Below are 104,971 nucleotides of genomic sequence, written 5' to 3' on the forward strand. Positions count from 1 at the left end.
CCTCAGATTGTGTCCCCTTGTTCTTGTGTTCACTTTCCTATTAAAAACACTTCCCTCCTCAACATTATTGAGCCCTTTGACATATTTAAATGTTTCGATCATGTCCCCCCTTTTCCTTCTGTCCTCCAGACTATACAGATTGAGTTCATTAAGTCTTTCCTGATACGTTTTATGCTTAAGACCTTCCACCATTCTTGTAGCCCGTCTTTGGACCCGTTCAATTTTGTCAATATCTTTTTCTCTCAATATTATTCTGCGCGCGGCAAACCACTACTACCACCACCTTCAAAAAAACCCAACCAAGAAAAATAAACCAGATTGGCGGAGGGGGATTAAAGGGGAGAGTATATCCTAGTGTAAATTTTTGGAATGAGCAGCATCTGAAACAAACTAATGAGGTGGGAAGGGAGGCAAGTGGGTTACCTTTTTGTCATCTACCTACCTACCTACCTACCTACCTATCTTCTATCTATCTATCTACCTATTTTCTATCTATCTAATCTATATCTATCTATCTTCTATCTATCTAATGTATCTATCTATCTTCTATCTATCTATCTATCTATCTACCTATCTTCTATCTATCTAATCTATATCTATCTATCTATCTTCTATCTATCTAATCTATCTAATCTATCCAAATTTGGTAATTTATAAGACTTGTGGATTTTGTTTTCCAGAATTCCATGACTCCCAGCCAGTCATGGCCAAACGCTCAGGATTATGGGAGTTGAAGTCCACAAGTCTTAAAGCGCTCCATCATGGATAAATCAATCTATCTATCTAGTAGTAGATCCTTGGAACAAACTTCCAGCAGATGTGGTTGGTAAATCCACAGTAACTGAATTTAAACATGCCTGGGATAAACATAGATCCGTCCTAAGATAAAATACAAAAAATAGTATAAGGGCAGACTAGATGGATCATGAGGTCTTTTTCTGCCGTCAGTCTTCTATGTTTCTTTCTTTCCTATCTATCTATCTATCTATCTATCTATCTATCTATCTATCTATCTATCTATCTACCTACCTACCTACCTACCTATCTTTATCTATCTATGTATATCTATCTATATCTATTTATTTATTTATTTATATCTATCTATTTATCTATTTATTTTTCTATATCTATATTAATCTATCTATTTATCTATCTGTTGGTTGATTGATTGATTGATTGATTGATTGATTGAAGTTGGAAGGGACCTTGTAGATCATCTAGTCCAACCCCACTGCTATAGCAGGGATTCCTACCCCATTTGAAACAGATGGCAGTGCGATCTCCCCCTGAATGAAAGCACTCTTGAGATCTGGTTTTATCTTACTCAAACAAGATTCCACTCAGCCCTGGTTCAAGCAGAAGATCACAGCTGAAATCCCCCCTCCCTCTTCTTCTTCCCTCCCTTCAACAATCAGGAGGAGATAAGAGAGGTCAGATGTCATTTCAGGAACAATCCTGGTTTGTGCTGCTTGGCCACAGCTGGGGAATGTACAGTATTCCCATCTCCTGGGTCAATTTACCCTGCAAAACTTCAAGCATTATTAATCCCAGGCAGGAAATTCTCATGTTCCTAAAGTTCCATGCCTGGGGATTAAGATGCCTTTAAAGGCAGCAGAAATGTGCAAGTGGCAATTTCTCCATTCCTATCTTATTTTTCTACTACAGTATCGAATGCTTGTTTATCCAGGCTGCAGCATCTAGACCTGCCGTGGCTGATTGCAAACAAGCCGAGTACAGTGGTGCCTCTACCTAAGAATGCCTCTACTTCTGAATTTTTCTAGATAAGAACAGGGTGTTCAAGATTTTTTTTGCCTCTTCTTAAGAACCATTTTCCACTTAAGAACCTGAGCCTCTGAAACTGTAACCCGAAAAGGTAGGGAGAAGCCTCCGTGGGGCCTCTCTAGGAATCTCCTGGGAGGAAACAGGGCCAGAAAAGGTGGGGAGAAACCTCTGTGGGGCCTCTTTAGGAATCTGGGAGGAAACAGGGCCAGAAAAAAGGGGGAGAAGCCTCTGTGGGGCCTCTAGGAATCTGCTGGGAGGAAACAGAGCTGGAAAAGGCGGGGAGAAGCCTCTGTGGGGCCTCTCTAGGAATCTCCTGGGAGGAAACAGGGCCAGAAAAGGTGGGGAGAAGCCTCTGTGGGGCCTCTTTACGAATCTGGGAGGAAACAGGGCCAGAAAAGGTGGGGAGAAGCCTCTGTGGGGCCTCTCTGGGAATCTGCTGGGAGGAAACAATGCGGGAAGAAGCCTCCATGAGGCCTCTCTAGGAATCTCCTGGGAGGAAACAGCCGGAAAAGTTGGGGAGAAGCCTCCATGGGGCCTGTCTAGGAATCTCCTGGGAGGAAACAGGTCCGGAAAAGGCAGGGAGAAGCCTCCATGGGGCCTGTCTAGGAATCTCCAGGGAGGAAACAGGGCCTCCACCCTCCCTGTGGTTTCCCCAATCCCACGCATTATTTGCTTTTACATTGATTCCTAAGGGAAAAATTGCTTCTTCTTACAAACTTTTCTACTTAAGGACCTGGTCACGGAATGAATTAAGTTTGTAAGTAGAGGTTATGAATTAAGTTGGTAAGAACTTAATACTACAGTATTGAATGCTTGTTTATCTAGGCGGTAGCATCTTGACCATAGTTCCCTCTAAGCTGAGCAGTGAGCAATCGCTCACTTAAAAATCATCATCAACTCAGAGTTTTCCAAACCTGCCCAGAAGCCGAGAGGGGAAGAGTGAGAGGGAAGGAGAGAGAGAGGAAGAGAGGAAGAGAGAGAAACAGATAGAAAAAAGAGAGGAAGGGAAAGAGAAAGAAAAAGAATGGGAGTAAGGAAGAGAGAAAGAAAATCAAAATCTAGTTTGAAACTAGCTCAACTATTTAAGTGGCATTTTGATATTGATAGAGTTGCCCTATTACCGTGTTTCCCCGATAGTAAGGCAGTGTCTTACTATCTTTTTACCCCCAAAAGCCCCACTGTGTCTTACTTTGGGGGTATGTCTTACATTGTCCCGGGCACCGGGGCCGGCTCATCTTCGGGCACGGGGAGCTGCCGGAAAGGAGGCGGGCGAACGAGGGCGCCTGACCGCGCCACTCACCTTTCCGCTCGCCTCGGAGCCGATCGGCCTCACTGGCCGCTTGCAGCTGAGCCTCGGCAGGGGAAGAGGCGGTGGCGCCGCGGCGAGCGAAGGCGAGGGGCGCGCAGGGAGCTGCCGGAAAGGAGGCTGGTGAAGGAGGGCGCAGCTCCGGCCGCTCGCCTCGGAGCCAATCGGCCTCTCTGGCCGCTTGCAGCTGAGCCTCGGCAGGGGAAGAGGCCGCGGCGAGCGAAGGCGAGGGGCGCGCAGGGAGCTGCCGGAAAGGAGGCTGGTGAAGGAGGGCGCAGCAATAGTATTTGTCTAGTTTTTTCCCCCTTTAATTCCTTTTATACTACCGTGTTTCCCCGAAAGTAAGACATATGTCTTACTTTCGGGGTATGGCTTATATAAGCCGACCCCCCTGAAACCCCCCATATGTCTTACAATCGGGGGGGTCTTACTATCGGGGAAACACGGTATGAGCTCACTGTTATAGACACGCAGTACAGTATTTTATTTTGAAATTCTCTGAGGCAAAACAGGGTGGTTTTTTTGTTTGTTTGTCTGTCTGTCTGTCTGTCTGTCTGTCTGTCTGTCTATCTATCTACTTATTATTTCTGTGCCGCCCAGTCCCGAAGGCACTGCCGCTCAGACACTATACTTTTCCGCCCCCCCCCCCCAAAAAAAAATTAGAGGGAACACTGATCTTGACCTGTCTTGGCTGATTGGAGACAAGCCGAGTATAAAGTCCTGAAGAATGTAGCTAAACTCCAGGCAGTTATCTCATTTTCATTTAAGGGAGGTAAGTCTCTGTGTTTGTTTCTAAAAAGGCTTTACTGGGGCTATTGCAGCTTCCATTGAACAAGATGTTGAGAGGTAACCCTTGACAACTTCTCTAGCACAAATGCACTGTTTGATAGCAGTCTTCCAATATTTGAGGGGCGGCCACAGAGAGGAGGGGGAGTCAAGCTATTCTCCGAAGCACCTGAAGGCCCGACAAGGAATAGAAACATAGAAACATAGAAGATTGACAGCAGAAAAAGACCTCATGGTCCATCTAGTCTGCCCTTATACTATTTCCTATATTTTACCTTAGGATGGATCTATGTTTATCCCAGGCATGTTTCAATTCAGTTACTGTGGATTGACCAACCACGTTTGCTGGAAGTTTGTTCCAAGGATCTACTACTTTCAGTAAAATAATATTTTCTCACGTTGCTTCTGATCTTTCCCCCAACTAACTTCAGATTGTGTCCCCTTGTTCTTATGTTCACTTTCCCTATTAAAAACACTTCCCTCCTGAACCTTATTTAACCCTTTAACATATTTAAATGTTTCGATCATGGCCCCCCCTTTTCCTTCTGTCCTCCAGACCAGTGTTTCCCAACCTTGGCAACTTGAAGATATCTGGACTTCAACTCCCAGAATTCCCCAGCCAGAATTCCTTTCTCTTCTGTCCTCCAGACCAGCGTTTCCCAACCGGTGTGCCGCGGCACAGTAGTGTGCCGCGAGACACGGTCAGGTGTGCCGCAGGAAGCTCCAGGTGGGCGGGGCACTGCCAGTGCCGGACCGCCAGTGCCTCCGACCTGGAGCTTCCAGTCGCAGCCCGATGCAGCTGTTTCCGGCTGGGCCCCAAAGAAGGAAGGCGGGAAAAAGGAGGCAGGGGCGGGGAGGTCTGGCAGTAGGAGTAAAGGGAGCCGTGGCCGCCCCTGCCTCCCCACGGTGCCTCTGGCCAAACGCGCCCCTGGCTTCTCTGCCCTGCCCCATTGCCCGCCCGATCCGCCCACTCTCCTCCTCCGCCGCCGCCTCCTGTCTTGGGGCGTGATCCACCCCTTCTCCTTCGCTGCCGGAGAGAGAATGGAAGGCGCCGTTGTCTTCGCCTCCGCCCGCCGGCTCCCCTCGCCCTCCCAGACGTCCCCAGCGCCCGGCCACGCACCGCCTCCCGTTAGCCCAGCCGACCTTTCCCTGCTGCCGTTTTCTCTTCATGGTGCAAAGCCACACAGTCCCGGACTCCCGGATCGCTCGCTTCTCCGGTCAGTAAAGCCATCTGCCCAGGAAAGCGCCGCGCCGCGCTTGCTGGCCGGAAAAGCGAGCGATCCGGGAGTCCGGGACTGTGTGGCTTTGCGCCATGAAGAGAAAACGGCAGCAGGGAAAGGTCAGCCGGGCTAACGGGAGGCGGCGCGTGGCCGGGCGCTGGGAACATCTGGGAGGGCGAGGAGGCTGATGGCTGCTGTTGCCTCTTAGCTGCAGAGCCGGCGGGCGGAGGCGAAGACAACGGCGCCCTCCATTCTCTCTCCAGCTCTCTCTCTCTCTTTCTTTTTCTCTCTGTTGCCGGCATGGTGAACGAGAGAGAAAGAGAGAGAGAGAAAAAGGAGGGGAGAGAGAATGAGAGAGAAAGAAAGCAAGAGAAAGAGAGGGAAAGAAAGCAAGAGAGAGAAAGAGAGGGGGGAAGGAGGGAGAGGGAAAGACATGGAGGGAGAGAAGGAGGGAGAGAGAAAGAGCAAAAAAGAGGAAGAAAGAAAGAGGGATGGAGAGAGAGAAAGAAGGGAAGGAAGAGAGAGAAAGAGGGAGGGAGAAATAGAGTGAAATGGAGGAAGAGATTTTTTTTGTCCAAACTTTTCTTTAGCCCCGCCCCCCGCCCCCCCTTCAGTGTTCCCCAGAATTTTGAAAATATTAATAATGTGCCGCGGCTCAAAAAAGGTTGGGAAACACTGGTCCAGACTATACAGATTGAGTTCATGAAGTCTTTCCTGATAAGTTTTATGCTTAAGACCTTCCACCGTTCTTGTAGCCCGTCTTTGGACCCGTTCAATTTTATCAATATCTTTTTTCTAGGTGAGGAATAATGGATGGAAACTGAACAAGGATGGATTTCAACCTGGACATAAGGAGAAATGTTCTGACAGTGAGAGCAATCAACCCATGGTACAAGTTGTCTACAGAAATGTATTTTTTTGTTTGTTTGACTTCTAGACAGTGTTTTTTCTCAAACTCAGGGCAGCTCCCAACAAGAATAGATACAAAACATATAGAAATCTAAGTCTGAAAAGTTCTAAAACCCCAGTTTCTTAAGACCAGTCTCTCACATTCACCCAATCATACATATAAATTCATTCATTTGCCAGGGCTAGATGTTAGACTTAATGGCCACACCCTGTCAGCAGAGATGGGCCTTTAAAGCCTTGTGGAAGGCAGGGAGGGTGGGGGCGGTACGAACCTCTGGAGGGAGATGAATCCAAAGGGGCGGGGCCGCCACAGAGAAGGCTCTTCCCCTAGGTCCCGCCAGGCGACATTGGCTGGCTGACGAGATCTGGAGAAGGCCGACTCTGTGGGACCTGAATGGTCGCTGGGATATATGGGGCAGAAGACGGTCCCGTGAGTAATCTGGTCCGATGCCATAGGGCTTTATAGTTAATTAATAATAATAATAATAATAATAATAATAATAATAATAAAAATTAGATTTGTATGCCGCCCCTCTCCAAAGACCTGTGTTCATCACCAACCCAGTTATAAATACAATAATAGTAAAAAATAGTAAAAAAATCAATAGTATCATAAAACCCATAATATCATTAAAAAGCCATGCATATATTGGTTGGTTGGTTGGTTGGTTGGTTGGTTGGTTGGTTGGTTGGTTGGTTGGTTGGTTGGTTTATTCATTCATTCATTCATTCATTCATTCATCATTCATTCATTCATCATTCATTCACTCATTCATTCATTCATTTAATTAATTAATTTGTTTGTATACAATCAATCTAGTTCTAATTCCAGGCTTTCTGGAAAAGCCAGGTCTTAACAGCTGTCCGGAAGACCGGTAGGGAGGAGATGATGCGGATCTCTGGGGGGCAGTTGATTCCACAGGGTTGGAGCCACCACAGAGAAGGCACTTCCTCAAGATCCCACCAACCGACATTGTTTGGCGGACAGGACCTGGAGAAGGCCTACTCTGTGCGCCCTTACTGTCCGCAGCGAGGTATGAGGGAGGAGGCGGTCCCATAAATAGTAGTTGAACCTCGAGGTGACAAGGGCATGAGTGAAGAAGTGGTAGGAGCTTCATCACGGGAAGCTTTCAAGGAGAAACTGGACTGCCATCTGTCAGATATAGTGTAGGGCAGAGGTCCCCAAAGTTGGCAACTTTAAGACTTTGGACTTCAACTCCCAGAATTCTCCAGCCTGCATAGTTGACTGGAGAATTCTGGGAGTTGAAGTCCACAGGTTTGGGGACCTCTGGTGTAGGGTCTCTTGCTTGGGTGGAGAGTCTGTTAATCTTTGATTCCATGATCTCCCCAAATGTTGTTGTTGTTGTTGTTATTATTATTATTATTATTATTATTATTAATAATAATAATTGGATTTATATGCCGCCCCTCTCCGAGGACTCGGGGCGGCTTACAGCATATAAAAAAGACAATATGCATCAAAATCCAATTAATGAAAATTAAAAGTTACATCTAAACACTGAAGAACAAAATAAAATACACACATATCCATTCAATCAACAAACCCACTATACATTCATCGGCCAGGGGGCAGAATCTAATGACCCCAAGCCTGGCGGCATAGGTGAGGCTTTAGACTCTTACAAAAGGGGCAGTGTGGATCTCCAGGGGAAGCTGATTCCAGAGGGCCAGGGCCCCCACAAAGAAGGCTCTTCCCCTAGGTCCCGCCAGACAACATAGTCTAGTTGACGGGACCTGTAGAAGGCCGACTCTGTGGGACCTAAATGGACGCTGGGATGTGGATGCTGTCAAAGTCCCTAGTGAAGACAATGTCCTCAAAAGGGGCTAAGTGCAACCCAGCCATGTGTGGTCACTCACGAACGCGAATCCTAGAAAGAAAACCTGGACACATTGTCTCTCTGGGTGAAGTGACATGGTGTAGAGCCATGTACCCCTTTTTATTTGGGAACATAAGGAAATGGGGGATAATTACATATACATGTCAAATGATACATCCAACAACATAACTTCAAACGTATATTTTGAGTTCTTCCTTTTCCCATAGACATCAAGAAACAATTTCCTAGAAACTTCCTAAGAGCAGATGTTCCTCACACCTAATTTCTCTGAAGTCTTCTGCCTTATCTTACTAATCTTCCTTAATCATCCTGTCCTGCTGTTGTAGGCTTCAGGCAATGTAAATTCCCCCCTTTGATCCTATAACGTCCTGTCCGGAGTGGTGAAAACTTTGTTTATTGTGAGATGTTTATTTATTTATTTATTTATTTTTATTTATTATTTAGATTTGTGTTGTGATTCCATCTGAGGCCCCTCAGGGAACGGCTGACCCTCTGCCGGCTCTCTGCTCAGAGGGGGAGGATGAGGAACAGGGAACGGCTGACCCTCTGCCGGCTCTCTGCTCAGAGGGGGAGGATGAGGAACAGGGAACGGCTGACCCTCTGCCGGCTCTCTGCTCAGGGGGAGAGGATGAGGAACAGGAGGGAGACGAGGAGGAGGAATCTCAGCCCAAGGGGGAGCTCTCCCCAGCAAGCAGCCTGGATTCTTTAGATGACCAGGCACAAGGAATAATAGATTTCCGGCAGAGAAGGGCAACCCAACGAAGGGGACAATTAGCCAGGTACTTCAAGCACTGAATGGGCAACAGCTGGGTTTGGGTGTGGTGCTCTCCGGAAAGGCTAAAAAGGCAGACCCACCCTTCCTGGTTTGTGGAGAATTATCTGTGGGAGTCGTGAGACCTGGCTGTGATCTTTGGCGTCTTGGAATTCTGGCTTGTGACTTTGAATACTGAAACCTTGAGGGGAAAAGGTGGGTGTGCCAGCAAGAGGTCTGCTGTGAAGGCTCATAGCCTGCCTGTGGGGAAGAACAGGTTTTCCTCTGTGTTTATTTTCAAATTATAAAGTGCTTTTGTTTCTACCAGCGTGTCTGGCTGTTTTTTCCAGTTGGTGCTGAAGTCTGGGGGCACCCAGACAGAACAGATTTGTATGCCACCCCTCTCCGCAGACGCTGAAGACTTTTGTTTGTTTGTTTGTTTGTTTGTTTGTTTGTTTGTTTGTTTGTTTATTAGATTTGTCTGCCGCCCCTTTCCGTGAGCCCTTTTGTTTCCCTGTAGTAATTGCCAGGAATGCAGATTAGGCGAGTTTAGTGCCCTTCCTGTCCTGGGTTATAGAATCAGGGTAAGCAGAGTATTTTTATGCTAGAGGTCCAGATATGTAATTATAATACAATCCTATTCTAACATAATTCATGCTATACTGCAACACTGGGATTCATGCAGCAGGAGACCGTCCCGTAAGTAATTTGGTATTGATGTCCGGCTGATTGGCCTGTAGTTTCCTGGATCCATTCCCCATTTTTTTTTTTTGCAGGGTAGATTGGAACCCACTCTGGGATAGTCCAGGCAATTTAAACTCATGTGGTGTGAATAGGTGTTCTCTTCCAATTTCTTCTTGTGACTTGCATTCCTATTCTGTCCCCTACAGTGCTCCTTTTGGTAGTTGGGCTATTCCTCCACCCCCCTTTTTGCATGAAGACAGATGCAAAGAATTAATTAATCTGCTTTTTTCCATGCTACCAGTCCCTTGCCATCTTCTCCCGTTAGCGGGCCAATGGTGTCCCTCTTTTCTAGTCTCCCATATATTGAAACAAACCTTTCTTTAATGGCGCTAATGCAAAACGTTTGGACATCTGATTCAGCTCAGCGATCCAATCAGCAAACCATGTTTTATTTCATTGCTCCTTCTATTGTGCTTGGCACACAGAGCTCTTCGCCCCACTGCTTATTTACTATTCAGGCTGCTCCAAAACTCAAGATTATTTGCTTTTAACTTGCTGACTTCTCCACTGACATTTCCAGGAACGGAGCCAAGTTTGGCTCAATTGCGGGCCCTGTTAAAAGTTTCCTTACCCTAGTTAAAGGCATTGAATCTACATATGGTACCTCTACTTAAGAATGCCTCTACTTAAGAACTTTTCTAGATAAGAACCGGGTGTTCAAGATTTTTTTGCCTCTACTTAAGAACCATTTTCTACTTAAGAACCCGAGCTTGGAAAAATTTCCCAGCAAATTTGAGAGCGGCACAGAGGCCTGGTCAATTTCCTGCCATTCCCCCTTTAGTCCCGGCCATCTCGGGCTTTTCTGGTCTGCCAGAGGAGCCTTTTGGTGGCGCTTAAGGAGGCTTTGGCAGTCCAGAGCAAACAAAGCATTTTCCTTTCTCTGGGCACTTGGAGAGGGAATAAACCTCTGCCAGCGCTCAGACAAAAGAAACACTTCCTTCACTCTGGACAGCCCAGAGTGAACAAAGCATTTTCCTTTCTCTGGGTGCTGTCTCAGAGTCCCTCTTTTTTTTTTTTAAGCCTTAAAGTTTTTGATTTTTATGATTCCTCTCACCTCACCTTCTTCCTTCAGCAGCGACTGTCCTCCTCCTCTTCTTCCTCCTCCTCCTCCCACCCAAATTCCGATCTTTTATTTCTTTCCTAATGTGTTTGCACGCATTATTTGCTTTTACATTGATTCCTATGGGAAAAATTGCTTCTCCTTAAGAACGTTTCTACTTAAGAACCTGGTCACGGAATGAATTAAGTTCTTAAGTAGAGGCACCACTGTATTACCTTTTCTTTTCATTCTAGCCTGTTTTATTCTAGCTGTTGGGCTCCAATCACCATTCTTCTGTAAACATCTTCTTCCTGTGACTCTAAGCCATAAATCCTGTTAACGATTAATAATAGGAACACAGAAAAGAAAAGGCAGGAAGAAAAAGTTTTGATAGTTTGCAAAAGTTCCAAGACAGATACATCTGTTCTCTGGGCCGCTACGTTACACCCCGTAGCCAACCACTGATAACAAACTCAAGTTATTTATTGCAGTTGTAAATCTTTCACCAATGTAACACAAAGCACACTGAAACACAAAGCTTTCTCTGTGGAAAACAAGCAAAAGACCTTACCCAAAGAGTTCAAGTGGACAAATTGCAATTCCAGAGATGGTCAATTTCCTGTCCGAGGATCCAAGGAATCCAACCGCAGGAGACAGAGTCACACAGGTAGGAAATAAGTAAGGGGCGACCATAAGTGCACTAGTGTGCCTTCCGTCCCCTGTCCAATTGTCTCTCCTATATTTTATATATCTTTTCTTCCATTCATATATCCTTTCCTCTACTCTTCATTGATAGATTATCTGTGGTTGACCTATCCAGATTCCTAAGAGGTCAGTAAGGGGCGAGTACAAGTGCACTAGAGTGCCTTCCGACCCCTGTCCTATTGCTCTCCTATATCTCCTATACCTTTCTTCTATTCCTATATCTATTCTTCTATTCTTTCATTGATATGTTCTACTACTATATCTTCTTTTCTATTCTTTCTTAGATATATTTTACTATGAGTATCTCCTCTATAACCTTCATCATGTATTTTACTATGTGTATATAGATATATACCCACTAAAACCCCCATTGTGTATTGGACAAAATAAATAAATATATCCTTTCCTCTATTCTTGATTGACGAATTCTATTCTCATTTATTTGTTTGTTTGCTTGTTTGTTTGTTTGATTGATTGATTGATTGATTGATTGATTGATTGATTTGTATGCCGCCCCTCTCCGGAGACTCGGGGCGGCTAACAACAGTAATAAAACAATGTACAATAATAATCCAATAAATACTAAAAATGATTTAAAAACCCATTAATAACAAAAAAAAAAACCAAACATACATACAGACATACCATACATGAAATTGTAAAGGCCCAGGGGGAAAGAGCATCTCAATTCTCTCATGCCTGGCGGCAGAGGTGGGTTTTAAATAGCTTACGAAAGGCAAGGAGGGTGGGGGCAATTCTAATCTCTGGCGGGAGTTGGTTCCAGAGGGTCGGGGCCGCCACAGAGAAGGCTCTTCCCCTGGGTCCCGCCAAGTGGCATTGTTTAGTTGATGGGACCTGGAGAAGGCCCACTCTATGGGACCTAACCGGTCGCTGGGATTCGTGCAGCAGAAGGCGGTCCCTTAGATATCTCATATCTTTTCTTCTATCCTTTCCCTGATTTATTTATTTATTTATTTATTTATTTATTTATTTATTTATTTTTGTCCAATACACAATGGGGGTTTTAGTGGGTATACATCTATATACACATAGTAAAATACATGATGAAGGTTATAGAGGAGATACTAAGAAATAATAGAAAAGAAGATAAAGTAATAGAAGATATCAATGAAAGAAAAGAAGAAGAGATATAGGAATGGAAGAAAGGTATAGGAGATACAGGAGAGCAATAGGACAGGGGACGGAAGGCACTCTAGTGCACTTGTACTCGCCCCTTACTGACCTCTTAGGAATCTGGATAGGTCAACCGTAGATAATCTAAGGGTAAAGTGTTGGGGGTTTGGGGATGACACTATGGAGTCCGGTAATGAGTTCCACGCTTCGACAACTCGGTTACTGAAGTCATATTTTTTACAGTCAAGTTTGGAGCGGTTAATATTAAGTTTAAATCTGTTGTGTGCTCTTGTGTTTGCTACTACATGTTTTTATTTTCTGTAACTTTCCATTTGTATTGGACTAAATAAAAAAATAAATCTGTTCGTTGTTTTTTGTCCATCTCTGATGCTCTGGATATAAACTTCTCCAATCAATCACAATGGAGCTGGAAGGGACCTTCTAGACAAGTGATGGCGAAACTTTTTTTCCTCGGGTGCCGAAAGAGTATGTGTGTGCGCGCTATCGCGCGTTCGCGAGTGCCACCACCCATTGAAGGGCTACCAAATTTTTTACTACCCCAGTTTGCTACTTTTACTATCCCACATGAGAAAACATGTTCCTGATGGAATGTGGGCTGGTGAAAGAAATGATAGAAACATAGAAACATAGAAGACTGACGGCAGAAAAAGACCTCATGATCCATCTAGTCTGCCCTTATACTATTTTCTGTATTTTATCTTAGGATGGATATATGTTTATCCCAGGCATGTTTAAATTCAGTTACTGTGGATTTATCTACCACGTCTGCTGGAAGTTTGTTCCAAGCATCTACGACTCTTTCAGTAAAATAATATTTTCTCATGTTGCTTCTGATCTTTCCCCCAACTAACTTCAGATTGTGTCCCCTTGTTCTTGTGTTCACTTTCCTGTTAAAAACACTTCCCTCCTGGACCTTATTTAACCCTTTCACATATTTAAATGTTTCGATCATGTCCCCCCCTTTCCCTTCTGTCCTCCAGACTATACAGTTTGAGTTCATTAAGTCTTTCCTGATACGTTTTATGCTTAAGACCTTCCACCATTCTTGTAGCCCGTCTTTGGACCCGTTCAATTTTATCCATATCTTTTTGTAGGTGAGGTCTCCAGAACTGAACACAGTATTATTCCAAATGTGGTCTCACCAGCGCTCTATATAGCGGGATCACAATCTCCCTCTTCCTGCTTGTTATACCTCTAGCGATGCAGCCAAGCATCCTACTTGCTTTCCCTACCGCCTGACTGCACTGTTCACCCATTTTGAGACTGTCAGAAATCACTCCCTCTAAATCCTTCTCCTTTTATGGGCTAAAATATACCCAAAATAATTAAAAAAGAAGGAGAATATTTTCTTACAAATGCCTGAATTGCAACGTATATGCAACATATATCCATACGCAGTCCCTTATCTTCCATCGGCTAAGCATGTCGAAAGGACTTTATATTCAGAGTCGTACGTTTCTATGCCTCCCACATCCCTTCAAAGATTAGTTGAGGATATCAAAGGGTTTGCTCCATTCCGAAGCGATTTCAAAGACGTCTACTTCCCTAAGACGTGGGTGGAAAAACCCTCCGTTCTGATCCTGGGTGTCGTTTCCAGAGACAACATTTGGTTCTTATTTTCAAAAGATAATCTACCCCAAGTCTAATGGGGGGGGGGGAAGAAAAAGAAATGAAAAAAAGAACAAGACTATCATTGTGCCGCAATAATTACTCAGACGTGCACCATTCCAAAACTATGCGTTACTAAAGTTTTCGGAAATTCGGGTTATCGTTATCCAGCAGGCCCAACTAAAGGTTAGCGTTGCCTTCCTCAGTGTTATCAGAATGAGCTAAACATTTACCCTTCTTGTAGTAATGGAAAGCTAAAAGGGTGTGTGTTTGACTGTTAGGATTACTGCAAAAGAGAGGGGGTGGGAAACAATTGCAATCAGTCTGCCTTTCTATAGAACAGTGTTTCCCAACCTTGGCAACTTGAAGATATTTGGACTTCAACTCCCAGAATTCCCCAGCCAGCTTTCGTTTATTTATTTATTTATTTATTTTATTTATTAATCAAATTTGTATGCCGCCCCTCTCCGCAGACTCGGGGCAGCTAACAACAGTAATAAAACAATATAAACAAATCTGATATTTAAGTTAATCTTAAAAAGAAACCCCAATTTAAGAGACCAATCATACATACAGTAAGACCTCACCTATCGCTGGTGTTACGTTCCAGACTCGGCCGCAATAGGTGAAATCCGCGATGGGGAATTTATCGACTGATAGTACTTATTTAAGTATTTATATTGTAATTGTTTGGTAAGCTTTCATTGTTTTAAGTGTTTATAAACCCTTCCTACACAGTATTTATTTTAGATACAATATTTAAATACAGTATTTACAATTTTAGATATATTTTTTTTGAAAAATCTGCCGATTGAGTTCCGCGGGCTGTTTAAATCTGCCGATCGACTTCCTCAGAAACCCGCGAACCAGCGAAGATCTGTGAATGATTTTTCTCATTAATATTTCTTGAAAACCCGCGATGAAGTGAAGCCGCAGTAGGTGAAGCGCGGTATAGCGAGGGACTACTGTACAGACATACCATGCATAAATTTTTTATAAGCCTAGGGGAAGGGAATATCTCAATTCCCCCATGCCTGACGACAGAGGTGGGTTTTAAGGAGCTTACGAAAGGCAAGGAGGGTGGGGGCAACTCTGATATCTGGGGGGAGTTGATTCCAGAGGGCCGGGGCCACCACAGAGAAGGCTCTTCCCCTGGGTCCCGCCAAACGGCATTGTTTAGTCGACGGGACCCGGAGAAGGCCAACTCTGTGGGACCTAACCGGTCGCTTGGATTTGTGCGGCAGAAGGCGGTCCCGGAGGTATTCTGGTCCGATGTCATGAAGGGCTTTATAGGTCATAACCAACACTTTGAATTGTGACCGGAAACAGATCGGCAACCAATGCAGACTGCGGAGTGTTGGTGTGACATGGGCATATTTGCAGTTGAAGTTGAAGTAGTCGTTGACAGGCAGGACATTGCAGCATATGATCTTGTGGGCAATACTTACATCATGTTTAAGGCATGGTAATTCTAGGCTTTCTAGACCCAGGATTGTAAGGCTAGTTTTGTAGGGCATTCTGTTTCGAGTGGTGGAGTAGAGGGCTCTTCTGGTGAAGTATCTCTGGACATTTTCGAGGGTGTTGATGTCCAAAATGCGGTGTGGGTTCCAAACAGATGAGCTGTATTCGAGGATGGGTCTGGCAAAAGTTTTGTCTAAGAAACACGGACCTGGATGATGGACACACATACAACCTGGGAGAAACCCCTCTTAGCAGTAGCAACTGCGAAAGAGACCTCGGAGTCTTGGTGGATAATCAACTAAATATGGGCCAACAATGCGCAGCAGCAGCTAAAAAAGCCAACACAATCCTAAGCTGCATCAACGGGAATACACTCCAAGACCAGGGAAGTCTTAATACCACTCTACTACGCCCTGGTCCGACCACATCTGGAGTACTGTATTCAGTTCTGGTCACCACACTTCAAAAGAGACATTGAAACTCTGGAGAAGGTGCAAAAAAGAGCAACCAAGATGATTAAGGGACTGGAAACCAAGACTTACGAAGAGAGACTGAGGGAACTGGGCATGGATAGCCTAGAGGATAGGAGCGGACATGATAACAGTCTACAAGTATACGAGGGGATGTCACAGAGAGGAGGGGATCACTTTATTCTCCAGGGCACCAGAGGGCCGGATGAGGAACAACGGCTGGAAGCTGACCAAGGAGAGATTCAACAGGGAGATAAGTAGGAACTTCCTGACGGTCAAAGCGATCAACCAATGGAACAACCTACCAGCAGACGTTGTGAACTCCAACACTCTGGACATTTTTAAGAGAAGATTGAACTGCCACTTGACTGGTGTGCTATAGGGTTCCTGCTTGTGCAGGGGGCTGAACTTGATGGCCTTCATGGTCCCTTTCAACTCTAACAATAAATAGATAGATAGATAGATAGATAGATAGATAGATAGATAGATAGATAGATAGATGATAGATAGATAGATAGATAGATAGATAGATAGATAGATAGATAGATAGATAGGAAGGAAGGAAGGAAGGAGTTGAATGATAAAGAAGGAAAGAAGGAAGATAACAGAATGAATAGAAAAGAAGGAAGGATGAAACCAAAGAAGGAAAGAGAGAGGAGGGAAGGGGGCAAGAAAGGATTGAAGAGGGAGGAAGGAGAAAAGGAAGATAGAAGGATGGAAGGAAGATAGAAGGAAGGAAGGAGGGAAGGAAGGAAGGAAGGAAGGAAGAAACCAATATTTCTAGTGGGTTGAGGAAAACACACAAAATGCTCCCAGACTCTCTGGAATTCCACGGAGGAAGAGGAGGTTCAGGGGAATCCAGAGCTGATCCAAGGGGATTAAAATGCACCACGCTCATTGACAAAAGCCGATAAACGCCAACCTCAAGAGAGCTGGAGGCTTTTCATGTCTTGCGAAAGAATTTTGACCTCACGCAGCTGGGAATTGTGCAAACCATATGGTACCCGTTTAGAAAAGCTTTGAAAAGCTCCATTGCAAATACTGTGCAGATTGCAAGGAACGTATTAGAATTACAGCGGTTTAGTCACCATGTGTTTTATTGGTCAGGAAGTGGGCTGAGAGATCTGGCAACCATCAGCTAATTAAACTACGCCGGCAAAACCCCGGACTTTTTCTGGCACGCCAGTTTAGAACTATGCAGAAGGAAATGGAGAACTGCTGTTTGTGGCATGCACATCTGTTGCGTCATTGTGCTTGTTATTCACATTCTGATTGGCATAAGTGCAGATGTACGACGACACCGTCAAACTGTTTAATTCCAGAAAGAATTTTAAGCTGCTTTGGGAATATCATTGGCTGAATCTGGCATTTGCTTCTCATTGAAATAATAAACATAGAAACATAGAAGATTGACGGCAGAAAAAGACCTCATGGTCCGTCTAGTCTGCCCCTACACCCATTTTAAAAATTTTTAAATGATAATTTATTGTTAATTTTTTTTTCAGGGCATTTCGCTGTTTTAGGAAATGCAGTGATACCTTGTCTTACAAACTTAATTGGTTCCGGAACGAGGTTCTTAAGGTGAAAAGTTTGTAAGATGAAACAATGTTTCCCATAGGAATCAATGGAAAAACGATTAATGCGCGCAAGCCCAAAATTCACCCCTTTTGCCAGTTGAAGCGCCTGTTTTTGTGCTGCTGGGATTCCCCTGAGGTTCCCCTCCATGGGAAACCCCACCTCCAGACTTCTGGGTTTTTGCAATGCTGCAGGGGAATCCCAGCAGGGGAATCCCAGCACCACAAAAATCAGTGCTTTGCTGGTAACGGAAGTCCGGAGGTGGGGTTTCCCAGCGAAGGGAGCCTCAGTGAAATCGCAGCATTGCAAAAACACTCTGGACCTCTGTGTTTTTGCAATGCTGCAATTTCACTGAGGCTCCCCTCGCTGGGAAACCCCACCTCCGGACTTCCGTTGCCAGAGAAGCGCCCGTTTTTGCGCTGCTGGGATTTCCCTGCTGGGATTCCCCTACAGCATCACAAAAACATGGAAGTCCGGAGGTGGGGTTTCCCATGGAGGGGAGCCTTAGGGGAATTCCCAGCAGTGCAAAAACAGGTGCTTCGCTGGCAATGGAAGTCCGGAGGCAGGGCATCCCAGTGGTGGTGGCTTGGGTTTGTAAGGTGAAAATAGTTTGTAAGAAGAGGCAAAAAAATCTTAAACCCCGGGTTTGTATCTTGAAAAGTTTGTATGACGAGGTATCACTGTATTTGGTTTGTAATAAGATTTTATTTATTTATTTATTTATTTAAAAATCTCTTTTATTGTTTTCAAAAATATTTCTCACAAGTTTTGTTTAAGTTTTACAGATCTTATTCCATCTCTGTTACCTTTTGTATATATCATTCATTTCTTTATATCTTTAATTTAATAGTATACATTCCATATATATATATCGTTGGTATAATACATCTTTGAGATAAAAGGAAAGAGGTAAAATGTTTGCTTTTCGTTTCTATTGTTATTCGTAAGGCATTTGTTATTTTTTCTATATATACTGATACCGTACTTTGTATTGTAACATTTTTAATTTTTCTTATGAATCCATTCATGCCATTTGTACCATGATCGTTTTGATTCTTTAATTTTAGTCCCCTTAATTGAATTTGTAATTTCATCCATCTCTACGCACTTATATATTTTGTCAATAATTCGGTTTTCTGATGGGATCTGTTCATTTTTTCACATTTGCGCTAGCGATATTCTAGCTGCAGTATTTATATGGGTCACAAGGAAGAGAGTTTCCTTTGAATAGTGTCTTTTCCAAATTCCTAGGAGCATACCTTCTGGAGTATATTCTATTTTCTCTTTGATGATTTCTGTGAGTCATCTATGAATTGTTTTCCATATTTTTGGGATTTTGGGACAAGACCACCACATGTGAAAAATGGTTTGTAATAAGATTTTAATCATCAGAGTTGGAAGGGGAAAAATTGGTGTTCGGGGCAAAAACTTGTTATTCTTTTGGTGTTTCCCAGGCGCTGTGATACTTTGGGTGTGTGTGTGTGTGTAATGTCCTGCAGTTATCTACACATTAATAATGATCAAATACTAATAATATTTGCTTACACATTTTAGTGACCTTTCCTTACACCACACTTGGTGTTTTCTTTCAGACTCTTAGATTTCTAACTTTTGTTTCTATTAGTTAGCCATTGATAAAACAAATTCCACATTAAAAAGTATTGGAATCCTTCTCTTTGATTTGAATTTTCAATGTATTCATTTCTGCATGTTGTAGTATTTCATTTGCAGATCCTTGTTTTTCCACTGTTGTACAAACACAATTTCAGCAGCCGTTAACATGTATAACATTAAATATGTATTGTATTTCCTTTGAAATACTCAACAAAATATTTCTGGTTTTAAATCCATATCTTGCTTTGCCATTGCTTCTAACCATGACACCACTAACTCTTCAATAGCTACTTGGACTGACCTAAATGCTGAATCTAATTCATATACAGTAATCCCTTGTTTTTCATGGGAGATGCGTTCCAAGACCACCCATGAAAAATGAATTTCTGTGAAGTAGAGGAAATATAGTTTTTTATGTATTTAACAAGTATTTGGACTTTTAAAACCCACCCTTTGCATTAAACAGTCATTCTATATGTTTCCAGCTGGAACTACATGTGATATCCTACCAGTTTCTTTAATAGAGTACAGTAGTATTGTAGAATAATTTTATGAATTTTTAATGGATTTAAAATTTTCAATGGATTTAATGGATTTAAGCCCCCTTTGAAAACCCATGAAGTAGCGAATCCGCGAAAGATGAACGGCAAAGTAGCGAAGGATTACTGTATTCCTGTTTTTTGAACTGAGTAATAAATTTCAGAAAAATAAATCTGTACTGCTCTGTGAATATACGTATGGCATTCATTCTTCTTGATCTAACTCAGGGATAGGCAAAGTTGACTCTTCTATGACTTGTGGGCTTCCTGAGCCAATCATGCTAGCTCAGGGATTCTGGGAGTTGAAGTCCACTTGTCATCGAAGAGCCAACTTTTCCCTGAGGGGAAAAAAGGTTTGCCATCACTGGTCTAGGGAGTCTTTTTTTTTAATTGACCCAGTTGGGATGGCTGACAACTCCTTAAATTCTTTAGCGGTCCTATATACTCTCCAAACTGTAAACAGTCTGATGTGATTCCCTTCATTTTTGCTGGCGCTGCTGTGAATCCCAGCGAGGGGAGGCAAGGGGAAATCCCAGCAACGCAAGAATGGGCACTTCGACTGGCAACGGAAGTCCGGTGGTGGGGTTTCCCAGCGAGGGGAGGCTCAGGGGAATCCCAACAATGCAAGAATGGGCGCTTCGACTGGCAACGGAAGTCCAGTGGTGGGGTTTCCCAGCGAGGGGAGGCTCAGGGGAATCCCAACAATGCAAGAACGGGCGCTTCGACTGGCAACGGAAGTCCAGTGGTGGGGTTTCCCAGCAAGGGGAGGCTCAGGGGAATCCCAACAATGCAAGAACGGGCGCTTCGACTGGCAACGGAAGTCCAGTGGTGGGGTTTCCCAGCAAGGGGAGGCTCAGGGGAATCCCAACAATGCAAGAATGGGCGCTTCGACTGGCAACGGAAGTCCAGTGGTGGGGTTTCCCAGCGAGGGGAGGCTCAGGGGAATCCCAACAATGCAAGAACGGGCGCTTCGACTGGCAACGGAAGTCCAGTGGTGGGGTTTCCCAGCGAGGGGAGGCTCAGGGGAATCCCAACAATGCAAGAACGGGCACTTCGGCTGGCAGTGGAAGTCCGGAGCTGGGGATTCCCAGCGTCACAAGGCAAAAGGGGTGACTTTTGGGATGGGGTTGCACGCATTATTTGCTTTTACATTGATTCCTATGGGGAAAATTGCTTCTTCTTACGAACTTTTCTACTTCGAACCTGGTCACGGAACAAATTAAGTTTGTAACACAAGGTACCACTGTATTATTATATTTTCAAGTGCCCAAAGAGGCTTTCTGTTACATCTCTGCAGGATACCCTGTTCTGGCTGTCTTCTTTTTACCAACCAATAATTAATAGCATAGTGATTAGGGCAGCATTATTCTTCTCGTCCCACAATCCTGCTACTTGATCTTTTGACATCGGTCACCTCTCTGTGTTTACTTTGTGTTTACAGGAAGTATGTCTCACACAAAAACATTGGGGCAGGAAGTTCTTTGTTGTCTCACTGGAATGAAAAGTTCTTCCAATTTTAGCTGAGGGAGAAAATCCACATTGTTCAGTTTACAGACATGTGGGAAGACCGGAATAAGAGTTTATCTGCCAGACTATGTGTGGTGGGTGGCCTGGAGCCAAATTTGTGTTCTCAGTCTTGCGAAGCAGCTTAGCTAATTCTTTGTTGAGGTTATTAAGATCTAGATCAGTGTTTCCTCAACCTTGGCAACTTTGCAATGTTTGGATTTTGACTCATAGGATTTCCTAGCCAACATATGTCAAAGTTACAACAGACACCCCCAAATACCTACACAAAGGTACTTACATGAATAATGGTCTTTGCAGAGCAAGCCCAAAAAATGTCAAAATGGTTTTTGTGATATATGTCACTTATAAAGACCAAGTTGAGCTTTTAGTGCACCATTACAACTGCCATCTTGATTCTTCTGATGGCTTTAATTTCCTTTTTTCCATCTTTTCCAGGTACTCACAAATCTTCCACTTGCTTATCTTTTCCAGGATTTTTCCAGATGGGATGTATGTGTATGTGTGTTCTCAAACTAATTGACCTATATTTTCCTGGATCCATTTCCCTCCTTTTTCTACAGTGGAACCACATCAGCAAAATTCTCTCCGAGTCTTTGGAGGGGGGCGGCATACAAATCTAATTATTATTATTATTATTAATAATAATAATAATAATAATAATAATAAAATAATAATAATAATAAAATGAGCAAGCAAAACTACTGTGGGACTTCCGACTTATCGAATTCTGAAGCATAACACACCAGACATTGTGATCGTGGAGAAAAAGAAAGTATGGATCATCGACATCGCAATCCCAGGGGATAGCAGAATTGAGGAGAAGCAGCTAGAGAAATTAGTGAAATACGAAGATCTAAAAATCGAGCTGCAACGACTCTGGCATAAGCCCATGAAAGTGGTCCCAGTGGTACTTGGCACGCTGGGCGCAGTACCAAAGGATCTCAGCGGACATTTGAAAACCATCAGAATTGACAAAATCTCCATCTGTCAATTGCAAAAGACCGCTTTACTGGGATTGGCAAACATAATTCGCCGCTACATCACGTAGTCCTAGGTGCTTGGGAAGCGCCCAACTGGTGATGAAATATGAAATCCAGCATAGTGATCTCGTTTGCTGTATTGTACTGATGATGATGATGATGATGATGATGATGATAATAATAATAATAATTATTATTATTATTATTATTATTATTATTATTATTATTATTATTATTATTATTTTCCAATTGCCTCAAAGGAGCTTTAAAAAATAATGTTCAGTAAGTGGCTTCGAGATTACATCTGTCAGTTCCTTCAGAATCCTGGGGTGTAAATCATCTGACCTAGCAAATGTGTACAGATGTTATTATAACACAGAGTACCATTTTGAAATTGGTGCTTAAAATTTGCATCACTTACCGTAGTTGAAATTTTTGTTCTTTTCCAGAAATCAAATATTTTTTGAATTGGTTCCCCCATAGTTGCAATCAAGAAAATCACCAATAATGTTAATTTTTTTTATTATATAGCATATGTTAAGAAAGTAGAAATATTTGTATCAACTTATAACCTGTGCATCTATAGGAGAGTGAATATCGGCTCCAACATCATCGGCTAATTGTGTTAAACTGTGAGTAGTACTGGCCAGAAGGAAAATTTGTATATACTTCTAGGTCCAAATATGCTTGTCTGGAAAAAAAAACCACACCAGTTGATACATGTTAATGATTAAAGTCTCTAAATGTGAGATTGCTTATTCTCAGTATCAATAAGAAATCAATTTTAAAGTGTTTTTTTTTAAATAAATGAGCCTGGTGCACCAGTTGCGGCCCTATCTGGACCGGGACTCACTGCTCACAGTCACTCATGCCCTCATCACCTCAAGGCTCGACTACTGTAATGCTCTCTACATGGGGTTACCTTTGAAAAGTGTTCGGAAACTTCAGATCGTGCAGAATGCAGCTGCGAGAGCAATCATGGGCTTCCCTAAATATGCCCATGTTTCACCAACACTCCGCGGTCTGCATTGGTTGCCGATCAGTTTCCGGTCACAATTCAAAGTGTTGGTTATGACCTATAAAGCCCTTCATGGCATCGGACCAGAATATCTCCGGGACCGCCTTCTGCCGCACGAATCCCAGCGACCGGTTAGGTCCCACAGAGTTGGCCTTCTCCAGGTCCCGTCGACTAAACAATGTCATTTGGCGGGACCCAGGAGAAGAGCCTTCTCTGTGGCGGCCCCGACCCTCTGGAACCAGCTCCCCCCAGATATCAGAGTTGCCCCCACCCTCCTTGCCTTTCGCAAGCTCCTTTAAAACCCACCTCTGTCGTCAGGCATGGGGGAATTGAAAAAAAATTTCTCCCTTCCCCCTAGGCTTATAGAATTTATACATGGTATGCTTGTTGGTATGATTGGTCTCTTAAATTGGGGTTTTTTAGATTACTTTTTAATATTAGATTTGTTACATTGTTTTCTTCATTGTTGTTAGCCGTCCCGAGTCTTCGGAGAGGGGCGGCATATAAATAAACTAAACTAAACTAAAATGCCAGTTTGGTGAAACGGTTAAGAGAGAAGGCTAGAAACCAGAGGACCATGATTTTCTAGTCCAACCTTAACCTTAAGGAAGGGAGCAAATTGCAAACCATTAAAAAAAAAACATTTGCCCAAAAAATTGCAAGGATTTGTCCAAGCACTTGTCAGAATTTAGGGTTGACTTGAAGGCATTAAAAAAAAAGTTAACTAAGACACTACCATGTTTCCCCGAAAATAAGACACTGTCTTATATTAATTTTTGCTCCAAAAGTTGTGCTACATCTTATTTTCGGGGGGTGCCTTATATTTCTCAAATAAGACAAATTCACAGGCAGAAAAGCTGACACCCCCAAAGAAAGTGTACCGTATGGTACACTGATTACAGTACGGTACCTGTCAGTATGGCGCCCACACACACAAACGATGGCACTTATATGGTACAACAGTATACTCCCGCTATTGCAGCTTCCGGCCACCAGAGGCACTACAGTCTACGCACTGTAGTGGAGACTGTAATGGCGGTGAGACAGCAGCAGACTGTGTCTGCTGCACTGGACGGTACAAAGCGATGGAAGGGGCCAGCAGGGGACGCCACATTATTACGGTACCGCTATGAACAGCTTTGAATGGTACCGTATTCAACTTTAAGTACTACATCTTTCAGCTGTGGCGAGGGGGGCGTTTGCCCAGGTTCGCCTGGTGCACCAGCTGTGGCCCTATTTGGATCGGGAGTCACTGCTCACAGTCACTCATGCCCTCATCACCTCGAGGCTCGACTACTGTAACGCTCTCTACATGGGGCTACCTTTGAAAAGTGTTCGGAAACTTCAGATCGTGCAGAATGCAGCTGCGAGAGCAATCATGGGCTTTCCTAAATATGCCCATGTTTCACCAACACTCCGCAGTCTGCATTGGTTGCCGATCAGTTTCCGGTCCCAACTCAAAGTGTTGGTTATGACCTATAAAGCCCTTCATGGCATCGGACCAGGTTATCTCCGGGACCGCCTTCTGCCGCACGAATCCCAGCGACCGATTAGGTCCCACAGAGTTGGCCTTCTCCGGGTCCCGTCAACTAAACAATGTCGTTTGGCGGGACCCAGGGGAAGAGCCTTTTCTGTGGCGGCCCCGGCCCTCTGGAATCAACTCCCCCCAGAGATTAGAATAGCTCCCACCCTTCTTGCCTTTCGCAAGCTTCTTAAAACCCATCTTTGTCGTCAGGCATGGGGGAATTAAGATATTCTTTCCCCCTCGGCTTCCACAATTTATGTGTGGTAGGTTTGTATGTATGATTGGTTTTAAAATAAGGGTTTTTAGTTTTTAGTATTGGATTGTCGCACATTGTTTTTATTACTGTTGTTAGCCGCCCCGAGTCTACGGAGAGGGGCGGCATACAAATCCAATAAAATGAAATGAAATGAAATGAAATGTATGTTTTTCCACCGTACCGTATGTAAACTTGACTACGCCTTATTTTCGGGGGCTGCCTTATATTAGCAAATTCTGCAAAACCTCTGACATGCCTTACTTTCGGGGTACGTCTTATTTTCGGGGAAACGGGTGGAAAAAGTGTCTTTTGAAATAAATTGATGTTTGTTGAGGACAGTCAAAAAAAGGCAAGATGATGAACATGACAGCATAACTGAGGCCCCACTCCTTTGTACATACATGCACAGCTGAGAAGCTGTTGAGAATTAAATAATGGCAGGTAGTTTATTCTTCTGCTCCACTGGTCAAAGTTACCTGGCCTATAGCAGTGATTTTCAACCTTTTTTGAGCCGCGGCACATTTTTTACATTTTAAAATCCTGGGGCACACCACCAACCAAAATGACACAAAATGACATCCTAAGACACTCTCCTCTCTTTTTCCATCCGTCTCCTCCCCACCCTTGTGTGTGTACACACTCTTGAACCATTTCCAAAAACAGATGAGGGCTAGGGGGGGTTTTCTCTTATTCTTTGGGTGCTTTTTATCATATGCTTTAAATCAAGAGTCACTTCTCTCTCTTTTGTTTCTCTCTCTTTCCTCTCATTCTCTGTCTCAATCATTTTCTCATTTCTCTTTTTTCCTCCCCTTTTTGCTCATTTCTCTCTCCCTTCCTCTCCTTTTCTCTCTCTCTCTCTTGCTTTCTTTCTCTCTCTCTCTCTCTCTCTCTCTTGCTTTCTCTCTCTCTCTCTTGCTTTCTCTCTGTTTCTCTTTTGTTTCTCTCTCTTGCTTTCTCTCTCTCTCTTTCTCTCTCTCTTTCTTTCTTTCTCTCTCTCTGTCTCTCTCTCAGCAAATAGTTGCGAGATCGGAACCTGAGCTTCCTTCTTTGCAGCACACCTGACCATGTTTCGCGGCACACTAGTGTGCCATGGCACACTGGTTTAAAAACACTGGCCTATAGCATCCAGAGACATCACAAGATACTGCTAATGCTCCCAAGCCTGACTAGTTTGCCCCGGGAAATTTCTGGCCTCATCTTGGTCTAAAACAAAGTGGGCATTCCAGAAAAATGTCTTACTTATTTTTCTGCTCCTGGGATAGCTGTGCGTTCGTATTATCTAACTCTCTCCGCAGGTCCCGATTCTGACGTTGCTGGTGACGGTCGTAGAGCAATTCAGCTCTCGCCTCCTGAATCCGTTTCCGGTCCCATTCTGCGTTTCTCTGACGTTCCTCTTCGTCTAACCTCTGCATGAAAACCAGAAATTGGTCTAGGAGAAGCAACTTAGAACTAAGGACACATTTCCTGACAGTTAGAACAATTAATCAGTGGAACAATTGCCCTACAGAAATTGTAAATTTATTTATTTATTTATTGGATTTGTATGCCTCCTCTCTCCGAGGACTCGGAGTGGCTCACATATCAAAACAGTAAATAATATACATATCTAAAAAATCCAAGTAATATAGCTAAAAACTCTAATAACATTTAAAATCATACATTCCCATTCACACAGCAAGACATACTACACTTGTCGGCCAGGGGGTTAAGGTCTAATGGCCCCAAGCCTAGCGGCACATATAGGTCTTTAAACTTTTATGGACGGCAAGGAGGGTGGGAGCAGTGTGAATCTCCAGGGGGAACTGATTCCAGAGGGCCGCCCCCCCCCCCCCCCCCAGAGAAGGCTCTTCCCCTAGGTCCCATCAAGCGACATTGTCTAGTTGACGGGACCTGCAGAAGGCCGACTCTGTGGGACCTAACGGGTCGCTGAGACTCATGCGGCAGAAGGCAGTCCTGGAGGTAATCTGGTCTGATGCTTTGTAGCCAATCGGTAGCCAATGCAGTCCGCGGAGTGCTGGAGGTATGGGTATGCCTTGGAAGGCCCATAACCGCTTCAACATTGGATGTTTTTAAGAAGATATTGGATAACCATTTGTCTGAAGGGGTGTGGGGTTTCCTGCCTGAGCAGGGGGTTGAACTAGTTATTCTATTCTACAGTCAGCAGTGAAACACCTCTGCCCCCTTCCATCTTTCTGTGCTGCTTTCAACAGATGGGCTGCTAAGGACCCTGGCTCTTCCCAAGGTCCTCCTGGAATTGAAGGAGCCAATCCTGATGTACAAAAGTGATTGGTTTAGGCTCCCTCCCCCCCTTTGCAACCATGAAGCATGGCCTGTGGTCTTTAATGTATTGCACTGCTACTACTATAATTTCTAACAGTTTCTGCCAAAGTGATGATGGCGTAGGAAGGTGAATGTTGCAAATATGGTGTGATTGGATTGTCTGATTGAGTAATATATAGGTTTTTTAGCTGTAGTTTTTTAATGTATTCGATTTAGGGGTAGTGATTTCTGACAGTCTCAAAATGGGTGAGCAGTGGGGTCAGGTGGTAGGAAAAGCAAGTAGGATGCTTGGCTGCATAGCTAGAGGTATAACGAGCAGGAAGAGGGAGATTTTGATCCCCTTATATAGAGCACTGGTGAGACCACATTTGGAATACTGTGTTCAATTCTGGAGACTCACCTACAAAAAGATATTGACAAAATTGAACGGGTCCAAAGACGGGCTACAAGAATGGTGGAAGGTCTTAAGCATAAAACGTATCAGGAAAGACTTAATGAACTCAATCTGTATAGTCTGGAGGACAGAAGGAAAAGGGGGGACATGATCGAAACATTTAAATATGTTAAAGGGTTAAATAAGGTTCAGGAGTGAAGTGTTTTTAATAGGAAAGTGAACACAAGAACAAGGGGACACAATCTGAAGTTAGTTGGGGGAAAGATCAAAAGCAACGTGAGAAAATATTATTTCACTGAAAGAGTAGTAGATCCTTGGAACAATCTTCCAGCAGACGTGGTTGGTAAATCCACAGTAACTGAATTTAAACATGCCTGGGATAAACATATATCCATTGTAAGATAAAATACAGGAAATAGTATAAGGGCAGACTAGATGGACCATGAGGTCTTTTTCTGCCATCAGTCTTCGATGTTTCTATGTTTCTATATTTATTCTGAGTTGCCCCGAGTTTTCGGAGAAGGGCAGCATACAAATCTAAATTATTATTATTATTATTATTATTATTATTATTATTATTATTATTTTATTATTATAAAAATAATAAAAACAATAATAAAAATAATAAAAATAAAAATAGGGGTTTCTGGAAAATGTGGTCAAAGTGGAAGACATCAAAGATCTGTGTATTACACATGTGTCATGCAGGATGCATCTGGATAAGAAAGGGGATCTTTCAGCAAACTGTTGCAGCCCATCTTGGTCTTCCCAAGTTTGTTCTGATGGAGGAAGATGTAAGATGGAGAAAGGAGATCATTGAGCAAGGAATTAAAGGAGGAAATGGCTGGAGAAAAGGACCTCCCTTGCACTATTTGGAGGACCCTGAATAGATTGAGAGTTCGAGTGCCTAAAATGTAAAACCGATACGCTAGGGGTGAAATCCAGAAGTTTCTGACAGGTTCTGGAGAACCACTAATGGAAATTTTGAATACTTTGGAGAACCAGCAAATACCACCTCTGGCTGGCTGCCAAGTGAGGTGGGAATGGAGGTTTTGCAATATCCTTCCCCCCCCAGGAGTGGGGAGGGAATGGGGATTTTGCAGTAGCCTTCCCTTGCCTTGCCCACTGAGCCACGCCCATGCCCACCAAGCCACACCCACAGAACTGGAGGTGAAAAAAAATTGGATTTCACCTCTGTGATAGGCTCTTAGCGGTTAACAACATGGTATGTGAATGTGGAGAGGCACAGAGCCCAACCTATCTTGTATGTTGGTTACTATCGGAACCATGTACCGATAATGACTTATTTTTGGCCAATCACAAAGCCAGGAAGGTGGCTTCGTTCTGGCAGTTTAAAATTTGATGTAGATATGGAAGAAGGACAAGGAAGGACGGAGGAAGAGAAGGAGAAAAAGAAACCCGTCTTGATTGTTTTTATCACACCATGTGTTGTGGTTGGCTCTGGCCCAGCTCCTGCCCCAAGGACTGTGGATGTGGGGGAGACATCCACATGCTGCAGGCCTGTTTTGCCCCCGGTGGAATCTGATGATGAAGGCTCCTCTGACCAAGAAGACATGAGTGACAGGGAGGAGGAGAGTGGGGCAGACAGCTCAGAAGGAGATCAATTATCTAGCTCCTCCTTGGATTCAGAACAAGAGTTAATGATACAGCCACGCATGCGGAGAGCGATGCATAGGCAGCAACAACTGAGAGATTATTATAAAAAAAAATGAGGCCACCTGTGGTTGGGTGGGGCTGTGCTCATTAGTGAGGCTGCTATAAATAGCAGCCTGGGGGTTTGGCCATTGTGGAGGATTATCTGATCGTTGTGTTTCGTGACTGCTTTACTGACTTGGACCTTTTGTGTGCTGATTTTCCCCCGCTTTGAAACTAAACCAGAGCAAAGTGTGTTTCACTTTGTGAAAAAAGAAGGACTGTGAATTGCCTCACAGCTGCAAGCTAAGTATCTCAGAACTGATAAGGGACTTGTACAAATTACCAGTTTGTTTGGAGACGAGTGCTCTTTGCTATCCCAAAAGAGGGCTTGGTTTAAGTGAATTTTCGTTATAAAGAACATTGTTTTGAATTTTCAAACGTGTGTGTGTCTGAAATTGTATCTGTGCATTTTTGGGAGGATTCTACCGACAGAACACCATGTAGAATTCAAGGTTGTTATTCCATAATGCTGTTGATTTAAAGGGAATACCAGCTTCTCCAGCACTTGTTGCATCTGAATATCCTGGATTTCTTTCAGCTGAGCTTTGGTCATTCCTTTCCATCGATCCGTGATGATACCATTCGGCCCAAAGGAACTGACAGCTTGCTGTGGGTTTTCAGTCAGCAGGTCCCCATGAAGCTGGCCCAAAATGTCCCTCTCGTTGGCTTCTTCTTCTTGCTGTTTTTCGAGTCTTCTCTTACGCTCAGATTCAGCGGCCTTAAAAAAAAAACCCGACAAAGATTACAACTAAACTAGAACTATTCCTTCTAGGCATTTTTAGACAGAAACTAAGCAAAGAAGACAGATACCTTATTATTCAAATACTAACGGCCGCCAGATTAACATACGCAGAGCATTGGAAAAAAGAAGACACTCCGACAAACTTAATAGAATAGAATAGAATAGAATAGAATAGAATTTTATTGGCCAAGTGTGATTGGACACACAAGGAAATTGTCTTGGTGCATATGCTCTCAGCGTTCACAAAAGAAAAAGATACATTTGACAAGAATCATGTGGTGCAACACTCAACAATTGTCATAGGGGTCAAATAAGCAATGAAGAAACAATCAATATTAATAAAAATCTTAGGATACAAGCAACAAGTCACAGTCATTATTATTATTAGTAGTAAAATTATGGAATGTGCCGAACTATCAAAAATAACAATGGAAATACAAAACAAAAACGATTCAGAGTTCTACAAGGCCTGGGAGAAATGGTTCGGATGGTTATCTAACTTTAAAAACAATAAAACAAAAACCAATCAAAATCTTTTAATATAAATCAAAATAAAGATATACACAATAGAAATTCGGACCAAAATCAATACAATCCCTGTCTGAGTTCAATCCACTTGATAATTATTAATAACTTACTAATATCATAACTCACAAATACTTCTCACCAACAAAAATAACAAACATAATCAAACTAAGTCATCACAATCCATATGCCTGCTAGTTTGCGGGTACTACCCCCCCTCTTTTTCTCTCTTTTCTTTTTTTCTCCTTTCCTTTCCTTCTTTTCTTTTCTATCCCATCTCCAACTACCCTTCCTTTCCACGTCACCCTTGGACTATTAAATACCACAATTATCCAAATAAGAATATTGAATACAAAATAATTACATATAGACAAATATTTGGAATGTATATACAACAATATATATAAGCTGCTGTATAAAAATATTGTTTACCCCATCCCCCTCCTACTTTTCTTTTTTGTATTCCCATCCCCCCTTTCCCTGTTTTTTTTTATAACCTAATAAACTATATTTAAACATATATATATATATATATATATCGCAGCAGTGTTTACAAAGCGAGAGAGGGTTAGCCCCCACCGGATGGCAAATGCTTAAATAAAATCCAGCAAATGTGTTTTGTAAGATTTCTGGTAGGAAATAAAGACAGGATAAGATGATAAGACAAGACAAGACAAGATAAAGAATAGGAAGAGAATAAGTAGGTAAAGTTGTACCTCTATTTATGAACTTAATTTATTCCATGAGCAGGTCCTTAAGTAGAAAAGTTTGTAAGAAGAAGCAATTTTTTCCCCATAGGAATCAATGTAAAAGCAAATAATGCGTGCAACCCCATCCCCAAAGTCACACCTTTTGGCTTGCGCCGCTGGGAATCTCCGCCTCCAGACTTCCATTGCCAGCCGAAGCACCTGTTCTTGTGTTGCTGGGATTTCCCTGAGCCTTCCCTCCCTGGGATTCAAAGCAGCGCCAGCAAAAATGAAGGGAATCCCAGCAAGGGGAGGCTCAGGGAAATCCCAGCAATGAAGAACGGGCGCTACGGCTGGCAACGGAAGTCTGGAGGTGGGTATCCCAGCGGCGGCAGCTCGGGTTCGTCAGGTGAAAATAGTTCAGAAGAAGAGGCAAAAAAAATCTTAAACACCGGGTTCCTATCTCAAAAAGTTCGTATGAAGAGGCATTCGTAATTGAGATATTTCCTTTTTGGCTAGTAAGATTTATGTGTGGTTATGATTGGAAACCACAGGGAAGTTGGAGGTCCTGTTTCCACCCAGAAGATTCCTAGAGAGGCCCCATGGAGGCTTTCCAGCTCTGTTTCCTCCCAGGAGATTCCTAGAGAGGCCCCATGGAGGCTTCTCCCTGTCTTTTCCAGCTCTGTTTCCTCCCAGAAGATTCTGAGAGAGGTCCCACAGAGGCTTCTCTCCGCCTTTTCCGGCCCTGTTCCCTCCCAAGAGATTCCTAGAGAGGCCCCACGGAGGCTTCTCCCTGCCTTTTCCAATTACAGTTTCGGAGGCTCGGGTTAGTAAGTGGGAAATGGTTCTTGAGAAGAGGCAAAAAAATCTTGAACACCCGGTTCTTATCTAGAAAAGTTCGTAAGTAGAGGCGTTCTTAGGTAGAGGTACCACTGTAATTGCAAAGTCTTTAAAACCCCTTCTCTCACTTTAAACATTATAACTGCACATGTGATGCAAAGTATAATTTATACTGACATCCTGATCTGGGTGACGTTCCTTGCCCTCTTAGGTCTGTCCATGAGTTCAGTGGTGGATTTATACCTTATAATTTATCACTTGTTATTTGTACCTAATGATTGATGATAGTTAACTATGATTTATGATCTATAATATATCTCCTTGCTGTTTATATGTACACTGAGAGACAAATTCCTTGGTGTCCGATCATACTTGGCCAATAAAGAATTCCATTCCATTCCATTCACTTTCCTAATTTCCCCATTTGATCCCCTTTCCTGTTTAATCCTTTTTCTTTAGGTTAATTTGTGTTTTATCTTTTTTTTTAAACTTAAAAGAGCGGCCTTTAAAAAAAAAAAAGCAATTACGATATGTCATACTCTTTTAGCCGGTACTATATTTAAGTAATAATAACTAATTTTGCTTTACCACGGCTTTGTTGAACTCTGTAGTAGTGATACAAATTGCTCGTCTGGTTTCCTCATCTGCCCGTTGGAGATTCATAGCCTTTTCATCAAGCTCCAGTCTTTGCTGCTTATAGAGTTCATCTACAAATAGAAATAAATCAGTAATATTACAAGTACCAGATAATAAATCATTGACTCCCAACTAGCAATAGCAATAGCACTTAGGCTTATATCTCTGGGTAGTTTACAATGTCGAATCCTTATCCGCATATTGCCTTCCAACAATGTGGGTCCTCATTGTGGATCTGAAACTCGAAATATTCTTGCTGGAGATTTTACCAGAAACTTATAGCAAATAATAATAATAATAATAATAATAATAATAATAATAATAATAATAACAACAACAACAACAACAACAACAACAATAACAGAGTTGGGAGGGACCTTGGAGGTCTTCTAGTCCAACCCCCTGCTTAGGCAGGAAACCCTACACTACTTCAGTCAGATGGTTACTTCCAGTGTTGGAGCATTCACAACTTCTGGAGGCAAGCTGTTCCACTGATTAATTGTTCTAACTATCAGGAAAATTTCTCCTTAGTTCTAAGTTGCTTCTCTCCTTGTTCAGCTTCCACCCATTGCTTCTTGTTCTATCCTCAAGTGCTTTGGAGAATAGGTTGACTCCTTCTTCTTTGTGGCAACCGCTGAGATTGAACACTGCTATTATGTCTCCTCTGGTCCTTCTTTTCATTAAACCAACCATGCCCAGTTCCTGCAACCGTTCTTCATATGTTTTAGCCTCTAGTCCCCTAATCATTTTTGTTGCTCTTCTCTGCACTTTTTCTAGAGTCTCAACATCCTTTTTGCATCATGGTGACCAAAACTGAATTCAATATTCCAAGTGTGGTCTTACCAAGGCCTTATGAAGTGGTATTTACACTTCCAAAGAAAATATAAAAGAAAAACAAAGAAAATATATCTCTGATTATCCATGTATTAACGGCAGCTAGAATTGTATTTGCACAAAACTGGAAAAGTGAAGAGATTCCTATGGATGAGCATGTGATTAGGAAAATATTAGAATGTTCAAAAATGAATAGGTTAACACTTAAAATTAAAGGGAAGGAACAAACTGAATCTTATAATATATGGGAACTATTCTATTGATGGCTAGAGAGTAAATATAAAAGTTAGAAATAAAGTAGATTAGTGAAGTATAGAAAATATGTCAATAGAATTAAATAAGAAGAGGATTGCTACAGTGTTAAGAGTAGATAAATGAATATGGCTGCAAATTTCAATTGTTATTGCAAAAGACATTTGTACCCAGATACCACATTGTTTAACTGTTTGTTTGTATTAAAATGAAATAAATTTTTTGTATCAACATATTTTTAATAAACTTTATTGGTTTTCAAATCTTTTCAAGTCAAACCTGAGCCCTTTCATGATTGATTTCCATGCTGTGGGCAGAGTTATCCCTGTAAATACTGCATTCTAAACATTGCACCACCACAGCTGCTATATTTGTTCAAATCTTTGTTTTTTAGCACAAGTTCCCAGACTCAGCTTTTCGCCCCCCTCCATTCTTCAAGTGTTTTCCATTTACCAAAGAGACAAATTATAGGTTTTTAAATTTCCTTTCAAGGGCCAATGGAGAAGATTGTTGTTAATATACCTACTATTTCTATTTCTTCTTTTATTTGAATTTGAGCTTGATGTAAGGATGGACAATTCCGCATTCTTGACACAAGGATGCACTTTGGTCACTGACCCTAGTTATTTCAGTTTTAAAGTGGATATTGATGGCTTTATATGTTCGTATCTTGGTTTTTAACTTGTTTTTAATGAGAATGTTGTCATTAACTGTGGTCAGCCATCTAAAGTCACTAAGGTGAGATGGACAACCATACAAACCAAATAAATAAATTTAATATACTGTATGTTTTGCCTGTCAAATACTGAAGATGGAGGTCTTCAAAAGGGCACTTCTACCAATTTCAGCGACTCAAAGGATGTGTAGTGGGTGAGTAGCCTCTTATATAACACTCCTTCAGTCAGCTGGGATTTTTAAAAAACTGATAGATTTACGCCTGCAAAAACCCCATGCTATTTTTTCAAAATAGGCATCAATGACTTTCATACTAGCAACTTTAAGCTGTCTGGACTACCTAATCTAGATAAAATATCTAAGGGGCGTACGTAAGTGGACCGGAGTGCCTTCTGTCCCCTGTCCTAATGTTCCTCGTTTACTAGTATCATGTATATAAATATCTTTGTATACCACCAATATATACTCGACAAAACAAGCAAATCATAAATAAATAATCTACTAAATCATAATAAATAACCTACTAAACCACTTTGGGTGTAAAGGGACTTTGTTTCTCACTTGTAGCTGTTCTGCCGGGCTCTCTGATAGGAGCCTCCCAAAAATTCAAGGGTACAAATTTCAGACACACACACGTTTGAAAATTCAAAACAAAATTCACAAAATTCAAAATAAACTAAGCACTCTTTTTGTATTGCAAAGAGCACTCTTCCCAAAACAACTGGGTAGTCTGTACAATTTCCCTTAAGCAGTCATTAAGTACTTAGCTAGCAGCTGTGAAGAAACTTCACACCCCTTCTTCTTCCAACAAAGTGAGACACACACATGTTGCTCTGCTTTGTTTTCCAAGGCGTGAAAAAGCAACAAAGTCCAGGAAGCACAGGATTCCTGATGAACTCTGATCATATATTCTTCCACAAAGGCCAAACCCACATGCTGCTATTTATAGCAGCAGCCCTAATTATTGGAGCCCCACCCAAACACAGGTGGCCTCACTTATTTTCTGTAATATGTTCTTACTTGGTCTCTTCTACGTATAATTCTGCGCTTGCGTGGGTCCAAAATGTCATCATCTGAAGCTATAAAAGACAAGGGAGATTGACTGCCTTGGCTGTGTGCCAAGCCCTCCTCTGCCGAGTCACTCCCACTTTCTTCTTCGTCCGAGGAAACTAAACTCTGAACTGATTCTGTCGGCAATAACACAGGCCTGTGACATGTTGAATTTCCCCCTGCATCCACCTCCCCATTCCCTGGGGCAGGAGCTGGGCCAGAGCCAACCACAACAGTAGCTAAGTGAGAAACAAAGTCCTTTGATTAGATTAGATTAGATTAGATTTATTGGATTTATATGCCGCCCCTCTCCGCAAACTCGGGGCGGCTCACAACAATAATAAAAAACAGTACATAATAACAAATCCAATGCCCACCAATCTAATTACAATTTAAAATTAGTAATTTCATAAAACAATCCCAATATATATAAAAAACAGGCACACAGTCAATCAATCAACAAAACACCCAAAGTGGTAAAAGAAGAAGAGAAACCAAACCATGACACTCTTTTTCAAAATATGGCGGTTAAACTAATGCTCTACTGCAGATTTGGTCCTACCTGCATATTTTTTATCTGCCAGCGCGTTCTGTTTTTCTCGTTCTTGCTGCAAAAGCCATTCTCTGTTTTGCTCTTTCTGGAACCTCCATCTATTCTTACTGTTTAAATCTTCTCCCATGAACTTCTGCAGGCTGGATATGGTACAACGTGGGTCACTGTCGGCAAGGCGAGCAGCAGTTTCTTTCTGCAGGCGTTGTGGGTCGAAAAGGTCATATTCACGCGCCGTTTCTGGCTTCTGATAATTTTGCCGAAATTCGTTGATAGCTTTGTTTAGCATCTGTGTGTCTCTTTTCTCCCGTTGATCTAACGTACAGAGGATCTTATCATTTTGTTTCATTTCTGCCGCTATGTTTAGAAGGAAAAAAATAGGGTTATTTTAAAAAATAGGGTTATTTAAAAAACATCTATAGAGCTAACATATCTGTGCCAATAAATATTCATTATATCTTGCAGCTCCATTAAGCCCAGAAAAGCATGCATAAGTGCACCCGTGTGCCTTCCGTCCCCTGTCCAATTGTCTCTCCTTATCTCATTTATCTTTTCTTCCTTTCAAATATGTTCACCTATACTTTTATATCTTATCTTCTATTCTTTTCTTTACTTATATTATTGCATATCTTCCTCTTCAATGTGTACAGTGTTCCCTCGATTTTCGCGGGGGTTGCGTTCCAAGACTGTCCGCGAAAGTCGAATTTCTGCGAAATAGTGGTGCGGAAGTAAAAACACAATTTTTGGCTATGGACAGCTAAAAACTACCCCCACACACCCTTTTTCAAGGCAGCGCAGGGAGCCGGGCTTGAAGTTGGGGGCGGGGAGCGACGAAAGTGCGGAGGCCGGCAAAGATTGTTTTGAATGTTGGCTGCCCCCGCCCCCCCCAGCGCCTCCGGCCCCCTCGCCGCTACCGCCCGTCCGCCCGATCCACCCCTCTCACCGGCTTTCTTGGGACACAGGTCCTCCTGCAGCAGCGCTGGCGGCTACAGCTTCTCATCCTCCTCATTCGGCCGGTAGCTGCTCTGAGCGCTTTGAGAATGCCTGCCTCGCCCCTCTCACAGTCCCTTAGCTGAGAGTGCTTTCGTCCCAGCTATCAGCGAGGGGGCTGCAGGAGAGGCGGGGCAGGCGTTCTCACAGAGAGGGAGAGAGAGAGGGAGAAAGAGAGAGAGAGCAAGAGGGGGGAGAGTGGAAGGTAGAGAGAGAGAAAAAATGATAGAAAAAGGGAGAAAAAAAGAGAAACGAGAAAATGATTGAAGCAGAGAATGACAGGAAAGAAAGAGAAAGAGAGAGAGAAGTGACTCTTGGTGATGACATATGACGTCATCAGGTGGGAAAAACCGTGGTATAGAAAAAAAACCTCGGAATATTTTTTAATTAATATTTTTTGAAAAACCGTGGTATAGCTGTTTTGCAAAGTTTGAACCCGCGAAAATCAAGGGATCACTGTATTATGTATTGGACAAAATAAATAAATAAATAAAATTTCAGCCATATGTAGCCCATCTTGCATGCTCTCTCAGTATGTGCTGAAAAAACCCCCCAACTGAGTGCAAAAAGTCCTCAGGACTGGGACATATACACTAAGATGCTCTAGAAAAAGGGAGATGGATGTAATGGAAGTTCTCACCAAGATGTCCAAAACCCAAATCTTGCAGAGTTCAGAGTCATGATTTACAACTATTTTACTTGCCCAAGTAAAAACTTAGAGGAGTGGATGCAGGGACAGGAACAGAATCAAAGTTTTATAGTGGAAGGGCTGAATTTTTATAGCCATCTGACAAATGATTATTTTAAAAAAATGATATGATATATACCAATGGAATCATCACGGGCCTTCTGAAGTGCTTTTTCAATCTTTTTGTCTTTTACCTGGGCATCCAGAGCTTCCTTGTCAATCTGTGGTAGATAAGAAGAAAAACCTGGTTCAGGTTTCATACCAAAGAAGAAGAGGAAATTTCCCAGAATAAGCTCAGCTTTAACTGCTATTTTCAGGAAATAAAAAGCTGAGACAAATAAAGGCAACAAAATAATATTCTTGTCTTTATTGATGAATTAAAACTAAATAAATAAATAAATAAATAGAATTACACTGTCTCCCATTAAATAGATTTTTAAAACTTTTAGATACAGAACTGTTGAATTTTTAATTCAATTATGTCACGTATCTCCAAGATGGTCCTTTGTATTTTAAGGGACAAAAACAGTCAGTCCAACGCTAAAAAACATGTTAGTTAGCATGCCAGATATTTAATAATTCCAATGAAAAGAGTAATTAGAATTCATGCATATTATACATATGATCCAATAAACAACAGGATGATTTTATATATCGCATGTGGTTTGGTTATTTACAGAATTGATGCGGTTAGTTCATAATTCTTTGTATTTTTTAAGCCCAAAGAGTTGGATTAATTTAGATAACCATGATCACGCTACCCATACATCAACTTGATTAGACACTTATGTAAATGATATCAGAGTACAATAATAATTTTATCTAATAACTGGCTAAAATTAAATCAATTTTCACAACTGTAACGTATTTCAAATCAATAATATACACAGATTTCTTTTCTCTACCAGATTTTAACTTGATACTACTTTTTGCTTCCCACATAATTTTATAGTAAATGTGTTTGTTTATCTCTTAAGGTAATAATTACATTATGGGCAGTATTTCAGAAAGTTACAAAGAAACATATGAGTTGCCTGATGATAAATTGTCTTAGAGAAAAATTTCATATTACTTGCAGGAAATATAAATTTTATTCAGTGAGAATTTATCAAAATATGAAATCATTATTTTATTTTATAAAATATAAACAGGAATAAATTGTGAGTGAAATGCAAACACATATTTAAGAAATGGTCACATAATATTGCTTTTCTTTCTATATTTTAATAAACATGTTACTGCCAATTTGGAGGACTATACATTTATTTTTTTCTACCTAGAATTCAGTAAATAGATTTCATAATGCACTGTTCAAAAAAATAAATCAAATTTCTGTGAAACCAAACTATCCATTTAGGAAACAACACTGATTGACAATCAATTTCACATGCTGTTGTGCACATTCAACTTTGTGCAGAACATGTATTCAATAAGAAAATTTCATTCATTCAGATCTAGGTTGTGTTATTTGAGTGTTCCCTTTATTGTTTTTTTAGCAGTATATTTTAGACTAGCAAACACAGCAGCAGTGGATAATTGTAGGCAAATGTTTCAGTGCCCACTGCCAAATTGTATATTTGCACCTAAACAATAAGCATGCAACTCAAGTTTTCAGATACATGATCTGTTTAATTTTGCATCTGGTTCTATTCATATTTGGCATTCCTTGGAACAATTTGATAAGGAGTGTCCAAAGGATTGCACTCCGTTGTGTATGCTTAGTAAGATTAGCCAGAATTATTATTTGGGCTTTGTATGTTTCTGAGAAGGAAAAGTTTCCTCTTTTCCGGGTATAAAATAAGATTTTTATTTTTATTTAAATGCACAAAGTCACGCAGCTGTTGTTCCAAAAAAAAATATCCCATACTAGTTGGTGTCAAAGAATTAAATTTAAATGACAATCAAGGAAATCTAAAGAATTATAGAACTATCTACCCCGATAGTCCTGACTCGGGCATCAAAGATCTGGCTTTGCCTCTGCAGCTCCCGGTAGCGCCTCCGCTCCCACTTCGCTGCCTCGGCCTGGGAAAGCATAGTCGGCCAGAGCTGTCTTGCCGAAGCAGGAAGGACGAGAGAAGATGCTGCGCGCCGGGATAGCTATGTAGGACGCTCAGCATCCCCGTCGCCTAGCAACCGTCTCCACAACTCTGTGCTGCTAAGGAAACGAGCCAAGGCTTTTCCGCTTCGCGCTATCGAGGCTTTCTTTCCCTCAGGTCCCGTCAGCATAGAGATTAAAGGTGATTGCTAGAGCGGCGACTATATCACATCGTCAGGAGTCTAGAACCTCTTAGGGCGGGGCAAAGCCTCAGAAGGCGGAGCGCGGGGAAGAAGTCTCGCGAAATAGCCTTTCCCCTCAAGTGCAGCGCGGGATCGCCCGATTGGGCGGGAAAGGGGTTTGTCACGCTGTGAGGCGAAGGGTCAAAATTTATATACTAAATGTATAAGCGCTTATATCATTCTTCGCGGGTCTCTGGAAGAGGGAGATAGTCGCCGCCCGTTATTTTGCACGTTTGAAGGGCTTGTCTTACACGGTCTGGCGAGATATTGGTACCTCAGTTGAAATTCTCAACCGCGTGGTTCGTCGTCCATCTTTTTTATTCCTTTCCAGCATTTAAAAAAAAAAATTCTTCGCCTCCTTTGAATCCAGTTGATATAAATACCTAAATGAACGCACTAGAGTGTCTTCCGTCCCCTGTCCTATAGTCTCTCCTATATCTCGTATTTCTTCTCTACTATATTCTCTACAACCATTATTGTGTATTGGACAAAATAAATTTTAAAAAAAATAAAAAAACCTCACTGGGTGCTCTTCGAGGGATTAGTATTTAGATGTGTACCCAAAATGCTGATATTTAATTTCTTACAGAAATTACACAAAGAGGAAATGCTGTTGAGGGCCCACGTTCAATAAATGCAAAGGGCAGCTTGAAAAGGGGAGGGGGGAGATAAGGGATCCAGCACAGTTTTGTCTAGTCTGCACTCAGGGAATCTTAATTTTTAGACATTTGGGCCTTTCCTTAGTAATTACTGCTTAAAGATAATGATATTGAATTGGTATTGGCCAAGTGTGATTGGACACACAAGGAATTTGTCTTTACTGCATATGCCTTCAGTATACATAAAAAGAAAATACAGTATACATTTGTCAAGAATCATGAAGTTCAACACTTAATGATTGTCAAAGGGGTCAAATAAGCAATCAGGAAACAATATTAATATAAATCTTAAGAATACAAGCAACAAGTTACAGTTCTACAGTCATAGGTGGGAGGAGATGGGTGATAGGAGCACTGAGAAAAACATAGTTATAGTAATGCAGCCTTAGTGAATCCTTTGACAGTGGTGAGGGAATTATTTGTTTAGCAGAGTGATGTCATTTGAGGGGGAAATGCTCTTGTGTCTAGTTATCTTAGTGTGCAGTGCTCTATAGCGATGCTTTGAGGTTAGGAGTTGAAACAGTTTATGTCCAGGATGCAAGGGGTTCGTAGATATTTTCACAGCCCTCTGAATCATGCGGTAAACAGTCATGGATAGAAGGCAAGGTGGCAGCAATAGTTTTTTCTGCAGTTCTGATTATCTGAAGTCTTGTTGAGTTGCAGAACCAAGCCAAACAGTTATAGAGGGGCAGATGACAGACTCAATGATTCCTCTGTAGAACTGTATCAGCAGCTCCTTGGTTAGTTTGAGCTTCTTGAGTTGATACATACATACATATATATATATATACTGTATATATACTTGCATGCATGCATAAATACATACATACGCATTCCAAATGTCCTCAAATTTAAAAAAATGCAGCTAAAGAGCAGGTCATAATAAAACTCAGTAGACATGAACAAATGGTTAAAATTAACAGCATGTCCATTAGATGGTGCACACATTGTGTATAATATAGCAGAATGTAGCTAGTTTTGGAATGAGGTTAAAATTAAAATGAAATTAGAAAATTGGGAAATTTGCTTAAAATATGCTGATTGTACCAGCATAGTAAAACAGGCAGTATATAAAATCTTCTTAATTAAGCTCCATCATCAGGTGTATAAGTCTAAATGCTATTGCTATCAATTTTGGCAGTGCTCTGTTTCACATTCCCTTTGCTTTCCTTCCTCATGCATAGATGGGATACTTAAAGCTTTTGCTGATTGAGAATTTCAAATCCTGGCGGGGACAGCAATGCATTGGCCCATTCAAGAAATTCACTTGTATTATTGGTCCTAACGGCTCAGGTAATGTGTAGAAATTATTTATAGCAGTTGTCCAAATTTTAATAGCGTTGGCACCAAAAAAATTTATCACAAGTCTTTGATAAGATTCATCACTGTTTCTCTGTTTAACACCCTCTAAAATTAAAAAAAACACTCCCTGAGATTTTTCTAAAGTAGAAATGAAAACTTTTGAATTGCTTTCTTTGTGTCCACATTTAAAAAGGGAGAAAATTGTGAATTAGAATAGGATCTCAACCAGCAAATCATTAATTAGCAATGTATTGCAATCAATTAGGAATATACCAGTGTAGGGTGAATTGGTGAAAATGTTTTCATGAAATTTAAAATTTGCATCTCTAAAAAGCTCTTTTGGCATTTTATGCAATTAAAGGGAAATCAAATGTAATGGATGCCCTCAGCTTTGTAATGGGTGAAAAGGTATCTAATTTAAGAGTGGAGCACATTCGGGAATTGATATATGGGGCTCATGTTGGAAAGCCAGTTTCTTCAAGTGGAAGTGTAACAATGGTGTATGTAGAAGAAAATGGAAAACAGATAAAATTTTCAAGGATTATTCGAGGCAAGTAATTTTTTCTAAAAGTTTAACATTGTGAAGTATAAAGAAAATATAAACAACTGATTATATAAACACTAGCATTGTTTTGTTCAATTAAGTGTGACAATTTTATATTGTAAGCTGTTGGATAAATTCAGATTTTACAGAGTCTTGAAATATTTTTTCTGTCTGGTATATGATTCTCTTAGCATAACAAGAAGAGCAGAAAATTATGGCTTGCACCATATCACGTATTAATAATACAAATATATATATTATATAATCTAATATAACAGCATGACAAAATACAAATATTTATTAAAAATTAAAAAAGAAATAATTTGTTTTATTGGGCTTCTATATTGTATTATAAAGTGGTAAGAAGCATATTTAATGTTGTAAGCAATTTATATATGGTATGCTTGTGTGTGTGTATGTTAGTATAGGGGTTTTTCTTAAATTTATAATATTTTAATTAAATTGGATTATGTATTGGATTGTCTTTTCACTTGTTGTGAGCCGCCCCGAGTTTTCGGAGAGGGGCGGCATACAAATCCAAATAATAAATAATAAATAAAAATAATAACGAGATCTGTAGTTAAGTGTAAAAATAAAATTGTGGAATGCCATCCTCTAGAAGTAGCTACAGCTAATCTTTTACAGTGAAAATATATTAATTATTTATTTTCCAAATTTTGGATTGTGTACTTTGTTGCTTCTTTCCAAATTAGGCAATGGATCTGAGTTTCTTATTAATGATACTGCTGTCAAACGATCTATGTATACCAAGGCACTTGTGGAAATTGGCATAATTACAAGAGCAAAGAATTGTCTAGTTTTTCAGGTAAATATTTGTGCTCAAAATTTAATATAGCGTGAGTTACATGTTTATATTGTTGGTAATAATTTTTAATCTTGATCCAAATCTGTGGGTGATAAGATGGCTTCAACAATGACTTTTTAAAATCTTACAGCAGCCCATTTGCAAATGTTAGATACAACTATCGCTTTGGACAGCATGCCTTTCCAAAAATCTCTGTTGAATTGTAGTGATTGGTGGCAAGGAGTTCTTTTTTGCAAATTTGTTTGGCAAAGTATTAAAACTGCCAAGATAAGCAATTCTGGAGAGAGGTACTTGCATTGCAATGTCTTCAAAGTTAGTAACCAAAGGTGGCTTAGGCCTGGCCGTCAGCATCTGCTCATATCAAATGGAACAGTCAAATGCCATAAAATGTAGCAGGAGGACTACACTGGCTGCCAGGTTTCTCCTGAGCAGGTTTAAGGTTTTATTATTTAAAGTTTTAATCTACATGGAATGAGAATATCTGAGATATCTTCTCCAGTGCCAATCTCCCTGACTGCTCCATTTGTTATCAAACCTCTGCACACATCACTCCTTGGGTTGAGCAAAATAGTATGAATTATTCTGCAGCAGGAGAGAAATCTTTTTAAAAATTTTAATTTCTCGATATATAGGAAAAAACAGTGGTTTCTTTAACACGAGTTCCCTTTTTATATTGTTAATTTAATGTTTACTTCATTGCCCACTCCCCATGTTTGAAAGGAATTTATGAATAAACAATCTCAGTTGAATACAGTATATTTTCTTGAGATAGATTTAAATGTTACTTTCAGTATCTGGAGTAATTTATGCACTGTCTCCTTTAACAATTTTTTCCTGACGCTAGTTAGAGGATTTATATATAGGACTCAAAAGAAATTTATGAAGTTAAAATCCTCATCTCTGGCTTTTCTGGATCTGAGTACTAATGATATATCAAATGATATAAATTTTATCAACAAAGAATGTGGGTTGTTTTTTGTAAAATTGGTTCTTAATGTCTTCTTTTCAGAATTCTCAACATTTTGTTCAATGTTGACATTTTAAAATAAATGGAATTATTGTTGTAGGGTGAAATCGAAGCAATTGTGGTAAAAAAACCCAAAGAAAGAACTCAGCTTTTTGAACAAATTAGTAACTCGGGAGAGCTTGCTGCTGAATATGCAAAAAAGAAGAGGGATTTGCAAAAGGCAGAAGATGATGCGCAGTTCAGTTACAAGAAGAAGAAAAGTGTTACAGCTGAGCGCAAACAAGCAAAAATAGAGAAAGTGGAGGTGAATTCAGGAAAAAATAGTTTTGGTTTTTAAATTAGGTTATAAAATGAACATTTTATATTTCAGTGGAAAAAAATCATAGTTCAGATTATATTTTTCAAATTAAATTTTGTGACACAGATTTTGAAACATAAGGATAAGGATTAAGTCATGCTAAGATACTGTTAATTTTCCCATCTTATTTTGACTGTTATAAATAAAATGGTAACACAAGAAAGGTTGCATAGTAGTACTAGCCCTTGTTCAGAATTTTTTTTTTAAATGAGTATTCTGACTATCAGAACCAGCTTAGGTGCTATTAATTTTATGAGAGTCCTTTTGAAATTTGAAACATTTTAAGATTGAAACAGCTGACCTTTGGAAAAATGTATTAATATTATGCAAATAATATTGGAAGTGTTCTCAATTTAAAATAGAATTAAGTTATTTGTGAAGAAACTATATACCCTAACAATGGGGTGACAGAAATTTCACCCAGATTTCCTTCATATCCTAAGCCAGGAGTTGGCAACCTTAAACACTCAAAGAGCCACAAAGTTCCTAATTGGAAGTCCCATGTTCAATTCTGGGGCCGACTGGAAGTCCAGTTCCCCCACTATAGAGTCTCCTAGCACAGTATCCTTTTTCCTCTACCTGTGCTAACCGAAAGCAGTATCAATTATGGAGCCGACCAGAAAACCCACCCCTTGCCATAGTCTCTCCTCTTGGCCTGCCATGCTCCCCCACCCCAGCTGAAGCTCCTCAAAATTGTACCGACCAGCAACAGGGAGCCGCAGCAGAGGAATGAAAGAGCCGCGGGTTGCTGATCCCTGTCCTAAACCATATGTACCTAACATAATTAAACTCAACAATAACAAAGTAAGGGAGAAAGAGAAGAAAGAAAAGAAGGATATAATTCTGTGTGTTGAAGTGTATTCTAGTCAGTATCTTCAACTCTTATTAAACAATTTTAGGAATTCTATAACAATAAAATTTAATATTTTTACTGTCTAGAAATTTTAAGAACTTTTATTACTAAGCCAATAATTAATATGAATACAATCTTTTCCTATAATATATGTCTAATAATAATCCTGATTAAAATTTCTTTATTATGAGAAAGGAAAATTATGGTAGTGAGGTGTGGATGGATCTGAGGCTCTCACTCTGATATGCTATTAATCATTTGACTTTTGGAGCAAAATATGTAGTACAATGCAGCTACATACAGGAACTACCTAGAGAGAATATTCTTATCTACAGTTATTTATATGGTCTCTTAATGGATGTACAGTAAAGTATTACAAATGTTAGCAAAATATGAATATAAACTCTTTTTGAAAGGCATGTGCTTTACTCACAGTCAAAATCTAGCACTGTGTAGGAGTTCATAGATAATCATTTTGTTGATTATAGGCAGAACATTATCAGGAGTTGTTTGAAGAACTGTCAGAACAAAAAAAGCATTTGCAACTTTTCCGATTGTATCACAATGAGCAAAAAATCAAATTTCTGAATAATAAAATGGCTGAAAAGACAAAAATTATTGATACTAAGAAAATGGATGTTTCTCATGCGGAAGAAACCATGAAAGCCAAGAAATCTGCTTTTGGGGTGTTAACTAGAAGCAGTCAGCACATTGAAAAAGAAATTAGGTAACTGCATCTAACAAATAAAGTCTGCCTCTTATCCATTTATATTAGAAATGTTTGGACTTTCTCAGAATAACCTTTTTTTGGAAACTATTCCTTTCTAGGGCTCTAGAAATTATATTGAACCAAAAGAGGCCTCAGTATATTAAAGCAAAGGAAAAAACGTCTCACCAAATTAAAAAAGTAGATATGGCTAAAAATAAGTTAAGAGATCATATGAAAGAGCAAGCAAAGAAAGAAGAAGGCAAAAGGGAATTGGACCTGGAGTTGATCGAAATTGATAAAGCTTGGAGAGAATTTGAAAAAAGGGTTGAAGAAGAGGCACAACATAGAGAGAGAGACGTTTTTCTGGAAGAAAGTCAGGTAAATTTCAAGGCAAATAAAAATGTTACGTGTAATATTCAAAAGAGCAGATTAGGGCTTTAATTTGGATAATTGTAGTTACATATTTAAATCAGAAATTAATGGTTCTTTATGGTCATCATTGCTATACAATATTAATAGTGATTTACACTAAAGGAGAGAGAGATATAGTGATACAGTGTTCCCTCGATTTCCACGGGGGATGCGTTCCGAGACCGCCTGCGAAAGTTGAATTTCCGTGAAGTAGAGATGAGGAAGTAAATGCACAATTTTTGGCTATGGAAAGTATCACAAGCCATCCCTTAACACTTTAAACCCCTAAATTACCATTTCCCATTCCCTTAACAACCATTTGCTCACCATTATTACTGGTACTCACCATTGAATAAGACACTTAGTGATCCTGATATTTATAAACATAATTATTTATTAACAATAATTACTTTTTTTGTTATTTATTTGCAAAAATTATTAGTTTGGCGATGACATATGATGTCATTGGGTGGGAAAAACCGTGGTATAGGAAAAAAACCACGAAGTATTTTTTAATTAATATTTTTTGAAAAACCGTGGTATAGGCTATTCGCGAAGTTCGAACCCGCGAAAATCGAGGGAACACTGTATTGATCAATCTGTGACGCTAGGAATGGAGAAACCTTAAGTTCCAGTCCACTGTCCATCATGAAAACTTGGTAACTGGGCCAATCACTTTCAATAGGGTTGGAGTGGGGAAAAATAGAAAGTATGCTGCTTTGGACTCCAGAATGATGGCAAGATATAAATATAATATATAAATGCAATAGGTTGTGTGCATCTATATGTGTGTGAGAGAGATCTACAATATATCTACACATAAATACATAATTCAGTCTTGAATGTTAAATCCTTATGTGCCTTCTCTCTCCCTTTTAAATTTTGATGTATAACCAATTACTTATATTTTCTTCCTAAAAAGTTTATTTAGATGAACACCCACCCTTAAAACTTGAATGACTTGACTTCTAATTCACTAGACCCTGCTGATGATATCTGGAAGAATATCTTACTTTGCAAGTAATAAGATTTAAACAATCTGAGGGGAAAACTAGAATATTTTTTGGGAAATACATTACAAGGGAGTTACCATAATGCTAAATAACATAACCCAAAGGAAAAGACTTAAATTTCATACTCAAATTTCATTGGGTAACAATTAGCATCATATCTGCCAATACTATAATGGACAAGAAATATACCTCTACAGCAGATAAAATGAGGATATAATAGATAAATTCTATGAAAAGTTAAAGCTTTTCATTTAAAATAACCCTGATGGGTGATTTCAGTGTGCTAGTGGCAAATGTGAAGATCTAATGTTACTTAGATCTTAGAAATGAACATGCTGGGCTATCTATGCAATTCTCTGAAGAACAATACATTTGCCTTGGATAATAAATTGTGTGTGTGTGTGTTTGAGCCACTGTTGACTCCTGACAACTGCCCTGTAGTTTCTTGGAAAGAGTTCAGAAGTGGTTTGTCATTGTTTTCTTCCCAGGACTGAGAAGAATGGACTGGTTTTGTGTCTTAAGGGAGGACTTAGTACATAGTCTCCCTGTTTGTAGCAGGTAGTTCTTGATTTATAACTTCATTTAGTGACTTTGACATTACAATGGCACTGAAAAAAGTGATTTTTGACCAGATTTCACATTTAAGACCGTTGGATTATGATTTATACGAATTATTTAGGGATACAGTCCCATATACATGATGAATATTGTTCTGTTTGTGTGCAGGTAAATCAGTATCATGAATTGAAAGACTTAGTTCATAAAAAAGTAGCCACATTAACTCAACAACGAGAAAAACTGCTATGGGAGCAGAAGGCAGATATGGAAAAGATATCATTTGATCGACGAAGACAAAACGAAACTAAGGTGTGTGTGTGTGTAAATAAATCATTATATGTATGTATATATTATGTATGTATGTATGTATGTATGTATGTATGTATGTATAAAAATCGATTTGGGAGCCAAAAACAATGTCCAAAAATAATGAGCTCCTTTTTATTAGGGCCTGTGCTGAAGACTTAAAAGTTTAGTTTTGACATCAATGTTTGGAAAAATCCCTCGAAGATAATCAAGCAATAATTTTTGCAAGAATCAGTTTGTTTAAATAGATTGCAGCAGACAAATTGTATTGCCTATTGGATTTGCCGGAAGGATTGATAATTCCTTAAAGTTCAAAAGAATTGTGAAAACTCTGCAAAGTTGGTGATAAAAGTTGTGAGTGTGCATAAAAAGGCTTGAATTGAAGGGAATCTTTAGAAGAAAAAAAGTGAGAAGAAGAAACACTGACAAATGATATGTGCATAAAAAGTGCTGTTCTGTTTGATTAGGAAAGACTTCTTTAGTAATGCATTTGGGGAAAATTACAGGAACTACAGCAGATGTTCCCGGCATCTCTGCCCTATGCACAATCCTTTCTGTCACTAATGATATATTACTGTTCTTGGTACAGGAAAAATTACATTCATTTCAATAATTCCATTAAAAGTTACAACTGACAGGATATAACTAAAAGTTAGTACTGCCAGCACAATACTGTAAAATTCAAACACTAAAATATCTCCTTATTTTTTTAAAAAATATTAACACTAAAACTATAGACCATTGATGGCAAACCTTTCTTTCCTAGCGTGCCGAAAGAGCGTGTGCGCAAGCTATCATGCATCTATAAGTGCCCACACCCATAATTCAATTCCCCCATCCCCCAGAGGCCCTCTGAAGGCTGGAAACAGCCTTTTTCTGGTGGGCCCAGTAGGTTCATGTTTTGCCTTCCCCAGGCTCCAAAGGCTTCCCTGGATCCGGGGGACAGTAAAAACACCCTCCCCCATCCCCCCAGAGGCTCTCTGGAAACCAAAAACATCCTCCCAGAGCCTCTGTGAGCCAATAATAATAATAATAATAATAATAATAATAATAATAATAATTTATTAGACTTGTATGCCGCCCCCTCCAAGGACTCCAAATCAGCTGGCTGGCACACACATGCACGTTGGAGCTAAGCTAGGGCAATGGTTTGTGTGCCAGCAGATATGGCTCCGCGTGCCATCCATGGCACCCGTGCTATAGCTTCGCCATCACTGCTATAGACTAAAGTGTGGCCTCTGAGGGCCAGAAAAAAGATGTAAGAAAATATTAAATTAGAAGTTTTTAAAAGAAAATCTCAGTGAGTTTACCCATGCCAGTACCCTTAATTTTCTTTTTGACAATTTAAGTTGTGGGTGGCAAAATTTAGCTATATTGTATATAATAAACAATTCCTTATTTTAGAAGATAAATCAAGAGGAAAACGTTCATTATAACCTATAACACTCATCAATAAAAGAACAATGGTACTGAAAAAATGTTTTTGTTGTAGTAAATTGAAAAACATTTTATGAGAAGTTAAACACAACAATAATGATAATTTTAAAATTCAGGAAAATTATTTAAATATTTTATATGTAAAACCATTTTTAATATATCTTATTTAATTTTAGGAAAATATAAAGCATGTCTTAGAACAGATAGAAGATAATGAAAGAAGAATGGAGAAGCTTGTGGAATACACTAGGACATGCTCGTATGTATTTATAGTATCTATTGAAATTAATAATTTCCTGCACTAAAGCTTTTAAGATGCAAATCTTGCTAAACTTCATTTGGCTTTCTATATTACCTAACATATTTGTCCAAATGGATTATTCAAGAACAGTCTAGCTGCACATACTATGACCTATATGTCTGGTGTATGCTCAGAAGTTCTGGGCTGAGTATAATAATGTTACATGCCGGTAATATATGATCTACTTCCTTCAGGTTATTTATCTAGGTATGTACTCATTTCTCAAAACTCAAGATATGCATCTCAATTTGGGACTTGCAGACTAAGAGCACTTGACTTATAGTCATTAGCCATCAGAATTTATACTAACTTTATTTGGCATTAAATTATTTGTCCAATTCTTCATTTTATTTTTTTCACTTTTTTGTCTCGAATTGAAGGGAATCTTTAGAAGAAAAAAAGCAAGAAGAAGAAACACTGACAAATGAGATTCAAACATCAAAGATCAGAATAGCCGAAATAAATGAAGAACTGAGTAAAGTTGTTAGTGATTTACAGAATGCTAGAATTGATGTCCATGAAGGGAAACGCCAGCAGAAGAGAGCAGAAAATTTGGAGAGCCTCAAAAGATTATATCCCGATTTTGTGGTAATTAGATAGACTAATTATTTTAATTTCACTTCGCTTCATTTACAAATAGATAACTCCTTTAAATAGTACATTCTTCTTGGCTATTCGGTAATAGTGAACACTATTAAAAACAAGCTCAATGCCATGGGTATAAATGCAGCAAGAACTGTCAAGACAGATTAGTAATATTTTTCAATATGAGTTTAAACCAGGTTTCCCAAAGTGATCAGTACTGATTCTCAAAGATTGATGGGACTATCCAAAACTTTGATGATGATGATGATGTTTCATTGCCCCATCAGCCAGATGTACAGACTGGATTTGGCATTTTTATCTATTAAGTCCTTGCCATGGACCTTGGAAGGACTTGATGGGCAGGTGTTAAAGGTATCATCATCACAGGATGTCAGCTATTCCCCAAAAAAGCTGATTTTTGTGTTTGACTAATAGTGATTTTGTTACTTCCAATGGTTTTTAAATGGTGGCTGCAGTTGTTTGTTATAGTATTATTCATAGAACTATTCATTAAATATATTTTACATTATTTTCATATAATAAATGTTTGAGGATGGATTAAGCAATCTGAAGCTTCATGAAGGGGTTGATGAGCTGAAGAGTTTCGGAGGCCCTAGTTTAAACAAGCAAACATTAAAGCAATTGACATCAATTTTTTATTTTTTTAATGTACAAACATATATGCCACCTACTCACCACATGCTAACAATTCACAATTATGAAAACATAAATAGTAAATATCTTTTGTCAATTAAATACTATTAAAATAGTTTGCTGCTGCCTAATTATCCATTGTAAATAAGTTACCTTCCTGAAAGTGGGACCACTCTGACGTAGAGCAGCAGACTATTCCAAATTGAGGGGGCTTTGAGTATCTGCAACCCCGACCTCTTCGGGGGAAGTCATGGCTCTTGCTGTGGTTAGGATATATTAAGTGTTGTATTCATTAAGTGCTGATTCACTGAATCCACTTGGAAGAGATTCTGGGCCATCTGGAAGAGCAGCCCACATAGAGCAACCTGCAGTCATCTCACAAGGAGATGAGGAAGGACTTTGGGCCAGGAAGGCCTAAGATTGTTGGATGAACTGAAATTAAAGACTTTTCTGAGAATAGCTTCCCATTGCTTTTGGGACTATCAAAAAGCAACATTATTTATTTGCTGTTTTTCCATAAACGTTTATGGGAGGTTCTTGACAACCGGTGTCTCCATCAGTTGAAGTAATTTTATGCAAAAACAATATGAATACAAGTAGTCCTCAACCTATGACCACAATTGAGTCCTGAATTTATGTTGCTAAGTGAGACCTTTGCTAAGTGAGTTTTGCCACATTTTACAACTTTTCTTTCCACAGTTTGTTTGTTTATTGATTGATTGACTGATTGATTGGATTTGTATGCTGAACCATTGTTGAACCATTGCAGTTTTTAAGTTAGTAAGAGGGTTGGTAAGTGAGTCTGGTTTACCCACTGACTTTGCTTGTCAGAAGGTTGCAAAATATTATCACATGATCCAAGGACACTTGCAACTGTGATAAATATGAACCACTTGCCAAGCATCTGAATATTGATCACATGACTATGAGAATGCGGTAATGGTCGTAATTGGGAAAATTGATCATATGTCACTTTTTTTAGTGATGTAACTAATGGTGAATGGTCACTAAATAAACTGTTGTAAGTCAAAGACTACCTATAGTTGCAAATTAGTACACTTTTTTTCTTTTCTTTTTTAGTTTGGAAGACTCGTAGACTTGTGTCACCCCATCCATAAAAAATACCAGCTTGCTGTCACCAAAGTCTTTGGCAGATACATGACTGCAATTGTTGTGGCCTCAGAAAAGATAGCTAGAAATTGCATTTGTTTCCTCAAAGAAGAAAGAGCTGAGCCAGAAACGTTCCTTCCTCTGGATTTCCTTGAAGTAAGCTGTTGAAAGAAAACAGTGGCATCTATTTAATTCCACTCCACGTGGAAAGATCATGATATTTTAAATTTTATTCATTTTTATTGTATTCTGACACACACACACCTCGCTTTTGTAATACAAGGAACACACTTTCTATACCATTTTATAGGTTGAAGCAATCAACGAACAATTAAGAGAAATAAGAGGAGCAAAACTGCTGATAGATGTCATACAATCATCCTTTCCTCCATTGAAGAAAGCTATTCACTTTGTCTGTGGAAATGGTCTTGTATGTGAAACAGTGAAGGAAGCAAAACAGTTAGCATTTGATGGTCCACATCGACTGAAAGTAAGTACAAGGCAGATGAGTTTTAAAATAAAGCTTTTAAATTGTAGGCGGAGGCAGATTTTTTTCTTCTTGTTTTTCTCCCCAAAAGCTAATGTACCTCTTATACTCTGGAGCATATTATACTCAGAAAAAACACGGTAATTATTTATATAGCATCATCTTAACTTCAAATGGTTGCTAAACAGTCATTAAGCATAAAAAATAAAAAATGAATATTTTGTCAAAAATATCAACAATATATCAACATGTGCCCAGGAATCAATTTAGTATAGTTATAGTTTATTAGATTTGTATGCCGCCCCTCTCCGAAGACTCAGGGCGGCTCACAGCATAGCAGTAATACAATACATTACAAATCTAACAATAAAAAATTAGATCCATTTAAAAGACATTAATAACATAATAAAACCCCTAGCTATGCAGTCACACACATTCAACCTAATCTATCATGCAGTAAGGCCAAAAATATAATAAAAAGGGGGAAAGATGGTAATTATCCCCACGCCTGGCGACAAAAGTGGGTCTTGAGCATTTTACGGAAGGCGAGGAGGGTGGGGGCTATTCTAATCTCTGGAGGGAGTTGATTCCAGAGGGCCGGGGCCGCCACAGAGAAGGCTCTTCCCCTGGGTCCCGTTGGCCGACGGGACCCGGAGAAGGCCAACTCTGGGACCTAATCGGCCGCTGGGATTCGTGCGGCAGGAGGCGGTCTCAGAGATATTCTGGTCCGATGCCATGTAGGGCTTTATAGGTCATAACCAACACTTTGAATTGGGACCGGAAACTGATCGGCAGCCAATGCAGGATGTTAAGGTATAGTTGTTAATGTGCTGGCCTAAAAAACAGGAGATGGTGGTTTCTAGGCCTCCCTTAGGTATGACCACTGGCTGGTGACTAGACTAGTCATTCTGTCAGTCCAGCCCATCTCAGGGCAGTCATGGCAAACCTTTTGGTTTGTGTGCCAAAAGGGTGTGTGTGCATGTGTTAGTGCGCACGCACGTGCCCACACCCATTCCCTCCACACGCATGCACAACCCCTCTGCTCCCATGCATGCCCACAGGCTTCATTGAAACCTGGGACAGTGAAAAAACATGCAAACCAGAAGTTCAGAAAAACAGACGTCTGGTTTGCCCATTGTGCTGTTTTTCACACTCTGGAGGCTTTAGGGAAGCTTCCTGAAGCCCCCGAGTATGAAAATGGGCAAAACGACCTTTCTCAAGGCCAAAAATCAGCTGACCAGTATGCGTGTGTGCTGGAGCTAAGATAGGGCAACGCATAGCATGCCCTCCAATATGGCTCTGTGGCACCTATGCCATGGATTCGCCATCACTGTCATAGGGTGATTATTGGGGAGAAAAGAGGCAGGAATATTAAATGAGTTCACTGCCTTAAGTTATAAATAAAAAAGACAGAACAAAAGGGTGGTGGTAATAAGGATGATAAGAATAACTAGTTATCGTTCTAATTTTCTGTTTCTGCTTTTTCCCAATTTTCAGACAGTGGCTCTTGATGGAACTTTGTTTTTGAAATCTGGAATAATTTCTGGGGGCTCAAGTTATTTGAAACTGAAGGCTAAATACTGGGAAGAAAAAGAAATAAATGAACTTAAGGAACGGAGGGAGAAACTAATGGATGAACTAAAGGTAAATCATAAACTTTTATAGGTGGCACTATATTCTAATTAAGCCATAAAACTCAAAATTGTTGGTTTCGCATAATTATTTTTCAATACCATGATACTTAAACTCTATAAACCTAATAAATATGTTATTTATTAAGTAGGTTAAGGATGAAGAATTAATTGAGAATTGAAGGCAGTGGTGGAAGATAAAAGGAGAATGCCATGAATGACAGAGTCGTTAACTCAGCTAATCTTCCAGGCTGGAATACATCAGTACAAGTGGAACAAAACAGGATAGAAAGGATAGAAATAAACAGCTTAATTTAATCCAGAATGTAATTTCAGAACGGATCCCAATTTTCATTGAGTTCCTCTTCCCTAGACGAGTATTTCTTCTGATTCTCCAACTATTCTCCAGGTTGAGGCATATTCCTTGTGTGTCCAATCACACTTGGCCAATAAAAAATTCTATTCTATTCTATTCTATCTTTCTTATCTAGCAAGATATGCCACTTCCTCCCCAAATGGAAGGCTTACAAACATTTCCAGTTGAGCGTTTTGGGTTTTGCTGCTCTCTTCCCACTACCTAGATTGATAGTTTTAGGTTTAATGGGTGAACTATTTCATATCTGGATTTTGTAGGATGTCTTCTATCCTTTTATTACACTGCACAATATCTTTCCATAGATCTTACTGAAAGTTAAACACAAGGAGGCTGATTTAAAGCATTTACAAGCTCAGTGCCAAGGAATTCAAATACGATACAAATATTCACAAAACGAACTAGAGATTCTTAAGAAAAAACGTCTGGCTAATTTCTACAAGGTAGAATCAGGCTTTTAAATTTTTTTCTCATTTGTCTATCTCTTGCCTGAATCATGTATTTTTAATCTGTTACAATGAAAAAGATTTTTAAGATTTTTAATTATATTAATTGGATCAGATGTTATACAGTGATACCTCGTCTTACAAACGCCTCGTCATACAAACTTTTCGAGATACAAACCCGGGGTTTAAGATTTTTTTGCCTCTTCTTATAAACTATTTTCACCTTATAAACCCACCACCGCCGCTGGGATGCCCCACCTCTGGACTTCCATTACCAGCGAAGCACCTGTTTTTGTACTGCAGGGATTCCCCTGAGGCTCCCCTCCATGGGAAACCTTACTTCTGGACTTCCGTGTTTTTGTGATGCTGCAGGGAAATCCAACGGGTGCTTTGCTAGCAACGGAAGTCCAGAGGTGGGGTTTCCCATGGAAGGGAGCCTCATGGAAATCCCAGCAGCGCAAAAATGGGTGCTTCGGCTGGCAAAAGTGGTGAATTTTGGGCTTGCACACATTAATTGCTTTTCCATTGATTCCTATGGGAAACATTGTTTCGTCTTACAAACTTTTCACCTTAAGAACTTCATCCCGGAACCAGTTAAGTTTGTAAGACAAGGTATCACTGTACTATGTTTTTATATATATGTTGTGAGCCGCCTCGGAGAAGGGCGGCATACACATCCAATAAATAAATAAATAAATAAATAAATAAATAATAAAAAGTTTGTTTCTTTTTCTTTTTGAAAATTTATGTAGTATGCTCTATGTATTATATGTATTTAGTTAAGTTACAGATTTCTGTTTTAAGTTGTGTAATATTTTAGTTATACATTTCTTTAATGCTGGTGCTGCGAACTAAAAGAAAACCATATTGGGATAATCTTATAAAGTGTTACAGTAAAAATTAAGTTTACTTTGAACTGAATTGGACTTCTGGTAATTACACAAACTCTGCCATGCTTGGCATTTTCTCTTCCTGAATGCTTTTTCAACTTTCCCAATAGGAAAAATCCTTGGGTTTGCAGGATGTATTAAAGTACTAATCACGTCTGACCCTGCTTAGCTTTTTGTAGTCAGTTGTTGACTGGCTGTTGTTACTTAGCTAGGTAAATGAATTTTGACCACTATAGTATGCTTTTAATTCAGCAGAATTACTGGGAGCCAAGTGTTCATTAAAGTAGACTGTCCAAAATTAGAGGTTTACCCCAACCCTAACAAGAACTCTGACTACGGCATGATTGATAAATACGATAAATCGGATATGCCTCGCCCCTCTTCCTCATAATAGTTCCTAGCAGGACCTATCCTAAGATCACCTATGTGCCTGCTATCCAAGCCACTCCACAGCTGTACTTACTGATCTGCCAGTGTACTATATTACTGTTCAACAACCTGTGTTTGTTAAGTGTCATCCCCAAACCCCCAACACTTTACCCTTAGATTATCCATGGCTGACCTATCCAGATTCCTAAGAGGTCAGTAAGGGGCGAGTTCAAGTGCACTAGAGTGCCTTCCGTCCCCTGTCCTATTGCTCTCCTATATCTCCTATACCTTTCTTCTATTCCTATATCTCTTCTATTCTTTCATTGATATGTTCTATTACTATATCTTCTTTTCTATTATTTCTTAGATATATTTTACTATGAGTATCTCCTCTATAACCTTCATCATGTATTTTACTATGTGTATATAGATATATACCTACTGAAACCCTCATTGTGTATTGGACAAAATAAATAAATTAAATAAATAAGTTCAAAGTCCATTAAACCATGTTTATTAAATCACGGCCTTATTAATAAATCAAAGCAGTTAGAATAGTCAGCCATTAAATAAACCTAATTTTTGTTCATGTTTATTTCTCTTTAGGAAAAATCTATGTTGGAAAGTGAAATGGTTAATATACAGTCCCAATACACCATGTTGAATGAAGGAGTCTTACAAAGAACTGAAAAAATAAATGAGCTTAAAAAAAAAATTAATGAGGTATATAGTTTTTCTATTATAGCAACACCTGGAATTGTAGCTGGCTAGCTTATAGCATTTGCTTGGGGTGTCTTTCTATTCCAGTTAATAGGTTATATTTTCAAATAAAGAATATTCTTAATTCAGTAAGAAGCCATTTCATGGAATGTGACCTTGAATGTGATACTGTGCATTCTTTTTCAAAGCCTTGAATGGAATTTTATATTATATTATATCAAATGTAACTTTGGTCAAATTTTTGAAATTAGAAACTAACAATTGTTGGATTCCTAAGTGAAGTATTCAAATATTATAAAATGAATAAGAATCCATGCAGTTGTCCAACACTTTATTTGTGTGTTCAAAAGAATATTAAAAACAAATGTTTTCTGCCATTATAAAACTGATATTGCTATTAGTTATCAAATATCACACTGATATTGCTATCAATATTGCTATTCTCTGAATGGAAACATTGAAAGTAGTAACTGCAGAATGCAACTGAAAAGGTTATAAAATCTATTTTTAACTTACTATACTACTGTTATGTTGTGAGCCGCCCTGAGTCTTTGGAGAGGGGCGGCATACAAATCTAATTAATAATAATAATTATTATTATTATTATTATTATTATTAATTAATTACTATTTTTGCATTTTAAACTCCACTCTGGTTTTATATCCTTTATATCCTACTTTGAGAATTAGTTAGAAATAGAATGAATCTCATTTAGGTTTATAACAATTTCCCAATCATTTCAGCAAGAGTAAGTAGTATTATAACAGCTTAGTAAATTTAAATTAATGTTTGTATAATATTGGCAATATGGGGAAAAGGAAGTGCCATAGAAACCAAACCACAATTCTTGCATTTGAGATAGTGAAAGACGACAGTGATTTTGTCAGCTTAAAGAAGGAAATATGAAATAACCAAAAAAAATTCCTTTAATATTCCTTTAATAGTTTTTACCTAGAACAATTTTCTTATGCTAGTAAAATTAACATAACAAAGGACAGATTTTTAAATTCCTGTGTCTTATTTCATATTAATTTATAAGAGAAATGAAGCATTCTTGCTTTTAGAAAATATATTTATTTCTTGTACTTTGGATGGTGGATGATATTATAACAGGTGGAAGATAATGTTTTTGGTGAATTCTGTGAAGAAATTGGTGTAGAGAATATTCGGTTATATGAAAAAGAACACATACAAAAGCAAGAAGAAGTTGATAACAAGCGGTAAATATTCAGAATTGAAAAACAATACTCATTTAATAATTTCTTTGTTAAGTGCAGTCTTTAATATGTTTCATACTTGAACAGGAAAAGGAAGTTCTTGCAAAGATAAATTGTTTGTGTGAGAAGAAAATGGTTTTTTTAAATACAGTGAGGTAGATGAAAGGAGAAATAGAACTTTGGGAAAGAATTAAAAATAGTTAATATCGTTTAGACTTGGATAGAACCCTTGCTGAACTATCTGGAAAAGTTTGACATAAGTTCATTACCACAGTCTGCAACATTTAAATATTTTATAAATTTTAGGAAAGAGTATTCATGAATTTTTTGATAACCCTGTTATATATTTCTTGCGTGAAAAAAACAATCCCTATCCTTACTAGTTGAAAAAATAAATTAAATTTACTTAATTTGGCTAGATCTGAATTTGAAAACCAGAAGACAAGACTAAGTACACAACTTGAGTTTATTAACAGTCTTGTAGAAAAGATGGTGAAGAAAAGTAGTATGCTAAAGGCAGAGATTCACAAAGAAGAAGCTGAAATAATTCACCTGAAAAAGGTAACTTAAGAGTTTTATAATAATTTGAAATTGTGCAAGTCAGTTAAAAATATAACAATATTTCTTACTGTAAATTATTAATGATTATAGAAACACCAGTAGTACTTTATTGTACTGTAAATTAATAAGCTAGATTCTAACTTAGAATCAGGGAATTCTAAAAATGTAAACTTCTTTCTCCATAATTTATCTTAATCAGAAATTTATATATATATTTTATGGTTTACTTATACAAAATTACCTGAAATCTATATTTATTATTTTTCATTCTCTATAAAATGAGGAGAGTACAGTGGTACCTCTACTTACAAACTTAATTTGTTCCGTGACCAGGTTCTTAAGTAAAAACGTTTGTAAGAAGAAGCAATTTTTCCCATAGGAATCAACGTGAAAGCAAATAATGCGTGCGATTGGGGAAACCACAGGGAGTGTGGAGGCCCTGTTTCCTCCCAGGAGATTCCTAGAGAGGCCCCATGGAGGCTTCTCCCCGCCTTTTCCGGCCCTGTTTCCTCCCAGGAGATTCCTAGAGAGGCCCCACGGAGGCTTCTCCCCACCTATTCCGGCCCAGTTTCCTCCCAGGAGATTCCTAGAGAGGCCCCATGGAGGCTTCTCCCTGCCTTTTCCGATTACAGTTTCGGAGGCTCAGGTTTGTAAGTGGAAAATGGTTCTTGAGAAGAGGCAAAAAAATCTTGAACACCCGGTTCTTATCTGTTCTGCCTGACCGGCCTCAAGCAATGATTTAACGGTCCAGGAAAGAAGGTCAGACACACACGTGCATAGTTAATCAGCAAACTTGTATTAAACAGTAAAGAAAAAGTCTAAAGCAAACGGTCCTTACTTTCAGGAGTAACACACAGGTTGAGTTGAAAATTCAGCCAGCTACAAAGTTCAGTGAAAAGCAAACAAATACAAAAGTCACGTAGCATAAATGTTCCAAAAGATCTCTGAATTTTCACGGCACAAAAGCAGCAGCTTGTCCTAGAGTTTTCAACTCCCACAACGCTGAGTTGAAATCCAAGAGCAGAAACTTCAAAGCAGGAACAACGACGACACACAAACCACCCAGATAAACAGCCACAGCCACAGTTTCCCTTGGCCCCGTTCCCTTTTTATGACGTTAGCCCTCATTAAGGAACCACACCCAGCCCAGGTGTGCTTATCATGCCTTATCATGCTTCTTAAAGCGATCCCTTCTTTGTAAGGCCCTTCGGTTGAGTAAATTAATGTATTGTCCTGCAGACGAACTGAGAGAGGATAAACTGTCCGACGAACTGCCAGCCCCTTCCCCTGAGCTGTCTGCTAATTCTTCCTGGCTCTCTGCCACATCTTCCTGACTGCTACATCCTCCTGGATGTCAGCCAGGCTTTCACAGTCACTGTGTGCAGCGTCTCCCCCATCTGTGGGGGAAACGGCTGTCCCAGGCCCAAACACAACATTATCTAGAAAAGTTCATAAGTAGAGGCGTTCTTAGGTAGAGGTATCACTGTATATACGTTTTGCAGATTATATTAGTGGCATCCAGCAAGTCTGAATAGCAAGCATGTTGATGGTTGTTGTTTAACTGTATCTGGAAGATGTGAGATGCCTCTCTCCTGTTTTCAGATTAATAGCAACATATAAGTGTGATTTATGAATAAATTACTTGCAGTTGTATATTATTGATAATTAACAATGAAATACGGACATTTTTTTACTGAAACTGCTGTGTAAAATTCCATGTAAATCTATGGATGTTTGAGAAAATAATCATGACAAAATCACATTTTGATATTACCATTAATCTGTATTTGTCATCCTTCATTAGATAGTCTGGCTAAGAACCTGTTTAACAACTGAGCATTTCTATTTTTAAAAATGACAAATATTTTTCCTATATAGAATGAAGAAAACTTTTTACAAATGGTAAATGAAGTTATGGAAGAATTACAGCAGCTTAGGGAAAGGCAGAATATTAGTAAGAGTGATGTTGCAAAAGCACAGAGTAAAGTTGAAGAATCAAGGAAGGTGTTATCAACTTTAAATAGGTAACTGATTTATGTTGGAAAGATAATTTTACCTGAAATAGTCTTATCAGGCCTGGGTTGTGAACCTCTCACATTACATAGGGGTTGCCACAAAGAAGAGGGAGCAAAGCTATTCTCCAAAACACCTGAGGGTAGGACAAGAAGCAATGGATGGAAACTTAACAAGGAGAGAAGCAACTTACCACTAAGAGAAATTTCTTGACAACAATTAATCAGTGGAACAGCTTGCCTCCAAAAGTTGTGAATACTGCAACACTGGATGTTTTTAAGAAGATGTGGGATAACAATTAGTCTGAAGTGGTGTAGGGTTTCCTGCCTAAGCAGGGGGTGAACTAGAAGATCTCCAAGGTCCCTTCCAACTCTGTTATTCTATTCTATATCCTGAACTTTAATTCACCTATAATAGATCCTCTTTCAAAGGATGGAGACTAGCAACCAGTTCTTGACTCCATATTTTGAATTTTCTCTTTAAGGTGGAAGTTTAATGCCATGGAAAATGCTTTGACTATAAAATAACTAAATCCACTGCATATAATTTATGAATGGTATGTTTGTATGTATGTGTGTTTAGAAAATGGGGTTTTAAAAATATTTTTAAACAGTAATTTAGATTTGTTGTAAATTGTTTTCACTTTGTTGTGAGCCGCCCCGAGTCTGCGGAGAGGGGCGGCATACAAATCTAAATAATAAATAAATAATAAATAAATATAAAGAGAATATTTTAAAAATGTTCTATAGGTGGCATCTATTACCATCAAGACTAGCAAAAATTTACCCCAAATTAAAACCTGACTGCTTTTGGGATCTCTGGATGACATTAGTGAAATTGAGGTACGGTAGCCTCCTTTGTGGCAAAATCATTAAGGAGATGCAGAAACAAAAATGGAACTTACTTCCACATATGGTGGACTTGCCCTGAAATTAAGAATATTTGGAACAAAATTAAGTTATGGATTTACGAAATTACTAAAATAAGACTTAAATTAAAACCAGAGACATCTTTCATTTGGGTATAATAGATCTAAGAATTAAAAGAAAATATTATTATTTGATCCAACATATAATCGCAGTAATTATGCATCGCACAAAATTGGAAAAAAGAAGATATACCGACGGAGAGAGACACGATTAAAAAAATACTTGATTGTGCAGAACTGGATAAATTAACACAAGAACTTAAAAATAAAGATGAGTCACGCTACTACAATACTTGGAAAGAATTTTACATATGGGTTGACAATAGAAGAAATAATAGCTGTAAATAATATATATTATATATAAAAACAGAACTTGACTGCTGTTGTTACAGGCCGCAAATACATACTAAGAAAGAACTGGTCTGATTTTCAGTTCGGGTGGGGGGAGGGTTAGGGCTATATTTTGTAGTTTAAGACATAAGTATAGTCAAAATATGTAAACACATGATAAATTATGTAATGTCTTTTTAAATATTTATATACTTAATAAAAAATTTTTTTTTTAAAAAAGAGTCAGTGGAATTCAAGCCGGACATGGATCTCTTGTGGCAATGTAAAGACTCTAAACTGAAGATGTATTTTACTCAGTTCCCCAGTTCTGCCTGTTCTTTTCCTACAATTAGTTTATTTATCTCACTACTGGAATTGTCTAATGAGCAATTAATGTCCTGAATTTGGGCAGAAAGTGCTGAAGATTTAGAGTGCTATGTTACATTTGAGATCAATGCTGGTAAAAAGCATTAACTGAAAAGTAGATTGTTACCGTTGTTGTGAGCCGCCCCGAGTCTTCGGAGAGGGGCGGCATACAAATCTAATAAATTATTATTATTATTATTATTATTATTATTATTATTATTACCTTTTCTAGTATATTAGGGTACCTAATTGAATGTTAACATGGAAAACTGTCATAATTGTTTTCAAGTTTCAGAAATACCAATGTCACGTTTTATTTGCCATTGTCTTTTGCTGGCAGAGAGTTAGCAACCTTACAAAAGGAAGCTGGAGCTATTGAGACCTCTCTGGAACAGAAGAAATTAGAAAGGCATAACAGGCTTCTTGATTGCAAGCTGAAAGATCTAAAGATAAATCTTCTTTTGGGATCTCTGGATGACATTAGTGAAATTGAGGTAGGGTAGCCTCCTTTGTGGCAGAATCATTAAGGAAATTTTAGATGTTAAAAATCTGTTCATAAGTGTGTAAGCCAATAAAACTGCATTAAACTAGGCTTTTAAAGGAGCTTGAAAGTGAATATTGGTATTGCAAATATAAAAATTAAAGATACCAGAATTAAAGAAACTTCTTGGTTGAGAAGCCAAACATCTTCAAGGAAAAACAAAGTCCAGTTGCCTTTTGAAAAAGCACCTTTGGGATGAGAATTAAAGATTGCTCATTCTGCCTCTTTTTTTTTTCTGTTCAAATTTTTTTAAAATACAATAATAAAGACATTTTAATCCCTCAAATGTTGGCTAAGTTCAGATGTTGGGTAGGTTCAGAGAAGTGAAATAGTGTTGCTCTTTTCTTTATTTTAATTCTTACATACTTACTTTATTTTAATTCTTAATATTGACTTAACCATTTGTTATAGCTGGAACCTGATACTCAGAGCACAGAAGTCTCTGCAGATATCTATGAAAGAGAGGAGGCACTTCAGATAGACTATAGCAGTGTTAGTGAACAGTTAAAGGTAATAAAATGTATATTCTCTCCATATACAGTGGTACCTCGAGATACGAGTTTAATTCGTTCCGGACCTGGGCTCTTAAGTCGAGCAGCTCTTATCTCGAACGACTTTTCCCCATAGGAATTAATGTAAATAATTTTAATTGGTTCCAGTCCTCAAAAAACTCACAAAGTTCGTCTAAATTATGCAGAAAGACATGTTTTTAATGAAGAAATGTACATGTACATATAAATGAATAATGAAGTTTCTTTCACTTAACTTGTAAACTTTCTTAAACTTTTAAATTTACATATGTTCAACTTCTCTGCCACCCAATCCTGTAGGACAGAGGTCCCCAACCCTTTTTGCACCAGGGACCGGCTTTAAGCGATCAAGAGAGGAATGGGTGAATGAATGGACGGAGGGTGGGAAGGAAGGAAGGAAAGAGGGAAGGGACAGGAACAGAGGAAGGAAGGAAGGAAACTTATGAAAGGGGAGAGTAAGAGAGGAATGAGTGAAGGGAGGGAGGGAGGGAAGAAGGTGGGAAGGAGAAAGAAAAGAAGAAATAGAGGAAGGGAAGGTAAAAGAGAGAAAGAAAAAGAGCAAGAAAGAAAGCTGCAAGCACCCCCCCGAGCCCCCCAGGCCGGCTGCAACCTTTTAAAACATGCGCGCCGCTTCGCAGCTGTCTCCTGAAGCCGAACGCGGAAGTTAGCGTTTGGCTTCAGGAGACAGCTCCTTGGCGCTTGTATCTCGAATTTGGGCTTGTAAGTAGAACAAAAATATCTCTCCCCTCCCAGCTCTTATCTCGAGTTGCTCTTAAGTAGAGCAGCTCTTATGTCGGGGTTCCACTGTATAATATTATTATTCTAAGCAACTTACATGGTATCTTTCTGCACTGGCTGGAGGGGTTGGGAGTTTATTTATTTATTGGATTTGTATGCCGCCCCTCTCCGTGGAGTTGGAGGCACCGTTTTATGGTGGTTCTCCTCCTACTTCTCTGGTCGGTTGCAGTCGGTGTTAAGAGGGGATCAGAGGTTGACTCCTAGGTCCTTCCTCTGTGGGGTTCCTTGGGTCAGTTCTCTCCCTCCTGCTACTTAATATCTGGGTGAAATCATCCGGGAGCAAGGGGTGAGTTACCATCAGTATGCTGCTGATACTCAGCTATACATCTCCACCCAATGTCCACTCAGTGAAGCAATGGAAGTGATGTGCCAGTGTCTGGAGGCTGTTAGGGTCTGGATGGATGTTAACAGGCTCAGACTGGACCCCGACAAGACTTGAGTGGCTGTGGGTTCTGCTTCCCAAGGACACTTCCATCTGTCTGTCCATTATTCTGAGGGGGGGGGGATGTCTGACCCCATCAGAGAGGATCTGCAACTTGGGCGTCCTCGATCCACAGCTGACCTTGGACCATCATCTTTTGGCTGTGGCGAGGGGGGCATTTACCTGGTGCATCAGTTGTGGCCCTACCTGGACAGGGAGTCTCTACTCACAGTTGCTCATGCTCTTAACACCTTGAGGTTCAACTACTGCAATGCTCTCTACATGGGGCTACCTCTGAAGAGTGTTCGGAAACTTCAAATTGTGCAAAATGCAGCCCCACGAGCGATCATGGGCCTCCCCACACATGCCCATGTCTCCCCAACACTCCATGGACTGCATTGATTGCTGATTGGTTTCCGGATGCAATTCAAAGTGTAGGTAATGACCTACAAAGCCCTACATGGCATCGTGCCAGATTACTTGTGGGACCGCCTTCTCCTGTATGAATCCCAGCGGCCGGTTAGGTTCCACAGAGTTGGCCTTCTCCAGGTCCCGTCAATCAGACAACCTTGAGCCTTGTGAGATTTGATCTGTTAAACTGCTAGCAGCCAGTGATCAGGAGAAGAAACCTACTGTATTGCACTCTAACCACTGCACCACTCGTCGCTGTTGTAGGTTACACTACTTCAGTTTTTTTTAAAGCAAGTTTCACATCTGGTTTGATTTAGATTCCAAAAGTTGAACTTTACATAGTTAGAATTGAGTAGTTTCAATATCACACTTATATAAAATTATTACTGAGAAGTTTTATTTCTCCAGTGAATATAATAGAAGTGTGGTCCTAAAAAAAATAATCAAGATGGCCATCATAAGAACACACTTGAAGCTCAGCCTAGTTTTATCACACATAAAAAGCAGGCAGAACTTTGTACCATTGTAGCGAACATCTTGACATTTCCCCCCTATACTGCAGAAATCCCCAGAATGTAATGGGCAAAGAAATACTGTATTTTTCAGAGTTTAAGACACACCTTCATTTTTTGGGAGGAAAATTTTGGGGGGGGGGGGGGGGGGGAAATCTGCCTACCAGATATTTTTCTGGATAGCATCCTTAGTCTGGTCAGCTTCAGCACATTATTTTATCCCCTTGTTAGAGCTGAAAAAACACTTATTCAGCGCAAGTAGAGCAATGAAAAGAAACATGCAAAGACTTAGGGCTGGAAAAACATTCTTCAGAGAGAGTAACAATGAAAACAGCTGAAGGTAAAAGCTGAGAAAATTGTTAGCACATCGTTAGGGCTGAAAAAAGATACATTCAGAGTATAATTTTCAAACTCTTAGGGAGGAAAAAGGTCGGTCTTATACTCCGAAAAATACAGTAATACATGGTATGACTTTCAAAGGACGCATTTCAACAGCCATGCTATAATTTGTGTTCTTTTTTTTCTTTAAAATTCTATATTATTTTATCATATTTAATGTTATAGCTGTTCCTAGCTCTACTCCACTTTCTCTTTAGCTCTTGAATCTTCTAATCAGTCCTTAATGGTTGAGAGCTATTTGGTTGTTGTCATCACTATTTCATTTTACAATTAGGAATTGCAATCTGACAAAGAGATTGAGACTTACTTGGAAGAACTTCAGCGTGAAGTGGCATGTAAAGAAAAACTTTTTTTAAAAACAGCAGCACCAAATTTCAAAGCACTGGAGAATCTTCATATTATTACAGGCAGATTCCAAGAATCTCTCAATGGTAATTAATGCTCAACACTTTTCATTAATAATTTGTAGAATGGAGGCACTTTTCTTTTCTAGCACTTCACTTTGCTTTATCTCTAATTTGAAATTTTGCTAGTGAATCAGATTTGGGCTCCAGCTCAGTTTAACTTTGTTTAATAATAATAATAATAATAATAATAATAATAATAATAATAATAATATCTGTATGCCGCCCCTCTCCGAAGACTATATATATTTATAAATATAGTATATTGTATTCTACACCTAAACCTTTGTACATTTGAAGACATCAAGTGCTTTAAAAAGATCAAGAGTTGCAGCACATAAAGCTGTAGTGCCAGCATGTGCAGCAGGACACAAATATTATGTATGACTTTGTTATTTTCCACTGTGTTCACGGCTGTATTGTAACACTGCTGAATAAAGAGAAAAGCTACAGTAAATAATATATTCTTTTCAGAGAGATGGTTGTTTAGAAGGACCAAAAGAAAAACACCCAAAACAAAACCCAGGACCAAATATTGCCACTTAAGGCTTATTTTTAAATTCTTTTCCTCCATTAAAAATATTGTTTATAAATTGAAATAGGATGCATGTTTAAATTTTAGAGTACCCTATTATACATATTTATAATAATAGTTATTTTTGCATTTGCTGATAACTTAAGGTGAGGTAATATATTTACTAATATCAATTCTAATGCTTAACTGCTACATTTTATTCTATTTAATCCTCTATAGCATTTGAAGCCCACAGGAAAGAAGCCAGATTATGTAAGCAAGAATTTGAAAAACTGAAAAGAGAGAGATACTGGAGATTCAGCCGGTGTTTTGAGCATGTATCAATCGCTATTGATCAGATCTACAAGAAACTTTGTAGAAACAACAGCGCTCAGGTTAATATTTCATTAATATTGATCAATTAAAACATGACATTTTATGATAGATACATCATACATCACTATTAAGAACCTGTTATTAATTTATGTCGTTTCCATATTGGGCAGTATACATGAAAGTTGCTAAATTGAAGTATAAACAATACAATGTAGTTATAGAGTGAAGCAACAAATACAGATTAAACAGTTACATAAAACACCGAGAGATCTTAAAACTTTAAAACACGAACTCAAAATTCAGTAACACTTTCCTAAGAGGTCTTTTAATGTCTGAAAAGATAAATCAGAAGAGGTCTCATGACTTCCAAAAAAAAAAAAAAGAGCAGGTAAGCTTGAAGAATAAAACGCATTGAATCACAGAGAGTTATTACCAAAGAGAGTTTTTTGTCCTGATAGGAGCATTTTGAAGGGTTGCATATGTTGTGGTTGGCTTCAGGCCAGCTCCTATGGCTGCTGATTTTGACTCAGAGGAGCCGGGGCCGTCCGATCACAGAAGGCCTGATGAGGAGTCAGACAGTGAACCAGAAGGAGAAAGGGGTGAGGAAGGGGCTGGAGAGGCACAGAGGGCAGTAGAGCCAGTCAGTTCTCCAGCCAGAGTCTCATCTGAGTCAGACAGGGAGGACATAATGAACGATCCTATTCTCAATGTCCGACTCAGGAGATTGATGGGATGCCAATAGCAGCTGCGCAGACACAGAAACAGATTCTAGGTCACAGCTGTTAGGAATGAAGGATGCTGCCGCAGTGTTAAAAGAGGGAAGGTTTGCAGTTGATGTGGGAATTTATCGTTCAGTTTTTGGAGAAAGACTTTGAATCGTGGTTTCCTGTTTCCTTTGGACACCTTTGAACATTCTGACACTCAAGCAGTGAGTTATTTGGCTGACGTAAGCCAGAAAGGCTTCTGTGCTGACTTGAGTGATTAACTCTGACCTTTTGGACTCATAAACTAGCATTGCTCTGGCAGAGGCTGAGGCTTGCAGCCTTCTGTACATAAAGGAAACCTTTTGCTTTTTTCCAAGCCTGTGAGTGTGTGTGTGTGTTTAATTGCCTCGTTTTTGGGTGCTTCTGCGGCCCAGCAGAACAGCATATAGCCCTGGCAAAATATGGAATGGTGTATTTGGGAGGAGGCAAACTTAATAAATCAGTAACATGATTATTCCAGAACGTACTTTTAAAAGTACATGCAGGTATTGTGATCCTTAGGAAAGCAGATCTATATACCCCGTTTCCCCGAAAATAAGACGTACCCCGAAAGTAAGGCATGTCAGAGGTTTTGCAGAATTTGCTAATATAAGGCACCCCCCGAAAATAAGGCATAGTCAAGTTTACATACGGTACGGTGGAAAAACATACGGTACCATTCAAAGCTGTTCATAGCGGTACCGTAATAATGTGGCGTCCCCTGCTGGCCCCTTCCATCTCTTTGTACTGTCCAGTACAGCAGACACAGTCTGCTGCTGTCTCACCGCCCTTACAGTCTCCACTACAGTGCGTAGACTGTAGTTCCTCTGGTGGACGGAAGCTGCAATAGTGGGAGTATACTGTTGTACCATATATGTGCCTCAGTTTGTGTGTGTGGGTGCCATACTGACAGGTACCGTACCGTAATCAGTGTACCGTACGGTACACTTTCTTTGGGGGTGTCAGCTTTTCTGCCTGTGAATTTGTCTTATTTGAGAAATATAAGGCACACCCCAAAAATAAGACGTAGCACAACTTTTGGAGCAAAAAGTAATATAAGACAGTGTCTTATTTTCGGGGAAACACGATAGTACAGGTTGAATCCCTTTTCATCATATCCCATTTAAGCTTCAGATCTCTTGCCATTCTGACACCCAACAGCTTTTATGAATGCATACGGGGAGATAAAATTAGGTGTGTTTCAGACTTCTGGTGCTACCAAACCCTGAACATCAAATTTCAGATATCTCCTGATGAAATTGTCTTCTGTACATACCCCTGAGGAACTCAAGGCAACAATGACACTGAAGCAGCAGCCCAACTACCTTTTGAAACACTCTCTGCTGCTTCTGGCAAAGAATGGGAAGCTCATTCTACGACTACCTAGCGTCCTCTACTTCTGAACTGAATGAGAAAATGTGTCTTGTAGGCCTTCCTTAGTCCAGAGAACCCAGAAGAACCTTACTTGGGAGGCATCGGCTATAACTGTGTAGCTCCTGGGAAACGATTTATGCCAATGGACAACCTGTCAGGCGGAGAAAAATCTGTTGCAGCTCTGGCTCTTGTGTTTGCGATACACAGGTAAGCAAGCCGGCTCTTGCTTCTGTCTCTGGGAAAGGAAGGCAAAACGAGAGGAATCTTTTCTACTCAATTGCTCAGATCGATGGTGCCTTCTCAGAGCTTCAAACTCAAAGCAATGATGCGCCCTGTTAGTATGTCTCGGTGCAGCCTTGTGCGAAACCGTCGATGTACACACAGCAGAGTTATTGCAGTGGTGAAGTTGTGTGATCCAGCCAGTAAAAGAAACAGAATTAGTATATAACAAAGTATTATTTACATACAGTGGTACCTCATCATACGAACTTAATTGGTTCCAGGAGGAGGTTCGTAAGGTGAAAAGTTCGTAAGATGAAACAATGTTTCCCATAGGAATCAATGGAAAAGCAAATAATGCGTGCAAATCCTTCAGGAAAATCCCAAACTTTAGAAGGGAGGCGAACAGAGGGCAGGGAGGAGCAGCTAAAGGGGGCGGGTGGAAGAAGCAAGGCTAGGCTAAAGGGTGAGTGGGAAGGAAGAAAGGCCCCTCCCTTTTCTTTCTTCAAAAGACACCGTTTCAGTTCCTTTGCAAGCACCTTGTTCTCTGCAAAAATTTTCCTCCCCCAAGCTGCCCCTCCCTCCTCCCTTTTCTTTCTTCAAAAGACACCCTTTCAGTTCCTTTGCAAGCACGTTGTTCTCTGCAAAATGTTTCCTACTCCAAGCAGCCCCTCCCTTTTCTTTCTTCAAAAAAGGGGGGGGGAAAGAAACCCCTTCATCCCAGCAGCAGCTGCTTGGGTTCGTAAGGTGAAAATAGTTCGGAAGAAGAGGCAAAAAAATCTTAAACACCGGGTTCGTATCTTGAAAAGTTCGTTAGAAGAGGCGTTCGTAAGATGAGGTACCACTGTATTTACATACATACAACACAAAGTAGCAAAAGATAACAAATCGCACACAGCCACACACAGCTAAGTATATCTCAAAGTAAACTCCCCCCACAGGGAAAGGTACTTGCGCCCTCTTGTGGCCAAGCCAGTCAAACTTCTTAAAGACATATTACAACTTTACAGTTGTAAACTACCATTGGTAGCTTAATACATGGCAACCCCAAAACAGGTGAGTACCATGTACTAACAATCTCTCCCCTTGGGGTTGACAATATAATTTACATTGAATACAGTTTTACATTTACTGTTTCAGGTTGTACCTAGTACAATTCTCAACATGTTGTTTAGCTCCTTGTGCCTTGGTGAAATTGTCAGCTATGTTATCTGTACTCTTGCAGTACTCAAGCTTAATCATATCAAGCTTGAGTAATTATTTCAAGATTGCAAATATTTCTAACAGAATGAGGCATTCTTTTGGGAGCATGTTTTATTTAATTGGCAAGAATGAGCAATCTTGCATAAATTTAAGACAAAATAAAATCCCCTCTCTTAATTCAGATTTCTTTTCATTAAAAAACAAGATCCTATTCCAAAGGTGAAATGTATGCCATACATTTGTAAGTAAACTTTTGTATATAAACCTAGATTAGCTTCTGAAATTGATTGTAATTATATAGGACAGAGGTGTCTATTAATATTTGGATACGTCAGTATATTGATGTCATCGCTTAGAATTAATGATCATATGCTAATGTATGCAATGTTGCAAAATATCTACGAAATAAACCAGGATTGTTTTTAATAAGCCCATTAAAATTAGTAAGAAATGTCAAAATTAAATATCCTCAGATTAATAATAATATGTCTGTAAGGATCAATATATTTTTGATGTTCAATATAGTCTTGATCAATATTCTGCCATTTCTGTTGACTCTAAATCTCTTAGAGAGGGCTTTAGAACATTGTGAAGCACTACATGCTATTACTATATTAGCCTCTTTCCCAACTAACAACATAACTGCAGCTGCGTTAATGTTTTTATTACCAGTAATGTGTAAAGTACCTGATTAATTTCAGATGATGTTTCATCATTTCTAATAGAAGATTCCTGTAAAAATATAAAATCATCTTTATTTAAGGATATTTTCCCCCTAAACTCAGGCAAAAATAAGCCTCCAATACCTATTGTTACACAACATATTTTTAAGTATTTGTGAGTCAGCTTTCTACTTACTGTAATCAAAGCTTTGTCCCACAAAGCTAAATTCCTTTCTTGCTTTTGAATGATAAAGGTGGCAACCTTCAATTCACAGGAACTGACCTCTCACTAATTTTTAATAAATCATTTAATTGTGTTTACGTTGTTTTTTCAGTTTTAGGCCTGCTCCATTTTTTGTTTTAGATGAAGTTGATGCAGCTCTTGATAACACAAACATTGGAAAAGTAAGTCATCTATTTCTCTGTTTATTGTAGCTAAATCCAATGCTTATTTGTGTAGCTCTCTAGCACTGTGGGCTCCAATTGCCCCCCATCTTTAGGGGCCTGGAAGCATGCCTTCTCAACTGTCAATCCTCCTTCTACCTTTCCTCTTCCTTCCGAGGAGAAATTACTTTATTTTGGATAGATTTAATGTTAATGTTACTCTGTGTAATCTTGCAATATGTTTTTAATGTAAATTATCTATTTGGGGAGTTGTGCAGCACTCAATTACCTTATAAAATAATAAAATTTAATAAAATCAGAAACACGTTATTTTTATCATGGTGCATTCTCCCCCTTTTAAATTTAAACACATTTAAACCATAAATATAGCAAAGAAAGTTAAAATATGTCATCCAATATACAGTGATCCCTCGATCATCGCGAGGGTTCCGTTCCAGGACCCCTCGCGATGATCGATTTTTCGCGAAGTAGCGGTGCGGAAGTAAAAACACCATCTGCGCATGCGCAGATGGTGTTTTTACTTCCACCGCCACCCGCCCTTCGCCCGCCATTGCCAGCTCCGCTTCCCAGCTGAGAAGCGGAGCGGGGGGGGTGTCCCGAAGCGCGCGCACGCTTGCGGACACCCTAGCTCCGCTTCTCAGCTGGGAAGCAGAGCTGGGGTATCCCCGCGCTCGCGCGCGCCGTCTGCCATTGCCAGCTCCGCTTCCCAGCTGAGAAGCAGAGATGGGGGTGTCCCGAAAGCGCGCACGCGCTTGCGGACACCCTAGCTCCGCTTCTCAGCTGGGAAGCAGAGCTGGGGTATCCCCGCGCTCGCGCGCGCCGTCCACCATTGCCAGCTCCGCTTCCCAGCTGAGAAGCGGAGCAGCTGCTACGAGGGGCATTTCACCTTCCCTCCCAGGCAAAAAGATGCCGGCATTCTGGGATGATGGGGCCGGATCTTTTTGCCTGGGAGGGAAAGTGAAACGCCGCTCATAGCAGCTGCTACGCGGGGCATTTCACCTTCCCCTCCCAGGCAAAAAGATGCCGGGGAGAGGGGCACGCCTTCCGCCTGGGAAGTCCGGCCCCATCATCCCAGAATGCCGGTATCTTTTTGCCTGGGAGGGAAAGTGAAACGCCGCTCGTAGCAGCTGCTACGAGTGGCATTTCACCTTCCCTCCCAGGCAAAAAGATGCCGGCATTCTGGATGATGGGGCCGGATCTTTTTGCCTGGGAGGGAAAGTGAAACGCCGCTCGTAGCAGCTGCTACGCGGGGCATTTCACCTTCCCTCTCAGGCAAAAAGATGCCGGGGAGAGGGGCACGCCTTCCGCCTGGGAAGTCCGGCCCCATCATCCCAGAATGCCGGCACCTTTTTGCCTGGGAGGGAAAGTGAAACGCCCGTATCCAGCAGAAGCGGCGGGATTCAAAGTGCTGCGGTGGGGGGGGGGCTGTCAGAACAAGGAGCGAGGGGGCTGCGAAGGGGCGCACGCGGCAGAGCTCCGGCGGGGAGGAGAGGTGGCGGGGAGAAGCTCTCTCTCCCTCCCCCCCCCGGAAAAAAGAAAGCAGCCTCAGCCAAAGACGCCCAGCGAGAAAGAGACCTCCGCGCCGACTTTTCTCGGCTGCTGCCTACGCCCGGCTCTCTTGGCAGGCAGAAGCAACAAGTCCGGCTCGGAGGCCTCTTTCTCGCTGGGCGTCTTTGGCGGGCGGTGGGTGGGACCAGCGGCGCGGAGAGCCAGGGCTGTGGCAGCTCGCCCCCCCATCGCATGTATCCAGCAGAAGGGCGGGATTCAAAGTGCTGCGGTGGGGGGTGTCCCGACAGCGGCGGGTGAACGGGGCGAGCGAACGAGGCGGGGAAACGAGGCGGGGGAACGGGGCGGGGGAACGAGGCGGGAGGACGAGGCGGGGGAATGAGGCGAGCGAACGAGGCGGGGAAACGGGGCGAGTGAACGAGGCGGGTGAACGAGGCGGGGGAACGGGGGCGAGTGAACGAGGCGAGCGAACGAGGCGGGGGAACGAGGCGGGGGAACGGGGGCGAGCGAACGAGGCGGGGGAACGAAGCGGGGCGAACGAGGCGGGGGAACGGGGCGGGTGAACGAGGCGGGGAAATGAGGCGGGTGAACGGGGCGAGCGAACCAGGCGAGGGAACGAGGCGGGGAAACGAGGCGGGGTGAACGGGGCGAGTGAACGAGGCGGGGGGAACGGGGCAAGCGAACGAAGCGGGGGAACGAGGCGGGGAAACGAGGCGGGTGAACGCGGCGGGGGAACGAGGCGGGTGAACGAGGCGGGGAAATGAGGCGGGGGAACGGGGCGAGCGAACCAGGCGAGCGAACGAGGCGGGGGGAACGAAGCGGGCGAACGAGGCGGGGGAACGAGGCGGGGGAATGAGGCGAGCGAACGAGGCGGGTGAACGGGGCGAGTGAACGAGGCGGGGGAACGGGGCGAGCAAACGGGGCGAGCGAACGAGGCGGGTGAACGATGCGAGCGAATGAGGCGGGGGAACGAGGCCGGCGAACGAGGCGGGTGAACGGGGCGGGCGAACGAGGCGAGCGAACGATGCGGGGGGAACGAGGGGGAGCGGCGGGCGAACGAGGGGAGCGGCGGGCGAACGAGGGGAGCGGCGGGCGAACGGGGCAAGCGGCAAACGGCGGGCGGGCATCAGCGGGATCCGAGGCGGCGGGGAAGACCCAGGGAAGGTTCCTTCAGCCGCCTAGCAGCTGATCTGCTCGGCAGCGCAGCACCAGCAAGGAGCCGAAGATCTTCGGCTCCTCGCTGCTGCTGCGCTGCCGAGCAGATCAGCTGCTAGGCGGCCACTCGAGAGCAAGAGGGGAGAGAAAGAGAGAGAAGGAAAGAGAGATGAGAGAGGGAGGAAGAGAGTGTGAGAGAGGAAGAAGCAACATAGAGAAAGAGAGAGAGAAAGAAAGATGAGAAAGGAAGGAAGAGAGTGACCTCATCGGGTGGGAAAAATCGCGATATAGCGTTCGCGAAGATCGAGATGGTCACAATTGCTGAAAAATCGCGATATAGCGTTTCGCGAAGATCGAGATCGCGAAACTCGAGGGACCACTGTACTGTAATGGTTTTTGATAATTTGATTTTTTCCCACAGCAGCTTATTTACCAATTTATAAAATAAATTTTCTTCTGAATCCTGTTGTATTTCATATAACTAACAATTTTCACGGCCATCTCTTTTTTTCTCCAAAAAGGTATCAAGCTTTATAAGGCAGCAATCGAAAGAAAGGTTCCAGACTATAGTTATTTCCTTGAAGGAAGAATTCTATTCTAAAGCAGATGTTTTAATTGGAGTCTACTCTCAAGTAAGGAATAGAATAGAATAGGATAGAATTTTTATTGGCCAAGTGTGATTGGACACACAAGGAATTTGTCTTGGTGCATATGCTCTCAGCGTACATAAAATAAAATATACATTTGTCAAGAATCATGTGGTACAACACTTAATGACTGTCATAGGGGTCAAATAAGCAATGAAGAAGCAATATTAATAAAAATCTTAGGATATAAGCAACAAGTTACAGTCCTACAGTCAACATGGGAGGAAATGGGTGAAAGGAATGATGAGAAAAACTAGCAGAATAGAAGTGCAGATTTAGTAGAAAGTCTGACAGTGTTGAGGGAAATATTTGTTTAGTAGAGTGATGGCGTTCGGGAAAAAACTGTTCTTGTGTCTAGTTGTCTTGGTGTACAGTGCTCTGTAGTGACGTTTTGAGGGTAGGAGTTGAAACAATTTGTGTCCAGGATGAGAGGGGTCAGTAAATATTTTCCCCACCCTCTTTTTGACTCGTGCAGTATACAGGTCCTCAATGGAAGGCAGGTTGGCAGCAATTGTTTTTTCTGCAGTTCTGATTATCCTCTGAAGTCTGTGTCGATCCTGTTGGGTTTAATGCCTTTGCCCAATTTATTTTAGAGATGAAAAATAGAAACGCTTAGCTTAATGGATTTTAATGATTTTGAAAACAATCCCTGTACCGTTACAGTAGGATAATACGCGCCCAATCTCTCTTCCCTTTTCAGCAAGATGACTTTCTATTTAGTCAGACCCTGATCCTCGATCTTACTCAATATCCAGACCCTGAGGAGAATGAAAGGCAGACGTGGAAGAGGAGCTCTCTGCCTGTTGGTTCTACTACGTTACAGCCCTAGATAAGGTGATATGATCCCTGTTGCACTGGTTAAATGTGTAGTTACTAAATCACTTACTTCAGTTTAAAACAATGAAATAGTTAGGTGGAACTGGCAAACTTCCTGCATTTTGTCATTGGGGTGAATGTTGATTGTTCATATCTGCAGTGCACCTGAAACCAAAACTAGAAGTTCAAACAAAGGAATAGTGTAGTACATATTGCTGTGTTTTATTTTATTTTATTTTTAAAAAGAGCGGATTGAAGAAAACAAGACTTTGTTTTCATTGTAGTTTTATCATTAACCTGAAAGATCCTACATAGGTACATATTCCCAACAGCAATACATATGAAACTATCAGAGGCTAAAGCAGTAGGGCTAAAAATAAGTACCATATAGGGAAGGACAATATAGAAGGCTATACATCTTTTGTTGCTTTTGTATATTAGTTCTGCATTTTTAGTTCTGCATTTTTTAGTATTAGTTGTGCATTTTTTATTTGATCAGGGCTTTGGGGTGATGTTAGAAATACCCGCATGTGCATCATATCTACCTATCGTAGGACAAAATGCCATTTTGAGGGCATTTCAAGGGAATGCTAATCTAGTTTCAGATGAACATCTATAGGCTGTGTGACCTACTCATTGGGGATTTCAATTAATAGTTCTTGATGCAGAATGAAATTTGTCCACTGTATACACTTGCATTTGAAGATTGTTAAAATAAAATTGTTAAATAAAACAATGATAGCTTTCAGATATCAAGTTTCGTATCTGCTGCGTCTTTTCCATATGGACAGTTAAACCTTTTACCATCTTATCTCATAGTAACATAAATTTAATTTCATCTTAATATATTTTTATTATATGACACATTATATGCAACATCATTGCATAGGTAAAGAATGCGTTATGCTTTATATCAGCTCATCAACTTTTAATTGTTGGTTTCTTCAGATCTAATAGAAACATAGAAGACTGACGGCAGAAAAAGACCTCGTGGTCCATCTAGTCTGCCCTTATATTATTTTCTGTATTTTACCTTAGGATGCATCTATGTTTATCCCAGGCGTGTTTAAATTCAGTGACTGTGGATTTACCAACCACGTCTGCTGGAAGTTTGTTCCAAGGATCTACTACTCTTTCAGTAAAATAATATTTTCTCATGTTGCTTTTGGTCTTTCCCCCAACTAATAGATGACAACAGAATATCTCTTATTTAGATATGAATTTATTTATTCAAATACAAAGAAATTAACACGCATACATTTTCTCATATTTTTTTTTCTTCAAGAACTTACAAAATTTATAAACTTTGTTACATTAGTTACATGGCAACTTTAAGATACAGTATGGGGACTTTAACTCCCCTAATTGCTCCCACCGTGCTAACTGAAGAATTCTGGGATTTGAAGCCTACACGTCTTCAAGTTACTAAAATTCAGAAACACGACTAGCATTTAGCCACTGATCTTTTGCAACTGCCTGCCTGAGGACTATCTAGGAAAAAGACACATGGAATGTACTCACAATTGTGTGCCTTTTTTCCTCTACCCAGGTGCTGCGTAGCCCTTCCTGTGCTTAAACTTACAGTGCATGGATTGAAATAAGATGAGAGGAGTCCAACGTTAAAAGCTAAATGCCATTTCATGGGCCATAGCTCCCTCTTCTCCAAGACTTCATCCCTGAGATATTTAAAAATCTGCTCTTCCTCAATGACATTTGAAATATTGGATGTGATATTTATAAGGATGCCCCTTCCCAAGCAGACTTTGTTAGAAGTCTACACCTGTCCATTATATGACTCTCAGCAGATGCAAATGGCCAAAGTAAGGAGGTGTTCCTTGAAGAATGGTCTGATATGGTCACAGAAGGACACCATCTTCACCAGGGTCTGTTTAAAAGAACATAAAAGTCAGTTTTGTCCATCTCGGCCCACATGATTTAAAATAGTTTTATCATGCATAACCATAGGAGACAGGAGTGATCTCAGTCAAGCCAAGCCAAATTGAGTGAATTAGATGTGCAGGGCTCAAAATTCATTCTATCCCCTGACTAACTCTGCAATAAGGGCTGTTTTGGGGGATGAATAACATCGAAGTCTTGAAAATGTCTCCTCTCCCCTTAACAGCACCCCTCAGCCCGAAGCCCAGTGCATTATTTTCTCTCTTTTTTTGTACAAAGCGTAGCAGGAAGCAATTCGCACCACTCATGATTTACAAAAGGGAGGAAAGAGGTCAGTTGCAAAATGACCCAAAAGCCAAATAGAACAATCAGTAAGTCGGTCAACATTATGCAATTCCGGCAGAGAATTGCAAAATCTAAAAAAGAGTTAATGGGACTTTCAAAACAATCATTCACTACTTACATTTTTTTTAAATGTGATTTTTTTTCTCTCTCTGTACACCAGGGTGTCCAGGGGGAAAGCATTTTGAAATTCCCTAACATTTCCCTGACACTTCCCTGTAATTTGCAATCTAGTCAAGGCGTGGTCGTAGAGGACGTTGTACCAAACGGTTGAGCCGTGGAGAAATATCGGTAGCTGAGGAAGCAAGTTGTTGCCACAATTATGTTGATTTTTCTCGGCTCTGCCAGGCAGCGCAATCCGGGTATTTTTTTTAACATGATTTTTCTCTGAGTTTTAAACATTTTAATACAGTTTGGTTTCCCCCCCCGATTTATTCTGTTTTTTTCACTAATTCTCAGATAATTCCCTGATATTTCCCGAACCGCTGATTTCCCTGATAATTCCGATTTCCCTGTTTTCCAGGTTTGCTGGACACCCTGGTATACACACACACACACACACACACACACACACAGAGTATCCATTCCTTCAGTTTGACATTGTTGTGCAATAGTTCTGTCTCTTCCTGACATGTCAGAAGATAAGTGTGAACAAATCTCATTCAAGATCTTGATCTATGATGACACCCCCAGAGTTCCCTGTTGTCTCCAATGCTGATATTTTAACATTTTAGTTTTAATTATTAGATTTGTATTGTATATTGTTTTTCCATTACTGCTGTGAGCCACCCTGAGTCTACAGAGAGGGGCGGCATACAAATTTAATAAATAAATAAATAAATTTGCATGAAACTGCAGGGATGCACCCAACTCTGCAGTTCCCACCTCAATATATATATAATTAAATATTGGACCCATCAAACACCAAGCTCATTAACAGCATTGCACAGATGGCTAAATTACTCCGATATTTCTCACCCCATTATTATGACCTCTATTAAGGGAAGTGTTGCTGTGAGAAATGCTAATGAATGTCATCTTCAAAATAAAAAGAATTGGGAATGATATAATTACCATCCTTCGGGTGTTTAGCCTTCTTGGATCGGTCGTTCCCACTCTCTCCTAACCTCCTTTTTGTGCAATCTGCACACGATGGCCCTGCGAGATGCAAATGTCATCAACATCATATGTGCAACAACATTCATGGTTTTTATGAAAATACTGGCTTCATTTTCATTCTGGCTCTATTGAGATTGGCCATTGATGGTGAGCCTATGGCGCGGGTGCCATGCGGAGCCATACCATATGGGGATCCTATTTGGAGAACAGAATTAGCCTTTTAAAATTTGAAGAAATGTGTGGGAGACTATACTTTACCCCAAAGTGTTGTGCTATCCACCCTGTCTGCATCTGGAAAAAAAAGAAGAAAATTAAGCAATGAATTAACCTGAGTACAATTGTTTACAACATGCTTCTAGGCCAGTGATGGTGAACCTATGGCATGGGTGCAACAGGTGGCACGTGGAGCCATATCTGCTGGCACAAGATCTGTTGCACTAGCTCAGCTCCAACCTCCATGTGTGTGCCGGCCAGCTGATTTTTGGCTCACACAGAGGCTCTGGGAGGGCGTTTTTGCCTCTAGAGAGCCTCCGAGGAGATGGGGGACGGCGTTTTCACCTTCCCCCAGCTCCAGGGAAGCCTTTGGAGTCTTTGGAGAGGGGCGGCATACAAATCTAAATAATAAATAAATAAATAAAAACACGAGCCTACTGGGCCCAACAGAAGTTGGGAAACAGGCTGTTTCCGGCCTCCAGGGGGTAGGGGAAGCTGTTTTCGCCCTCCCCCAGGTATTATGGATGTGGGCACTCGCACATGTGCTGTAGTATGCGTGCATACTCTTGGCACCCGAGGAAAAAAAGCTTCACCATCACTGCTCTAAGCAAATTTTTAAATTTAACAATAAACCTTATATACGTCTTGTGTTTTCAGTTTCATTAACAACTTAATTCTGTTTTATTGTAGTAACACTTCCCATAATAAAGAAAGGCACAGAAGCTGATTGAATGTTTGTAGTTCGGGTTGAACTACAGGGTCCTTGGTGCTCTCTTGAGCTTGATTATTTTCTTACAGACATTTAATTACCATATTAGATAACAGCATCAGTGCTGGAAGAGAGTGGGGTTTGCTCTCAAACTGAGATCAACAAATCTCAGAGAGCACCAAGGACCCCAAAGTCATTGAAGAGACACACTTGGAACAATAAATTTGGAACAATAAAATTCCTTCCTTCCTTCCTTCCTTCCTTCCTTCCTCCCTCCCTCCCTTCCCTCTTCCTCTCCCTTCCCTTCCCTTCCCTTCCGAAACTATTTAAACATATAGAAATAATGTACTGCAATATATACTTTGACCCTAGACAACATTTCGAAATAATAGAGACGTGTTACACTTTCGGTACATTCTAACCACAGAATGGCTGACTTGGGTGTGTTTATGGTGTGTGAATCAAAGAAGATTTGCTCAAAAGAATCACGATGGTGGCAGCAACAGTGTAATCAAATCCTTGTCTATTGTACCCATTGCGTCTTCACTTTAAAATCAGGCATTGATATTATCATCAACATTGCCACAAAGGGGTTGCCACAAAGAAGAAGGAGTCAACCTATTCTCCAAAGCACCTAAGGGTAGAACAAGAAGAAATGGGTGGAAACTAAACAAGGAGAGAAGTAACTTAGAATTAAGGAGAAATTTCCTGACAGTCAGAACGGTTGATCAGTGGAACAGCTTCTCAGAAGTTGTGAATGCCCCAACACTGGAAGTTTTTAAGCAGATGTTGGATAACCATCTGTCTGCAGTACTGTAGGGTTTCCTGCCTAAGCAGGGAGTTGGACTAGAAGACCTCCAAGGTCCCTTCCAACTGTTATTATTATTAGTTGAAAAACTAATTTCTAAGTTGACAATTAAGTAGAGGAGCTGCGTAGATACATGGCATACCTATTTTATAAGGAATTTTGTGTCAATTTTATTTATTTAAGAACATTTTATTTGAGAAAATGTATACAGACACCCAACTCGCTCTCGATGACTCCAGGCGGCTTACAAAAATAAAAACCCAATCTTAAAAACAATAAAAAGCAATAACCACCACCTTCTGCTGCCCTGGCAACAATAGGCAGTCAATCAAATAAGCTACCTGATGAGCTCCATCTCAAAATTAAAGGTTAAGGTTAAAAAGTATTTTAAAGGAGTACAAGCATGCAGAATGGCAACCACGAGACCTTTCCATACAACACCTGGACTCCTTTCTTTGCAGATCTGTGCCGTGAGATCCTGGAGATAGCCTGGGAAATGTTCAAAGCAGTCCCCGTAAGATACGACTTTTATGCCATGCGCGAGCATATCGGCCTGCAATTTAAAGAACTGGTCTTCGTTTTCTTTCCGCACCAACATGTAATGTTCTAGTTCCACTTTGTTTTTAACCGTGTACAGGAAGAGAGCTTGAAAGATTTGATCGCGCAGGGTCTCCCCGCAGCCTACAAACAAAAAAGATTTCCTCCGGTATAGGTTCTGTAGTGCTTCCTATTTAAAAACAAACAGACAAACAAAACAAAACCAAGTTATGAAATTAAATGTTTGGTTCGTGAACTGTTTGGACGCTGACCTCATTTGACGTAAGTTGGAAAAGTGCAAGACATAATCTTAGGCTGGAAAGATTAGATTAGATTTATTGGATTTATATGCCGCCCCTCTCCGCAGACGGGGCGGCTCACAACAATAGCAAAAAAACAGTACATAGTGACAAATCCAGTGCCCACCAATCCAATTACAATTTTAAGTTAAGAAATTCATAAAACAATCCCAATATATATAAAAAACAAGCACACACTCAATCAAACAGCAAAACAACATGGGCCTAGGGGGAAAGAGTATCTCAATTCCCCCATGCCTGATGGCAAAGGTGGGTTTTAAGGAGTTTACGAAAGGCAAGGAGGGTGGGGGCAATCCTAATCTCGGGGGAGCTGGTTCCAGAGGGTCGGAGCCACCACAGAGAAGGCTCTTCCCCTGGGTCCCGCCAGACGACATTGTTTAGTCGACGGGACCCGAAGAAGGCCGACTCTGTGGGACCTAACTGGTCGCTGGGATTCGCACGGCAGAAGGCGGTCCCGAAGATATTCTGGTCCAGTGCCATGAAGGGCTTTATAGGTCATAACCAACACTTTGAATTGTGACCGGAAACTGATCGGCAACCAATGCAGACTGCAGAGTGCTGGAGTAATATGGGCATACTTAGAGAGGCCCATAATTGCTCTCGCAGCTGCATTCTGCACGATCTGAAGTTTCCGAACAGTTTTCAGAGGTAGCCCCATGTAGAGAGCGTTACAGTAGTCGAGCCTCGAGGTGATGAGGGCATGAGTGACTGTGAGCAATGACTCCCGGTCCAAATAGGGCCGCAACTGGCGCACCAGGCAAACCTGGGCAAAAGGAAAGACCTTTGCGAAGATCCCTGCGGTGCCTCTGCCAGCGAAAATGGAGTTTGGCAGGGCCTTTTCATTGGCACAGGGCTGCAAGAGGCCGTCACAGCTGAAAATGGAACATAGGGGCACCGCCAAGTTTCATTTTCGCTGGCAGAACGCCAGTGAAGGGCTGCAAAAAAATTTACTACCACACTGTGGGTGTGGCTTATTTTGTGGCTGTGGCTTGCCGGCCATGTGACCAAGTGGGAATGGCTTGACGATCATGTGACCTGGGGGGGTGGCTTAAAGGTCATGTAACTGGCTTAAAGGTGGCCAACATGACATCACTCACATCAAGGGTTTGGGTTAGGGTACCTGGCCTCTTCTCGCCTCAAAGAGATAACAATTTCCCTGTCTACTTACTATTACTGAACATCCAAAATATACTGTTTAATTCTATGTATATATACCATATGTGTACATACATCTTACACACAGGGACACAAAATATACATTATCTACTATATAAACTGTATGTGTATGCACACACACACACACATGCAAAGCTCTTCTAAAATTATACGCATTCAACCTCATTTACTGCGATAGAAAAAACATACCCAGAGCCCCAGTGGTGGGCTATGAGCTGGAACATTAAATTGCGCTTGCCGCCGCGGCTCATAAGTGCTTGCGGGGCCAGCGCGATTTTTCTTCTGCACCTGTGCAGATAACAAAATCGTGCATGGGGCTGCAGGTGCACCCGTATTTCGGCATGCGCGGAACAAAAAAACCCTCAGGCACACCTATGGCTTCGTGCGCGATTTTGCTACCTCCACAGGTGCAGAAGCAAAATTGCACTGGCCCCGCACTTAGGAGCCGCAGCGGTGAGCACAATTTAGCGTTCCAGCTCATAGCTGACCACTGCAAAGCCCAGAAGGAAAAAAAAAGAAAAAATTTCAATTTTTTTCTACCAGTATTGCATATCTGACCATACCTGTAGGAGCCCATCACTGAAGAGCGCTAGCAAAACAAACTACTAGCATAAGTGGATCCCCCTCCCCCAGCCCCATTACAGGGGTCCCCAAAGCAAGTGACAACGAGCTGTCACACCCACCATGTCCATGCCCACATGGACACCCAACCATGGTCAAACACAACCCTGATGTGGCCTTCAAATCGAGGTTTGACACCCCTGACATAAAGCTTTGAGTTATCATGGCCCGATTTGGTTGTGTCTAAATGGATCATTGTCCTAAGAGGATGTATAAATGCAGTCCATCATCTATATCCAATTCTTCTCAGGGTATCTTTGAGGCACTGCTAATCTAGAAGTCTGCATGGTTCAATAATAACAATAAGCAAGAGCATTAGCATTTGGGCTTATGTACTATATGGGGCTACCTTTGAAGAGTGTTCGGAAACTTCAGATCGTGCAGAATGCAGCTGCGAGAGCTATCATGGGCTTTCCCAGGTATGCCCATGTTACACCAACACTCCGCAGTCTGCATTGGTTGCCAATCAGTTTCTGGTCACAATTCAAAGTGTTGGTTATGACCTATAAAGCCCTTCATTGCACCGGACCAGATTATCTCAGGGACTACCTTCTGCTGCACGAATCCCAGCAACCAGTTAGGTTCCACAGAGTAGGTCTTCTCCGGGTCCAGTCAACTAAACAACGTTGCTTAGTGGGATCCAGGGGAAGAGCCTTTTCTGTGGCGGCCCCGGCCCTCTGGAACCAACTCCCCCCAGAGATTAGAATTGCCCCCACCCTCCTTGCCTTTCATAAGCTACTTAAAACCCACCTCTGTCGTCAGGCATGGGGGAAATGAGATACTCTTTCCCCCTAGGCGTTTACAATTTTATGCATGGTATGTCTGTATGTATGGTTGGTTTTTATATTAATGGGTTTTTTAATCGATTTTTGTATTGGATTATTATTGTATACTGTCTTATTATTGCTGTTAGCCGCCCCGAGTCTCCGGAGAGGGGCAGCATACCCAATTAATAATAATAATAATAATAATAATAATAATAATAATAATAATAATAATAATAATAAGTGCTTTAAGAGTTTTACATCAGCATATTGCCTGCAACAATCTCATTTTATTGATCTCGGAAGGATGAAAGTCAACTTTGAGCTGGTCGGCAAACGGCAGAGTTAGCCTGAAATACTTCATTCGAACCATTGCGCCACCCCAGCTCCTCAACAAAAAAAAGCTTGTGTCCAGCCTTTGGATCCACATACCATCACTTCAGGGTCTTGGGTCACTTCCCGATATCCTGAGGGATCCAGCACCATTCCGCAGGGGTCGGTGTACAAACCATGAATATGAAGGACACTGTATCTGAGGAGTCCTTTTGCCCACTGGAGAACCTGAGGAGAGTCCAGGGGATAAAATAAATGTGCTGAAGCTGACCAGAGTAGGGATGCTAGGGGAATATCTGATAGGCAGATTTTTTCCCCTCTATTTTCCTCCCCAAAAACTAAGGTGCGTCTTATACTCAGGTGCGTCTTATACTCTGAAAAATATGGTAACTGAACCATCTCCAAAACGTGGATCTTCAAGTTGCTTAAAATTTAAAATTTGAATGAATGAATGAATCAATCAATCAATCAATCACCACCACCACCACCACCCACCCACCCCATAATGGGCCACCAAACTGGAAGATTGGAGACCATTGCTGTAGGGAAAAGGGGAATACGGCAAAGAACACAAGCTAGCTTTTCTCCATGTGAAAGTTCTGTCTAAAACACCAGGTGACCACAGGGTACCATCAAAAAAAGGTAAAATTGGCAGCCGTTACTGTGATGCACATTTTTACCTTTTTTGTACATTTCTCCTGAGGTTTCTTATCCATTTCGATGAATGATGGGGACTGAACCTTTCACATTTTCAAACAGAAGCTCGCACCTGTATCTATCGGGGACACCCTACCTTGTCTTTATCTTTCAGGTCAAGTGACTCCATAGCTTTATGCTGCTGCTGCCCAAAGATTTCAAGTAAGTTGTCATAATTAGTGGTAAGCACCATAGTGCCCTGTTCCATCAGTTGGAGGATGGACAGGAGGACAGCCGGGTGGTGAATGTGGTGATCCAAGTTGTCAAAGACTTCCATTAAACAGTCCTGGAAAAAGTTGGGCTTAGCATCGCCAGTGCGCTGCGGAAGGAAAGGTTATTAGCTTCAGGGAAATGGAATGATGTATATCTTAGAACAAAGTTTCCTCAATGTTTGCGGCTGAATGAATGAATGAATGAATGAACAAACAAATAAATAAATAAACAAACCAAAAAACAAACTTCAGATCCTTATCTGAGATATGCTCACCGGAGACATCTTTCGGATTAAGTCGTGCGCAACCACAAGCAAATCTCGATCTTTGGACACTTTTAGGCGGAAATCAGCCACGTCTCCAGGATGTAACACTTCTAGCTGGTCAGCTGCTTCAATGACCGCTTCAATGCAACTCCTCCATGAACACAAGGCTGGAATTCCTGGTGCAACCGCAGCACTCACTCCGGTTCCGATGACTAGCAGGAGTTCTTGGGGCTGCTTCCGTACGAGGCTTTTCAAAAATTTCCTAAAAGAGAATTTCACTAAAATTCTGTTTTCGATCACAACTGCTATGTCTCTAGACAGTAACTCGATTATGTCAAAGATTTAAAATATATAATCTCCTTATGGGAGCAAAAAGTCACATTGCAAAATAATTATGAGGAAGGGAGTGAGGAAGGAAGGAAGGAAGGAAGGAAGGAAGGAAGGAAGGAAGGAAGGAAGGAAGGAAACTAAGATTGGGAAAAATTTTGCTGGAGAAACAAATACTATGTGAAACTTCCTATTTTAATTTTACCCTACCCTACTCCCAGGATGCCTATTATCAAGTTTAACTTTTTATTCATTTATTTACCTTGATTTTTGCTCACTTTTAAATGTCGTCTTCTTTGAGGGCTCCATTTTCTGCCTCCCTTTCCTGTGAAGTAAGAATGCATGGAGTCGGGAGTTTTTTAATGAGCAGCTACACCAACTGACAAGATTAATTGATTAAAAACGTAGTTCAATAAAACCCAAGGCAAAGCGATTTGGACAGCCTTGCAGGAGGAACCTCTCCTTGGTCATAGCTCTTTTCAGCAGCCTGCCAAACTGAAAACTCCCCTTTCTTTCAAAATACCTGATCTGTGCATCACTACATATGCCAACTTGCAGATTTTGACACACACGCACATCCTACAAAAGTACCCCTGACACAGACCGATTCCAGAGCACTGTGCGAGGCTTCACACTGTCAAAGAAGCTAACAATAGTGGATTATTACTCAGAAAAGTCTCTGAATTTCAATGTATTTCAAATTGGGTTAAATTAATTTGATGTCAAAATGTAATCTTCAATCCAATGCTATGGCTGCATAGCTAGAGGTATAACAAGCAGGAAGAGGGAGATTGTGATCCCCTTATATAAAGCGCTGGTGAGACCACATTTGGAATACTGTGTTCAGTTCTGGAGACCTCACCTACAAAAAGATATTGACAAAATTGAACGGGTCTAAAGATGGGCTACAAGAATGGTGGAAGGTCTTAAGCATAAAACGTATCAGGAAAGACTTTATGAACTCAATCTGTACAGTCTGGAGGACAGAAGGAAAAGGGGGGACATGATCGAAACATTTAAATATGTTAAAGGGTTAAATAAGGTTCAGGAGGGAAGTGTTTTAATAGGAAAGTGAACACAAGAACAAGGGGACACAAGCTGAAGTTAGTTGGGGGAAAGATCAAAAGCAACATGAGAAAATATTATTTTACTGAAAGAGTAGTAGATCCTTGGAACAAACTTCCAGCAGATGAGGTTGATAAATCCACAGTAACTGAATTTAAACATGCCTGGGATAAACATATATCCATTGTAAGATAAAATACAGGAAATAGTATAAGGGCAGACTAGATGGACCATGAGGTCTTTTTCTGCCGTCAGTCTTCTATGTTTCTATGATTCTGTTTTTCAGTGGAGATATCTACATTCCACCACTTCTTTAATCTGCACTTTGAATTCAGAGCTATTTAATCTCATCTTCTGGTCATGTAACAAAAATATCGATAGTATTATTTAATGTTTATTATAACCAAGCCTTGCACAATGTTGCCAGAATGTTCATTTTTTTCCAACCAGGAGAGGGCAACTGCAACATTCAGAATTACTTACCGGTAATACAAAGAAAACTGTTTCCAGCATCCTGTGGTCGTTTTAGGATTTGCAGCCCAACGAGCTGAACTTGATTTTTCAATCTTAGAACTTAGAGTTTTAATAAAATATGAACAAATTTTAAAACATTTGGATTTATGAAACTAAATAAATGATATATTGAAATTTCAAGGATAGTTTTATATTAAGAAACTTAAAGGACAAGGTTTTTTAGAATGAGTAACTGATTTTAAAATACTTTATTATATTGTTAAATTAGATATAAAGAAGTAGATTTTAAAGTGTATAATTATATAGTGTTGCAGCATTTTAAGAAATTTTAAGTATAAGCTTTTTGCGTTTAATTAATTGGCTTGAATTAGTTTAATTATTTTATTAAAATGAAAATATAAAATTGAATGTTCTATTTTAGTACTATATTGATATTAGAATTGATTTTAACTAAATGAATCATAATATCAAAATGGAAACATAGACGTAGAATATTATTACAGTGATCCCTCGAGTATCGCTAGGGTTACGTTCCAAGACCTCTCGCGATAATCGATTTTTCGCGATATAGTGTTGTGGAAGTAAAAACACCATCTGCGCATGCGCGCCCTTTTTCAATGGCCGCGCATGCGCAGATGGTGGAGCCGGGGAGCGACTAATATTAGATAAGTGCAAGTAATACTGTATTAGATAAACATCTAAATAAATAAAATACAGTAAACATCTCACCGCTTGTCCGTTCGCCCGCCGCTCGTTCGTCCGTTCGCCCGCCCGCCCGCCGCTCGTCCTTTCGCCCGCCCGCCGCTCGTTCGTCGCTTGTCCGTTCGCCCGCCCGCCGCTCGTTCGTCCGTTCACCCGCCCGCCCGCCCGCCGTTTGCCGCTCGAGAGCAAGAGGGGGAGAGATAGAGAAAGAGAGAGAAGGAAAGAAAGAGATGAGAGAGGGAGGAAGAGAGTGTGAGAGAGGAAGAAGCAAGATAGAGAAAGAGAGAGAGAAAGAAAGATGAGAAAGGAAGGAAGACAGTGAGAAAGAGGAAGAAAGAGAGAGAGAGAAGAGTGGAAGGAAGAGAGAGAGAAATGATAGAAAAAAGGGGAGAAAAAAAGAGAAATGAGAAAATGATTGAAGCAGAGAATGACAGGAAAGAAAGAAAGAGACAGAGAAGTGACTCTTGGTGATGACGTATGATGTCATCGGGTGGGAAAAACCATGGTATAGCAAAAAAAACCGTGGAGTATTTTTTAATTAATATTTTCTGAAAAATCGTGGTGTAGCGTTTCGCGAAGATCGAGATCGCGAAAATCGAGGGATCACTGTAATTGTTTTTCTGTATGGATCTGATTACAGTGAGACTTTTTTCTTTTTGTATTAGTTAGACTTCTATGACTAGCGGAGCAACTGCAGCTCCTTTAAATGTTCAATGTTGTTTGTGTTGTTTGTCTAAAGAAAAATCAATTTTAAAATTTATTTTTTTAAAAAGAAAACTGTTTCCAGCATCTTGTGGTCATTTTAGGATTTGCAGCGCAACGAGCTGAACTTGATTTTGCAGTCTTAGAACGTGGAATAAGAGAGGTGGAAGGGACCTTGGAGGTCTTCTAGTCCAACCCCTCTCAAATAGGAGTCCCCCATGCCATGACATCTGCAGTGGTGGAACATCTGCAAACTTCCAGAGGAAAGCCATTGCAATCATTCATTACACTGGCTGGGGAACAATTTGTAACACAATTTCTGTTGAGTTTGATTTTTGAGCTTTTTTAATATAGTTAATTAGGCATGCTGGTTTCAAAACTGTAGTTAGTTTTCTTCTACCACGTCAAGTCTTTTCTATGCATCTTATATATATAATATACAGTAGTCCCTCGCTATACCGCGCTTCACCTACTGCGGCTTCACTTCATCGCGGATTTCTGAGGAAGTCGATCGGCAGATTTAAACAGCTCGCCGAACTCGATCGGCAGGTTTTTCAAAAAAAAATAAAAATCTAAAATTGTAAATACTGTATTTAAATACTGTATCTAAAATAAATACTGTGTGGGAAGGGTTTATAAACACTTAAAACAATGAAAACTTACCAAACAATTACAATATAAATACTTAAATAAGTACTATCAGTCGATAAATTCCCCATCGCGGATTTCACCTATCGCGGCCAGGTCTGGAATGTAACACCAGCGATAGGTGAGGGCCTACTGTAGTTAATTAGACAACAGGAGCATCAAATTACATTTTTTACATAGCCATCTATGGAGTCTACGGAGAGGGGCGGCATACAAATCTAATAAATAAATAAATAAATAAATAATTTCCCAGAAAAGGGAGAATGTCCACAGATTAAACACTGCAGAAAAAGCTATAAGAAAAAACTTTAACCTTAATATGTATAATTACCATTCGATTAAAAAACAACAACTATTTGTATGAACACAACTTAACTTGCAGTGACTATTATAGCCTTTGTATGAATAAAATTATTCTTTGTAAATAGCATATTTGATAAGTTTTTACTTTACTTTCCTTTATATGCACAATTTGTATGACTTTTGAGGGTATCCTGTAGCTTTAAAAAAGTTGATGGGATAGACAAAAACTGTGGTTATTTTAGGATCCAGAGGTCAGGTTAGTTGAAAACAAGTCACAGATTTAAGATAAGGAAAGGGCTGTTCCCCAGTGTTATTCTTACTGGCAGAATATTTCTCCTTAATTCTTTTTAATGATCTTCTACCTGTTACTTTTTCTCCTATTCTCAGGTGCTTTAAAGAATAGGTCAACTCACTCTTCTCTGTGACGGCTCATCAAATATTTTTCTTCTTCATAGTCTTCAAATATTTGAACACTGCTATTATGTCACCTTGGGTTCTTCTCTTTGCTAAACTAGGCATTCCCCATTCCCGCAACCATTCATCGTACAGTTTTGCTTCCAGATCCATAATTATCATTATTATTATTTATTAGATTTGTATGCCGCCCCTCTCCGTAGATAATCATCTTTTCTGCTCTTTTCTGCACTCTTTCTAATCTCAATATATTTTTTGCATTCAGTGACCAAAATCAGATGTAGTATTCCAAGTCTGGTTTTTACCAGTGCAGTATAGAATGGTAGTAACATTTTGTGTGACCTTTGTTGATGCAGCCTAGGACTGTAGATTTTTCTCGGAAGAAATATGGACGCAGAATTAACTGTGTTAACTCCATACACCTGCCTGAATCTCAAGCCTGCTTTCTTATACAACAACTGGGGGTAGCCAACACCCTTAGAGCAGGTGTAGGCAAAGTTGGCTCTTCTATAACTTGTGGACTTCAACTCCCAGAATTCCTGAGCCAATCTTGCTAGCTCAGGAATTCTGGGAATTGAAGTCCACATGTTATAGAGGATAGGCCCAAAATACAGAAAGGTTTCAACAGATTAACACTGTGGGTCCAAAATCATTGAAAATGATTTTCAATGTTGAGAAAAGCAAAGTCCTACACTTAAGCAAGAAAAGCCCAAGACACACATACAAACTGGAAGGAACCACACTTAGCAGTAGTGACTGTGAAAGAGATCTCGGAGTCTTGATGGATAAATATAGTTTATTAGATTTGTATGCCGCCCCTCTCCGAAGACTCGAGGTGGTTCACAGCCTAATAGTAATACAATACATTACAAATCTAATAATAATAAATTAAATTCATTTAAGAAGGTATTAATAACATAATAAAACCCCTAACTATGCAGTCATACAAATTCAACCTAATCTATCATACAGTAAGACCAAAAACATAATAAAAAAGGGGGAAAGACGATCATTATCCCCACGCCTGGCGACAAAAGTGGGTCTTCAGCATTTTACGGAATGCGGAATATGAGCCAGCAATGCGCAGCAGTGGCTAAAAAAGCCACCAGGATCTTAAGATGCATCAACAGAGGGATACACTCCAAGACTAGGGAAGTACTAATACCACTATATAATGCCCTAGTCAGACCACACCTGGAGTACTGCATTCAATTCTGGTCACCTCGTTACAAAAATGACATAGAAACTCTGGAAAAGGTGCAGAAGAGAGCAACCGAAATGATAAAGGGTTTAGAAACCAAGACATATGAAGAGAGGTTGCTGGAACTGGGCATGGATAGTTTAGCAAAAAATAGGGCCTGGGGGGGACATGATAGCAGTATACAGGTACTTGAGGGGATGCCACGGAAAGGAGGGGGGTTACACTATTTTCCAAGTCATCATAGGGCAAGACCAGGAGCAACGGATGGAACCTGGCCAAGGAGAGATTCAACCTGGAAATAAGGAAGAACTTTCTGATGGTGAGAGCGATCAACCAATGGAACGGCCTGCCAGCAGAGGTTGTGAACACCCCAACACTCGACATATTTAAGAGCAGATTTGACTGCCATCTGACTGGGGTGGTGTAGGATTCCTGCTTGAACAGGGGGTTGGACTAGATGACCTGAAAGGTCCCTTTCAATGCTAATAAACAAATAAACAAACAAAAAAATATAAACAGAAAGTTATCCAAGTGATAAACTGATCTTTTTCGAAGGACATTTGTCACACTTAAGCGGAAAACAATGTCACCTGAACTTTTTTGGGGAAAACAGGATGGTTTTGGAAATTGGACTTATTATATTTAATCAGACAACAATTATTAAGAGATGCTATTAAGAAGTAAACATAAATATTTAAATCAGGATGAATCAGTGTTAATTACTGGGAAGATTTTGGATAGTTAAGAAGCTATGGTAAATTTTCTACAAGTTGATTATAATAACAGTTTGTTAAAAGGAGGTTTTGAAATTTTAATCTTGTCTTTTTTATTATTACTGTTCTTCCTGTTAACTATTTTTTCATTAATATAGTAGATAGATGACAGGTTAATAATTTCCAAATAAAAGTAGTATTAGAGGTTTAAAATTTTGGGGGTCTGTTTCACAAGGGGAGTGATACTAATATTGTTGTAATATATTGATCTACATTCAACTGGAGGAATAATATGTGTATAGGTATTTATTTTTAATGCACTTTTTAAATATTCGTTTTGTTTTTTCTTTGTGCTCTGTATTTTAACTTTTTTAATAAAATAAAAATAAACTGGGAAAGAAAAGGAAATTTCTCCTCGTTTAGGTTTGATGCCTCTTTGATAAGTTTCCCTCCGTTACGTCTATTTTTAAATAAAGTTCTTATTGTTTTTCTCCACAATGCATTCATACATATACCTTAATTCTTAACAAAATACACATAGTTATATACACTGTTCAAAAAAATAAAGAGAACACTTAAACAACACAATAGAACTCCAAGTAAATCAAACTTCTGTGAAATCAAACTGTCCACTTAGGAAACAACACTGATTGACAATCAATTTCACATGATATTGTACACATTCAACTTTGTACAGAACAAAGTATTCAATGAGAATATTTCATTCATTCAGATCTAGGATGTGTTCTTTGAGTGTTCCCTTGATTTTTTTTTTTGCAGTATATTTCTATTTAATAGTACATGAACCAATATTTTAATTTGCACCTTTTATACATTAATTTACCTGCCTGTTTCCTCCCTTATATCATATCACTCTCCTCCTCTATCTCCCTCTCTTCTCTCTACATTTTCTCCTTCTCTCCCACTTCCTTACTTCCCTCCTCTCACCTTCTTCTCTTCTTTCTCTACTTCCTTTTCTCCCTTCACAGTCTTTTCCTGAGTGTATCTATTCACATTACACCCTATAGTTAATAGACATGTAACTCATGTTCCTAATACTTTGATTATTTAGCGGTGCTTCCGTTATGTCCGGCCCTCATGTGCTTTGGGGAAACATAGAAACATAGAAACATAGAAGTCTGACGGCAGAAAAAGACCTCATGGTCCATCTAGTCTGCCCTTATACTATTTTCTGTATTTTATCTTACAATGGATATATGTTTATCCCAGGCATGTTTAAATTCAGTTACTGTGGATTTATCTACCATGTCTGCTGGAAGTTTGTTCCAAGGATCTACTACTCTTTCAGTAAAATAATATTTTCTCATGTTGCCTTTGATCATTCCCCCAACTAACTTCAGATTGTGTCCCCTTGTTCTTGTGTTCACTTTCCTATTAAAAACACTTCCCTCCTGGACCTTATTTAACCCTTTAATATATTGAAATGTTTTGATCATGTCCCCCCTTTTCCTTCTGTCCTCCAGACTATACAGATTGAGTTTATGAAGTCTTTCCTGATACGTTTTATGCTTAAGACCTTCCACCATTCTTGTAGCCCGTCTTTGGACCCGTTCAATTTTGTCAATATCTTTTTGTAGGTGAGGTCTCCAGAACTGAACACAGTATTCCAAATGTGGTCTCACCAGCATTCTATATAGCGGAATCATAATCTCCCTCTTCCTGCTTGTTATACCTCTAGCTATGCAGCCAAGCATCCTACTTGCTTTCCCTACCGCCTGACTGCACTGTTCACCCATTTTGAGACTGTCATACGTTGACCCTTCAACTGCTGACATATCATCATTGTGTCCTTTTGGCAAACTACCTTTTACCTACCTTATAAGGAAAGGGAGTTTCCAAAAACTGAATCAGCAACTGGAGAGTTGTTACTTGTTTCTTTCGACCAAGGACAGCTGCCACTGGGTCTCTGGCAAAGCTCTGGAGGCAATAGAAAAACTAAGATTTCAAAGCAAAGAAAAAAGAAGATAATCATTCCTGAGTCGAAACAAAAGCTGGGTTTACACATTGAGCTTAAACCAGGCTTAATTTGTTTGGATGGATGTAATGCAGTCTATAAACTCTGGTTTACAGCTGAGTAAATGGGTCCAATCACAATGACCTATTTCTTGTCCCTCAACCTAGATGTGGAAAGTCCCCCAAACCCTTGACAGTTTCACCTAATTACCAGAAAAAGAAAAAGGAAACCAAGTTCCGCCTTTCCTTGCTCCATCTGGTTGACTTTGTCAAAGGAGGGAGTGGGGAGAAGATTCCCCACAGTTGGGGATGGGGGGGAAGAAACAGGGGGTGCAGCTCTGGCTCTAAGGGGCGTACATAAGTGCACTGGTGTGCCTTTCGTCCCCTGTCCAATTGTCTTTCCTTTCTCTCACTTATCATATATATTTTCTTTCTTTCATATATCCTCTCCTCTAAGTTTACTCTACCCTTATATATATTACTACATGTCTATTTTTCTTCCTATGTATTTGTGTATTGGACAAATGAATGAATGAATGAATGAATGAATGAATGAATGAATAAATAAATAAATAAAATTAAACGCCAGTTGCTTCTAATCTGGAGTAGAAAATACCTGGTAGAAGTTGCTTTGGCACCAGTATTGGGTTGCTACGTGGTATGCACCGCATTGCGCACCGGTAGCGGAAATGGAGCTACACGCAAAGCTCCGCGTGTCTAGCATGCACACATGCACATCCCAGCGAGATTTTGCCTCTGCACATGCACAGGAAGCAAAATCTCACGAAGGGACGCGCACGCACTTGAGATTTCAGCCTTTTTTTTGCTTCTGCGCATGCACAGAAGCAAATGAAATTACCAAATCTCACACATGTGCGCATCCTTTCCCAAGTTTTTTGTTCCTGCGCATGTGCAGAAGCAAAATCTCGGTGGGAGGTGCATGTGTGCACGCCGGCGATCCAAAGCTGCGCACGCATCGCACTGACAGCGGCAGTAAGTAGCTACCCCCGCCTGCTTAGCACCAGATAGCAGCCATTTTCTTGACCCGCCCTCTCTTTGCAGACGTCCCTGCTTGTTGACGGGGATGTGGGGGTGGGGTGGGGCAGTTGAAAGAAGAACTTTTGAAAGAAAGGGGAGGGTCCCCATTGACTTTGGGACTCAGCCGATTGGAAGAAGCCATAGACCAGCTCAAAGTTGACCCTTCCGAGATCAGTAAAATGAGGATCCCAGATTGTTGAGGGCAGTAGGCTGACTCTGTAAACCGCTTAGAGAGGGCTATAAAATATTGGGAAGCGGTAAAATAAATAAATAAAAAACTAACCTAATAATAATAGTAGTAGTAATAATAATAATAATAATAATAATAATAATAATAATAATAATAATAATTCGACGCTACATCATGCAGTCCTAGGTGCTTGGGAAGCTCCCAACTGGTGATGAAATACGAAATCCAGCATAGTGATCTCATTTGCTGTGTTGTATTGACATAATAATAATAATAATAATAACAACAACAATAACAATAACAATTATTATTGTTGTTGTTGTTGTTGTTGTTATTATTATTATTATTATTATTATTATTATTATTATTATTATTATTATTATGTCAATACAACACAGCAAATGAGATCACTATGCTAGATTTCGTATTTTATCACCAGCCGGGAGCTTCCCAAGCACCTAGGACTGCATGATGTACCGGCAAATTATGTTTGCCAATCCCAGTAAAGCGGCCTTTTGCAATTGACAGATGGAGATTTTGTCAATTCCGATGGTTTTCAAATGTCCGCTGAGATCCTTTGGCACTGCGCCCAGCGTGCCAAGTACCACTGGGACCACTTTCATGGGCTTATGCCAGAGTCGATGCAGCTCAATTTTTAGATCTTCGTATTTCACTAATTTCTCTAGCTGCTTCTCCTCAATTCAGCTGTCTCCTGGGATTTCTTTTTCTCCACAATTATTATTATCATTATCATTATCATTATCATTATTATTATTTATTAGACTTGTATGCCGCCCCTCTCCAAAGACTCGGGGCGGCTCACAACAACAATGGAACAATACAGATACAAATCTAATAATTAAAAACTGCAACTAAAACCCCTTACCTTAAAAATAATCGATACTACACAATCATACACTAAATAAATAAATAAATTTAGGTAATAAATAAAAGAGCCGGGGTGGCACAGTGGTTAGAGTGCAGAACTGCAGGCTACTTCAGCTAACTGCTAGCTGTAGTTCAGCAGTTCAAATCTCACCACCGGCTCAAGGTTGATTCAGCCTTCCATCCTTTTGAGGTGGATAAAATGAGGACCCAGATTGTTGGGGGCAATCTGCTGATTCTGTAAACTGCTTAGAGAAAGCTGTAAAAGCACTATGAAGCAGTGTATAAGTCTAAATGCTATTTCTATTGCTAAATCAATATAAATATAAGTGCTATTGCTTGATAGTTCCCTCCTTTCTGCTCCTTCTGGAGGTTTATTATTAAAGTGTGTATGACAGTGTGTGTTGTGGTGGGAGAAAGCTGGGCTCATCCTAGGGGATACAGCCCATTGTAATGGCTTCTTTGCCAATCCAGTTCAGGGTTCTGCGTCCAGAAACCCTTGTGTCAAACCACCCTGTTCCTTTGAATCGGAGCGAATCCTTGGTTTACAACAGTTCATTTAGTGACTGTTCAAAGTTCAAAGAATGAAAGCGACCTGTGGCCATTTTTCATGCTTCCGACAGTGGCAGCATCCCCGTGGCCACCTGATCAAAATTCAAACATATGCCAATTGATTCATATTTCTGATGAACTCAGGATCCTGGGATCTTTTGGGACCTTCTGGCAAGCAGCCAATGGGGAAGCCAGATTCATTTAACAACCATGTTACTGTACTAACAGTACGAGACAAAAAGAGGGCCATGAAAATATTTACAGACCCCTCGCATCCTGGATATAAATTGTTTTAACTCCTACCTTCAAAACGTTGCTGTAGAGCACTGCACACCAAGACAACTAGACACAAGAAGAGTTTTTCCCCGAATGCCATCACTCTACTAAACAAATATTTCCCTCAACACTGTCAAACTATTCACTAAGACTACATTATTATTACTATTAGTTTTCTCATGGTTCCTATCACCCATTTCCTCCCACTTATGACTGTATGGCTGTAACTTGTTGCTTGTATCCTTACAATTTACATTAATATTGTTTCTTGATTGCTTATTTGTACCCTGTGACAACCATTGAGTGTTGTACCTCCTAATTCTTGACAAACGCATCTTTTCTTTAATGTACATTGAGTGCATATGCACCAATGACAAACTCCTTGTGCGTCCCATCACACTTGGCTAACAAAGAATTCTATTCTATTCTCTATTCCCTATTCTATTCTATTCTATTTTTCTATTCTCTATTTTATTCTTCTATTCTATTGTCCATTCCTTATTCTATTCCTTATTCTATTCTATTGTCTATTCCTTATTCTATTTTATTCTCTATTCCTTATTCTGTTCTATTCTCTATTCCTTATTCTATTCTATTCTCTATTCCTTATTCTATTCTATTCTCTATTCCTTATTCTATTCTATTCTATATTCCTTATTCTATTCCTTATTCTATTCTATTCTCTTTTCCTTATTCTATTCCTTATTCTATTCTATTCTCTATTCCTTATTCTATTCTATTCTTCTATTCCTTATTCTATTCTATTCTTCTAGTCTATTCTTCTATTCCTCATTCTATTCTATAATATACAATCCTCTCTTTCCTATTCTCTTCTATTCTTCTAGTCTATTCTCTATTACTTATTCTATTCTATTCTAATTTAACAATTGCTCAAGCCAAGTCAATGGGAAAATCCAATTCGCTCCTAACTTAACAAACCGCAAGGATTCCCTTAGAAAACTCTAGCGGGAGAGGTTGCAGAACGGGGCACTTTAAAAAAAACCCCTCACTGAACCAAAGTCTGTCTCAGCCGCATAACTTTGGGGCTCAAAGGTGGGTCGTAAGCCGAGGACCACCTTTTATACCAGAGCGGGACAAGAGGGAAGGAAGGAGCCAAAGATAGCCGAGCCGCCCGGCTTCCCCACACAAGGGGCCGGAGGGACGACCCTCCTCCCTCCCGAGGACCTGCTCACCACCGCCGCGGGGACTGAGGCAGCTTTTCCCGCCGGGGCCTCCCGCCGGTCCGCATCCCTCGGAGTCACCTCAGGGCGCCGGCCCGCCCAAGCGCGCCCCGACGCCACCCACTCACCCGCCGCGGCCGGGGCTCTCAGCGCGCGCCTCGCCCGGCCTCCTGGCCTCGCCTCACCCTCACCGCCCGCTCCTGCCGAAGGTCGCCGGCCTGAGCGGGCTCCGGAGGGGGGAGAGAGAGACAAGCTGGAAGGCCGGGCGGAGCGCAACCCTGGGCGGCCCTCAGCCAGCTCCGCCCCGCCAGGCTGGAGCAGAAGCACCCGGGCGGGGAGAGAGCGAGAAGGGAGCCCGGAGGGTTTGGCAGCGCCGGCGAAGCGCCGGCAGTTACAGCGTCCTCGCCGGAAAGGCCGCGAGGCAAACTCTGAGACATTTTTAAATGGCTCCTAAATAGTCAAATGCCAAGCGGTCCACTTTGCTAATGCTGACAGGAACTTTGGGCCACTTGTGTTTTTATTATATAACACACTATCCTCATTGTTTATTTGTACCCTATTAAGTGTTTTACCTCATGATTCTTCACAAATGTATATTTTCTTTTATGTGCACTGGGAGCATATGCACCAAAGACAAATCAATCACACCTGGCCAATAAAGAATTCTATTCTATTCTGTATACGTACATACATACAGTGATGGGTTGCCACCTCTGCCCTCAGGCATGGGGGAATTGAGACATCTCCCCCAGGCATGCACAGTTTATGCATGGTACGTTTGTGTGTATGTTTTGCTTTTAATAAGGGGTTTTAGTTACTTTTAAATATTAGATTTGTTGTATATTGTTTCATTATTGTTGTGAGCCGCCCCGAGTCTACGGAGAGGGGCGGCATACAAATCTAATAAATAATAATAATAATAATAATAATAATAATAATAATAATAATAATAATAATAGTTGTGGTTAGCTCTGGCCCTGCTCCTGCCCCAAGGACTGTGGATGTGGGGGAGACATCCACATGCTGCAGGCCTGTTTTGCCCCCCCCCCCGTGGAATCTGCTGATGAAGGCTCCTCTGACCAAGAAGACATGAGTGACAGGGAGGAGGAGAGTGTGGCAGACAGCTCAGAAGGAGATCAATTATCTAGCTCCTCCTTGGATTTGGAACAAGAGTTAATGATACAGCCACGCATGCAGAGAGCGATGCATAGGCAGCAACAACTGAGAGATTATTATCAAAGAAAATGAGGCCACCTGTGGTTGGGTGGGGCTGTGGTAATTAGTGAGGCTGCTATAAATAGCAGCCTGTGGGTTTGGCCATTGTGGAGGATTATCTGATCGTTGTGTTTCGTGACTGCTTTACTGACTTTGACCTTTTGTGTGCTGATTTTTCCCCGCTTTGAAACTAAACCAGAGCAAAGTGTGTTTCACTTTGTGAAAGAAGGACTTTGAATTGCCTCACAGCTGCAAGCTAAGTATCACAGAACTGATAAGGGACTTGTAAAAATTACCAGTTTGTTTGGAGACGAGTGCTCTTGGCTATACCAAAAGAGGGCTTGGTTTAAGTGACTTTTCATTATAAAGAACATTTTTTTGAATTTTCAAACGTGTGTGTGTGTCTGAAATTTGTACCTGTGAATTTTTGGGAGGAGTCTACCAGAGAGCCCGACAGAAATAATAATAATAATAATAATAATAATAATAATAATAATAATAATAATAATAAAATTAAACTTCTTGTCTACAGATGATCTGAAACTGTCTGGAACATCACAATTAGAAATTGAATCACTACTTCATGTGGTCAAAATTTATAGCAATGACATGATATGGATTTTCAACTCGGTAAGCATGGATCACTGGACAGAAGAAATAACCAGGATTGGACTGATGGGGGTTCGCAGGGGTTCAGGAGAACCTATAGATGAGATTCTGTGCAGTTTGGAGAACCCCCAAATCCCTGGCTGACCCTGCCTATTCCACCCTGAACCTCCCAGAAATCTCTATACAGCCCATTTTGGGTGCAAGTAAGTGGAGGGTGCGCGTAGACATTTGGGAGGGTGAAAAACTGGACTACCAGAAATTCAGGAAGGCCAGAAACTGGCCTGTTTCTGGGCTCCGGAGGGCCTGCCTCTGGAAGGCCACATTGCATGGTCAGAGGCCTCCCTCGAGGACTACCTTGTTTCCAACCTGTTGTGGTTAGCTCTGCCCCAGCTCCTGCCCCAAGGAATGTGCAGGTGGATGTGGGGGAAACATCCACATGCCACAGGCCTGTTTTGCTCCCGATGGAATCTGCTGACGAAGCCTCCTCTGACCAAGGAAGTGTGAGTGACAGGGAAGAGGGGAGTTTGGCAGATAGCTCAGGAGATCAATCATCTGTATCATCCCTGAATTCTGAACAAGAATTAATGACACATCCACGCATGCGTAGAGTGATGCATAGGAGACAACAACTGAAGGATTATTACAAGAGAAAATGAGGCCACATGTGGTTGGGTGGGGCTGCTGTAATTAGTGCTACAGATAAAAGTGCAGCCTGGTGTTTTAGCCTCATGGCAGTTTTTCTGTTTCATTGTTTCGTCAAGATCGTGGTTTTTGCCGTTCAGGATTGTGTGTGTGGACTCTCTGGACTTTAGTATTGGACTCAATTTCCCAGTTATTGGGTGAGCAATTGGATTGCATTTAACCTGTGCCTTGTGTGTACCAGAAAATCCCTTTGACATTTAAAGAGGGAGCTGTTTCTGTTTTTCTGTTTATAAAAACATTTGGGTTTTCCTTTTATCGTGTGGTGTGTGTCTTCCTGGACTAATTACCCTGTAATTACAGGTGGTTGAAACATGCCGGCAGAACTCAACCCTTATGTTCTGTAATTTTCTTCTAGGACAGTGGTTCTCAACCTTTCCAATGCCATGACCTCTTAATACAGTTCCTCATGTTATGGTGACCCCCAACCATAAGTCTAGCACCAATTCTCCCAACAGAGCTTGAAGCTGAATGGCAGGAAGGTCAGAGGGACACCCCCTCTCTAAACGCCTGATTGGTTCAAAAATTGGATTGTAAAAATGTGATCCAAGGCGGTGGAATAGAAGCTTTAGTTCCTAACACCATGGGGAATTTGTCTTTTCCCATGGTCTTAGGCGACTTCTATGAAATGCTCATTTGACCCCCTAAAGGGGTCCCGATCCCCCAGGTTGAGAACCACTGTTCTAGGATTTTGGAAGAGAAGCAAAAGTCCTAGAAAAGGTTGACCAAGGAACCCACTCCAGTCCTTCTTTTGCACTTCTGCAAGCAGAAGGTTGGAATTAAAAGTTAAAATCAGGCCAACATCAGTACATTGCAGCCTCCGTAGATAAAAAGTGGAAAAAGGAGAAATAGCCAATTCTCAACTCTCTTTTTTCTTTCCATCCTTTTACTATTTTTCTTTATTTAGAGTTTCATTCTTCCTCTAGGTGGTGTGATGTGGCAAACAAAGGGGAATCATTGCACAACCAGAAATAAGTCAAATATCCCATACTATTAGTGTGTGTGTATGTGAATCACGCTACAACCATCAGCTGAACTCCCTTCTCCATTTACATGTCTTTGTACATGTATTATTATCAGTATTGAATTTAGATCTTATTATATACACTGCTCAAAAAAAATAAAGGGAACACTCAAAGAACACATCCTAGATCTGAATGAATGAAATATTATCATTGAATACTTTGTTGAATGTGCTGACAACATGTGAAATTGATTGTCAGTCAGTGTTGCTTCCTAAGTGGACAGTTTGATTTCACAGAAGTTTGATTTACATGGAGTTATATTGTGTTCTTTAAGTGTTCCCTTTATTTTTTGAGCAGTATATATAAAAGCCAAATACCACTCACACAAAATCTCCAGAGCGGTAAAACTTACAAACTTTAGATTTCATGTCCCTCATCTTTGTCTTGGCAATGCTCCATACATTTCTTTTGCACAATATTCTAATTTTTCGAGTTTCACCTGTACATTATATTATTGTGTTAAATTATGTATAACCTTAGCAAATTGTACTGATCCATGTTGGTCGAGGAATTCTGAGAGTGGAAGTCCAACCTCCAAGTTGCCAAGGTTTAGAAGTACAAATAGGGATAGAATCAAGATCACGTGAAGTATTAATACCACGTTATAAGGCCTTGGTAAGGCCACACTTGGAATACTGCATTCAGTTTTGGTCACCACGATGCAAAAAGGATATTGAGACTCTAGAAAAGGTGCAGAGAAGAGTGACAAAGATGATTAGGGGACTAGAAGCTAAAACATATGAAGAATGGTTGCAAGAACTAGGCATGGCTAGTTTAATGAAAAGAGTGACCAGAGAAGACATGATAGCAGTGTTGCAATATCTCAGGGGTTGCCACAAAGAAGATGGAATCAACCTATTCTTCAAAGCAGCTGAGGATAGAACAAGAAGCAATGGGTGGAAACTAATCAAGGAGAGAAGTAACTTAGAACTAAGGAGAAATTTCCTGACAGTTAGAACAATTGATCAGTGGAACAGCTTACCTCCAGAAGTTGTGAATGCTCCAACATCGGAGGTTTTTAAGCAGATGTTGGATAACCATCTGTCTGAAGTAGTGTAGGGTTTCCTGCCGAAGCAGGGAGTTGGACTAGAAGACCTCCAAGGTCCCTTCCAACTCTGTTATTATTATTAAACATAAAATATAGAACAATATGTAAATATGACCTACCTGCTAGTACTCCTATTCCTGAAATATAAAGTTCCCTTATGTTGAAATTACACAATAAAAGCTAAGACTATATATAAAAATGGAGACTGAAAGCTGTCTACCCTCTCATCACCGTCCAGACACCCAACTTTAAAAAAATAGGATTTTTTAAAAATCCTGCCTTTATAATTTTTAGAAATAACTCAAGGTGGAAAGTATACCTAATATTCCTACCTCCTCCTATTTTTCCTACAAGAGCTCTGGGAAGTGAGCTAGGCTGAAAGTGAGTCTTCTCCCATTGCTGGAGTTTTTATCAAATAAATAAGTACATAGCATAGGTTGAGCAGAAAAATATATTTGTAGCAGGCAAACAAGTCATAAACAAAAAGTTTCAAAATAAGTTTTCAGTTATTTAATTCAATTACTGCTCATCTTCTCCAATAAAGTTATACAGTGTGAGGTTTGAGCATTCTGCCTTCTACTTGAAAACTTCTTGACTGAAACTGGAGAACTTAGAACAACCAGATGTTTCTAAATACCAAAAATATGAAATTGGGAAGGTAAATGCCATCACACACATTATGAAGTCAAAAGTCAAGTCTTGATTTGGCTTAACGTGAAGTCATGGAACAAGTTAATCAATTGCGTTCGTTTGCAAGTTACACAATTCTATACAGGCTGACATCATGCTTCATAAAACATCACCAAAGTTCTAAATCAGCACCTTTGATGGAAATCTGACAGCTTGAATCAGCCTCTGGGCTCAACAGAGATGTTATTTGAAGAGGAATATTGAAAAATGGACCCTAGGAAGTGTATAAATATTGCCCACTAGGAATTGGACTAAGAAGGAGACATGTTAATTTTAGCTATGCCTGCTCGAATCTGTGAGAAGGACATTAACCAAAGCATTAATCAAAAATAGGTAATTCATGTCATATTTCCAATGGAGTGCCTCCCCTACAGAGACCCATAATTAAATATGGTCTTGTTCTACTTTTATAGAACTTTTGTAGGCGATTGGGAACTTGCTTAAGTCCAGTTTTATGCAGAATTCTTTCATGCTTTGTATGTCAGCTAACTAAGCTTTGTCACCCTAGTACAATAATGGCGAACCTATAGCATGGGTACCACAG

At 40.4% G+C, this 104,971-nt stretch overlaps 3 protein-coding genes across 12 annotated transcripts; 1 reads left to right on the top strand and 2 right to left on the bottom strand.

Annotated features, from left to right (window-relative positions):
- The first annotated feature begins 10,987 nt into the window (after positions 1 to 10,987).
- SMC1B (structural maintenance of chromosomes 1B) lies at positions 10,988 to 77,240 on the top strand. 4 transcript variants are annotated; one of them, XM_070755266.1, is made up of 26 exons: positions 10,988 to 11,063; positions 41,808 to 41,916; positions 42,287 to 42,475; positions 43,183 to 43,295; positions 44,363 to 44,566; positions 45,962 to 46,200; positions 46,302 to 46,560; positions 48,333 to 48,473; positions 50,084 to 50,166; positions 50,589 to 50,796; positions 52,528 to 52,713; positions 52,868 to 53,047; positions 54,542 to 54,688; positions 55,354 to 55,491; positions 57,360 to 57,476; positions 58,587 to 58,693; positions 59,110 to 59,251; positions 61,130 to 61,275; positions 63,229 to 63,382; positions 63,841 to 63,939; positions 66,775 to 66,931; positions 67,659 to 67,813; positions 69,927 to 70,078; positions 72,291 to 72,360; positions 75,543 to 75,653; positions 76,369 to 77,240. In XM_070755266.1, exons 1-26 carry the CDS (start codon positions 11,004 to 11,006, stop codon positions 76,495 to 76,497), a joined length of 3,795 nt encoding a protein of 1,264 aa, XP_070611367.1. In that variant the 5' UTR covers positions 10,988 to 11,003; the 3' UTR covers positions 76,498 to 77,240. The 4 variants fall into 4 exon arrangements, with proteins under 4 accessions (XP_070611367.1, XP_070611368.1, XP_070611370.1 ...); XM_070755267.1 differs by lacking the exon at positions 10,988 to 11,063 and adding an exon at positions 40,052 to 40,263; XM_070755268.1 differs by lacking the exon at positions 10,988 to 11,063 and adding an exon at positions 40,171 to 40,234.
- Positions 22,536 to 39,823, bottom strand: RIBC2 (RIB43A domain with coiled-coils 2). Its single transcript, XM_070755265.1, has 7 exons — positions 39,623 to 39,823; positions 37,827 to 37,908; positions 36,022 to 36,366; positions 32,601 to 32,719; positions 29,710 to 29,937; positions 26,069 to 26,235; positions 22,536 to 22,721 (listed from the first exon to the last, which is right to left on the bottom strand). Exons 1-7 carry the CDS (start codon positions 39,719 to 39,721, stop codon positions 22,640 to 22,642), a joined length of 1,122 nt encoding a protein of 373 aa, XP_070611366.1. The 5' UTR covers positions 39,722 to 39,823; the 3' UTR covers positions 22,536 to 22,639.
- A 450-nt stretch (positions 77,241 to 77,690) lies between the features above and the next one.
- FAM118A (family with sequence similarity 118 member A) lies at positions 77,691 to 99,557 on the bottom strand. 7 transcript variants are annotated; one of them, XM_070755274.1, is made up of 10 exons: positions 99,270 to 99,557; positions 94,882 to 94,983; positions 87,086 to 87,148; positions 86,506 to 86,758; positions 86,116 to 86,337; positions 85,422 to 85,550; positions 82,013 to 82,298; positions 80,100 to 80,132; positions 79,797 to 79,880; positions 77,691 to 78,369 (listed from the first exon to the last, which is right to left on the bottom strand). In XM_070755274.1, exons 3-10 carry the CDS (start codon positions 87,130 to 87,132, stop codon positions 78,341 to 78,343), a joined length of 1,083 nt encoding a protein of 360 aa, XP_070611375.1. In that variant the 5' UTR covers positions 87,133 to 87,148; positions 94,882 to 94,983; positions 99,270 to 99,557; the 3' UTR covers positions 77,691 to 78,340. The 7 variants fall into 7 exon arrangements, with proteins under 7 accessions (XP_070611375.1, XP_070611377.1, XP_070611372.1 ...); XM_070755276.1 differs by having other exon boundaries at positions 94,882 to 94,972; positions 99,270 to 99,478; XM_070755271.1 differs by having other exon boundaries at positions 81,998 to 82,298; positions 99,270 to 99,452.
- Between the last annotated feature and the right edge of the window lie 5,414 nt (positions 99,558 to 104,971).

Source organism: Erythrolamprus reginae, chromosome 6, assembly GCF_031021105.1.
Source record: "Erythrolamprus reginae isolate rEryReg1 chromosome 6, rEryReg1.hap1, whole genome shotgun sequence".
Classification (NCBI taxonomy): Eukaryota; Metazoa; Chordata; class Lepidosauria; order Squamata; family Dipsadidae; genus Erythrolamprus; species Erythrolamprus reginae.

Excerpts from the sequence above, each read along its gene's own strand:
- SMC1B (XM_070755266.1), top strand. The coding sequence starts at position 11,004 with ATGGTCAATTTCCTGTCCGAGGATCCAAGGAATCCAACCGCAGGAGAC. Across the intron at positions 58,694-59,109 it reads GAAGAAGTTGATAACAAGCG|ATCTGAATTTGAAAACCAGA; the intron begins GTAAATATTCAG and ends TAATTTGGCTAG. Across the intron at positions 63,940-66,774 it reads GTGTTAGTGAACAGTTAAAG|GAATTGCAATCTGACAAAGA; the intron begins GTAATAAAATGT and ends TTTTACAATTAG.
- RIBC2 (XM_070755265.1), bottom strand. The coding sequence starts at position 39,721 with ATGCTTTCCCAGGCCGAGGCAGCGAAGTGGGAGCGGAGGCGCTACCGG. Across the intron at positions 37,909-39,622 it reads CCCGAGTCAGGACTATCGGG|ATTGACAAGGAAGCTCTGGA; the intron begins GTAGATAGTTCT and ends TATCTACCACAG. Across the intron at positions 32,720-36,021 it reads GGCAGATAAAAAATATGCAG|ATGAACTCTATAAGCAGCAA; the intron begins GTAGGACCAAAT and ends TTCTATTTGTAG.
- FAM118A (XM_070755271.1), bottom strand. The coding sequence starts at position 87,132 with ATGGAGCCCTCAAAGAAGACGACATTTAAAAGTGAGCAAAAATCAAG. Across the intron at positions 86,338-86,505 it reads TAATCCGAAAGATGTCTCCG|CGCACTGGCGATGCTAAGCC; the intron begins GTGAGCATATCT and ends TTCCTTCCGCAG. Across the intron at positions 82,299-85,421 it reads CCCAAGACCCTGAAGTGATG|GAAGCACTACAGAACCTATA; the intron begins GTATGTGGATCC and ends GTTTTTAAATAG.